Source organism: Cyrtonyx montezumae, unplaced genomic scaffold (assembly GCF_038088225.1).
Source record: "Cyrtonyx montezumae isolate F1298 unplaced genomic scaffold, pur_monq_1.0 scaffold_12, whole genome shotgun sequence".
In the NCBI taxonomy this organism is placed as follows: domain Eukaryota; kingdom Metazoa; phylum Chordata; class Aves; order Galliformes; family Odontophoridae; genus Cyrtonyx; species Cyrtonyx montezumae.
Window position 1 is genome coordinate 10770292 of NW_027071848.1, and position 121896 is coordinate 10892187.

Sequence of the window (121896 nt, forward strand, 5' to 3'; positions counted from 1 at the left end):
CCTCAGAACCCCAAGCTTTTTATTTTGCACTGTTTCAATGAAGAGCAAAGGAAAATCATATCACCCAATCTGACCATCTGTTGGATAAACAACTCCATCACAGCATTTCAGAACACTACAAAGACACTGGGTGATGATTTTCATCAATGAAAATAAAATTGTCTTAATGATTTCAGAAATACAGACTACAAATTCATAATGATCTCTACAGGTCCCTTCCAACCTCTACGATTTTATTCTGCTAATTTGTTGTTTTGTTTTGAAGATGTGCTTTTTATGAGTACTGAGGTCTATGTGAGTAGAAAAATTATGATGTAATGGAATTATGTTAGGTTTCATTGGAAGTAATAAATCAAAAATCAGTTGATTATGCTAGTTACCTGACAATGACTTTTGTGTGAGCGTCTATGGTTTATCAAATTGATTTCAATACCTTTTCTGCAGTGTTTATATAGTACCTGTACAACTTGGTGCAACAATTTTATAGACTCTGATTAAGAGAGACGTTGCACCAAAGGTAGAACAGTTTGCTCAAGGATAAAGGCTTATGGATTATTCATCATGTATTTGCTCTCAAACCATGTAAGTGGAATGTAAACAACACAACACTGAAAACTATCCTGTGGTCATTTCAGAGGAATGATATCTGAGAAGCAGAAAAAAATAAATAAAAAATTGAGCACCTTAAGAATAATTTTTTTCCTAAGTGAAACTGTCATATTCCCTCCTTCACAAATATCATTTATATTTGATGAGAAAACTGAGCAACTCCAGATGCTCTTACATCTCAGAGCAAGTCCTTTAAGATGGGAATGCTTCTTTATTTGTTTACCTTCCATGCATAAATGTTTTTAAATTACCCATTTTATCATTGTTTTTGTTTACGATTAAATATTAGTTATGATAATTTACTTTTGGCTGATTAAAGGCTGAGCTTTTCAAGTGTTTACTTGGAGATACTGACATTTAATCATCAAGTAATATATTTCTAGCAGTAGTTTATGATGTTTCTGTCAATGCAAAATAAATTTCAATGCTGTTATGGCAGTATTTTCAATACTCTCTTTTGCTTGAGAGCCATACTTAGTCATTTTACTGAAGGAAAGAAAATGGACATGACCTGAAATTGCAGATACTTCCTCAGAGCACCATAAGTGTCTGATAAATTCTTCTTTAAGGAGACACATCTGAGTGACTGAAGACCCTTCTGCAGCTGTATACGCAGTTGAGAGTTGGACCAGGGAAGGCACTTACCTCTTATACCATGGACTGGGAATGTCAACCAGCTCTGCAAAACTGGAAACAGGGGTGAGGCAGAAGCAAGGCTCAGGTTGGATATTTGGGAGAATTTGTTCTCAGAAAGAGTGGTCAGGCATTGCAACAGGCTGTTAAGGGGGGAGGTAGAACTACCTTCCCTTTTAAAGAAAGGGTAGATGTAGTACTTCGGACATGGTTTAGTTGGCAATACCTGTGATAGGTGGATGGTTGCACTAGATGACCTTAGAGATCTTTTCCAACCTTAATGATTCTATGATTCTAAAGGGAAAATCCTGATGATGTAAATTGAGAAGTGATTTTAAAGAAAATTAGGGAGGAAAAGTATTTTACAAAATGAGAGATCATCATTTATTACATTACGTTATTGAGAAGACCTTAACACTCAGTTTCTAACTCAAAAAAATGGACTTTCTTAGCATGTTTTATTTCCATGTCCTAATCCAATGATATTATCTTTTTATACGACTCCAGAAGAAATTAAAAGTATTGAGATCTACATGAACAGTAGAATTCCTTCCCTGTATTTCTCTACCTAGTTTTCTCTTGGAGAATCATGCACTGCACACAAACACATACAACATTGAGTCCCATCTGAACTTGACATGAAAGGTGAACTCTGAAGTACCAGCTAGCTTTTGGAGCTACAGACACAGCTGCAATGTATGTGTAAGTCCCTGTTCATCTTAGCTACATGTACAGTCTCTCCAAACAGACATACCACTCAGAAGTCATCCACTGTCTTTCAGCAAAAACTGTGCATCACAACCACTGGAGTGACATGCCAAGAGTACAGCTGTGTTTTGTAGATGTACAGGAGTTTTAACCAGCAAGTGCACAACTTGCAGCTATCTCACTACTGTTTTGCAATGGTTTATGTGCTGCAGGAAGACTTCCAAAGCTCTGCCACTGCTGAGGAAGCCTCACCACCCATGTCACCATTTCTCAGCTCAGTCAGAGATTTGGTTGAACTGTAATTCTCTCTTCTGATTTTTTTAAGCATGAAGAAATATTAGAAGACATAAATCTTCTAATGGGTGAAGCTCACATTCCCAGGAAGTTTATTATTATTTTGAATACACCATCAAACTTTTCTCGTGATAAAAGCTCAGGCTGAACTAATGAAAAACAGCATCACAACAGTGCACTTTGAACACTGTGCTTCTGAGTGACAAATAACGCTTTTTGTAGTGGTATTTGAAAACAGCCCTCCTAGAGTCTAGCTCATTTTCCCATTACAGGTAAAATTTTGCAGTTTTTGCAATTTGGCAGTTAAGAAACTTATTCGGTTAAAATTTCTTCAATTTGTATAACAAGTGTCTAAGATACTCTCTTTTCTCTTTCTCACACATTTTTGATTTGCCAAACTCTGCAATGTTTAATAGAAAGTGCATACTTAAATATTTATTATTGTCTGAAGAGATGAAGGTACTATTTGCACACTAAACATTTTACACTGTATATTAGCTTCCTCACTTTCTGAGTGCTGCAGGATGAAAAAAAGGATTATTTTCTTTCAGAAGCACAGCAGAAATCTAGAGTCAGTACTATAGGCTCAGCATTATGTAAAATTTTCTCTTGCTTTAGATGTAAATAATGAAGTAAATAAGACAAAAAGTGTTTTCAGCAAGCTGATATAAGCGACTTGATACCATTCAGCTTTAGACGTGATCCTAAACATCTTCATTCAGGTAACACTTACAATGCTAGTAAGCCCACTGCTTCAACAGGAATAAGAATTATAGGGATAAAACTTGCAGTACTGTATATCCCCCCTCACTCCCACCCAAACTGCTTTACAATTAAATGCAACTGAGTTCATTATCTGAAGATGGAGACAGATTTTAGAAAAACAAAATACTGTTGAGAAAAGAAAAATGTTTAACATGCTCCATTCCAATTCTGTCTCCCACTGAACAGACAAATGCTTTAGGTTTGTTTCCATTATTTCTGTTCCCATATTCTCTTTCCAGAGCTTCGCTTTCATCCTGTATACAAAATAATTCAATATCAGACCCAGGCCTTCCTTTAGATGCTGTCCCTGTAAGCCACAAGTGATTCACTTGTTTGATCTCCCTTCACGGCTGCTCCTGCCTCACATTCATTGTGGGAGCTGGATGACTCAGCCACATCAGCTTTTGCAAAGATTCCACCACTCCCACACAGCCACTATCCCTCTCTTCCCTCCAATAATTTTCTTACCTAGCACTTAACCACAAATCTCAGCTTATACCTTAATTGTTTTTCTGCCTTCATTCTTGTTTCTGTAAGGAAATAGCTTATCGTAGTATAAATCAGACAATAGTGAATTCTTTCATCCTATTGCATATATATATATATAATTTCTTCCTCAAAATTTCTTTTCCATAAAGATTATTTTTTTCTATCATTGAAGTTGCTTTGATGTAGCATGGTGTAAAAATTGTAAGTGAGGAAAAAAAGAAACAACTATTTTTAATGAAAACTGTTTGTTAAACAGTTATAGTTTATTCCAAACACTTTAATATTCAAAAAATTACCCCAGTAGTTTAAGAATTGAATTGTAGGTGTTTATTTTGTTGTTGTTGTTTGTTTGATTGTTTGTTTCTCTAGAAAGTCACACTTCAAATAGCTGGCTGACAGCTTTGGAAGCTAAACATTATTTCATACACCAGTTTGGGCTTGCTTAGGTCTTCATTATGCCAACAGTGAAGATAATTGATGAGGATTGTCTTTATCCTTGAAAGGAAAATTTTTAAGAATTGGAAGTGACTTCATATTTTGAAATTGGATAAAATATTGTGTGGAATTTGGCAGATTATTTCTCACATTTGACAAAAAGCCCTGCAATACCAGACCTGAACTAAACCACAGAATTTATTTCTAGTGAGAACAATGACTTTCAGGGAAAAAAAAGAAACAATAGTTTAAACTTTTCTATGCACAACTATAGGTTATATTTGTGTTACATAAATTGTGGGGTAGGACAACATATTGCAAGAACCTATCATTGTATTCAGTTAGTCTACTAAAAATGTAATTCAGAATTTTCTTTCCTATAAGATATGTGGAATGTGACAACTAAACTCATACCAAAATTAGGTAAACACTGACTGACTACTGTAGCAGATGATACAGCATTATTCTAACCAGAAATTAGCACTCGTTCCTAACATCAATGTCATGCATGCCTAGGATTTCGCTGAAAGTTCTGATGGGCACAGGAGTTTCCATGGGCAGATTGATTTGTAGGAAAAAGTTTGAGTTTCTAGTCTGTTCTTTAACAATCTGAGCTCAGTTCAGTTACCTAAACACACATGCTGTGCTGTTTGAGACAACACAATTTTCTAAGACAGCCTTACAGAGTAAGCTGGTGCCACACAGAACCTGTGAGAGCTCAGTGCCCTTTAGAAAAGATATCTGGAGGTCAAATTGAAGACCATCTCAGATTTTAAGGGATGTCATGCCTCTGCATTGCACTGTCTGTGCCAAAACATTGACCACAGTTTCTGTCAACAAACGTGAGCTAGATTAAAACAAGCCAGTTTGGTAATGCTGCCAGTACTAACCCAGCAGAGGATAAACCATAGAATCATGGAATCCTTAAGGATAGAAAGACCACTAAGGTCATTTAGTCCAACTGTCAACCCATCACTACCATACCACAAAGCATGTCCCTCTGTGCCCCATCTCCACATCAAATACCTCTGGGGACGGTGACTCCAACACCTCCTTCAGCAGCCTGTTTCAATGTATTACCACTCCTTCTGAGAAGATATATATATTTTTTTAATATCTGAACCTGGCACAACTTAATGCCATTGCCTCCTGTCCTGTTGCTGTAACCTGGCAGAAGAGAAAAAAATGTTCTACCATATTCCTAACCTGACTGTCACAGCCTACAGTGAACTATGTGCCACTAAAATTACACTAACAAATCTGAAACTAAATTGGATATGTCTGCATAAGCAGCAATCACAAAAAGAATGATAGAAATACAGGAAAAGGAGGTCAAAATAACCTGCAGAGAAAATACAGTGGTTTAGCAATTTCCTAAAGTTTCCCAAGGAGACAGACTGAGCCAATGAAATTCTCACTCATGCAATCCAAAAATAATAAACCACATTTCCTGACATAGAGACTGACCAGATATAGACCCAGTGATCTGTCAGCTATTTTAGTCTTCCGGCAACACTTTGCCCTTTAAAGACCTTACTTATTGATTCACATTCTTCAGATTTTCCTTATGAATCTATCTCAATAATCTGTAATTAAAACTGAGCTGACCTCATAAAAATTGTGGGTATTATCGTTTAAGTTTGCAACACTGAATTAGTGAAGCTTATTTCTTGCCTTTGATTTCATAGTTCATGGAATTCAAAGAACTTTTGGCAATTCATAAAAGATAGTGAGTGACCTTGCCAATTGAAAAGCAATTTTTTAGAGCCTGTAATAACTTTGGCTCAAAGGTAAGTGCTGGAGAAGTTCTCACACCATCCTTGACATGTTCTTTGTTCTCAACCTTTTAAATGGCTGACAGTGATTCGTCTTACTCAGCCAGATGTCTGAAAGCCTTCAAGATATATAAATGTGCCTAGGAAGAGAGCCACATCTGACGCTTCCAATTCTGGTATTGACAATGCCTAAAGGATTCAAAGCAAGTGGATTTCAAACTCTCTTCACTATTATTTCCCAAACAAAAAGCAAGCAAAAGCTGAGGGGAGACTGCAACTCAAGCATCTCTGAGCAGTAATCTCCAACTGCATATCTTGTTGAAGAAAGTAAACCAAAACAAGAAATATAGGAAGAATTAGCAAAAGAAAACTGATATTATTGAGATAGATTGTACATTCTCTGATGCAGACATATTGGAAAACTTTTGAAAACACACTCAGCTGTTGCCTTCTCATCTCCTTCAAAATACATTCCCCAGCACAATTTCTACTTGCTGTCATAAAGTTGCCTCCATTCATCATGAATTTTAATTTCCTTCAGTCCCCATAGAATAAGGATTTGAAAGCTTAAATCTCAGCCTTCAAACAATCAAATGGTCTACCAAAAGTTCCCTTTCCCATCATCCCAGGAGTCAATGCAGTCCCTCACTGTCTGCAGAGAAGAAATGTCAGCAGGAGAGGATGATGATGTTCAAGTCACACTGCTGTTCTCAGCCAACACCTTGAAGTTTACACACACAGCTCTTGATGCTAGTAGATCAATATAATAGCCCAGTTTGGTAGACTTTTTCCAAATTTTGTCTGGAAAAAGTGAAGAGTTCCTCATTTTTCTGCTGACAGTAAACCACACTGTGGCAGAGGAGCAGGTAAAAGCACAACTGGCCTACTAGATATTCCAGTCCTGCAGCATCCCAAGAAGTAATGGCAGTGGGATAGCAATCACAATGTTAACACAAGAAATTAAAAAAGAAATTAGAAAAAAGAAAGAAAAAAAAAAGAAACCCTATCCCTCGCCTCCTCCTTTTACAAACCCTATCCTCCTTTTATCTAGTAACTTGAGGGATTCTAACTCAATGCCAGGCTGCAATGGATGTGCTGGATGGGGGCACTGGCAGACAGTCAGCGACAGCAGACAGCTCCTTGAGAACAGCTTCTCTGCTTGGATGTGAGGGAAAATAAAAAAGGTGAAACCTTACCATATCCTATGATGGACCTCACAGGCTTCTTACTATCACGTGGAATGTGATATATGGCTCAACTGGTTTATGGGTCACATTTTGTTGTTGTTCTTGTTTTGGTAGTCTCCTAATGTAACAATTTTAAGCCAAATACTAGCTATCAGAATTCAAATTCATTAATTTTGGGGAGATACATTTATTTCCTTTCTTATGTCTCCTGGGGCTTTTAATGGAACTAGTCATGCAGGAGGGCAATGACTATGTATAGATGTGTTTCATTTGATAATCAGGTGTTAAGCAAATTTAGTAGAGCGTCTACAAACTGCCACTGCCAACTCTGAAAAAATGTGTGCAGACAAACCAAGCAATGAAAATGTAGATGCTGTTTTATACGTCATTAAATCATGAGGAGTTAAAACTATGTTAGCCAGATGTTATTTGTGCACTTCTAAAAAATCCGTAATTACAGAATAGAAATGTAATTATTTTCCAGATATATGGATTTCACTGAGTCATTGATTCTGTGCTAATGAGCAGCAGATTCCAGACTTCATTGGGAATTCATCTGGAGTCAGTTCACACTGAAATCACGAGAGAGGTTAGAAAATAGAATTTATAAGACTTTTATGGTATATTCTGAATGAAATGCTTGAATACAAAGTGAAAAAAATCCAAAGTGAATGTGAGCAATGTTCACTAATGTTTTCTGAAATCTTGATCTTTTTTTCAGGTGGGGAAGTGATAGAAATTATTTTATTAGTTCCAGACAAGATTAATAATAAACATAGAAACAATAGTCAATTTAAATGACTATGAGCCAATTTTGAATGGCGTTGAGCAAACTTTTTCAAGTAATTGATTCCACATGAGATTAAACAAAGGAATCCATAAGTCAGCATAATTAGAAAGGTATTTTCCTATATTCTTGTCATCTGCTTTTTTATGTTGATGATAGTTTTGCTTGTTTCAGTCTGAAGTTTGTTTATTGTGTTCAACAGAAGGACAAATGAAAAAAAGAAAAGAGATAAACTGAACTCTGTAGATGATGGTCAAGATCACATCAGCTAATCTCAAGAACATAAATTTCCCATTATCTCTAAAATGAAATACTGCAGACACTTGGCTAAAATGCTTGAAATCTACTAGCTGATTTAGGAAATTTCCAGGCAGCCTCTTCTGGTCTTGAAAGGAAAAGTAATGTCTATGAATGAAAAAAATGAATCTGAAAAAAAAACAATTTCCCACCAGGTTTGATGGAATTTTCTCCTGGGATATATCCTGAGACTCACAATACATACATTACCTTGAGGTAAAAGCGATTTGTTTTGATTTCAGTTTTTAATATCTTTAGATCTTCATGTCTATTCTGTGAGAACTGGACAGGCTGAAGTGTTGGGTAAAGAGAACATTATGAGGTTTGACAGGGGGAAGTGTAGAGTCCTACACCTCATGCATGTGTACAGGTTAGGGGAAGACCTGGTGGAAAGAAGCTCTGCAGAGAAGGACCTTGGTGCCCTGCTGGAAAACACATTGGTCATGAGCCAGCAGTGTGCCCTTGCGGCCAAGAAGGCCAACAGCTTCTTAGGGTTCATTAAGAGTGTGGCCAGCAGATCAAGAGAGGTGATCCTCCCTCTCTACTCCTTCCTGGTAAGGCCACATCTGGAGTACTGTGTCCAATTCTGGACTTCTCAAGTCCAAGGAAGACAGGGAAATTCTGGAGAGAGTCCAGTGGGGGGCCGCGAAGATTATATGTGACCTGGAATACCTCTCTTATGAGGAAAGGTTGAGAGAACTGGGGGTGTTCAGCTCGGAGAAGAGGAGACTGCGAGCAGATCTTATCAGTGCTTATAAATGTCTAAAAGGCAGGTTTCAAGAGGATGGGTCCAGGCTCCTCCAGTGGTGCCCAGAAACAGAACAAGGCATAATGGCCACAAACTGGAACACAGGAAGTTCTATCTGAAAATTTTACTGCTAGGGTAACAGAGCACTGGAACAGGCTCTCAGAGAGGTTGTGGAGTCTTCTTCTCTGAAGATATTAGAAACCCAGTGGGCACTTTATAACCTTTTGCAGGGAACCTGCTTTAGCAGATCAGATTAGATGATCTTAAGAGGTCCTGGAGGTTAGGGGTTACAACCTGTACAATTCTATGATCTTCAAAGTCTCTTTTTTTGTTGTTGACACTCTTATTTTGCCTAGTTGTTTTCCCACCAAAGTATTTGGAGGTTTTATAACTGTTATTAGCCTGATTTTGCACTACATTTATATTAGTGGTAAATACTGATCAGAATTCGGAAGGAATAGAGTACAACTCACAACTGAGATTCTCTATAAATCCTTTTTATCTCTGAATGTAAAGAGGATCAAACAGCCTGCAGTGAACCAAGTGGATGGAAGATAATTTGTGCATTTTGTTCTAGAGTCCAGCTGAAACGTGTAACACAAGGCAGTTCCTGGCAAAATCCTCAGCTCATTTTTGGGAAAGAGGTGCAAGACTTGCAGCTTATTCTGAAATGTCCTTCACACAGTCAGCTGGTTCTTGCTGCAGGCTTTGGCATTGAGCCCAAATTTAATCATCCGAAAATTGTGAGAAATAGTACCTGCAGCCTAATTGACAAGAGCTTTTCTTCCAGACTTTAGCCTTCAAACCCACAAATCTTAGCAGCTAGTACCGCACGAATCCTTTGCTTTATACAAGGCAGAGGGCGGGATCTGATGTTTTAGTCCTCTATTAATCTTTGCTGAGATTCTTTTCTTTGAATTGCTGCTACAGGTGGTTAATTTTCCTCCCCAGCATTACATATCTTGAGTTTTTGGCTTCTGCTTTTACTATTATTATTGCATTGCTTCTTATTTGAATGGTGACAGATATTAGCTACTCTGTGGCTGGCTGGAATGGCTTCCCCAAAATGGATCAGATCACAGCTTTTCAACAGGGATAATTTCTTTAAATTATTTTACAAAACTCACACGAAAAGATGAAAGCCTTCTAAATCAGGATTAATGTGTCATGGCTGGGATGATCATGAGCATAGCCATAAACTAAAGTGCTTCAGACTTCTGACTTCAAAGCACTTCGTAAGGTTTCAGGTACAGAGAAAGAACCATGAGAAGGCACTGGAAAGCAGAAATCAAAGGGCTGCAGAACTCAGGAGGAGCACTATTCGTCTCCAAAGGTTAGATGAATTTTGGATCCAAAGGTCAAAACTACTTTTGCTTAGTGTCTCACTAATCTTGAAATTACCAGAGTTTGTGTTCCATGCCAGTTCACTCTGAACTCAGTTTCTGAATCACAGAATCATAGAATGGCTCAGATTGGAAGGGACACCAAGGATTATCAAGTTTGAACTCCCCTCCATCAGCAAGATGGCCAACCTCTAGATCATATAATAGATCAGATTGCTCAGGGCCCTGTCCAACCTGGTTTTGGAACTCCTGTCTATTGTCAAATCTGACACTGAATCAAGAAAGAAATTATGGATTGTAGATGAACAGGTTTTGGGTCCAGAATCACTAGAATACTACAGTCTCAAGAATGCCCAGGCCAATGCTAAAGCCAAACACCCTCTTTCCATTCTGCCTTTGGTCTAGTGACTTAAATCTCTGATCCCAGGCTGAGCTCTGTAAGGAGTTGTAAGGAAGTATTCCCACCCTAACATACCACAGTGCTGGGCTGAGAGTACTTTCCTCAGAAATGAGAGAGTGAGTAGGAACCTCTGTAGGAGGGAATTCAGGGTGCCAGTTCATGCCATATCCACCATTATTTAGTGTAAAATACATATAGTATTTCTTTTTCCCAGGAGTTGCTGGTTATGTCTGGATCTCTAACTAAACCTGGATAATGGAAATAGGGCCTGAAGATATATGCTCATGTTCCTAGAACAAGCACTTGGGATGATGTTTTAATGGCTAAAGCTGTATACCCAGAGGACTTTTCAGGCTAAGTAGACACTGGGAAATGTTTGAAAGCAGAAAGTCTAGATAGTTGTCCAGCAGGAATGCATACATATTTAATTTATATGTCTACATCCTAAATTAGATGAGACTTTAGCAGCCAAGTTCCTATCCAGAGTGAATGTGAAAAAATAATTTTGCCATAAGTTGATGTGGAAAATTTGGTGAATACACTTTCTACAACAGGTTAAATCTAAATTATTTCCTGCAGTTATAGCTAAGCCTAAGGTGATTAAAAAAGAATAGGTAGGTAAATGATAAGTAAAATGCAGTGGAAAACCTTAATAATCCTCAACTTTCTGTGCTCAGATGACCATGAAAAACTCTTGCAGGTGTGAATGAAAGAGGAGCCAGGAGATTCACATCTCAGCTACACCACAGGACCTGGTCTGGCCTGGATATGCCACATAGGTCAGACCTCATAATTCCTGCTGAGAAGTCTGTGTCTGCATGTACTTACAGAGTTACTCTGGTTCTCTCTAAACTAAATGACACTTTTAAGACTTCTCAAAGCACCCTGTAAATTGATTCATAATTTAGAATCTGTCTAAATTCTGGTGATTAAATGTAACTGATTTCTTCTCAATAAAGTACAGTTGCTCTGACAACAATTTACATCAAGAAGTAAATATACTGACATAATGAATGAGAAGAAAGAAGTAGCTATTAGAATAAAACCTATCTTGTCTCAAGACATCTTTGCAGGAAATATTAAAGCTTTTCCACTCTTCAAGATTTAGACTCCCTTTAAAAGTGAATGTGTAATTTTCATTAAAGTTAATGGAACTTATCCAAGTGAAAATTAACTGGTGAGTAATGAAAGCTGTAGCAGAGAAAAAAATGGTGGTAGTATACTGAGATGTTCAGCAAATCATTACTCTAATATGGATCTTCGACCTTCTCCAGAGGTCCTGATAAATTCTTGGAAAATTATTGGTAAAGATGCAGGACACAAACAGATGGACAACCCACAAAATACCTGGCCTGTCTCTTAACATCAATGTTTCCTGCATCCCTCCAAAGGAAAAAAACCCTACATCATGTGTTGTACCGTGTCTTCAACAAGAAAGCATCTGTTATTTGTTATTCTTCCTTTTAAGAAGAAAAAAGTTATTCCTCCATAGAGAATTTATTTTTAATAAACATTCGTTCATTTTTCCTGGTGCCTCACAATGTGTTAGAGAGAGAGAGATACAGTAAATTTTTCTCATCCTGAACAAAATGAAAATCTTTGTAGCTGTCTGAAAAGCTGAATTGGCAAATGCTCAACACATGCAAGCTAGATTCTTTCTTAAATAATACAAATTCAAAGGCCTCATAAAATCCTCTGCACTCTCTCAAAGAAAATCCAAATGAAAAATCATATATAAAAAGAACTTCTGTGTATTTTGGCTGCTCTTTGTAGCTGTAAAAATATCTCTACCAACTCTGTGCTTTTATTTGTAAATTAATTCTTCTCTTAACCACATTCCCAAATGAGAAGAATGCAACCAGAAACAATCCTGTTTCCATGAAGTAGATATATTTTTTTCTTTCCATTTCTTCTTCCAGCTTTTCTGAAATGTTCTTGTGTTTGCTAAAATAACCTCTATAGCCTATAGAGGCTGAGTAGCTTGAAGGAAAGTGATGCTTTTCAAAGGAAGGTGAACAAGGTGATATGCAAAACATAGATATTTATTCCTAATTCAGATAGAATTTTAAACTCAAATCCAATTAGTAGTTAAATTGTTAAGTCCCACAACTGTATCCTAATCTGGTGTGTCAAAATCCACTGCTCCCTCTGTGTTAATAACTTAATTGCATGTGAGACAAGTGTGGAATCATTTACTTCATTATTTAATTTTTCTTGTTTTCTACATTGATCTTTCCAGAACATTTCAATATTCATTAGGCTATGATTTAAGGCTAGCTGCTCATTTTCACTCAAACCTCAGATAAGCTTTAAATAAAAATATGAAAAGAAATAAAAAATAATTAAAAAAAATGTTTGTAGATGTTGAAACGATCTCTCAGCAGGTAGAAGTCAGATGGGTTCTACCTGCCTCTGCAGTGAGGGTGAGTGTTACTGATTGCTGGAAAGCTCTGTATCTTGACTCCATTCTGAGTGTACATCATCACTGGCTGCATGATCACCTGAGCACTGACACAGCAATTAGTTGAAGAACAGCAGCTAAATAACATCAGTTACTTGGAAACACTAATAATTTTATCAGATAAATTATTATCAGCATTTACAATAAACTTCAATTATGATATTTTTCCATCTGTTATAAATGCTGTCTTGGACAATATAGACCTGAACTGTCCATTTTGGCATCTCTGTACTATATTGTAGTAGTGTGGATTACTGGCCTCAATTGTCAGTCACAAGTCCTGAACACCATATACTTCAAAAGTCTTTGTTTTCTAGATCAAAAAATATGACCCAATTGCTTTTGTAAAGATCAAACATCCAAGAACTAGACAGATTTATTGTCATGTCCATACCTCTTAGATGCATTGCTAGCAAAATATTACAGATTAGAGAAATTTGTCTAGCGATTAATTGGTATTTCTTCATTCAAAGACTTGGGAGAAGACTCTCCGTTCCTTTCACTAAAACCCACTGTATAAATTCTGCTAGCAAGAAACTTGCTAAATGACTGTGGTGAGGAAAGCAAACAGAAATACCAGAACATTCTGAAATATCTAAATCTAATAACTTGCATTATTATATATGTAAGAAACAGGAGAATGGGCAAGAGGGATCTCCTTCACCTATTTTACTCACATATGATTTTTGACCTCTTTAAAATGCTAGCGAATGGAAGAACAATCAGATTTGATAATAAAATTAAAGAAATTTAATTGGATTGCAGTTTATCTGAGATTCAGATAAAATTATGATAGCATTCCAATGGAAGGTAAATTTCAGTGAATATTTCCTTATCTGGCCTAACTGTTGGAGGTGCAATTGGACCTGCAACTGAAGCAATTATGATGGAAGAATCAGATTCACACTATACACAAAATTGCATAAGAGTTAATTGCTTTATGAAGCACTTCAGATGGAATGTCAAGTCCAATCCATAATAAATTTATACTATATTACTATAAATTACATTATTATATTTGAAATTAAAAACTAAATATAAAAATATTTTAAAGTACAAAATTATAAGTGTGATGACATTTACAATTTACATTGGAAAATGTTTGGCAATGATAACTGCCAGTGACATTAATATATTTTTTGAATTCTGGAAAATAATGACTGTTCCTCCCAGAAAATAATCCTTCAAATAAAAATCTAAAGATTTTGCTTGCAAAGCTGATCTAGAAGAGTGCTATCATGATGGAAACCATACTCCTTTATCTCTACATCTATTCCTTTCTTCTCCTAATCTTTCTTAAAGAGACTGTTTTACTTTACATTTACTAAAGAAGATTATTAAGGAAAGAATGATTGAGTTCTCAATGCAAAAAAAGATTTACTTCATATCCTCACATTTTTTCACATAGGAAGAATTTAGGCAATTTACAGACCTGCAGCAAAGCAAAAAGAAAAAGGACACCATGTCAGTATATTAAAATTGAATATTTATCAGTGATAAAATTTAAATTAATATTTATAGGGAATGAAATAAAGAGACGAAAATGTTGAATGATTTGCTGTCCATCACTGAAATAAAATTTGTTATGGAGATTGGTCTCACCTAAATTTAAGTTCTTTGAATGCACCTTGCAGTAAATTGAAAGTACTGACATTAATATCTTATGTAATGTAAGTAGAGAAACCATGGTGAACATACTCTATATTAATAAGACTGAATGAACAGAATATTTCCCTGAGCGTATTAACCGCATAGTGGCTCTAGTCACTGAGGGTGAATGAAACCCTCTCCTTCAGCAACAGTTAGTAGGTTCAGTAAAGATCACCCAGCTCCATAGAAATGGGCTGGGGAGAAGCATGACTGGGAGGGCAACTGTGGATTGTCTGAAGACAATGTTGCTCTAGCTCCATAACCACTGCCAAGAGTGATAATTTTAAAATGTCAGCATTAGAAACATCAGGATTAATGTGTTTTTGCATGCTCTAAACTTCTGATAAGAATCAAGGTCAGACCTAAAGTAAGCACACTCCTATCTCAAAAAAAAAAAAAAAATTAATTAATGGAAAGATTATAAGCAACAGGATAAATATAAAACAGCCATTTTCCTGATAAGAACTAACACTAGGATAATCTCACTGGAGAATAAAACTCACGGAGAAAACAGTACATCTGAAACTGGAACTTTTCCAGGGTTTAAATTATTTCCCTAATCAATCTGTGAAAATGAAAACATGTATTTTACAGTAAAAAAATACTCACCCTTATTTGTGAGTTTCAGTGCTCATACACATACAACACTGAGCTGAGGAACCTCAGGCTGCAACTGAGGTGCATGTAGAATCATTCAGACAATTGAAATATCATCTAGCCATGCTTACTTGAACCATCTTCTACATGAGAAATGAAGGCCTACAATGCAAACACAGCACGTGTTGAGCTATAATTGGTTCCTCAACTATTGGGCATCTTTTTGAGAAAGCTGCAGCAATCTATAGTGCAATAGAGTACAGAGCATAATGTAATCACAGTTTATTCTTGAGTTTACACCATTCTCAGCGAGTATCAGGGCAAACAAGTTGAACATCTGGTAGCAGTGGTAGCAGAAACAACTGTCAGTGAACTTAGTGCTGTATTCTAATTCATGCAGCTGTCCTAGCTAGCCAGATTAAAAATTTTTGTTACTCTTGATGTCTACAACATATGTGTAAGAGTCTGTGGGAAAAAATTAAATCTCACATCATTTGCAAGCTTTCTTCTTCTCATGAAATATGTATTCATTCAAGCTAAAAATACAGCTTTCTAAGTCATGTTCACATGACCTATGTACTGAGAATGTGCCCATGACATCAGAGTAGTAAATGTACTAGAAGGACTGACAAAGCGATACCTGACTCTGCACTCATGGGCCCCTTTGAAGAAAGATTTATAGGTTTTTATGAGTTTTCTTGGTATTTTACCCTAGAAATAAGCATTATATTTCCTTTCTAGTCCTTGAAAATGTAATTGATTTCAGTTTGGTTTTGGATACGTGCTTCCTGCTGCCCCACTAAAAGTTACAGAATATGCATAGCGTGTGTGTCAGCAAATAATGTGGAAGACAAATTTAGCATGATTTATGCACATTGGCCACTTTGTACTGAAGGACAAGATGATGGGGATGGGGCAATCTTATGAGCATTCTTCTTCTTCCCCAGGCAGTGGAGGAACATGTATCATAGTCCTGCATATACTAATCATAGGAAATTACTTGTTACATCTTCCACTATGATTTGGATCCCCTTGGTAGAGCCAAACAGTACAGAATGGGTTTTATCCCTCCCATTGGCAAGTGAAATGATTTTGCAGGGACTTGTTGGACATCTGGGAAATCCATTCCTGACAGGTTAAAAACTGCTTTAATCTTGATTGTTTAGATTTTGAACAAGAGACATGAACAGAATGATCTTTAAAACCTGGCATTTAGGGCTTTCATCTGCCTACTGGTTTACTTCTAACTGCATGATATATAGTCCATCCTGACTATAAATGAATCTTTTCACTGGACATTTTCTAGAGTATTCTGATTACATTATTCTTATTTGTGATTGAAACTATTCCTTCCTCTGCAGTTAGTATCCTCTGGAAATTGTCTGCTATTCCAGGGGTCAGCACTGGGGCTTGTCCTGTTTAATATCTGTAATGATGACCTGGACGAGGGTACTGAGTACACCCTCATTATGTTTGCAGATGACAACAAGCTGGGAGGAACTGTTGATCTGCCTGGAGATAGGAAGGCACTGCAGAGCAATTTGAATGGGCTGGATAGCTGGGCTGAGGCCAATGGGATGGAGTTCAACAAGACCAAGAACCATGTCCTGTACTGTGGTCACAACAACTCCAGGAAATGCTACAGACTTGAGGCAGAGTGGCTGGAAGTATGTGTGGGGAAAAATAGACCTGGGGGTGCTGGCCAACACTTGGCTGAACATGAACCAGAAATGTGCCCAGGTGGCCAAGAAGGCCAATGGCACCTTGGCCCATAACAGAAATAATGTTGCCAGCAGGAGCAGAAAGGTGATCGTACCCCTTGAAGTCAGCTCTGGTGAGGGTGCATCTTGAGTATTGGGTTCAGTATTGGGCCACACACTACAGGAAAGACATAGGAACCCTGAAGTGTGCCCAGAGAAGGGCAACAAAGCTGATGAGGAGTCTGGAGCACAAGGCTTATGAGGAGTGGCTGAGGGAGCTGGGATTGTTTACTCAGCAGATGAAGAGGTCAGGGGAGACCTTATTACTCTCTACAAATACCTGAAGGGAGGTTGTGGCGAAGAGGTGCTCAGCCTCTTCTCCTGTGCAGCTAACAATAGGACAGGAGGGACCTCAGGTTGCACCACGGGAGGTTCAGGGTCAGGTTGGATGTTAGGAAAAATTTCCTCTCAGCAAGAGTGGTTAGATTCTGGAATGGGTTGCTCACAGAGGTAGCTGAGTCATTCTCCCTGGGGGTGCTCAAGAAACATGGTTTAGTGGGAAATATTGGTGATAGGTGGACAGTTGGACTGGATGATCTTGGAGGTCTTTTCCAACCTTGGTGATTCTATGATTCTAGGATTCTATCCTGAACCACCTTATTACTAATAAATTATTTGCACTGCACTTTGCATCAATGGCTACAAATCATTAGTCAGGAACCTTTAGCTGTAGGAACTGTATAGACCTATAAAGGCAAAAATGGATTCTAAATCTAGGAAGGTTAAGTATATACATACGTATATATTACTCTGAAAGTAATGCCTCCTGTTTATTTCCATGGTAAGTACAACAGATTCAAAGAGCACAATAACAGTATTTGATAGAGCCATTTCTCAGCTGTAACATAGTAAGCACCATTAAGTATGCATTTTTTACATCGATGAACAGAGGACTGCATGCCTTGCTCATAAAAATCTGCACAGACATCCCGTGTGGCTTGTCTTTCATGTTACTGTAGCCACTGCTGAAACACACCACCTATACAGCCTCTATCTACTCAGATCCACTGCTTGGTCTCCATAAACATTCAGCAAGCATCAGTGAATGTCAGTGGGTTCCACTTTTTCCACATTACTGTCATACCACCAACATCTGCCTCTTACATTGTGGAACTACATAATAAAATGGGAAGCATTATTTTCAGAGCAGCCCTTGTGACTAAACATAGGTGGCATTATCTTCTTAAAAAAATATTGTCATTTTTAACAAAGAGCTATTCAGATACCCTGCCAGCTTACAAACACACTGTACTTCTCCCTGAATATGCATTATTGATATGGAATCATATTATTCTGATAATATTTTCATTTCCATATAAGATTTGGTATTTAGTAACAAAAAGTTTTGAGAATGAAATTCAAGCTCCATGGAATTACATTTAGGATCAGGGCAGTAATGAGTTTGTTTAAAAAAAGCCTCTTGTGTTGATGGCACTGTAATTCCATATTTATAAAAAAAAAAAATTACTCTTTTTGGGCTACCATTGCTAAAAATCCTTTGAAGTTAGCATGAACTTGTGCTTACTATGTGCCATTCTGAACTGCATGATACTTACAGTTCTGGGAAAAGGATTTTAATATCAGTAAACAGGGAAGAGTCACAAAGGCAAAGGTCATACAGCACACAGCCTCATTTCAGGAAACTTAGTAATATTTGAGGGTTGCTCTATATAGTTGGTAGCTCTGGGTGCTAGGTGAATGGCTGTGTTTAATTAACAAAAGCAGCACTAATTACCTGTATCAGCATCATTTTGGAAGTCAGACATATTCACGGATGTAAACAATACTGAGTATTTTAGTAAGGAATTGTCCAAAAGCTCGTGGAGGCATCTGGCAACCTGAATTCTCTGTGAGCATACAGGTGATGACACACACAGCCAGGGCCCACCCACAACAGTAGAACTGAATCAAATTTCCTCATTGTAATTCAAATCAAAATTTCAGAATACCAGCTTGACTGGAATTACTTTATCAAAAGCATTTAATCCTTAATTTTGCTACTCATCAAACATCGTGGTTCAAGACAAATTATATAAATTAGTATAGAATTTTTGTATCTAGAAACAACAAATTAGGCAATTCTGATACAACCCAAATACATTTATTCAGCAAATTTCATCTCAAATTAAAAAAACATGCACAGGGTATTAGAAGCAAAATCTACAGAGTATGAAAGGTAAAGGAAAAGCAATTAAAGAAAAAAAATGGCAACAAGAGTAAAACATTTCTAAACAGTCATTCTTCTCAGTCTGTTTTATGTTTTCTTTTCAGCATTTTCTTCTTTGTTAAGACTACATGAGTGTAAAGCTGGAAATGAGAGGGTCAAAATAGAGTATGACAGACTGCAGTGAGTGGAGAAGCTCCTGGATAGTGCGAAGTCCTTCAGGTAAATGGATAAAATACAAGAGAGAAAGTATTAGAAGTAAACTCTGTCTTTGGAGAAGGTAGGACTCGTAGATCAACCCAACTATAAAACTGATGTTTGGATGTGAAGGAAACATGCAAGAGTGATTCAGTAATGAAAATAGTGTGGCTTTATGAACATAGAAATGCACAGAAGGCACTCATAGGAGAACAGAGAATGCTTTCAGCATCATGCGCTTCACTGATATCTTGAATTAGGGAAGTAATTTATTAATCTTAGCTCTGATTCATAACCTAGGGTGCCAATGGAAGAAATACACAGCTAGAAATATCTGAAACTGAACACTGACCTTTCTTCATGCAATAAATCAATGGAAAAAACACCAGATAACTGTTCCACTATGAAAATACATGCGCATGTTCATGTATGTTTATGTACCTGATGACAGAAAACAGAATTTAAGCATATTTTGGTATTAAATGTAGGAAAAGGAAAAAGCTTTGCAGATTAAAACTGAAGCTTGACAACTTTCAGTAAATCTAGTCATACTTATTTTGAGTAGCAATATTTTAATTCTGCTGATTAGTTGGCATAACGATTGCAACAATAAACAGTTTTTAATCTCTGAAAATTTCCCCTTATTGGGGAATTTATTTAGTGGCTTGCTGGATGGCACTAAGGAACCAAATCCCAGCACTGGGATGCACTCCTTTATCCCAGTTGTTCAGGCACCAATGTATTGGCTGAACTGTTACTGAAGAAGTAATTCTGGATAAAGAACTTTGCTGAAGAAAGAACTCTGTTGGCATGCATGACAAAAGCCAAAGAATCTAATGAATATGTCTTTAATGAAAAAACTGGTGGGTCAGCATACTGTGAAATCACATTTCAGATTTGAATCTTGGGATTTTCACAGTGTTCTTCACAATTTACTATAATTTGCCCACTTAGTTTGAGTCCTGAATGCTTGAAGCAATATATGGAGTCATAAGCAGTTTCTCAAGTTGCATTTTGAACCTTCCCTTCCTTGTTTTCTCTAGCAAACAAGAAGCACAGAGGTAAGCAAAACAAGCCACTGAAAAGAACATGTAATTTTTTTTCAACAGTTAAAGAAGTTCCAGTTTGAGTCTGATGTGAAAGTTCATGGCACTTACTGAAAACATTTCCATCCTATTAATAGCTTTGGTTTAATATAGGCTCAGAGAAAAGGCACTGTGAACACTTGAACACGTAGATCTGTTAATACACTTCACTTTTGAGTTATGTAATTGCTTTTCCACTTCTGGAACCTCTTCAGAAAGCAAACTGAATTACACAAAAAATAAAGCCTTCTAAACTTTGTTTCAGGACAGTGTTGGATAAGACACTTCAAAGCAAGCAGTGACAAAGCTGAGATATCAGTTCAATTCTCTATTAGATTAGTTTTATTCACAAGAAGACTAATTTACGTGGGAGCATTACTACTGTGTTTTTCAGATCTTTGGGAGGAAGCATCTGCAGAAATGTAGTTTTTGATGCCTGATCTTAGCTTTGGGAGCTGCAGATGGTGCTACAGAGCTATGAACTCTTTGAAAATATAGCTCCTAAAGGAAGAATCAAATTACCTGAAATATCGTCAGGCATCACCCATTGTGCAGTTGTCTCAGGACTAATGTCACACTTCATCTCAGTTTATCAGAGAAGTTGCTGGATTTGGCAGCAGTTAAGCAGGTGCTGAATGTTGTTCAGCATCAGCCTATTTTGGGACCTGTGAGGTATTTTGAAATTCGGGCATATTCTTAAGAACGGGAATGAAATGTTTCAAAAATATGCTTATTCAATTGATTCATTTTTTTAAATGGGTAAATAAGCACATTAGCTTTCCACTTCTATTAAAATATGCTGAAATTCTCATCTTTTCACGATTTCTTTTCAACAGTAAGTGCAGGACAACCTTGTAAGGGCTCTTTCAGTACATAACTTTCTAACTACCGCTGGAAATGATAATGAGTTTTTTTTCACTAGTGATTACAGCAGAATACATGATAGTGCCAGAAACTTAAGGGATGGATAATGAATGTAATATTTTTGAGGCCTTTGTTGACAGACACTCAAAATATGCCTCCTTGGGATACACAATTTGAATGATCTTGACCTACAGTAATCATATTTTAGAAACGTCCAGGGAAATGTTACTCACAGAAAAGAGACACATCTGAGATACAATGCCATGACATATAAATAAAAGTTTGTTATAGAGGGTCTCATAAAGGGTGTAGAAAGTATTTTTATTCTGGAAAAGTCCCTATTTAATGATCTCAATTGAAAAACAACAATTTTGGTATACCCAAGAGGATGAATCAGTCCCTTGCTTCCAGGTGAAATACTTTGCTGAATTGAATTGTAACTATTAATTCTGTGAAGTGATAAATCACTCAAAATCAGTGCCAACTCATCCTTCACTTGAATTTTGAGAAAAATGATAAAGTAAGCTTTATTTTCTGCTGTTTACATTACATATGCTTTAAAAAAAAGGTGGGGGGGCAGGGGGAGGAGAAGGGATATAGTTTTCATCATAGTTTGCATATTAACAGTATTGATTTTTGAAATGAAAGAATCATAGAATATCCTATGTTGGAAGGGACTCAAAAACATTATCGACTCCAACTGTTGTCTCCTCATAAAAATCAGGGCACTCTCTTTCTATAAATTTCTCTCATTATCTAATGGCAAAAAAATATAAGACCATAAGAAAGTTAAAATATATATATACTCTTGACTTCAGGGATAAGGCATAAAAAGCCACTCATAAATAATTGTGACAACAGGGATAAAAACAGTCTTTCTCCTGGTATTCTGCATAAAAATATACAGAACGTTAGGGATATTAGGTAAATCAAAGCCAGCAAAATATTCAAAAAATTTATAACAAATACTAGAATAGGTGAAAAGAACTCTAAAATTTGGAAGTGTGTTTTAACAAGCACAGAATGATTTTATATATTAGCACATCACTAAATCTTTAATTCTGTAACTATTGTTGCCTAGGAGCCTCAACTGAAAATAACATCTTTCTTGGCAGTTAAATGTAACACAAGATCTGCAAGTAAAATAAAGTACTTCTAAGTAGCCCACTTGTGAGTCACCTGCCCTTACGTGAAGACCTTTTCAAGGACGTTCTGATGATTACCTGCTCAGAGCTGGATGGTTGGAAGGGTAGGTAGGTTAGCATCAGCCATGCCAGCTATGTACCACTCATTCCACGGTCTTCTAATGCTGTAAGAGACCTCAGCTGGCAATTTTGCCTTAGTCCTAGAATAGCTTATGATCGTAGGAAAATTCATAGAAAGCCCACCTGAAAAGCTGCAGAGATGTATCACATTGCTTAAAAAAACTTAACACATTGTGGTGGAAATTGAACCTTCAGCTTAGAGAAAACAAAGGTCTGTGATGGCTTCTGCAGTAGAAAGCAAAGTGTTGGTTAGGAAGAGTTGATACAGATCTATAAAAGTTAGCTTTAGGCAGTTGTTTCAGGCAGTCACATTGCACATAGATCTAGTTTCCTACCTGCGCAGTCAAAAAAAGGGTGGCAGCGCTGTGGGAACATGCAAAAGAAGGTAACTCAAATATAAACGCTTTTCCTTCCTTTCTCTTGAGTTGTTTCATAAAGACTATTGAATTTTCATTGGCCCCTGAGATCCTACCATGTAAGTTTAACAAAAGCCCCTTGAATCCGCACGAAGAACCACTTAGAACCTCATTAAGGAAACTGGAGAGAGAAGATTCCCAAGGAGTGAGTATATGTTCAGAACTAACTGTTACCTCCTTCCTACTGTGTACCTTCATACCAATTTTCTTCTAGCATGTGAGGATTTATTTGAAGAGACAACTTCCCAGTGATGTGGTTATTTTAAGGCTGCACTAGAACACAGGAATGTGAAAAGTTTGACAGAGGAGGAAGCAAGAGGTGGAAACAGACTTCATAGCCAAACTTAATAACTGCAGTGACATTTCTAAGAAGTGATAATAATGAAAAGATAAAGAAATAACAGAGAAAAGTCTGTGCTTAGTTTTGTTGTCCTCCACTCTCAGATTTAGATCCAAGGTTTAACTATAATCTGATCTGATCATTGTTAAATATTACATCCCTCATATATTATTCTATTTTCATGTGCCTGTCACACTGGAGCAGAAATAAACACTATTTATGATAAGGTGAACCTTGAAATAGGAAAATATCTTCAAATGAAAGTGTTACAACTTCCAGGAAAAAAGCCAGCTATTGCAAGAGCAGATCAGAAATTATTTTCTCCAAAATGGAACAGAACAAACCAAATTTAGCCCTCTGTTTGAGTAATCAGTTCTGTATATACTCCCTCGCAAACATCAATTCATTGTACATAATGCAATATTTCTTCGGAGCACTGTTCTGTTTGCTCCAGCTTTTTGATCATTTCACGGTCAAGGGCAGCAGAAAATAGATTCACTATTATTAATCATTCTAGAGAAAACACTGAATATATTGGATGTAAAAGCATTTAAACTGTAGTCTCCCACAGCAACACACCTTGTTTCTGAAAACAAGTCAGCCCTCACGTGAGGGAGGCTGGAGGCAAAGTCTGGGCCATTCAGCAGCCGTGCCTCATAGGGGCATAAGAGGTGCAACCAGAAATGCAAGATCAGTGCAAGCAGCTCTACAGACTTTATATTCCCACATGGAGCTCATTAGTGCACAGACTGAAATCTGCTTGCTCAGTACTGATTTTAGTACTAAAATGTGACTTGACAAGAGACATGAAATTAATAGAGTAGGCAGAAGAATAAAAACACCACAATCTCTAGCTCAGTGTATGTCAGAGGTGATCAAACTCTAGAATTCCTGTTCTGTGTGGCCATTTAATTATTTGTTACTCTCTTTTGACAGAAATTGAAATAAAATGTCAAAATCTCCCATGAGGAAAGAATTCTAGAAAAGTTCACCTTAGAAATGTTGGATATTATCTGAATTTTCACTTCAGTAAAGCTAAAAGATGCATTATATTAGAGCTTTCCATGATAAAAACTAATATGAAAGTCAACATGATAAAGCCAGAACAAAGCACTTCAGCTTCATCACAGGACTCCGTTAAGAAGTCACTCAGAGCAGCTACGAGAATTGACAGTTCCTGCAACAGTATGACTTAATTTAATCATTGTTTTTCGAATAGTAAAGTTTTCAGAAGACCTTAATGTAATAATACATAAATCTTATGGAGATTCTCAAAAGTTTTTAAAAGTTAGCTCTCTAATTTCAAGGACAGAAAAGACCTTTAAAAGTATTTTTAGAAGTGTATTAATATCAACAGAAGAATTATTTATCTTCATCTGTTTGTGGTTAGCTTTCCTGGATGTTCAGATTGGTTTGTTCTCCAAAAATAATGCATGACAGAAGTCACTGCTTTCCTTTCAGTCCCACAGAGCCCCACAGCACAGCTCATCAAGGCAGTCAGTGAACACCACAGTTAAAACAGCAGTTTTTAGGCTCAACTCTGGGACTCTGCACATCCTCTGGGAACATTTACTGAGATTGTCAGGGGACTCCTGGGAACCCACTGAGAAACACCAGAGTACCTGCTGCTGGGAAAAGTTGGCTGTGACTGCTCACATGTTTTCACAGCTGGAGGAGGCCTACAGCTCATGCAGCTTTGGAGTAATGAGGACTCAGAAGTACCAAACCATCAAGGGAGGGATTTCCTGTGCCTCTGCTTACTGAGTTGGGAAACTCAGACTTACACCTAAGACCTGACCATAAGACCCTCCCTGAAGACTGATTACTGCTGTGGAGAGATAGACACAACTGTCCAAGTGGAACAAGGACATATTTTCCAATACTGTAGAAGGGAATCTATTGCAGCATGTGCAAATAAATAAGCAAGTTATGAAGAAAAAGAGAAGATTAAATAGGATCTTAGTGAGTATAAATACCTGATGGTAGGAGTAAAGAAAATAGACCAGCCTCTTCTCAGTGGTGTTCAGTGATGTGACAAGAGGAAATGGGAACAAACTGAAATACAGGAAATTCCACTAAAATATAAGTTATATATCCTCAGATACTGGAATATACTCAAAACCCACCTGGACACAGTCCAGGCAACCTTCTCTGTGTCCCTGGTCTGGGCTGGGTAGGTGATCTCCAGACATACCTTCAAAACTGAGCCACTCTGTATATCAGAGGAATCTATTTTTGTTTATATTAGTGTCTTTGTCAAGGCAATGTTAATGCTTGGTAAGAAATAAATCACATACACTGTCAAATCCTTTCTCAGCAAACTTCTTTCAGTCAGTTTTCTATCACTCACCTCCGTATCAACACTGTCTCCTTCTGTTTGTTATCTCCATCTGTTTACTACAAGACAAAATGAGTTTGATTGTTATGAATTCTAAATGAGATGAAAATAGAATCCAATAAACTAGAAAAAAGCAGTATAGTTCTATAAGAATCCAATATGAATTATATAACCTATGAACCCATATGAATTATATGGACATATGAACCTATGAACCTATATATAGTGAATTAATATAATAACTATATTTTTATTTAAGAGCCTATTAGCAAACTTGTTCCATTGTGCAGATATAGAAGTAACATCAAACAGTGATACAACCATTGCAGTAAAAAGTTTAAAACAAAGTAAAAAACAACAGAAAGAAAAAAGAAGTAGAAGGTTTGCATGACACTTATGGTTATATTCACATTGCAAATCACAGCTTATGCTTTGATCTTTCGATTTATATTGCTGTAGCCATTTTTATAAATACCATCTGCAAATGTCATTGTAGGTACAAAAGTAAAATTTCCTCTAGAACATGTAGATGCCTGTATTGGATCCAACAAAATTTCCATGTAGGTAAAGACCTTCATTCTATTTCCTAGTCCTCTTCCATTGTTAGAAGAACAGCTTATTCACATGTGATACACTCTAATACTCTCCCATCTAAATTTAGAGATACGCAACAAAGTTTTTCACATCTCAGATAGTCACTTTGGGAATCCCATCTCATGAAAAATGTGTTTGCTGAAGCTTGCCTGACCTACTTTGAAAATCACTATCAAAATTAGATGAATCATGTTCTAAAAATATTTACTTCTCCTTTGACTATAGAGAGAATCAAGCAAGATTAGCTGAAATGTGTCTCTGTAAAAGACAGATTAAGGTGTCTGAGATTAATCCCATTCAAAATGCCTGTAGTCAAACTTAGATTTGAGCTTTTAAAACAAAGAGGTATGGACTATAGGGCTCAGACCCATGCTCTGCCCCACACCTGATGAAGCTTTCTCCAAGGAGTAGAAATCTTGTGGTGCTGCTCTATGTTCAGTTAAGTGGAAGCAGCAATGGTAAAGCAGTGACAAAAAACAGCAATAGAAACAGTGGCCAGAGGCAGTAAGAGGAGTGCCAAAAGGTGGAAGGCAAAGCAAGAAGTTTCAGAACAAGGTACTGAGCTAAACAGGAGCTGAGCAATGAGCACCTAGGGGAGCACCATCAGGGAATAAGGATTGTAGCTTCAGACACATCAGTAAATCTCAGTTGGAGGAATTTGAGGATTTATAACACCATTTCTACAAGAACACTAATCCCTCCCTCCTTTAACTCTGCTGCTTTTGCAAGGTAATACTATAACTATGCTTTTTTTACCCTAAATAAAGACCTTTATATTCCTTAAGGCCTTTGTTTAAAACATCTCTGTGTGAATGCTATTCTCTCTGAAGCACTCCAGCTATTTAGAGATGGAGCATGGGCTGAAGCTGTTTTAAGTTTTTAGTGGAAATTAGAGGAAACTGAACCTAGACCATTTTTACTCTTTAAACACATCTGACAAAAGGCTTATGACAGACTGAGATTCAGTGTTGCTCCCACAAATCAACAGCTTCTCTCTGTACAGCATCTTTCTTTAAAAAAAAAAAAAAAGCAGAAATGTCTTCAAAAGCAAAAGAAAGCATAATACAATAATTGCTCTTAATGAAGCCCAACAAAAACATAAGCAAAATCAAAACTAAACAAGGACAAAGCCAAGAAAAGCATTCTAAAAATTAAAACAAATTAAGAACAGGAAGAAACAAGTGACCCTGAGAGTTCAGTTCAAAACAAGTTAAAAAAAAAAAAAGCATCTAGACAGTCATAGCACCAATATTTCACATTAATTTACTTAGCAAAATGATACCACATCCTCTAGACTTTTTCTCAGGTAGCACTTGAAATTCTAGTCACCTGATGGTAAAATAGATTCGATAAAATAAATTTAGAAAGGATAGAACACAATATGGTTATCTCAAGAAAATGTAATGTTGCCAACCTCCTGTGACATTCTACAGGTGATTCTCACTTAAGCTTGGTGAACATTAACAACATATAAATGAGAAGCTTTAGAACAAAATGTAGTTGCAAAGACATTCTCAAGACTAAGGTCTTCTCTCGTATTTGGAGATGGAAATATTTGGCAATGGAAATATCGATCTTCATAAGAAACAAAACAGCTATAGAACAAGCTTCCTTCTAACAACTGAGGCTTTTCTAACTCTTTTTCCCACTGTTCTGCTTTTGAGGCTTAGACTGATATTTCTTCTAGCTTTAGAGAAATATAGTTTGTGTAAGAATCCCAGACTCTTTTCATAGATGTATTGTGTTTTGCAAAAAAGATAACTTTTTTCCTTCCTGCTGTTCTCATCCCATAGTCATTCCTTCTGCTATCCAATTAGTTTAATATGCAATGACTCTTGAGGTTACTTTTTACTCAAAGAGAAAACAAAACAGAAACAATTGAACAAAAAAGCTATGAGACATTTCCCAGTTTTCATGCTTCTGAATCTGGTCACTATTATATCTCTAAAAGTTCCACTGTGCAGTGGTCCTACTATCAAAGGATCATCTATGGTTTATCACTGATATCTATTCTGCTGATCCCAACTGTAAACATTTCAGAGTTAATGATTCAGAATCAGGCTCTTGATCTTGTTTGTCAATCAGAATGAAATTTCTTTTACAAAAGCAAAATGTAGGCAGAGTGCAGCTTACCGCAGTACTTCTTGAGTAATGAATTACATATGGGAAAAGAAAATTGTCTTTTTTATGCTTTAAGTATACAAGGGATTTAACTTTGGAAAATGAAATATTGCAAGATTGCTCTGTTATCATTTTTAGAATCAAAACAACTTCAAAGACCATCAAGTTCATCTAAAATGATAAATATTTATTGCAGGTTTTCAAGATAGGCCATGAACAACTGTTCTGAACTTTTAATGTAATCATGACAAATCATTTGAAGCAGAGATGCCAGGAGTCTTGACATCCAGGCCACATGGTATTTACAAACAGAGACTGTGAGCCAGAGTGGAATTGCTCCCTTGGGTAATATGGTCTTTGTTTCCACGGCCTACTGTGATCCCCTTGTTCAAGTGCACTGCACATTTCCTTTCTATGTGAAACATTACTATTTCCAGTTCATAAAATGATTCAAAAGGTCATTATCAAAGACTGGCTTGTCTGAGGGTTCTAACATTCACAGGCTTATTCAAATTCCTTAAAGATTTTTTGTGGCCATGGCACAGGGTTAATTATCCTGAAATTTAGTCATTTTAAAAAACGTAAAAAGAACATGCTATCCACCTGCTCCCAGATCAGGCTGGCATAAGTTCTATAAATTCTCCTGAATTATTTACCTTTACATGTAGATTTAAAAAAATGGTCCACGTCCATAGAACTACATAATTTAAAGGGATAATCAGTATGCAACATTTATATTTGAGAGAAATATATCAAATAGGACTAAATTTTCCTACTGCAAGTAGTACCTGCTCAGAGATGAGAGGCTGGCAACAGAGGTGCTGAGCTGATGAGGGCTGCTGTGATCTTTCCAATAATGATTCCCAAGTATGTCTCCAGCGCTCCAGTCCTGGCCAAGAAAGAGCTCTGTTCCTGCTTCTGACAAGGTGAATCTTGCCAGCAGGTTGAAGGAGGCAATGTCGAATGCCTTGCAGAAGTCCAGTCAGGTGATATGAGTTGCAGTTCCTTTGTCTGCCACTGCTGTCACTCTGTTCATTGTAGAAGGCCACCAGGTTGGACAGGCATGATCTGCCCTTGGTGAAGCTGTGCTGGTTGTCTCAGACCACTTCACCTTGCATGTGCTTTAACATGTCTTCCAGGAGAATCTGCTCCATGATTTTCCCAGACAGAGACGTAAGGCCCACAGTTCCTTGCATCTTTCTTTCTACCTTTCTTAAAAATTGGAGTGAAATTTCCTTTTTCCAGAGCTAGAGACTCCAGCAGACATCCATGACTTTCAAACACAATGGAGAGTGTCTTGGCAATCACAACAGCCAGTTCCTTCAGAACCCTGGGATGCATGTCCCTACAGAGACTTGCACACAGCCTCCCCAAGTGGTCTTGAACTTGCTCTTTGTTTAAAAAGTGAGGGATTTTGCTCTCCCAACTCTCACCTACAGTCTCAGGTACATGAGAGATGTGAGAAGTCTCACTGACATTGAAGACTGAGGCAAAGAACTTGCTGAGTACCTCAGCCTTCTCCATGTCTCTGGTTGCCATTTCTCTCCTCTCCTTGAACAGAAGAGAGCACTCTCCTTGGTCTTCCTCTTCTGGCCAATATACCTACAGATTCCCTTAAATCAGATCAGTGTCCTTCTGCCCAGCCCTCTAGTATTTGCTGGTCCCAGCACTCCTAGCCAGGGGGCAGAGGGGCCACCTCATAGCTCCCCAGCACATGACAACCACAGATCTGACTCCATCAGCCGGGCAGCATCAGAGTCATCTCACAGTTCCCAGATGCCTAAGCACAGCAGCCTGTCCAGCCAGCCCAGGACAGGACAGAGGAAAAGCCACATATATATATCTAACCAGCACCAAGGACACCAAGGGAGCAGCCATACACCCTGCAAGGTCTGGCTTCAAATTCCTCAAGCCAGCCTCAAAGACCCCATGGCAACAGAAGTGCCAGCCCCAGGTGCTGAGAGCAGCACACACAGCTCTGCCAGGCAGGTGACATCGGGGTTTTCCAGGGATTCCCTGCTGCCTGAACACACAGTATGTTTGAAGCAGCAAGGACAGACCCAGGCAGGAAGCTGTTTCCCATGAGAACAGGTTTCCAGTTCCCAAAGACAGTCTGCAGGAAGCCACAGCCGCAGTCCCAGACAGCAGCAGCCATCTCGGGCATGAGGCCACAGCCCTGAAGACACTGCAGGATCAGCCATGTACCAGAGCCACTTGCCCTCTCCTGTCCCCAGCAGTGAACCCATTAAAGTTAAAACCAAAAAGTTAACGTGGAAAAGCTATATAGTGTCTGCTCTCTAAACCAGGAGCTGAATACTCTAGGTGCAGTGTTAGAGCATTGAGGGTGAAGCAGGATAAAGTGTATATGCCCTGCATAATGAGGAGCAAGGTAGATATCTTTAAACAAGCACAGCACTGCCAGAAGGACTGGTCAGTGAAGATCCAACCACAGGCTTACAATTAACACTGACTCTTGGCATATGTGTTAACTTGATTGTCATACTAGGCTTATTTTGCACAACCATGGCTAAACTACATCCAGCCTGCCCTAGCTTGTACTGAGCCACCTTGGTTGCCTCCACACCCTGCTCTTCAGTAGCGTTCACACCCAGCATGACTGCAATGACTGCAAGGGGTCTATGCTGAGCTGCAGCACACTTGGGTTGTATCTCAGCACTTCTCTGAGCACACATTAATAGGTAAAAGACATGCAATCAGACACCTCTGAGGCATGAGAACAGAGAAACAGCACAGACTAACTTCATTGGAGTATCTCCCCATTTTCTGTCACCAGCTGTTCTTTGACCAAAGGCCCTCTGGAATCTCTCTTGAGGTCAGATGCCAAGATCTTATGTCAGCAGTGCCAACAGGAACCTGACATTTTCCAGGTGCCCACTGACCACCTCTTTTTATTTCCAAACCTAGCAATATGTGCTAGATGCATATACACAAATGCTGTCATTACAGCTCTGCTCACACCAAAACTAATGGATGTTAACTTGATTTACATCAGTGGAGGCTGAGCTCAGTTTCTTTATCAAAGAAAAATAGAAGCTAACACAAAGGAGATACAATGAACTTGCTAATGCACCTACTTCTGTCAGTAATACTGAAGTGCTGCCCATACGATACCACTTAGAGCCAGACAATACTACACTCTAGGGATCCCAACACGTAACATAGCATTACAGCCTTCATTAGCAGCAATGAGATTTCATGCACACCCCCTGCAAGTTCCATTTGACGCACTAGCAAGTCAACATGCTAGTGCCTGCACCCATTAACACAGTTTAAACTCTTCACTATGAATGCCTGATAACAGGTTTAGTACTTTAAATCAGCTGAGAGGAAATATGAGCTGGGAGAGCCTAGGCATTATTTCAGCTTTGTTATTTTAAACAAAGTTGATAATTATTATGCTTGCTTTTTGCCAGTCCATTCAAGGCTGCAGATTTACTGCAAACAGCCTTCAGTACATTTCACCATACAGCAGTGGATTCACTTTCTGTTGGTGTTTAAAAATGGAGCAGGAAACAAATAGGGGCTGTGACACTGAAGGTGACTGTCTCTACAGTTTTCCTCCAAGAGGGGCTTCATGTGGTTTCTCTGTAGTCTGTTCAGTCTGTATGATCCACGTCTTTTGTTAAACTGTTTGTTTAGCCTGGAGAGGAGTGCTGGGCACACCAATGAACCACTCTTGGGAAAAATTATACAGGCTGTAACCTTCACCAAAAGGACAGACATTGTCAACCCACGAAGCTGTTTGTTTAATGGATATCTCCTCACAGCTCTGTATTCTATTCCTATAGGTATCTCCTTCCCAGAATATAATGATTTTACCTAGAGGTTTATCTTTTTTTATTGCAGGAAGACTACTGCTTTAGATTTGCTTGTATAATTCCAAATAGACAAATAATACAAGCACAGAGTTCTCAGCAACCACTTCCTCTTTTTCTTCAAATAATGAGTAAAGATCAGAGGTTTGTATTCTTCAGCTTCCTAGGGCTAGGGTTTCAATGAGCAGACACATCAGAATGGACTGCCTGTAATGGAACAGCTCTTGAAGATACATGTTTTATTTCTTTTTTAGTACTTGACAGACACATTACTTCTTCAGTCTGTTAATATCTTTATTTACAGCAAAATGTTGTCTGTGAAAAATGAGAGTATAAAAAATCGGAGGCTGAATCAAATTCTCAGTCTCTGTGTATTTCTGCTTTTCTTCTCCAGCATTTTTCCTACCTTATGTTCACCATTTGATTCTTGAGACACTAAGGTAGCTTTTAGTGCAGAGTTGCTTGAAAGAGTTGTAAAATACAAAGCAAGTACTTGCCAACTGAGATGAGTTAATAACAGTAATAAAACAACCTACATATTTCTCAGCCAAAGATCTCAAAGCACTCAGATGAACACATAAAGTATCACAGACCTTTAGGAAACAAGTTACAGCTAGGAAAATTGAAGTACAGAAAGGTGGTACAATTGAAACACAGCACTAGTGAAACTGAAAAAGCCCTTTCAAGGGCAAGTCTCTATTGGATGTATGTTTGAGAGGTACAGGACAAAGTAAAGACAACTATTTAACCTAAAATTCATAAGAACTTCCATACCCTAGGAAGAACAAGCTTCTCTTTCGATTTCTGCAATACTATGCGCTTGTTTTTCTTTCTACATTATCTACTTGGAAAATACATTGAGTTCTTTCATGGCAGTTGTCTCATGTAATAGGGGTCTTTGAAAGGCAAGGGATGCCTCTAAAATACTCACTCCATGTAGCTCATACACTCTTGGCATTTTTTGTCTCAAAGTTGTAGCTTTCAGCTCTTAATTAGGTGAAAATAATTTGAATGGGTTGAAAAACAACAGATTCTTTGGAATCCATATACTTTTAAAAATTATTACTAGGGAAAGTTATTAAAGATATTAAAGAAAGAATACATAGAGGTCTAGAGGTGACCTCTTTCATAGAAGTTTCTGAAACTTTTCATTTCTAACTGTGAACTCCAAGATCTTTTCTCTAAACTCCTCTCATATCTGATTGATGTGAAGAAGGCTGGACTGATTCTCCTTTCCTCCTCCTGAAGATGGATGACTACAGCAATGTCTACCAGATTCATGTGAACTGGGAATACACACCTAGGTTTACTAAACACCTAGATAGGAAATTTGGTTTCTGGTGCTACATCCAGATCTTTTACAATTAAGCACTCCCTATATTAAATGTTTAAAGCATTCAAGTAAAGAAAATTAAGCTTTGTGCTCACATGCATATCTGAATACCATGTTCACTTGCAACGGAGGAGTCAAGACAAGAGTGTTGGCCAGCTTCAGCAGAGAGATTGGAAAGTATTCGCTTGTCACCTAGCTGGCAGCATTTTGGCTGTTATTGTCTATATGGCAGAAGGATGATCTTATGCTTAGAGATTTGAACTCTCATCTCAATGAGTGGTCTTGGTACTATTAAAGACATACACCAGCACTGTTCAAAGGGGTTTTTGTAAGAAGCAGCCCCAGTGGATCCAGTCATTCAGGGGACACATCCATTCATATAGACCTGCTCCAAGACAGTGAATTATGCCCCTGTACATCTGCAACTATACATGAGCAGAGCTGCACAGGATTAACAGTTCATGGTTTTACGGGCTACCAGGGACTAGACTTGAAAAACAAGATGTTCTTCATTAGATCAAGATAAATCCCAGCTGATGTATGTAGTTGAGATGTAACAGTCAAAGCCAGATATAAAAGTTAGGCAAGACTAAATCCCAGTAATAATGTTGCACTTAAAAGCCTTAACTATGATATTAAATGGACAAGTCCTCTGTTGAATTAAGCCCTCAGAAGGGAAAGCAAGCTGCATCCTGTGCTGATTTGAAACACTGAATTAGTGAGTCCAGAGTGGCTGAGATTTAGTCTTACCATTAATGTCCTTTATGATGATTGTAAATTTTAATAAAATTTAACATTGTTATTGCAGAGATATCATCTTTAGTAATAGTACCACAGACATAGCAAAATTATGCAGGTAGAAATGTTGTCATAAAATTCAGGCAAATACCATTAACACCTTCTGCAAAAGCAGACAAAAGCCAGGAAAATGAGATGCAATCCTGACAACATGGCTGCAGATGTGGAAAGCAACATACAGGTTTCTGCATTTTTAAAAGTTATAAAAAGGAGATCTGAGCAGTGTTTGCAGCCCACCAAAAGCAAGGTGAGATCCAAGGAAAGTGAAAATTCCACCAGATTAGTATAAAAATCATCACTTATGCAGAATATGTGTAATGGCAATAAAAATAGATAATTTTTTCCATTTCTAAACATTGCAGAAAAGAGCTGAAGTTCATCTTAGAATCATTTGAGTTGGATGAGACCCTTTAAGATCATCTAGTCCAACTCCCCTGCCATGAACATGGACACCTACAGCTCCATCAGGTGCTCAAAGCCCCATCCAGCGTGACCTTGAATGTCTCCAGGGATGGGGCAACCTGTGTTCCAGTGCCTCACCACTCTTACCATAAAAAACTTCTTCCATATTTCCAATCTAAATTTCTCCTCTTTCAGTTTGAAACCATTACCCCTTGTCCCATCACAACAGACCCTGTTAAAGAGTCTGTCCCTTTCCTCCTTATAGCCTCTCTTTGTTACAGGTTTGTCCCAGTGAATACATGGCATAGAGAAACAGCAGGAGAAGTAGTTTGGTTGACATCTCACAGAGGTCAGATCAGATCATCACACATCTAACCTTAATGGGTTTAAGATCATAAGAACAAATCTCTAACACTTTCAACAAAAATACATGAAATAAAAGGTCTTCATTGTTTGACTGTTTTTACAACTGAATTGATGTATATACCTATGAATTAGTGACTGCTGTGGTGGGAGTATTTAGAGAACTGACAAATAAAAATGTAAAATAGTAAAATTGAATCTATGAAGCTGAGTCAATACAGTCAGCACTAATTGCTATGGTCTTTGATGGTCTCAAAGACCCAGGCAGAAGAAATCAAGTGTTAGAGCTCCTTGAGGAGGGTAGCTGGACCTTGAACAGACCTCACGTTTCTTTTCTCCCATTGTCCTAAATTTGAGATCTCCTTTTGTAAGTGTTTTCAGTGTCAGGATAGTTCTTAACCCATTATCCCTGTTCCTTAACTACAGACTTTGCTGTGTTTAGGCAGGGTTATTTTCCAGGCTGTAGAAAGTCTTCTTTTTCCAAGGCTGAACAGACCCAGGTCTCTCAGCCTCTCCTCATAAGGGAGATGTTCTACACCCTTTGTCATCTTCATGGCCCTCCACTGGACTCATTCCAGGATATCCCTGTCTCTTTTGTACCGGGAAGCCCAGAACTGGACACAATACTAAGGTGAGGCCTCACCAGGGCAGAGTAGAAGGAGAGGATCACCTCCCTTGACCTGCTGGCCACGCTCTTTTTAATGCACCCCAGCATCCTGTTGGCCTTCATGGCCACCAGGGCACAATGCTGGCTCGTGGTTCAAAATAAGATACAATTAAAAATATAATTAACTGAGTTCTTGGTTTATTTTACCATATGGGTACCAAAAGTCTGTGCTTGGGCTTTGTTGTTGAGGTTGAACCATTAATAGTCACCAGGTGCAATACTGCCACCTGCCATGGTCTCCATGGAAGCAGTGAACTGTTCTGCAGAGAAATGACCCATTATTAGTTTGGCATTAAACCCTTTTGCCCATTAGCTGGAGAAGAAAGAGTGATATTTGTGGACCATATGTTCCACTTTAAAAACTACAAGCTCTCAGCAGTCCTATTGACATAATCCAAACTAATAAGCAAATGGGCTTCAGAGCAGCAGTGACTCCAGCAAACCCACTCTCCAGGAAGTACATTGGAAATCAGAAGGGCCACGTCAATGAAACAGCCACTGTTTGTGATAATGTAATTTTCTGTTTTTGTGCAAATCCAAATTGTTTTCAAATGTATCTCTTCTTACTATAAAATAACAACAATTTAGTCTGGAGCACTAGAGTTTCCTTGAGAAGAAACGTTTAAAGCAATTTTATAGTCTTCTGATCACTTTAAATCCCTAACTAATGACGACATTGGTTGCTCATTTGTTTGCTAGTTCAAGGACTGGGCAAGCTTTAGTCCAAAACTTTTTCCACTAGTAATAAATCCATGTTCCAGGGTCAGTTCTCTCCAACTGAAAACAGTGACAATTTTCCTTCTCTCTCCCTTAGGCCCAATGAACCAGGCACAGGGAGAGCTACGCTGGGGCTTTCTCCTGCTGTAACACTTCAGGGAGAGCAGGCAGGATGCTGCAGGATGATGCTTTTTTATATACTTCACAAGTAAAAAGCTATTCAGAAACACAGTATGTGGGCATCACTGGGCTGCCTCTATGGATTTGAAAGAGTATTTGAGTCCTTCAGTGTAATGCTGAATATGTACAGAATGAATTAAATTGAAACAGGTTTCTAGTAGCTAGAACAGTTGAATAATCATTTCTGGTGTTAAAACATTTACCATCAAGTAATTGTTGGTGGTAATGGAAATGACCAACAGTCACTTTCACATAGGTATCCTGGATTTTTGAATGTTTTAAATTTTTTATAGCTGGATATTTTCAAAAAATTCATATGCAGTTGTCAGTGTAATATAAATATGTTAAGTATAGTATACTTCAGCATATGAACCAGAGTACTGAATTTTAATATTGGTGTCATTCTTAAAAATTACAGTGTTCTGAAACTTTTTTCTTATAGAAGTGAATAATCTTAAAACTTTGGTCATGAATGTATAATAAATCTACCATTTTTCAACAACGTTATACTGCTGTAACTATATTTAAACTGTTTGCGATTTACACGAAATACAGTCCAGACCTGCAGAAAAATAAAATCTAATTAGTCACAATGCAGCTGGTTCAATAATGCCATCCTTCATAGAGATGAAGAAAACAATTATTTTTTCCAGCCTCGCCCTAAAATAGCGCAGATATTTCTGATTGTCACTTGAGTTCTGGATGTCAGAAATGATGCCGGGAAGCAGACTGCAGCTTAAGGCTGGCACTCAGCTGCCTGCCACTAATGTAATGAATCACCCTCTTGAGATTTGCATAGTGGGAATTAATAGATTAGTATGTTAACTTTATATAATATCACCAAAGGTCAGTTGCTCCCTGTAATTTCCTCATAGAACATAAATGAGTTTGTGTTGCTATGGAAGTATCACATACCTTACCATTTGTCTGAATAAGTTTAAGTAACCTAAAATTATGTATGTTTCTAATGTGGAGAAGAGTTGAGTTTATCAAGATAAGATAATCCTTCAAGACTTACCAGTTGTCATTCACTTTCATTTAATTCTGGGACATGATACCAAATTCTACTCCATTTATGACCAGGTCTCAAAGTTACTCCCCTTCTCATCAGTCATCCTTTGCCCAAGTCCAACAAGTCAGCCTTTCCAGAGGTCTAATGAACTTCCCAAGGGACAAGGTCTTTTTTTTTTTTTTTTTTTTTTTGTCAATTGTGGGTAACAACAGTGTTCAGAAATACAAAATCAACTCTTTCAAATTCCAGTAGGCTTCATTGGCCAAAAATCTTCAGCACATGGAAGAGAGGATTTATGAGGATGCACAAATAGTCTCTCTAACCCATTTCCCCTCATATCACTACCAACATTTTTAGCAGTACAACAGCATTGCAGCAGCTAGGGTTGGGATGAGTTTTTTGCTGCTGATAAACATCCCTGTAGAAACTCATCAGAAGCCCTTCTGAGTAAATTGCATCCTCACACATTACCGGTAACAATCTCAGGAAAGCGAGCATAAGGATAGGACATATCAAAGGACAGATTTAGTACAAGGAAATAATAGAAATTCTGCTTAAAGTTAGAAGTTTGCTAAGTGAAGCAAACAGAGGAAGCACCTTGAAGTTGTACCAGACTTCAGGTTGTTTTAAAGCACCTTAGATTTCATCTTCTGGTGTCCAACTTCAACCATAGCAGCCCATTCCTTAAGATTCGCATTTCAGTACAATAAAGTTGTGCAACTCTTACTCAGCATTTTTGAAGTTTTTTAATAGATTTCATTTCTCTTCTTCATGTAGCTGAGATCTTAAACACTGATATCTGTCTGAACTTCTAGTATGGCTACGTTCTACGCAGTATGAAAAATCCCTTCAGTAGTTCTGAAGTTAAAGCACTTCCTTCTTTCACTTAGTTCATCACACACCTTATTATATTTCTGCATTGATCCCCAACTTATTACATTTAAATAATGATGTCCACGATGACTGTATACTTATGCCAAGACAGACAGAGATACCACTTCTTTTGCATTGTCAATCGCTATGATTTTCAAATAAAGATACTGAGTTAATAAGGTATAATGAACCTTTTGTAAATCCATACAGCATATCACTTGCACATCTATGATAACTCTTTCCATCAGTGTATTTATATATTGATGGTAGGTTGTAAATCAAGAATCCAAAAAAGGTAAATCCTAGCTAGAATTTGTATCCGAAGTAAAGGGAGTAAAAAATTCTTTTACAGAAGTCTCCACTAAAAAGACTAAAAGTGAGTGTAAACAATGAGACTATAAAGAATGCATGAAAAGAGATAATGATAGAACAAAACTATGGTTAAAACAGCCAGGGAGTGGCTAAAGAGAGAATTTAAAAATAGAATTTCTGAGGAATGAGGATGAACAGGTAATAAATAGTCTCAGCATGTTCCCACAATAACAGCTTAGGTAAAGCTACAAAGTTAATCTTGGAGGGAAAGTCAAGGTATCTAGTGGGAATGACAAAGAGGAAAGAGAAATACCAAACTTAAGGTGGAAGCAAATTTCAGCATTCGCTTGGTGGATTTTAAAGGTCATCTTTATCCAGACATGCTGAAGGAACATGAAATCATGAGTCTGCCATCAAAAACTGAGCTTCCTGATGGAAAAGATTTCCTTCTGAGAATGTGACAGCTCAAAAACTAGCCTCATCAGAGACCTGCAGCCTGCACTACTCTGTAACTGCAGCAGGAACTAGTGTTCAGGACTAGTGATGGTGGTAGCACAAGGTGATCTTCAGCAATTTTATAATGGAGCTTGGTCTCACTTGGCTAATTCCGACAGGGCTTATAAAGTTCTTGAATTTAGATCCTGAAGATGATGCTGACACCTTCCTTCTTTACCTCTTAACAAACTGTGATTAACTCTATACCTATGAGAGAGAGATTTGCAAGCAGAGGCAGAACTGGAACTAAACAATGACTCCATCCTAGGTGAAGAAGAATCCCCAAGAAAGAATAATGGAAGCTGAATCTACTGAGTTCATATCACATATCCTGGGGGTTCATGATTCATCTGAAGATGTTTGTTTCCCCTATCACCTTTTCTGTTCCCAGTGCCACAGTCTGTGTTGTAATTAGCACTGATCTAGAGGCGCCTGCTGCTGTGATAAGATCTACGACTCTGACCTAAAAGATCAGGGCCAGTAAGCTGAGGGTATACACCAACGTGTTGAAAGCAAAATGGCGTTTATTAGTTGCAAACACTGACTTATATATCCTTCTTCATGCTTCGTCTACACCCCGTTAGCCTATGAAGATATGCCTGATTTACATAGCAGATAACAGAGCAAGGGGAGGCCCTATCACGTTACATCCCATTAGAGCCCCTTTAAGGCCTAATACAACAGTCTGCAGCCCCATCAGCTGTAGTGAAAAAGCTGTTTGCAGAGCACATCTGAAAAAATGGTCATTGTAACAAGCTGTCTACACTGCTACTGAGGGCAATACAAATCAGTTGGAGTCTGAAAGAAAGCACATGGTAAAGACTGATAGCAGAAGTGTGCTGGAATGGAAATGCCCTAAAAGCCATCCCTTGTCTCAAATCTGTTGAGATATTTTCCTTGGAAGATTGATAACGGGAGACAGGAGCAGTAACAGAAAACTGGATAGGACCAGGATTCTTGCTGTCTCTAGAGAGACCTCCTCCGTCAGGCTTGGGAGCCAGGCCTTGTCCTTTGTTCACTGTCTGCTTCTGGCCCCGTGCATCTTCCATTCTTCTCATAACAGACATTTCTGATCAAAGGATTTTGCCAAAAGAATGAAGGCTATATAGTAGTGCAGCTTGACATCTCTCAGGAGTGACATAAATGTTCATCAGAATATTGTTGTACACAAGCTTATGAAGCAAGCATAAGATAGCATAAATTCTTAGGCTCTTTACTGAAGCTAGTCAACAAGAAAAATCCTAGTAACAGAAATAACAACTAAAGTCATACTAATTAAGTTCTTAACAAATGCTGGGTTTATATCTTGGTGAATACACCAACTCCTTGGAGTGTGGTTGATTTTTACACACTCCCAGTATTATTTAAACATTTACACTAGGGATTTTTCCCACAGCATGCCTTCATTTCCTGTTAGAAAACCAGTGACCTTAAATACCAAGAAACTCTTTAAATAGCTTGTGGTGGGTGACAAAAGCTCATGCTTTTATTTTTAATGTGAAAAGAAGCATACAAACGAAGACTTATTCATGCAATACAAATCACAGGGGTAAAAATGTTTCCATTTATGAACAACACCCAGTATGCTTCCATTTTGTTCTGAAGTTTCATCAGGAAAAACCTCATGTTAAGAAAGTAAATCTCCTCTTATTGCATTGAGAAACACCTGTATTTACATAATCTAAATCCAATATGTCGGAATCTAATCATTTCTCTTCATCCCTTCTATGTTACTTACTCAAGATCTCTGCATATAACTGTCAAGGTTTCCTTTTTGTTTTAATGTCCATTGAAAAGAAACATCTAAATCATTCCCAGCTTTCTTTCCTGTATGCAAAAAATAAATAAGTATTTTTATGATAGTGTCTATCTGTAGCACTGAGTTCTCCTAACCAATAGACTTAACAGATGGAAAGCAAAACCATGGCTCACAAGGCAGCCACACCAATCTAGCATCAGTGTCTCCTCTTTGAAATTGATGGTGTGAAACAAATGTAATATCAGGATCAGATTATTTTTACAACTGAAAGAGATGATAACAACCGAAAATCACATAAATGATCAACTGATCAACTGATCATCATTAATCAGTTGTGTGGAGTCAAATGGTGACATCAACACACATTGAAAATGAGCAAAAGCTACAAAACTCTCTTCTTCATTATTTCAGTAATGTAACCTCTGTCCCAATTCTCTACTATTCATACAATGATTAAATCAGAACATCAGAGAACATTTTTAAAAAATGCCAGTGGCCAAATTGGTGACCCATATTATCCTCCCCATGTCTCCGCTGGTATTGGACACCAGACTGACATTTCAGTAGAGGTGAAGACCGATGAAAAGATGGAACAGACACGTACTGAACAAAGTTGCAGTTTGCCTGAAGAAGATTATTGTCCCTACCATAGTAAAGGGGATCGGGAAAAATGTATTCTAGTTGAACATGAACATGTGCCCAGCCCAGAGCTTGGCCCAGCTGGGTGGGCCTCCTGATCATCCATCATGTACTTTTTTGGCAAGTGGAAAATATTTTTCACATGATTTAATTATCTCCTTCTGCATTATTTATTTTACACAAAGATCTAGAGCTTTTTTCTTTCAAAATCATGCTAATTGATGACAGTATGTAAGCCAGGAAGAGAGCATGTCTACACCCACCAGTATGACAATCAGTGGTGTTGTAAACAGGACAGTCCCACTAATGCCATAGACATCATAAGAAAGCTAAATGTCTTACAATGCTATTACACCATTAACACATAAATAGTTGTTAGTTCTTCTAAACAGTGCATCCTGTTCTACAGTGATGGTGTTCAGCTCTTCTTTTTGTCTGAGTGATATTTCATTGTCTATACCTCTGCCAGCTTGTCAGTCTTCCCCCATCTTCTGTCTCTGCCCTTCAAAAAATTTTAAACCCATTGGTCAACTACAACAATTATAAAGATCTCACAAAGATAACAAGTTTAAACAGCCAGGGTGATAAATCTTGAAGCTCATTTGAATACAGTAGGCCTTCATAGTGCTTACCATAATTCCCATTTCCCTCTGCTGAATGAATGGCTACAGACAGATTGAGCAGGAGGTAGCAGACTCAGTCCCTCTTACAACTCTAAAAGCTCATACAGGTGCTCAGCCTCCAGTACAATTTCACATCACATTCATGGGAAGACCTTTTTGTTTAAATCTATGTATACTGACTAAAACCTGCAAGTAATCTGAATAAGGAACTTGGATTTAATCAAATTGCATGTCTACAACTCCTAAAGGCAAAATAACGTGTGATGATCCAGTGGTAAAGGCATGATGTTGAGTCTGGAATAAATAAACTCCTGAGACATTGTCATTACCAGAAATTTCTAATGAGATGGCAGATGAATCATGAAGGGCCATGGTCAAAGAGTTTAAATTCCCCATGACTAATTTTCTAATTGTTTGGCTCTAGTTAACTACACAGCCATCACAAATAACCAGTAGACGATACTAAGACCAGAGATTTAAGAGAAATACAAGCCTTCTAAACCTGTCTGCATTTTTTAATGTGGCTCATGTTCCCAATTTCTAAACTGTAAACAACATTTCTCTGTTTTACATGTGAAAGAAAATACAACAAAAATTGAAGGCATTCAAATGTTATCCTAGCAAGGAGGGTTGTATAAGTACCTACAAACCATGAATAGTATTCCCAGCCTGATTAACACTGACTTAGTGGTTTGATTCAGTTTCATTTTTTTCACTTCATATTCTCCCATTCCATCCAACAAGATAACAAACAAACAAAAGCAGCATTAAAAAAATAATATTAGATATCAAAGGTAATATGTTATTCTAACATCAGTCTTTTCCTATTTGTGACAGAAAGGCTTTTTCCAACTTGTTATATTTTGTGTATAGAGTACAGCCTCTGGCCTTATGTGTAACTACTCTTCTGGAAAGAAATAAAAGGAAGAGTTTTATTTGTATAAATCATAAAGTAGTTCACTGCAGATCAGAATGGGTATTATTATGCAGAGTTAGAAATTTCCCATTTCACTGGGTATCATTCTTCATGAAATTACGCTACTGCTACTTGCCAGGAAATGAAAGCAAAGATTAAGACTCTATACTAACTCAGTGTATTTAGGAGCTACTTAGAAAGAAAGTGCTCACTGTGGCACTAGCCAAATTCACAACTGTAATTTTTCATAATTATGATGAAACTGGATAATGGTGAATCCAATATTGTTCAGTGGTTAACTAAAATTTATACAAGGTTGAGATAATCAGGGTAACTCAAGAGAAATCTTCAGAACAATATCATGAAAATTATCTTGTAATAGCAAAAAGCAAGTAAATAGCAAGTGAATACAATAAAAACTGCTGGAAAATAACATTATCAGAGCATAAAAAATTTCTCAAGACATTCTCAGTAATTAAATGCTGCATCTTCCAGAGGGCTAAAGCACTGAGTGGGTACCGCATCCCTGGCATTCATGACCAGGCATGATGGCTTCCTGGGCAGTTTGATCTTATGGTTGGCAACCCTGCTCACTGTAGGGGGGCTGGAACTAGGTGACCTTGGAGGTCCCATCCAACCCAAGCCATTCTGCAATTTTAAAAATTCTTTCTTAAACCCACAGCAGCTTAGCCACTAAAATCCCCACGAGCTGATCTCCTCTCCCAATTTTTGTAATATTTACAACAGTGAGAATAAGTAAGGAGAAGATCCCTATATATTATTAATTCTCCTTTCTTTCTGTCATGGTTTTATGATTTTTGGTACTGGTATTCCACATCATAACATCATGTAGTGCATTTAGAGTTAAAGAGTTAATGCTCTAGCTCTGTTCTGGGTATACCTTTCATCATAGGAAGTCAGCAGAAACAGTAAGAGCCGTGGACTTAAACTGCTGTAAAACAACAAAATTCAGAATCACACCCTGTGTTTTTCCACAGCACATGAGCAAATCTTTACAGAAAATCTATCCAGCACAGGCTAGCCTCAGATGTGTGCTTCACCTAGCTTGCAACCCAGTATTAGGCAGAACAAAGTCTGGGGCTCATGTTTATTTTCATGGAAGATTTACTTAAAGCCCTCTCACTGACCACCTTATTGATCTAAAAGCACTATAAATATATTTTAAGGCAACTTGATATGTTGTCCTTACAAGTAAAGGCTTAAATTCTCACACAAAGTTTTCAGCTGGGCCAATTCAGCTGGCCAAATGCCAAATTCAAGTTTCTGGGTGTGTCTATCACTGCTCTTCCTTTATATAAGTTACCAGGTTGGGAAAAGGGCCCAACCCGGCACAGAGAGCAGAAGAGATAATGATTACATCCTTGCCTCAATTCACTGATTTGAAAAAGACTGAGGACTTGCACAGGTGAATCCTTTTATAGGGACTAGGTGTAATTATCTAAATGTTATTAAAGCAGCCAGTCAGCAGCCTCCTTCACAGGCTGAACGCATTTGGATTTGCCATTCTTCTATGTTATGCTCATGGTATTGTGATGCTGAAGCAGTTCATATAAATCAGTTATTTTTAGATTAAGTTACAGATCCCTCTTTTGCATTCTTGCTCCACATGTCTGTTAAAGGCAGTCTATTGCGCTGTCATCTCTGTAAAAAAAAAAATTCTTATATTGGTGAAATTTTAAATGAAGTTTCTTTCTTCAGTGACTGTGCTGTCCCTGCTCATTGTATGGTTGCACTCATTCCTGACAAACACTGGAAAACTGTATGGCTGTCATAGTTTCATTGCATTGGTAGGAGGGCTTTTGGAGGCTGGCTGTCTACAGTAACTTTGTTAAGTAGTGGTGGAGGAAGACACAGAAGTCTTTGAATGGACTGCACCAACTGGTCAATAAAGCTATATTTGATTATCCCTGAATTGGCTGTAGAATTTCCCAGTCTTTTAAAATGTTATTTCATTACAGCCCAGAACATAAATTCACTCGAAGCTTTCCTAAAGTAATGCTTTCAAAGTTATCCACAACTCAACAAATAAAACTTTGCTATATGCATTCTTCAAAGGCAACACAAATATGTGGCCTTATAGATTTAAAACTATTATATCCCTGCTTCAATGAAGGGATTTAATCACAGCTAATTAAATTCAATGTCACTTTAAGGAAAAACACAGAAAGGTTTCACTTTATTAACAAAACAGAAATACAATCTATAAATGCAACTTAAAGGAATGAGTTGCACCAACATATCAGATACTAAATTTAATTTAAAAAATTCATTGAAAAAAATCTTCAACTTGATTGCATAATCTGGAGGCCTATACTGAGACTTTAGCTTTGATTCTGGTAAGCATTTAATTAGGGTATCCCGAGATGCTTCAGGTCAGGGTGTGCAAGGTGCAGGAGGCACCATGGGGCCCTGGGTGGCTGAAGGTACACCCATTCCCAGGGTTCAAAGAGGAAAAGCCCAGGTGTGCCCAGATTCTCAGCAGAGATGCACTCAATGCAAGGAATTTGTGTCTTCCAGGATACCTACCTTCACAGGTACCCAAAGGACCCCAAAAAGCTGTCTCCCTGGCTGTGATTAATCTGATTTCACTCAGGTTTCCATTTCATTTTAGGACATTGGGGCTGCAATTGCAATACATGAAAAAAGTCAAGAGTCACCACATCATAAATTGAGTCTCCCCCTTTTGTTTTTTATAGCCACATTAAAGATGAAAGGAAAAGCTTAGCTCAACCAGAAAAATGAACAGTGAGTTGGATAGATTTAAATCTAAAATCATAAGCATTTTGTCTCAAGACAAGAACATAAAAAAGTGATATTTATAGATCTCTCCCTGGAATTGTTTTATGTGTAAATGAAGGAACTGCATTTTCAATACAGTTAGCCACAGGCTCTGACTATTTCCTATGGCTAAATAACATTTGTTACAGAAATTAAACTGAGGCAATGTGACAAAACTTCCACCCACAGTTATGGCAAAATAAATACAAGACATCATTTTTGAACTAGTTCTTTCTTGGTATGTATTTATTTGTCACTTCCCATGTATTTCATATCCACATCCAATCTTAGTGGTATGGAAAACAAGCCCTGAAGCTATCTCTTCTTCTAAAAAATTTAACTTGAAATTCAGTATTAATTTCCCATCCATATGTACTCAGAAATCATTCCACCTGCTATCCTGGCTTACTGTCTTAAAACTTTGCTGACAAATGAGGATTTATTTCTGGGGTTAAAAATGCTGCAGATGCTATTAATCCCACCATAGCAGAGAACAACCGATTTTCCAGGAAAAACAGCCCTCCTCTTCTCAGCACCTCCAGCCCACATGCCATTCCACACCTGTGCACCCCAGCAGTGTTCCTATGGCTGCATAACACCTGTTCTCCTCATCCTGCTGCCTCCTTCTGTCATGACTATAATAAGCAAGTATTGCACAGGAAAATAAATTGGTAGAATCCTCCTTCTATGTAATTGCAGATTAATGAGAAATATGTTAAAAAGTGTTAAGGTAGGTTAATCAGGAATGCTTCTTGAGAAATTAAAAAAAATAGTTACTGGGGAAAAATAATAAAGCTGATTTACTGAAGGTTTACGTAGATAAAATCTATATTGAATTTGTACTTTAGTTTCTCTGGAATGTTTCTCTGGAAACTAAAGTTTCATCATCATTTTTAAATCTTATTATGATTAAGAATAGACTGTTTTTATCTCCTGAACTTACTCAATCTAGCCCAGCAGACAACCTGGATGGAGACTTCTCCCTAGTTCTTAGAAACACATAAAATTTTCCCCAGACTTTATGGCCATACTTATCTTCATTTGAAGCCAACAAAATTTTGGGTTGGAGATAGGGAAAAGCTTCTTCTCTGAAAGAGTGTTGAGGCATTGGCACAGGCTGCCCAGGGAACTGCTGGAGTCATCATCTTTGGGTAAATGTGGCACTGAGGGATATGGTTTAGTAGGCATGGTGGGGGTGGGTTGACAGTTGGACATGATTGTCTTGGAGGTCTTTTCCAACCATTACAATCCTATGATTGAATTAAATAGCAGAATGAGAATCTGGTACCAAACTTTATTCCTTTCAGTTGTTTTAGAGACTGCCTTCCCTTGGCTTTGAAGTCCCAAAAACTCAGCTTGTCTGTCCTATGGAGACTGGATGGTCTGCAGGGGCAGCCAGGCTGAGTGCACCAACATCTCTTCATTCAGCTTTTGCATGCGTGTGGAAGTGGATCCAAACAGCAAAGAAAGCATTTCCATTTTCTACAGTTGCAGAAAGGCTCAAACAGAGGGGTGAGGTCCCTAGGCAGCCAAGGGGAACAAATTCCTCATGCTGCTTCCTAAAACTGGCATCCTTTTAAAAAGAGTTCCGAACTAAAGTTACAAACAAAAGGACTTGAGCATCTCTGTCTTATATGTTTGGAGGTGGGTTACACCCCATGATGCCTGTTTGTTACTGCATGGGGCTGGATACAGCATGGGTCCATGCCCTGTGAAGGAAGCTCCTTCCCACAGCCAACTCTGGCAGCACAGCTGCACCAGCCCTACCCAGCTTGTAGGATGTCAAAGGGACTGCTGGCTGTACACCGTGGCAAAAGCAGCAATTTGCACAGTAGGTCACACTTGAAAATCCGAAAATTCCCAGAGTAAAAGGTGTTTTAGAATGATAAGCACTAATGACTCATTCCTTTTCATTAAAATAAAGGAGTTATTTCTGCGTCTGCCTTCTAATTATTAATTTAAAAGGGCAGAAAGGAAGTGGGGACAAATTATTTAAACACCTAAAAAGATATTAGCAAATGGACATAAAGCAAAACTGAAATAAGCCTGAATAATTAAACTGCTAGATTTCTTCAAATGTTTCACTTGAAAATAGAATGTGCCTTCTTTCTGAATGCAATTTTCTAATGAGAAAAAAGTTATTAAAACTGTAATATCTCATGTGTTTTGTATCAAAAAAATCTTTCATATTACTTGGACCTTTTCAGCTTCTGCGCTTTTGTTTGCTCAGTTCTGTTCTTATTTCTCTGCATTTTGGTGGACTGTTGGTCTGTGTAGCTAGATCTCAGAGAAAAAGATTTGCAATGTGGTTGATCTGGCTAGAAGGCATGACTTTATTGAATATTATGAGGCAAAAAAATATCTTTACACATTGAAATGAATCTGCTGTCGTAGTCAGAAGATGTACAAAGGGTATTGCTCTCTATAACTCACCGAATGGAGGTTGTAGTGAGCTGGGGGTCAGCCTTTTCTCTTGTATAACTAGTGACAGGACTAGAGGGAATGGCTTCAAGTTCTGCCAGGGGAGAATAAGACTGGATGTTAGCAAACACTTCTTTGAAAGCATGGTCAGGTGCTGGAATGGGCTGCCCAGGGAGGTGGTGCAGTCACCAATCCTGGAGGTGTTCAAGGAACAATTAGATGTTGTGTTGAGGGACATGGTTTAGTGAGAACTACTGGTGATAGGTGGACGATTGGACTGGATGATCCTGTAGGTCTTTTCCAACACTGGTGATTCTAGGAAAATGAATCTTTATTTTTGGAATATTTTCATGCATAAATTCTTGGTTTCATAATTCATATTGCTTACAAAAAAAAAAAAAGGGGGGGGATAAGTTTCTATTTTATATATGCTCATTGCAGAAAATCAGTTGGTGTGACTGCCATTTTTTATCTGCAGCAATGTAACACAGAACAGCTGAGGCCTGGAGACAGCTGCTGCAAGTTCCTATGTATGATAGTTCCCCAACCCCAGCTCAATTCAACAACTCTATCAGAAGTTTGCTGTGAACTGATTGTTCAGTGAAAAAAAATAATGTAAATTTCAGTCTGAAAGAAAGGATAAGGGAAAGGCAGAAAAGGAAGTGTGCCAGGAAGCACCACATGACATTTTTCCTCAAAAATCCAGTGTGTAAGAGAAGTGTAGAATTATAGAATCAACAAGTTTAAGATCATCTAGTCCAACCACTGACCTCCATGCCCACTAAGTGCCACATCTCCATGTTTCTTGAACACCTCCAGGGAGGGCAACTCCACCACCGCCCTGGGCAGCCTGTCCAGTGCCTCACCACTCCTTCAGAGAAATTTTTCCTAATATACAACCTGGAACTCAAGTAGTGCAACTGGAGGCCACTACCTCTCCTCCTATCAGTAGAAGAAAAAGGGTCTGGCATGCACCCAGGCAAAAATGTAGTTATGCACAAGAGGCTCTGAACCACCACCATGCTTATCTATGGCACCTTAGAGATCAAGAAGTGATTCCTTTATCTACGTTTAAATGCAACTGCTGAACATTTACAATGCCTACAAATGTACCTACAAAAGGATATTACCCACCACATACATTCCTATTACAGAATATCCATCTGAAGGTCCACCTAATTGACCCCCATATTTGATGAAAGCCAACAGCAACACTCATGCAGCCCCACCAGCCCTGGAGCAGCTGTTTCCTGATCCAGTGTCTGTGTCTGTCAATACAAGGGCTTTCACACATTCTTCTTCTATGAATGTCTCCAAGTCCTTTTTGAATACATGCAAAATTTTACTGTCTTTTAGCAAACTCTAAAGCTCCACAATTAATTGTGTGCAGACATACTGCTTTCTGTTCATTTTGAATTTCCTGATTTTATTTACTAGGTCTTAATTTGGAAGAAACATGACATCTGTTCCTGTTCACCCTTTCCATGTCACTAGTCCCCTATTATATTCTGTTCCCTGTAAGAGAGGCAATTTATTTGAGTCTTAATCTATTTATGTACTCCTACATGGAAACCATTCACTACTTTGCCTCATTCTGCCTTCTTTCTTTGTATCTTCTTTCTCTGTAGCTTGTATCATCCTCTGACTCCACAGCATCAAACCAGCTGCAAACCATATTTGAGCAGGACACATACTTAATCCTCTTAAGCTTATAGTGAACCTCTTTTGTAAAATTTTGTTCAGTTTATAGCTCATGGGCGAGTAAGTTTCAGGACTGTCTACAATGGTCTATCCTCTACCATGAGTGTTAAAAGGTGAGTCAGATGAATGCTGAGGCCTGGCTTTCTGTTCTTCCAGGGGTTCTGCTAGGCTCTGAGGAAGAACAGGGTAACTTTATTGTTAACTTTCTCGTTTGTTTGTTTTGTTTAGCATCTTTTTTTTTTCCTCTTTCCCTGTTTTAGCTGGCATACTGTATACAGAGAGTCATGAATTTCTTAAGGCTGGATAGTGGTGGTGGAGTCACCATCCCGGGAGGTGTTCAGGAACCGTGGAGATGTGGTGCTGAGGGGTGTGGTGGGGATGGGTTGATGGCTGAACTAGTTGATCTTAGTGGTCTTTTCCAATATTAATGATTCTATGTTTTCCAGCCACTCCAGAACTGAAGTCCCATTACCCATCCAAAATCTCATAGTATCCACAGTTCTCTCCATGCCATGCTATGGACATACTCCATGAAGCTGTTTTTGGTTACCATAGTTTGGAAATATTCCGTGTAACTGCACTGTCATCTTCTATTTTACTGTTCAGCACTGGGCGTCTGTACTGTACCAGTGCAGTCACTTGTAAGAGTCCCTCATAGACAAGAACCCCTGATAAAGAATCACACCACACCACAGGGAGTAAATACAAAAGCATACAATGATAAAAGGGAGAGGCATGAAACCGCAGTGTACGTGAGCTCTGAGGATCAGCGTGAGCTGCAGGGGGGTTTCTAAGAGAAGCAATCAACAGATTGCTACTGCCGCTGCCTCCCCGCGGTCCCCTCGCTCCGCGCCCGGTGCTTTGGCGCCCCCTGCCGGCGCTACAATGCGCTGCGCTGTCCGAGCGCTCCCGCTGCGGCGCGGTCGGGGTTGCCCCCGAACTAGGGCTAAAGCCTGGAGGCACGGGGCAGAAGGCAGTTCTTCCCCCGGGCCTGGCAATCCCTTGGCTTTGGCTAAGAGCGGGTCTTGTCACTTATACTCCCGGGATTTGATATCTAGAGGATTGAAGGCACTTGGCAGTTTTCTGTAGTCTGCAGACTGAAGCTACTATGTACCTGGAAAAATTCTTGAGCTTTTAGATGTTTTTTGTAGCACCGTTCTTCTGCTCTGAAAGCTGAGCCGGATGATTGCTTCTGCTGCCTTGTTTGTTACAGCCCTGTCTGCACGCCACCTGCCAAGGACCGTCTTCTGCAGAAATAAAAAGCAAAAACTCAGACTGTATGAGCCTGGCAAAAAGCTTAGGCAGTGGAGAAAAGCACATGGAAAATAAATGAAGGTGAGATGATTTTACAGTGATTTTACCAGGTTTCTCTCTCACTGAGACTTGCAATAGAAATGCTTGAGTATGTCTTCTCGCACACGCTCAGCATGAGTGAAGATAAAAACTTGCAGACCATTTCAGCAAAAACAACTTCATCCACTGAAAGCCCGATATCCTTCTTCTGTCAATTTTAACTCATTTTACAGTGTTTGTAGAACAAAGTGCAGTCTGTAGCTATAGAGCAATCAGAATTTGCAGCAGATATGATCCTGGAGGGTCCCTTCCAACTCGGGATACTGTGTAATTCCATGACAGAAGAATTGGCATACATGTGACATCCCTGATTACAGATGGCTAAATGCAAGGACCTTCCACCATAGCCTTCATTGTTGCTCTCAGTCAAGCTATGGAATGTGTGATTTGGCTGCTTTGGTCCCTTCCATTTGCATTTGATTATAAATTGTTCAGAGTGCACAGCTACACCTGTAACCCTCCTTACCTTCATTGGTTTCAGAACAAAAAGCCATTGGTTTTCTCTTACTTACTTTCTCCTTACTGTCAGATTACACTGGGAGCTACTCATCAAACAGCGATCAAGGATCAGTCATCCCACTGCCATTAGTGGTTAATCATAGCTCCTTTCTCATATATTTGTTTTTCCAACCTGGAGTGTGCCTTTCTCTTTAGTCTATTTAACATTTCAGCCATTCTCGTCACTCCTGCTTATACTTCCTTCATACCCCATTGTGACCTTTCATAGCTGGAGTGGCCAAAATTGCATGCAGTGTTGAAGATGCAGGCACACCATTAAATTTACATTATTTCTTCATTCCATTAACTCTTTGCTAGGCTTACTGCTACTGATATATTTGTTCTTTGTTGTTATTTGTAATTTTACCTTTAGCAAGTTTCTCCTAAAAGTCTTTTTTTGAAACACAGAGCTACAAACCATAAAGCCAAGTCACTAAAAGTTGAATTCCGTTCAATTTCCATACAACAGAAATTCAACTTTTGCATTTTGTTGGTGTCTTCTCTTCAACTTCCAAACCATTCAAAAAGGCAACCAGAGACATGTGCTTTATCTGCAAGTGGGGAATGCTTTCAGCAATGGAAATAATCCTGCCAAGAGGACGTTATTGAACATTTGAGTTTTATGCCCATAGTCCATTTTGCAGCATTTAGCAAGCTCAAAGCAGATGTAATCTGTCTTTCAAAATGCATTTGTCTGGGACTGCTTTGCATTTTTAAATATCCAAAACTACAGAGTCAACTGAAAATTAGTCTAATTTCTCAAAAGTCATGTCAAAGTATTCTCCAGTAACCAGGCTACTTTTTTTTCACTGTTCTCATGTCTCGATTCAGGCGCTAACAGACAACATGCATTCTTTCCTTTTTCATCACCTCACTCTCATTTACATCAGTGGAGCTGGAAACAATCTGTCAGGGCCATTAAAGAGGTGCAAAGCCTCAGAACAGTTGTTTACTAAAGGTCTGCTAAGTAGTTTAAATCTGAGCTTTCTCCTTTATGCACTGGAATATCTTCAAGCCCCAAAAGTATCTATAAGCAACGAAAACTGGCAGTATTCTTCTAACACAGGCATCTTTTTTGTTCTTCCAACAATATCTTTACATTTTTCTTCTTTAATATTTTCCATCTATGAGAATTCTGTAATTATCCCTCTCAACCCATGTGTCAACTTTCTTGTGTGACATTTCAGCTACCCACATGGGAGTGTTACATACTAGAACATTTTGTGTAAACAAAATGTCTCCTTAAGCTTCAGTCATGGCTAGACATGAACTGGAAAAACTCGTCTTACTATCCAAAACCAATGACAAGTTTTCCTTATAGAGAAGAAAACATAATTTGAGTTTACTCTCTGAGCCCTTGGTTTAAGATACAGTTTTAGAGAACACAATTCTTCATACCACTGGGAGTGAAATCACCTGTCGTAGTTTAGAACTGTTTTTCTCAAAATCCAGCTGTGAATCTATGAATCCAGCTTTAACTCAGGAAGTAGCGTTTCCTATCATCCTTTAAGAGATCCATTCAAGCATTTTTGTCATGACATATCTGATCATGGTAGCATCTTCTGCCTAACAGACCAATGATCAGAGGAGCCACCCATGAAATGGCACATCTACATGCTAGGCAGTATTCAGCCTTAAGTCCAGCAGAACCATATCTTTATCTACAAGCCTGATTTCTTACTAAAAAAAAAAAATAAACTTTATTCCTGCACGGGAAGCCCACCATTACGCTATCAGAAACCTAAATATCAGAAGCTTGGAAAAAGAACACATGAAACAAAGCATTCAGGTGTGCCGAAGGAAACTTAGTGTCTCTTTCTTACATTTGTCTCCTACCTTATACAGCTACAACAGCCAGAACAGATGAGGGAGCATAAGGGCTTCCCAGAAAACACACATTCAAGCGCTGAAACTTACGGAATGCCATGTGTGCCTACACACAGTTGTTCTAAAGGGTGTAAGCATTCATAAAGCCTGAATGAAGTCTAGTTCTCTGAATAGACCCAACAGCATCATCACATCACAGATACTAGATGCTATGAAAGATTTATATTGAAGATAAAGGCTGACAAAAGGCAGAACCTGCTGGGACTGATGTTTCCGGATGACTTGGTCACAGTTTTTCTCGGAAGATGGAGATGAGTCAGGACTGTCCCTGTTTTACTGGATCACCCACCAGCTTTGGCTGAGGAGAATGAGAGCCCTTGCAAATTAGGTTAGTGGTGAGCTTCATTTGTACTCTTTCAGTTGAGCCAAAAAAATAACCAGCTCTACACCAGCCAGTCACTGCTGAGAATTCCCATATGAAGCTGTGGTTACAGAATTGAGTGCTTACATTTAATTATATTTAATAGGTATTTACAGCTTTCGTTAAAAGAACAGTGGTCTTGGACACTTAAGCAGCAGTGTCAAGGATCATGCTGCTAACATTTGCAGAACACCCAAAATAATAGATTTCAGGCAAGAGTTCTTGAGAGAGTGACTTATTGCATATTAATTGTGTATTGCATTAGAGATCCTTAAATAACTTGGAAAACTTTTTTGCATGCAACCAGATAAATAGCTAAGCTCTGCATCTGACTGATTTGCATCTTGGAGTACTATACATAAACACTCTATATATTTTGTAGCAAGGCAAAAATACAGTATGTATAGATGTTAAGTGTATTTTTTTCCATAAATAGGTGCTGTAACAGACGCCAATAATAAAACCAATAAAATAAATGAAACACAGCTGATTATGAAGTTTTAAATCAGTACCAGAATTTACAGTTTAAAAAAAAAATAATAAGAGAGACAGAAACAAGTCAACTAAGTAGTTTAGAGGATTTTTTACAGTCCATGAAAGGCCTTTCCAAGAGGAAAGTAAAATGCCTTTGGTTGTACTGTTCTGTTATTTCCAGATGTTGAATGCACTGTAGCGCCACGTCGGTAGTATTCAGGCTATGGAAACCATGTTGTCATTTGTTTATATTTCCGTAGCATCATAAACTGGGTCAAACCATTTGATTCACCAAACTTGGATTTACAAATTGAAGACATACTCTTGGAAAAAGGAAAACAAAAGAAATGCCATTTCATAACCTCAGAGATTAATCATCCTTTCAAGACAGTTTTTCATAGTCTGGAATATCATTCCTGCAGTAGATATTAAATGCAGTTTAACTCGGCTCCTTTTGATTTGGAACTTGATCAGTTTCTTTAAATATCTGCACTACACATACTCATTTTTATTTAGTTGAAACCAGTCTGCTTCTGCAGTAATGGCTCATTACTAGTCCTAAATAAATGTTAATGAAAATCTAACGTATGGGGTTGGGAACCATCAGTTGTAAATACTGAACACAACCCTCTGGAATCAATTGAATGTCCTTCTAAATTCTTTGTGATTAACTAAAAGAATTACTTGTTTTCACTGTTGTTTTCTTCTGAGAGACGAAATTGAAGGAACTTCTGAAGACAGTAGCCACCTATCACATGGAACACGTACTTCTGTCATTGTTGCAGTTCCAAATTCCACCAGCTAATTTACCAACTCATCTCTAGTGCTCTGTTTTCCTAAGGATATAATCCTGAAACAAAAATGGGCTATACCAGTGCCAATATAGAACATCCATGCAGTGATAATCTGTGAGATTCCAATGCTCAAAACCTTTTTTTAAAGAAATCTCATTCAGATCCTCTCAGTTGCTGAAGTCCACAAAAGGAAATAGAATGATTATGTGCTATTATTATCTAATTAATTGTTGAAGACATCAGAGATGCACTAAGTAGTATATACTGACTAGTAGATACTACAGTAAATGCAAGAAAAGGAATTCATAGGCATGTCTATTTTGTGTATGGTTTTTAACATGAAAAAGAACTAAAGCATTGTCCACCTGTTCCTGAAGAGAACTATACTGAAAAATCTTATCTGTATGATTTAAAAGAATTAAAATGTAAGCAGTATTTGCAATTTCAACTTAATCCTCTTTACAGATTATACTGCAGATAACTCTTACAGCTCAGCTAAGTCAAACTTGGATTTGTTGTAACAGTTTTGATGGAGATAGAGTTATTTTTATTCAAAGTAGATTGTATGGTACTGTTTCAGGTGTGTGAACAAAACAGTTGATACCACACCAGTGTTTCAGTTAATGCTGAATAGTTTTTGCCTTACTTACCTGTCTGTCTCTTAACTGTCTGTCTCACTTACCTCCTTGGGTCCAGGGGAGGACCATGAGGGTGATCAGAGGGCTGGACCACTTTTCTTATGAAGAAAGGTTGAGGGAGTTGGGCTTGTTCAGCCTGGAGAAGGCTTCAGGGAGACCTCATTCCACTCCTTCAGTATTTGAAGGAGCTTTTATAAGGAGGGAAATATTATAATATAAATATAATAATATAAATATAAAGGGAAATATTATAATATAATATAATTTTTTTTTTTTTTTTACAGGAGGGAGACCAACTTTTTACACCATCTGACAGTGACAGAACAAGGAGGAATGGCTTTAAAATAAAAGAGGAAAGATAAGTAGAAACTCTTTACTCACAGGGCAATAAGGCACTGGATAGGCTGCTCCAAGAATCTATGGATGCCCCATTCCTGGAGGTGTTCAAGGCCAGGTTTTGTGGGACCCTGGGCAGCCTGAGCTGGTGCATGACAACCAGCCCATGGCAGGGTGTTGGAACTAGATGGTCTTTAAGGTCCCTTTCAACCTTTTATTCTATGATTAATTCTCTTCCCCATCCCTTTGAGGGAGAATGGCAGCTCTGTGGGTCCCTACCAAGTTTAACTTAGAACATTTTCAAAGGGTAGGAACTCTAAACCACAGTGAACACAGAGTCTATTTTTGATGTTTCTTTTACAGAAATATTTAATAGTTAAGCTAGTCTTTAACTCTTATCTCCCTTAACATTTTAACAGAACATAAACTCTATCAGAAGCTTCATTTCCTCCTAATTCATGTCATTGGAAAGTTCTAAAACATAGCAGTGTGGTCTATTAAAACAAATTGAAGGTCAGACAAAAACATCAGGAGGCCTGCAAGGATGAACAAGTAGCTCCTGTCCAAACTGAAATACAAAAAGGAAGTATAGGGAGAGTGGAAGCAAGGATTGCCTGGGAAGGATACAGAAACACTGATCAAGCATCCAAGGATGAAGTTAGGAAAGCTAAAGTCCAAATGGAATTGAACCTGGCCATTGTCGTCAAGGTCAACAAGAATGGCTTCTTTAAGCATATTCACTGTCCTAATGCTTATACAAATTGTGAGACAGTAGAAATGAATAAGGAAGAATCTTTAACTCATTCAATTGAACATATTGCTACAGATCTATCTGCTGAAAGAAGAGCAAGCATGAGAAGTAACAAGCCCAGCTGTGACAGAATAGATGCTAGGTTACAGAAACACAGCGGTACTCACAACATTCACATTTTTAATATTACTCCATTTTTATTGACAGTAATTCAAACACTCAGCACTGCTTAGTTTAAAATGTAATTACACAACTCCGATCTTTTGTTCATTATTACAAGAACATTCACAATACCAGTAAGAATGAAGAAGATAATTTCATCTCCACACGTCCAAAAATCAAAACTCCAAAGATACTACATGAGATGTTATTCATTTTTTTGAAAGCAAGTATTCATTTTGTGGTGAACTGTGTAATTGACAAATCTTAAGAGTAAAGTAAAAAACTGAACATGAAACATGTTGATCATGAAAATTAAATAGAATACAGACCATAGCCCTTGCACATTGTGATCTACCTTACTTGTCTGAAAATCAAGCTCTGAGAAAATACAATACTCAATACAGTACTCTCAGGGCCTCATTTTTTATACAAGTAAGGTATTGCAAGTTTTACAAGTAAGGACCTTACATATGTGCTGACATAAGTCAATATTATCTTGCCTGATAAGGAATACAGAAAAAAAAGCTTATTCTGAAAAGTTAACCTAATGTGAAGAGAAGGTATTCTTATAAAATATAATTACTATAATGACTAATATATTACTTTTTAAAAGAAATTTTCCTGCAATTTCTTGTCAATTCAGATATGCAGAGAACATAGAAGAAATACATTCAAAAGTCAGCATTTGTCTTTTTATAACTTTTCCACTGGATCTGTGATTACATATGAGGCAGCTAAATAAAAGCTTGCAAACACTAAGCTTCATCGTTTTCCTGAAAATCCTTTCCTTAGGACCTTCTTACTCAAGTGGGACCACTACAAATGCTGACATTTCATAGTAAAAATGAGTAACTTTATTTTGGAAATATTAATAAAGTTTCAAGACTGAACTGTTTAACTGAAAACGAAAGATGTTTATGTTGCATTGATGCATTATCCCACGTAACAGCGAGAATATATTTCTATTTTCATAGGTTAATGGAAATATGGATCATAGTTCCTCCGGATTTTCATTGAAACTGATTTAATTTTTACTGGCTTATTGTTCACTGTCCATGTATCCCAGTGAATCCCAGTTGCAAGAAATCTACCTGTGTAACGATGAATACCGTTAAGATTTGCAAGGCCACACTGGTTGAACCACCACCCGGTGTTGTCACTGAAGTTACTGCAGCTCTTCACAGGCTGTTCTTTAATAATGCACATTGGCCTACATCCATCATTGTCAACATCAAATGTGCTGAAAGGCATGGAATTCTGATTATCTTCTTTTCTGTATCCTCTAAATGCATCACCTAATTACAAGAGATAAAATAGAATTTTGATAGAAGAGTTACTTGTGGAGAAATGTAATATTTTTTGCTTACTTCATACCTCACAAACATTTCCTCTGAAAGTATTATAAAACTGGATTTCTTCAAAAGCAGCTTAAGACAGCACTGCATTAGTATGTGTTGAAGATATTGGAAAGAAAAAGTAAAAAATACAATTATGGAAGAAATGATGAAACATCTTTATCTTCTTGTTTTAGTGCTTTTAGTGTTGCTAAATATGAAGGTAAAGACTTCTGTCCCCAAAGACAGTTACCCCAAGTATTACTCTTTTAAGTTCTCTAAAAAAAAAGGCGTAGGTATCTTTAAACACATTAAGAAAGGTAGTTCTTACCTGCATTTCCAGAATAACGCCCCAAATGAATTTTAAAAGAGCAGGCTTCATCCTCTATCCAAAATGCATCATATGATGCATAGGCATGCTTGTCATTTTCCGATTCCAAATCCACATGAAGACTGAAAGTGGTTGCTTTTTGGTTTACTATATAAAAAATCTTCCTTAATCCAATCCAAAATTCTCCTAAAGAAAAAAATACAATGTAAATTTAATAAACTTCTAGAAACAGAAAGTGTAATGCTTTCTGATTTTTATACTTTCCTTCCTGACCTAAGTGTAATCAAAATATCTGATAGGCATACATTCCTTCGATCGACCAATAGAGGTACAATGTTGTTTCCTTACTTCACTGGGAAAATCTATGGTAAGAATTGACATGCGTGCACCATCTTTTTTCTCTATTTCATTTTTAGAAAATTTTACCCATGAAAACTTCCAAGTGTTCATCTTCAACATACTTTGTAAGGCCACAGTAACTAAATGTGCTGAATTAACTAACCAGAATTCAGTGGTGCTCCTAAAGACAATACTGAGAAATAACAGAGGTCAGTGTTATGTGAAATGCAATAAAATTCAACAATCAAATCTAACTGTAAAGATTTACTTCCTCACTTTTTTTTTCCATGAAATGTTGCCCCATATGACCTGCAGTTGTTTGTAAATTTGAAAAGATGTGGGTTACATTTCTATCCCAGATGAACAAGACAGTAAAAGAAAATGAAATACCACTGTTGTATTGGTGTTAGCTACTGAAATATTTCCATTATCTTTCTAACTAATTCCGATGTTGAAATATTACTGACTTTTCTTTGCTCCAGGGAAATGTTTTGCAAGCATGATTTAAACCAACTAAGATGTTTTTATATCTCAACAAACAAACAAACAAATAATAACAAAAAAATATACACAGAGAAATACAACTTTTACATAATTTCAGGTATACAAAATTGCATCATATAAACTCTTCTTGTGAGACTAAGGATGGGCAATGGTGAAAGACTCCAGTTGGGTGATGGTCACTGTTGTGAAAGTTAGACAATAGTTTTGGGAAGCAACAAAGGATCTGAGTATTAAACAAAATACTTTTTAAGAAATAAGCACTTCACTCTCCATGCTACTAAACCTGCAATACAATTTAGTGGGACTGTAGCTCTCAAAAATATGTCAGAAACACTGGGTCCAAAGCATTTAAGAGTATTTAAAAATAATACCAGAAAGATCACCAAATCCATCCAGATATTCAGACCATGTTCTCTGAAACGTAATGATTCCATCAGTTCTTTTCTGAAGCACAGTCCATCCACCCCCTTGAAAATCCATGTCACATAATACCTAAAATAGACACCGGTACGATTAGCACTCTTGATGCATCTGCAATGAAGAAAATAACTTTTTAAATGAAATAAAAGTGGACTATTCAGGTTCTTGCTAAACAATGTAACCTTCAAGCATTTTAACAAAAAGCTCAAACAAAATTAAGTAAATAAACTGCAGTATTTTCTTTTATGTTCTACAGAGACTGTTTAATTTAGAGACTACCTCAACCAGTGCAAGCTGTCATGTGCAAATGTCTCTTCACATCAAATATTAAAAATGTCCTTTGCTAAATCTTACTTTGTATTAATAACAGTAACAAGTGAAAGCAACATGGAATAGCATGTGTTAATCCCGCAAAAAAATACAGCCAGGGCACTAATACCAAATATACATCTATTTCAGCAAAGCAAAGCAATCAAAACTTCTGTGTTCTCTTCCACCATTATACCTTCTCCCCCAGAAATACTGTTTGCGATGCCTGAGAAATGCAGAACATTTAATAAAGGTGAGGGGATGGAAAAAGTGATAGTGGTAACACAGTATACAACAATTTATGCTGGAGCAGTGGAAAAGTTCACATAAAAGGGGACCACAATCCAGGACAGTCTCAGTATGAACACTTATTTGCTTTATGTAACCACTAAAATTTGTGCCCACTGATATGTCAAATGACAATGGCTTGGCTGCTCTCTGCTCTCCTATACAGTATCATATAGCATGGCACATTTTCTCCTCAGCCCATTTAACTTTAGATACATAATTGATTTCCCTAAGTTGGGCATCAAATTGTCATTGTCTCCCTTGTTATCGCCCTCATAGAGAGAAATGTGCACTCACAGTGTAGCACTGGGAAAGTAAAGACCAAAATCACCCTCTGCAGATGTTACCTGCACTGTCTGCAGAAAGGGCCCTCAGCTCCTTGGCTGCATTCTTGGGATTTCAGTTAAGAGCCTAAAGCTAAATGGAACACACCTGGGTCACTCTGGGTATTTTTCAAGCAGTGTCTGCACTGCCAGTGCTTGACCAGATACAACACAAATCAGAAATTCTTGGCATCCTAATAGAGAAAGGTGTGCACTGCACATTTACATTACAATCACTCAAGCAGCAGTCAGTTTCACATGTCGCTCCTCCATTGGATGTACAACTCTGACACTTTTGACAAAACCAAAGATTTTTTTCCTTGTCAAGAATACCTTAGTTTCATACTAAGAACTTCTGTGACATAACATCATTTCTATGAAGGACAGAAAGAAGCAGTATGATCTAATAAATACAGCTTGGGCAATTTTTGATCCTTGAGGGTGCCATTGGATGCCTTGAGCAATTCTCACAACCCAGACACTGAAGGAATAACAGTAAGGGTCATGTGCATGCAAGTGCATCTGGAGAACTATGGGCTTTTCTCCCTGGAGAATCACATGCTTATTTCAATCACCCAAGGAAGGTGGAACTGGAATAAAAAGAAATGTGTGTGATTCCAAAATGAGTTTTTTGATACAAATATCTAAAATGCATTAAAAATAACTCTACTGACTCAGTCACCGTCTTGAAATGATGGCATGCTTTGCTGCTGAATACTAGTCAGAAATACAAAGAGGAGCCTACTCAATCACAACATCAAGCTCTAAGCCAATGCAAATCAGTGGGAGTGGTGATAATTTTCAGAAGAATAAGACTTGGATCTACGTGAGAAGTCATCAGCATATTACTTACGCATGGCACCAAACATACACCAGCTAAGCAGGAATATGAAATAGGTACACACAAAAAAAAACTGGCACTGCTATGTTTCTTAATTTTTTATATGCTGTAAATGATGGTTTCCTATCTTACAGCCTTGCAATCCACTTTACAACTTGCTCTGTGTATCATATTGTGCAAGGTACCACGGGCATGACAGTGTTAAACTAAATGAGCATGAGGGGGCTCCTGAATATTTTTCCCTTTTCATCTTTAGTGTGGATAGGAAGTAGATTCCACCCAACCATTCAGTTTCTACAACCCACGTTAGAAATACCATAGCTCTAAATGTATTCATCAAAAAATATATCAGAAAGTGAGCACAACTCAATTTTCCAGAAGTGAAACTGTTTTTAATTGCCTCATGTTTGAATGCTCACACAAAAGCCCATCTGGGACTAATTTTCTGAGACAACAAGAACCTGCAGTTCATGCTGAAACTGGATATGCTCAGAGTTCCTGGAATCTAGTTCGGAGTCAGTTGAAGTTAAGCACCCAAAATCTATGTTCACTTTTGAAAATACAGAGGTTAAAACATGAAGACATGAGAACACGAGAGATTTTTAAAATAGTACTCTTCATTTATCTGATATCTTCATGCAAAGCATTCTGGAGACATTTTGTTAGTTTCAGATACATTTAAGGGAGGGCTAATTCTTCCATTGCTGAAAATGAAAATGCTCCTTTGAATGAGTTGCTCGTTTGGCTTTGTTTGCTGTTTTTAATTTTCCAACCCTGATTTTCTTCCTTTTTGTAATTTTGTTGGCTTTTTTTTTTTTTTTTTTTGCCAGTCTTCAGACTTTTCCAAACTCTTGGCTATCAGCCTCTTGAATGCATTGCAATTTATTTTAATATCTCGATTTATTTTTGTTCATTCATCATTTCTGTGGTACATTTTTACACTTCAACACATGGAAAAATTTGCATTAAACAGTTTTCCTTAAAATAACATTCTGGAGGGAACACTCATCCTGTAGATATTTTTCTCTGAGGACTTTTTGGCACTAGATTTTCATTTCTGCATAACATCTACCAGACAAGAAATGACACTCATTTCAGGAGTGTGGAGATATCTTATTATTTATTGTTACCTTGTGGTTTACATTAAATTATTACAGTTTTTCCTTTTGTTTCTTGTTCTCCTTAAGGAACCTTTCCATTCACATAACTGATTCTTAGTTCTTTTGGACACTGGCCGTAATTTGAAATGTGGACAAGTGTCAAAAATAGTTCTAAAGTTAAAGGAGATTTACCATTTTGCGTATTTCTCACATAGATTAAGTCAGACCATCTCTAGTAAAAGTAATTTGGGTTAGATATGAATATTTTCTCAAACGGATCTTCCTCAAGAAATCCAGGAGAAGTTCTGAAACAAATGCATTTTGTGCTATAGTTTAGCTGGGAGTGAGGCAGACAGCATTTTCTTCATACTATATATGAGTTCTCTGTGAGCAATTCTACCTGTGTTTGCATTTCTTTTACCTGAAAAGAAAGTGCTGATGAGTTTCAGATTTTTTTCCCTGAACTCACTGAACTGTATAGAGAGAACAGTGCTTTCTACCAGAAGTCTGAAGAAACAGACCACATTTTTACTTTTGATATCCCAGCATACTTCTGAAGCCTTTTCATAACAATACTGAGTTATTTTTTCATAGCATTTTATAGGGTTCCAATTGGCCTGGGATAAAGGGATTTGCTCTTCCTTTGTATATATAAGGGAGGATTTTAACATTAGTCATTACATTTTGCTGTTTACTACATTTTTCTCCTCTAAAAAGTAATAACCTCAGCATGTACTGCAAAATAAAAGGTTTGACAATGCCATATCCATCTTCACCTTTATCAGTCAGTGCCATATCTGTTTTCTTCTTAAGGAAGTCCTTATGGACAGACCACAGTGGAAATAAACATACAAAAAAGTTTTCCTAATGTTCACACAGATCTAATGACAGGAAACATGACTGCTGCACTTCAGGAGATCCATACACAGATTCTGAAGGAACTGGCAGATGAAGTTGCCAAGCTACTATCCATCATATTAGAAAGGTCATGGTGGTGAAGTTCCCACTGAATGGAAAAGGGGAAACATAAAACCCATTATCAAGAAGGGAAAAAGAGAACATCTTGGGACCTATACGCCAGTCAGTCTCACTTCTGTTCCTGCCAAGATCATGGATCAGATCCTCTTGAGGGCCCTAGTAAGGCATACAGAAAATAAAGACGAGGTGATCGGTGGTAACCAACGTGGCTTCACAAAGTGTAACTCATGCCTGACAAACTTTTTGGCCTTTTATGAAAGAGTTACAGCATCACTGGAGAAAGGAAGATAAACTGAGGCCACCTACTTGGACTTGTGCAAAGTGTCTGACACATCCTGATTGACAAATTGTTTTTTTTTCCTGATTGAGAAAATTTGGTTTGATGGATGGACCACTCTCTGGATAAGAAATTGGCTGGATGGTCACACGCAGAGAGTTGTGGTCAACAGCTCAATGCCCAAGTGGAGGCCAGTGACAAGTGGAGCTCCTCAGGGATCAGTGCTGGGACCAATGTTACTTAACATCTTTGTAGGCAACATGGACATTGGGATTGAGTGCACCCTCAGCAAGTTTGCAGATGGCACCAAGCTGAGTGGTCCAGTTGACACACTAGGTGGAAGGGATGTTATACAGAGGGGTCAGGACAACCTTCAGAGCGGGGCCCCATGCCAACCTGGTCTAGTGGGAGGTGTCCCTGCCTATAGTGGGGGGTTGGAACTAGATGATCTTAAAGGTTCCTTGCAACCCAAATCATTCTATGATTCTATAATAATTAATTTCATTCTTTTTTTTTTTTTTACCCCAACTGCATATGTCTCACAGACATAATACAAAGACTAAAGGTTTAGATGCTCTCTGCCTTACAACTGAGTAGAAATGGTGCACAGACAAAAACAAAGCACTCATTCCTCAAATAGATGTACATCTGCACCTACATTTAGATGTCCAGGCAAAACATAGTCCAAGATACAGTTATCAGCAGCATCACATCTCAAGAGAAGGCAACCCTTTAAACTTTCCCAGCAGAATAATTTAGAAGCCAAATAGATCAGTCTTTTATCTCTTCAATTTCCATTTCTAATGTAGAAGAGAAAACCACTTCTCAATGTCCAAAAGCAGGCCTGGAGAGTTTCTTCTATTTTCCTCTTAGGTACAATGTTCACTACATACGAAAACTGATGATGGGATATTATGTCAGAGACCAAATTTCAATGTTGAAACTGATTTTTTTTTCTTCAAAATTATAGCAAAGGCAGATACACTTGGATGATTTAATACCCTTCTTATTCATCAGTTGGAAAACTGTCACAGAAGATATGTTATTAAATATATTCTAAGTGGATATTCTCAAGCAAATTTCAGCTATCACAAGAGAGAAATTTATTACCTCAAAAGCATAATTAGATCCTTCTGGATGGATAATGTACAGACCACTTGGAGTTTTTGAAACTGAACCAATGGTATCTTTAATATCAGTGCAATCCAACCCTGGAGAATAAAGCATTTGATGAAGCTTGTTAACACAACATGTTTCTTTAAAAAGAGCACAAATACAGCTTAGGTGGAGAAACACTTTTTTTTTTTAATTTATGAATGATCTCGATCGAATTTCTTGCTGTGCAAATTTAAAATATTCATTTTCAGGAATTTACATTATATACCCCCACCCTGAGGGAACTGGAAGTGGATGATCTTTAAGGCCCTTCTTACCCAAGCCATTCTATGATTCTATGAAACAATAATTCTCTGAGATCACTAAGCTTGGAAAGAAGAATAAATTGCATTGTATTGAGGAAGTTCATTCCAATCTTTACTGATATGACATATAAAGTAAAGATTATATGATGGTTGCTCCAAAACTAATGCTTCCTATTTTATTCTGTTGGCACACGATGTCAGAGGTGGTATGGCCACAGAGGCTGAACATTCCCAACAACATTACATTCCATTTAGTTGCTGTGTGACAGATGGCAGCAAAGGAGACATGGAAGTGTATGAAGCAAAAGTGTGGAACTAAATTCCTCTGTGTGGAAAAAATGGCACCTATTGACATTCACTGATGCTTGCTCAACATTTATGGACAGCAGATGGTGGATGTAAGCACAGTGAGGTGGTGCGTGGTGCACTTCAGCAGCGGTGACAGTGATATTTTCCAGACAGCCATGCACAGCTTTTACATCATGAAATGAAGAGTGTCTTGATAAGCTCATCTGCACGAGTTGGCTAATGGTGACTATGCTGAAAAACAGTATTTTGTAGCTAAGAATTGGCTCTGTCAAATAGTGTCATTGTGCCCTTTGTATCTGTTGTAGTTTTCATAGGAACTATTCATTTCAGAGCAGCCTAAATATACCCAAGTCTAATTTCATTTTATTGGATAACATTTGTATAGAGTAAAAACACATATTACCCTGGGAAGGAGGTCTTCTTCCTGCAAATGATTGCATTTGTAGTCATAAAAGCCTTTACATAGTTATATATGTCTTTTGCCCCAGTGTTAAGCTAGATGTGTGTTAGACTAGAGTTTCTAAGGTTAGTAGGACTGATAAAGGTAATGTTTCCTGTAGCTGGGTTGGAAACTATAAAGAATATGAACTGTCCAGTGCACAAGTGACTTCTGTCTCTCTCTCTTTTTTTTTTTTATTTAATAAAATAGATATTACAAATGTTGAGTATACTTTATTTCATTACAAGAAAGTGCTATTTAGCTACGTCAAACCATGTAAGAACTAATGATCATGCTTTGTATTTTGCATAAATATCAACATGATGCTATTCCCAAAATTATCAGCATGACAGTTATTTAAATTAGCTCTTTACGATGAGATTCTTACATAGTTCACTAATTTTTCAGATTTTATGTGTGCATACTAGCACAGAATAATTATTGTACGTTATAATTGTTTACCTCTAACTTGTTCTTTGTTAAGATGCTCTCCAAGATAAAAAGAAAAAGCTCAAGATTAAATGTGGAAAATATTTACCATGAGATTGAACTGCTTTGTAAGGGAGTGTATCCAAATGCTTTCTTAAAACTTCTGCGTTCAAAAGAAGAACTCTGTTCATGAGTTCATTTACCTGTAAGTTCAAATAAATATCTTAAAACAGGTTATAGTGAAGCATTTTATATTCTAAAGATGGTCTCTTTGATTCCTAGTAAACATAATTTGAAGGTCATTTTTGAGATATGCTAGTGATTTGTAACTTCATTATGTGAATTTGTGCCATTTTTTACTTTCTGCATCTGAAGTCACTTTTAGGCACAACTCAAACTAATTCAAGGAAAGAAAAATTTGATTAAGGCTTTTTATCTGTACTGAGTGAGCACAGTGTTTATAAATTACTGTCAGTTAATGATAATATAATGTCATGAGCACAAATTCAATAGGATTGCATATGGCAAGGAATTCAGACCAACGGGCAGCTACTTGCCCCACTGCCTTATGTGCCAAAAGGTTGAGCTAGGTGGTGCTAATTGCTCCCTGGGGCTCACACTTCAGTCAGGGTACAAGACATCACTCCTGAAGTCAATGCAACAGAGACTCTAATCCTACTGTATTAATGACAAAGTAAAAATCAATTTTCCTCAGTTAGATAATAATCATAGTGCTAACTAATAAATAAAAATATTTATGATAAAGAAGAAAGTACCTGATTAGAAAGGTAATCCAAGGAAGACTGTTGGTCATCCATCATGTTTCTTACCAGTTTTTTCGTGCTTCTTGCATATTCAACAAGAGAGTTCTGCAGATTTCCTTTAGAAGAAATGTCAAAGGTTTATGGGACAGTTCAGTTAGCATAAAACAAGAAGTAGTCTTGATCAATTAATGAAACATCTATTTATGATATCTAAGTGAACTTAGGTGTTTAACCTTAGAGTACCCAAAGTACCCTAAAAGTGAAAGAGAAGTACAGAGACCAAATATTAAACTCAAAGATGCTACGAAATTCAGCCTCACAAATCATAAGATCTGATGAATTACATCTTAACCTTCAGCTACTGGGATAATCAGTTAAGGATAACACAGAAATATAAATACATCTGAAAGAAAAAAAAAAAAAGGGTAGATACATAAGGTTTCCATTCTGCATTTTGCCCATTCACCTATTCAGGTTTCTTGTCTTGCCCTGATGCTAAAAATACAGAAAGTAAACTTGCCATTTAATCAATAATACATATTAAAAATCATATGGGAAAGACAAGAATTTTGACACATTTTTCTGAGGTTGCTGTTAATCATCAGTTGCTGTTAAGTTTGCCCAGGTGATGAACAGTGAATATGTCCTGCAAAAGTATCTACAAAAGACAAATCTACAAAAGATTTCTTCCCACTTAATTTCAGGCACTTAAGTACAACATTAATAAAAGGAAGTCTTTCTCTCTAATGGAGAGAGCTACAGATATTCAGAAGATAACAAAGACAGGTGAGATAAGCTACTGCCTGGATTTGCCTATCCCTACCAGTGATTATAAAGAGAAAGTAGCATGATTAAATTCATTGTTCCAGCTGCACACAGCATCCCAAATCTGAACAACATCCAGAGTTGGCAGCTGGGTCAAAGTCTGCCACATGTGCTCAAGAAGATTAAAAAATAAATTAGCACAGCATAGCATAGCATAGCAGAGGAATGCATAGCGTGGCATTGCATAGCTTGTTGAGGGTATTCTGCATGAATACATACTGCACATATACTGTTTCTCCCCTCGTAACATTTTAGCTTGAACATCACATGGTACAAGGCATTGTTCTTTTTGTTTTGAAATATCTGCAGATTTATTTTTCTCTTCTGCCTTGAGTGGTTCCTCCACAGCTCCAAAATTTCTTGTGCCCTGTTGTACCAAACAATGGAGGGTGAAATGAATTGATCACAAACATATGTTACATTGCTCTGCCTGCCAAAATGAAGCTGATTACTCCACGGATCTTCCTTTAAAACCTGCTTTCTTAAAAGCTTTTTCAAACAATAATTGACAGAGCTGACGTCAAGGTTTGTTAAGCGTCTTCTACTTAGCAATGTCTTGCAAGGGTGTCTGAGGTAGAGAATCAGAATTGTAGAACCATTTGAGCTGGAAGAGGCCCTTAAAGGTCATCAGATCCAACTTCCCTGCAATGAACAGGGACACATACAGCTCAGTCAGCTTGCTCAGAACCCTGTCCAGCCTGACCTTGAACATCTCCAGGGACAGGACATCCACCTCATCTCTGGGCATGTGAGCTCTATAGATTTTTTAAATACACTAGAATTTCTGCTAAAATACTCCGTGAACGATCTGCAGGTCAAAACTTGCAAATGCTTGCACTTAAGAAACACATTTTAAGATTTGCCACACCCAACAGACATCTCAAATGCCCACAAAGTTATTTTCACTGGAAAGGAGAGAGATTTGGGATTTACCGCATATTACAAAACCCCTTCACTCTGTAGTCTCCAAATACAGAACTTAAAGTTTGTTTTAGAAACAATTCCAAGAGTTATTAATCCAGGCACACAAGCAGTCCCAAACAGATTTGCAGACAAATCCAACACATAGAAAATATTTAAAATGTTCTTGCTGAGGAAATTTTAAAGAGACACTATTCACAGGATACAATTATCTGAAATAGTGATAATAAAAGCACTGGTGATATAGTTTCATACTACTACACCTAATAATGCTATTTTAAAATAGTATTTTCATATTTTCTTCCATGGTGTGGCTGTGTCTGATTCATCACTTAAAGAAATGCCAAAATAATCTCTGAAATATCTCATTCTAAGAAGGCTAAGAAACACATTTTCATGTAAGACTTTGTTTATTAATTCCATAATCTCAGCAAAGCATTGTAGTATGCTCCTGTATGGCATTTTTAGATGTAAATAGGACATAAGAAAATTAAAGATTTCAATTAAAAAGAGAACTTACTTAGACTTAACCAAACTGACTACTTGTTCTCCATTCCAGCTTCAGATTTCTCTTTCTGGATTTGGCACTACACTGACAGAGCTCTGAAAAGTTTTTTTTTCCTGATTTTTACTTTTTAAAAGTGAAAATAAATATTACATTAAATTGTTAACAGGGAGATTTTCTTAAGAAAAAAGTTTCTGAATTCTTAACTTAACTGCATTTTGTGTGTAGAGAGGAATAAATGCTAGATAACTGAAATAATATTTTCTTTAATATTGAAATAAGCACAAAAGAAAGGAAGAAAAAAAAACTATTAGTTATAAAAAGATCAAGTGAAACTTAAAAATAGATCACTTGAAGCCAAGTGTTGTCCTGGGCTTTATCACAGCTACTGACCAGCTGTTCAATTAAATACTGTTTAAGAAAATAATCAATATTTATTCTTTTTAAAGGCAAAATGATATGGTCAATTAAATCAGACCTTGGGAATTGAAGGCACAAGTGGGACTCTGCCTCCAACGAAAGTTACTGTGCCTAAGTTTTAAGTTACTAGAGATGCAGATGACAATAAAAATACAGCCCAACAACTGAACTGTGATAAATGATGCTAAAACAAACATGTTTTCCTGTTTTATACTGAATTTCTGCAGTTTCAATGCATTTTCTTTTCTATATCTGAAAATGCCTAATACTTCTGGAATAAAGCAGTCTATTTATCTGTCACTTTTCTGAGAGATTATTCAGTTACATTCATTATCTTATCTCAGCAAAGTAATTGAAAGTCTTACCTTAGATGAACAGGGCTTGACATTACTTAGAACAGTTTCTCCCCAGCCCAACAAAAGAATACTAAGAGAAATGAATGAAGTTACCCTAAAGCGGTTCATCTTTTACTTGAAGCAATGCAAATGTTTTGACGGGTTTCACATTTCTGTGGAAAGAATTGTACACTACAGAGCCCTGAGCTAACTATTCGGGAATGTGTACGGCACAAAGAGCAGCCAACACATCACTCCTTTAATGCCTGCATTTAATAAAACACATCTCTGTTGCACAGTAGATTTATATACTTGCACTGCTTGTCCCCTGAGAGCACTTCCTGCTCATTATAACGCACCAAGCATATCTTTGCAGTGGGGTAAAAGCATGACAGTTTCCTACATGCTCATTTTGAGCAGTGGTATTTCTATTCGGTAGTGAGTGGCTACATACAGTAGTGAGTAGGCTCAGTGACAGAAAAAAGGTATCAATTTTCAACTTTTTAAAAGGCTTTTATCATTAAACTGAAGGTGTTTTTGTCAGTGTGGTGGCAGGACACTTGATTTGGTTGTGGAAGCAATTTTAGTTTATGTCCAAAAATTCTATGTGGAAAACTGAAAAAATAATACTTTAAAATAACACTTTGTGTTATGCTGAAAATTGCTTACTGGGACAACAATGGCATTCTCTTGGTGTCACCTTCAAATCAGAGGTACTGAGAGTTATTACTGAATAGTTATTTTTACACCTGACAAATGTACAAGAGATTGTCCTGAACAGAAGAAAACTAAACGTAACTCACAAAAACTTAATTAACGCAATGTAGTTGTCAATTGCAGTTTTCACACACTCGAATCCAAAGTTCTCATACCTTACAAATTAGATCTCATATTTTAACCAAAAAGGAAACTGTTTTGGAAGTTTGTAAAGCTCCAAGAGATTTTCATCTACTCAAGCACATTAGAGAACTTAACCTGATCATGATATGGCTGAGTAAATGGAACCTCATTGTCTAGCACACCTCTGGCATATATCACATCTGAATTACTTTCAGAACATTTGCCTCAATGCTGTGTTCACCTCCATCCGTCTGAAGCTGGCATGCCCTGGAAATTACACTGGAAACTGCCTTTACTACACTGAGATTTAAAAGCAGTTGTGGGATACGGGTTAATTCAGTATTAAATCCACATTTTAATCCAGGTTTCTACTGCAATGTTTTGTTTCAAAATTAGTAGCTACAGGGCACTAAGCACCCGTAAGTGGCCCCTTCCTGAGAAGAGCACATTCACATTAAAGTTCTCTGACATTTTTAACAACTTGTGTTAGCCAGTATCTGATGAAATCAAATGTCTAATCTGCTCTGGAGTACTTCGTAGCTTTCCAGTATAAGAATCTAGAATGTTACTAGTGCATCAGTTGATGCTTGCTTACAGAGATGCAGGTTACGACCCGCACTACAGTGTCAGGCAGTTAAGAAGGTGAAAAGATTTTCATTGCTAACTACATATGACACTAAGGAGGAACAGTCTGCACTCCTCTTCCTATACACAGAAGTAGGAAAAGGAGGCAAATTTCAGGAAGGAATGGTTACAGTGGGCAGAACTGTGGCTGAACTCCTTCCCTACATGGTTAAACTGAAGCTTGGAGGAAAGGGCATTAGCAGATTAATCCCCTCTGGAACAAGAAGGAAAGAAAAATGTGTTTCTCCAGCAGCCTAGCTGTGCTCCAGCCTTCAACATAGATTAGTAATAAATTCAGTCTGTCCCACAGAGATTTAAAAGTTGATCTTTATCCTTTACTGGAATATCAGTCTCTAGCTCACTTTAAAATTTATGGAACTTCTTCCAAATCAGCTGCCAGAGTGGGATCTTCCATTTTGTAACCACTTGAGCTGTTTACTGTCCTACAACAATCTTACAGCACTGCAATACGTGGTGCTCAGCTTATTCACCAGATAAAGCAGCTAATGACCTAGAGGAGACTACAGAGTGGGGCAACGATAAATTTCAGAAGACGTCTATAACTCAGTTATGAGTCTTGCTGGCTAAGGTCAAAACTAACAGTTTAAATTCTTTCTAAGCATGACATAAGCTCAAATTTGGTAGCTGTTTTCCAGCTATGATTTAGTCCCACATTCATGACTGTCTTCTCAGTGAAGCCTTCTAAGGAGGGCATCCTTTACAGGTTGAGAGAGCTGGGGCTATACAGCCTGGAGAAGGCTCTGGGCAGACTGAGTGTGGCCTGTCAGTATCTGAAGGGGGGCTGTAAGAAAGAAGGGGGCAGACTCTTCAGCAGGTTCTGTGGTGATAGGGCAAGGGGAGATGGTTTCAAAGCAAAAGAAGGTAGATTTAGGCTGGAAGCAGATTAGTAACAACCAGTCTTCTGCCTACAACACTGTGATTCAGCTTGGCAGAGGTGAGTCTGGAGCTGTTTCCCTGACCTAGAGGTGAAGGGTTTCCACTTTAGCATCTCCTCAGCTGTGGATATTATAAATACTGAGTACATCCGTGTCATGGTTTTGGTTTTTGTTTTTTGTTGTTGTTGTTGTGTTGTTGATATTCCACATCATGACATCATGTGGTGTGTTGAGAGTTGAAGAGATCATGCTCCAGCTCTGTGGATCATAGATAGTTATGGATACACCTGTCTCAGAAGAGAAGAACTACATTCCCCAGAGGACTGTGCAATGCTTTGTATTTTTACATGTTTCCACCCAGAGGGAAAGATAAAAACTGTCTGCGGTCACGGGACTGTCTCTTCCCTTCAGGATGGAGCTCAGCAGTGGGTGTTTGTTGCTGCCGTCCGCCTTCAGCGTTAGCGTAAGGCCTTCGGTTTACAGGACACTCTCTCTCTTGCTCATTTTATTTGATTCATTAGCCTCAATTCCAATTATATTGTATTATATTGTTTTTGCTTTCTGATATCTTATTTAGTAAATTAGCTTTCCTCTTCAGATCGTTGCCACTGTTTTGTTCCTAGGCCCATCTCCCTTCTCTTTTTTCCCTTTCCCCCTTCCCCTTCCCCAGGGTGTGGCCCGTGGGTCCCCTGCCTCAATTGTCACGGTACCGGGTCAAACCGCCCCTCACGCCCCGCCCCGTTGCGAAGGAAGCAGAGTCAGTCGTTGCTACGATGGCGGTCGTGCGGCAGCCCGAGCGGCCCGTGCCCGGTAGGGCAGAGGCGGACCGCTGCGAGGAGCCCGGCGGGACGGGAGGAGCCGCTCCGTGGCGGCGGCAGCTCCAGCTCCTGGCGGGACGCGGCGCGGATCTCTGCGTGTATCCTGACGCCGGCGGCGTAAGGGCGGCCCTCAGACAGCCCGCCCGCGAACGGCCGCCCGAGTGGGCTCCTGTGGGCCGGGGGGTGCGGGGCGGCCGTGTAGCAGCAGGCGTACCACCCCCTTTTTCTCTTCTGAATAGAAGAAAAGCGCTTTCTATGATTAAGGTGGTGAGGCGCTGGCACGGGGTGCCCCGAGGTGGGTGCCCCATCCCTGGGGATGCTCCAGGTCAGGCTGGACAGGGTGTCCCTGTGGTCTCCAAGTGTCCCTTCCAGCTCGAACGATTTTATCATCCTGTGACAAGTTAAATTTACTATAAACAGCAAAACGTAACTACATTTTCCAGATGAACACTGAACGAGTTATGACCATAATTCGTATTTATGGGACCAGCTGTAGTGAGGTTAACCAAACATCTATCAGCGTGCTGGATGTCAGGGGGAAGAGTTTGCCCTTTCCCTCACACAAAGGCAATGTAAAGCCCATCCAGCAGCTCCTGTGTCTGTCGTGAGCTGCTAGACACAGCCACCATTGTCCTTAACGCAGCACCAGGGACAGAGCTTTCACGTTTCCGTTGGGATGGGACTTAGAAGAGGAACGCCGGGCCCTGAAAGAGGATCAGAAGCTGTGCCGGAGTAGGGCACGGAAGTATTTGGTAGAGACAAACAGGAGGAGGAGGTGAGTAGCAAGAGCTGTTCGGTGGGAGGTTAGAAAAAGCCAAGGCAGGAGTCTGGGACAGGTTCAGTGTGTTTATACAACGTGCTACTCTTTTTGGACAGTCAATGTAGTCTCCTCTTATCATGTAAATTAAAGGGAATGAGCTCGACTACACGTTCTGGCTCCAACCTTCATTTTTGTTACTCTTCCATTTCTGCAAGCTGCAGTGGATTTGTAACGCGTGAATTCAGATATACAGGAGGAGTTGGTGGGTAGGCAGTTGTCATTGCTTGCTGAAATGTTTCTGCTTCTGACTGCGTGGAGTGACAGTGCACAGCCTCTCCTGTGTGATGTGGCTTGGTGATCCCACTTCCAAGATAATGCAGTGCCAAGCCTCACTAGAAAAAAGTGTATTTGTAATCAAGTTATTGTGTACTGACATTTTAAATCGAGCTTTTCCTCATACATGAAAATACAAAGTCATGAAAAATTCTATGACAAATGGGTTAAGTTGCACACTGAGATGTTTGAATGCAGTGGTGTAAGCAGTAGGCTTTTCCACAGCACTCAGATCCTACGCTATGTGCAGGAGAGTGGCTCTGTGTACCATACAGATGGGTGGGCTTGTCCTCAAGTCTTTTCAGAACAAGCCCTCAGCCTCAAATCAGCTTCAAACCCAGTGTTAATTCCCTGAAACACCCATTTCCCATAGTTCCTTATCAGGTGTTTTTTTTTTTGTAGAACATTTATTAATTGAAATAGGGCGATAAGGTGGTAAGTCAGTAGAGGCAGTAGACAGTATTTATACTACTGTTTTACCTTCACAGAAGATCAACAAACTGTGCTGCTAGCACACATTTTGAAATAAAAAGAAAAATGGAAGAGGAGATATCTCCTGCGAGTGATTAGAGACCCACAAACTTTGCAGATAATATACCAAGCCTCAACTGAAAGATTAAATACCTTCTTTAGTTTTACGGAACAGCACCACTGTAACACCACTCATCTCAGTTGAACACTATTTATCATATTACTGATCTTGAAATATTATGCTCTGATGGAAAAGCGAACTGCAGACAGCCTGCATATTTTTGACAGACTGGAGTAGCTAAACTAGCACACGTTGATATATAAATACATTTCCATATGAATTTCACTGTGGCCTGAAGAGCAGTACACAGTATAAATCCAAATTACTCAGGTGAGCCAGCTAAAAAATTAGAAAATCATTTCCGTGTGTGATAATTGAGAATAAGTATCGTAAGCAGTTCAGGTGGAAATCTGTGAGGACAAGTATTCTACTAATTGAAAATGAAGTTCTTGTCAAATGTTGGAAAGGTAGTAAGTGCATACAGTATTTAAAAGCTGTGGTATACAATTCAAAGTTAAGAGCCATTGAAAATATAGTAGAAGGTAATCTGGAAATTAAAAGTTCATTGAAAATCAATATTTTCTTCCTGCAAGTTATGCAGGTAGGCAGCGATTTGTCTTCTAATGGTTCAGCCATCAGATTTTGTCTCAAATCTGCTTATGAGCCAAGAACTATTGTCTTTGGAACATACTGTAAAGGTGCTAGCTATGATGATGTCTTCTCAAGGATTGAGTGACTTCCTTAATCTCCGTGGTAGCACCTTAAATACTCTCTGACACAGTTTGTAGGCAGGTGTCAAGTTATTCTTGGTGCAGGTACCTTATATTCTCAAATCTGGAATTTCCTCTTGATATTTTTTTTTCAACATAAACAGCATAGATGGGTACATTATGAAATATAGTAGTCTTATTGCTGCTTCTAACTTTAAGTAGTTGAGGTTGGAAGAGACCTCTGGATTCCATCTCATCCTGCTCACGTTACCTCGGAGCAGGGTACTCAGGACCATGTCCAGACACCTTTGGAAGATCTCCAAGGAGCAGACTCCACAGTCTCTGGGCAGCCCGTGCCAGTTGTCCATCACCTGCAGAGCACAGAAGTGCACCTGGTATTCAGAAGGTGCCTGCTGTGTTACAGTTTGTGATCATTTCCTCTTGTCCTGGCACTGAGCACCACTGAAAAGAGTCTGACTCTTCCTCTCTGCACCCTTCCGTCCAGTATTTATGGACATTGATGAGATTCCCCATCTACAGGCTTAACAGGCCCAACTCACTCAGCCTCAGTCCCCTCATCATCCTGGAGGCTGCAGTATGTCCATGTCTCTCCTGTACTGAGGAGTCCAGCACTTTACTGCAGATGTGACCTCACCAATGTCAAGTAGAGGGGAAGGATCACCTCCTTCACCCTGTTGGCAATACTTTGTCTAATGCTGCACTGTTAGGGTTCTTTGCTGCAGAGGAACATTTCTGGCTCATATTCAGATTTTGTGTTCATAAATTATACCTCAGTGCATTTTAAATACCAGCTGTCATCCTGCTGGGAAGTGCAGCTGTCCTGCTGTTACTGCTCAGTGCAAAACAGGTATTCAGTTTCCCTGTGATGTTACTGGTTGCAGGTAGATGGTAGGTTCAGGAAACAGAAAATCTCCTGTGATTGTCCATCTGCATTTTTAAACTTTACAGTCAGCTGCCCTGGGTGAGTGTTTTATATTACCTTGACATCTGAATAGCTAATCCATCTGTTGTAACTGGGGAAGGGCATGTTTTCCAAGTTTGTATCAGTTTTCAATCTATTCACTGCTTCTTTTTTATTGAAGAAAAATGAAAATAGAAAACATATGCACAAGCTTTGTGCTCCACCTACTGGCTGATTATCGTTGATTATTTAAATTATTCATCAACATCATTTTTTGAGAGGGAAGAATTAAGAATTCAGTACTGCTTTCTACATTAGAATGAAAATTCAGAAAGCAGGGGTGACTGTAACCATGCAGACCTCTAATCCTGAATTGCCACTGCTGGTTGGCAGCCACAGGACTGAACTGTCTTTTCTCTGCCTGAACTTTTCTTGACCTGCCCGCACTTTTGTTTTGCTTGGTTTAGTGGTAACAGCAATCTCTCTAATTGATCAGGTATCAGTGGCTAATTTTTTTTTTCTATTATGTATCTTTTTTGTGTGCGATTGTAGTTTTATATAGGTGGCAGTTAAAAGCTGTAATTCTATGTAGAATGGAGTATTTATGACTGACATATCAATATTGAGTAGTCCAGGCCTGGTACAAGAGCACAGGTCTTGAGAACTGGAGGCACAGGGTGCAGTGTAGAGGAGTGCAAGCACAGGGGATAATGGACAGCACAGAGGTCTGGCACTGGAGACCCTGCAGCTATAACCGACTCACACCACTTAACTCACCCTTAAAGAGGTGCAGACCTAACAAAAGTGGCTGCAGTGGGAACAAAGAGAACAAGGATGTAGCACGTGGTTTATGTTAAAGGCACTGTGTGTGGAATATTTGGATGGACCATGAATCTGTGGATCTGTTGGAGAAAGGCGTAAAAAGTGTGATAGGAAACACATGATTCCAAGTGGATCCTGAGGTGAGGAAGAGGAAAACATGAATATGAACATCTCATTGCTTCTGATGAAGGGGTTCTGGATGCTGACAACTCACTACAACACCCCAAGACTATCAGAATGTAATTACCAGTATTGCAATGAAAGAATGAGCATAACATCAGGGAAAGCAGGAGAAAATAAGAGTACAAATAAAAATATAAACTACTGTAACTATGATTGAGGTTTTCTTTGTATAGAAACATTCCAGAATAGTTATTTTTCTGTAACCATTAGACCTATTTAGTCCCTTACAATATGAATTTTGCTAATAACAACAACATCAATCTTGGCTTTGCATAAGGTGTGCTTCCTTTTTCTAGTGAATATGATTTGGAGAGCACAAATTGCTGTATTGTGTGGTCAACCTGCTGCGAACCATTAGGGCATTTTGGAGGACTGCCTTCTGTGAGCCCTTAGGGTCGGTCTTTCTGAAGCCCTAAGATGTCACCACCCATTTGTAGAATTATTTATTATACATAATGCACCTGCATTTCCCAATTCACATTCTACGAGGTCAAGAAGTTACTGGTGCAGGCTTCATAGAATACCTCTGATGTGTTTCCTTCCAGTTAAAGTACAATACTTTTTCTGCCTCACATCTTACTCCAGGCCAAATAGAGATTGTGATGAGTAGTGATGAGAAAGTCCTCCAGCAGCAGCTGGCCTTGCCCATCTCCAGCTGTGTGGAACAAGAATCTTTTTTTAATTCCAGTTATAGGGAATGTGGAAGAGTGCAGCGATGTCATATTCCAAAAAAATAAATAGTGAAAGACTCTGTCAGAATTTACTCATTCCTTTTTGGAGTTACAGTCTGGAATTATTCCAGGTGCAAAGTTGTAGAATTTCCCACATCTGAATTTAACAAGCACAGTTCAACTAAAGGCTTTCTTGAGCAACTTCTGGAAAAATCAAGGAGATGTAGAAGAATAAAATACTTCCTAGGATAACCAACTCTGTTTCTTCTGTGTGATTTTCCTTTACTTTTGGTCAGTATAAAGGTTCTTAATAGTGCAGATTTACGTATTTACCATCAGTGAAATAGTAGAATACTGAAAGTTGACAGTGAATTCTAGTTTTATTACTGAAATTTCTGGGGCGTGGGAGCAATTAAATCTTCAGTGAAACGTTAACCAAATTGTTATGTCTTCTATGCTTGTATTTCTCTGCAGATTTTTTCTGTTTTTGGATAACTGCTGTTCTGGCCTCATGCCATGCTTCAAGTCAGATCAGTCCACCTTGCTAAAAAGAAGTTTGCCAATGAAACTTTTTAAATGTAATTGTTTCTGACCACCAGGAGCAGTGCTGTGCTGTGCAGTGACGAGCAGTGGCACAGGCTGCCCAGGGGCTGTGGGGAGTCCTCCTTGGAGGTCTTCCAGAGCTGCCTGGACACAGCCCTGGGCACTCTGCTCTGGGTGTCCCTGCTGGAGCAGGGCTTGGGCCAGAGGGATCCAGAGGTCCCATCCTTCCTCTGCCACAGTGTTGATTCTGTGATTAATAGCTCTTTGCATTGATCAGACTTCCATCTTATCAAAATAGCAAAGATAGCTACACTTTGCCTTTCAAGTGCAATAAAGTGGATATTCCCGTAAAAGGGAGTATTTGGAAATTAGCTGTCTCTTTTCCTATATATTCTTTTTACTACTGTGCAATTACAGCTTTTGAGCTTCTAAAAACAGAAAGTACCTGTTTCATGTTATTTTTCTATTTGTTTTCACAGTCTGAATTTTTACCCTTGGAAGAAAAGGGAAGAATAAATAAAATAGGCTGAGGTACGGAGTAGCTCTGTTGTAGTGGTAGGCAGTAGAGGCTGAGTTTGATGAGTTACATATTTACGTACAAGTTCATCTATGCAGGCACTGTGCCAGTGTGTTTACTGAGGATATATTTCACTCAAGGAGCTAATGTAAGTTCTTCAGCAAAAGCTCATGCTTTTGTCTTCAGGAATGACAATTACCCATGGCTTCATCAAGCTTGTGCCTACGGGAGGAAAGCTTTGTGGCGATGCTTGTTTTCAACTGGATCCTGCTTTGCTTTCCAGTCAGTAGAAGGACGCATTCTAAACATATGTGATATCTAGAACTGATAAGGTCAATTAGAGCTTCGGATCCCATTTTGTGCTACTGAACTGATTGTTCTTCAGAAAATTTCCCAACAATTGGAAGTGGATACAATTCTTACATATTTCTAGGTTAAAGCTTTAGCTCTTCTGACAACTCTTAAGCTATTTCTCTGACAGCTCCTGGAAGGCATGGGCACACAGCAGTAGAAGGTCATTGTCCTATATGTTTGCCCACTCTTACACACTGATGTGGTAATGTAAATGTAGTGAAAATGACATGGGTGACAAGAGCTGTATGAGTCTGCACATTAATTCTCGTATAAGAAATAATTATATCTCTGTCTGAAGCTAAGAAAATAAAAATGTTACGGTGAATTTCTTTGTCACACGCTGTCTCATTTAGGTTCATACTGACTATGATAATTCAGCTTTGCTGACATTTATAGAATTTAACTTGTGGATAAGCAAGCTTTTGTTCCATATCCACCAGATAATAGAGAAGTCACTGGTATTTGTGTAAATGTAATCAGAAAGCAGATATATCATCTAATTTTTCTTCTTAAATACAGAGCCTTTGAAGAAAGACAGAAACAAAAAGAAGAAAAAGAAGAAAGATTTCGAGAGCAAGTCTTGCAACAAAAGAAAATTAAGTCTTGGGAAACAACGGAGAAGTTCCTGCATGCTCATCTGCCTGCTTCTCAGCACAAGCAAATAGGTTTGTACGTTAAAATGTAACCATTTCTCACAATACAGTTTTTTTTATTGATAGAATATTGTGGAAACCAAATAGAACAATCAACTTCACTCAAATTAATTAGTTAATGTAAGCAGAACATAACTGACAGGAAACACAGATCTGATAGATATGACTACACTGGGTAGAAGAAATGAAATAATAAGGGTTAGTGGTTTTCTTACTAAAAACTGTGAGATATTTCATTATAATCCAATCACGGTATGCAGTCAGCTCCCAGCAGGATTGTGGCTTCCTTTTCTTCCTCCACTTCTTTCACTGCAGGTCCTTATTGCTTAGAACACAGTCATTTTGGAGTTTTGTGTAAGAAAAGTCATTTTGTGTTAGGAAGGCACTGAAAGTTACTGGGATGCGTCCCTATTGGAAGCCCTCAGTACAAAATATTCAAGAATGTGCCTTTTGTTTATCATTAAGAAAAGGCAGTCCTAGCACATATTAATGTATTATACAACTTGTGCTGAATTAGTCAGCTCTTTGAGCTGTTATTTCACTGCTGGAAAGTAGTAATCGCTGCAACTCAGTTCTTTGTTGGAATGAGTGCAGGTTGGCAGGAGTTCTTAATAGCTTCAGCCAAGTCTGACTTCCAGTCAACTTTCCAGAGTTGAAACTCTGAAGATATGCTATATTACTTAAAAATTCTTCAACAGATTTACTCTTCCAACTGCAGTTGTGCCAGCTGTGAGGTAACGTCTCTGACTTCGAGATCAAATGTCAGATTAAAATAACAAAATAGGACAGTACTGTTTTAGGGCGTTTTTGGAGCTCTACTGACAGTCCAGATTGTGTAGCAGTATAATGAATCACAATCTTTTTGTCGGTTTTCTTAATAGTAATTCTGTCTCTGTCACTTTCTATCTTACCTTTGCTTATCTGTAAGAAGCAACAGCTTGGGTCTATCTGGACTCTTTCTTTCTCCACTGCTTCAATTCCTAAGTCACAATTTGTCCCTATAAAATGCCCACAAGCTATAATTTTGGCTTAGTGAATGAATGTAATAACCATGATGTAAAAGTTAGTGCTGGGTATTTTAACCACCTACCTTCTCAATTGTGTAGTCAAAAAACAAATATCAAACCTGAATTTTGAATAAATTTATTACTGTAAACATTTAAACAGACTGTACATTGTTTCAGAGAAAATAGAGATGCTCCAGCATGCCTAACAATGCTAAAACCCTGAGTTTATGGTAACAGTCTGAATTTTGGCTCTCCAAAGTTAAGATTTTTAACCAAAACATACATGGTAAAATATTCTAATTTAAAGATTTTTTTCCAATGTGTTTTTTCTGTTAATACCTCTAGTCCAGACAAATGCAGCTTTTCAGTTAGAAGAAGCTCTTGCAGAAATTAAAGGATCAGTTTTAACATCAGGATTGTGCTTGCCAAGCATAAACAAAACGACCTTCAGGTAAGCATACATGTTTACAATGACGATCAAAAGAAGCAAGATGCTTATTGTGTTCAGAGATGCTTATTGTGGCAAAGAAAGTGCTTCTGTGGACTGTTCCAATGAAAATATCGTGAAACATACTTAAGTTGCTCATGTCCACTGCATAAAATAGCAGAGGAGATGTCGCAAATCTTACGGGAAAATTTTGGGAATAGGCAGGGTGAGCCTAGTCCCCATTCAGTTATACCTGACTGAGACTGCCATCATTATCAAACTATTCTATGAAGTATAAAGTATTCTGTCAAGATGCTCTCTTATTCTCATCCTCATCTTTCTCTTCTGACTCAAGGATAGTGCAGCTTGCATATACATTCCATGAATCTTACCTTCTTTCCAGATGTTTCAATTTCTTATTCTTTAAATGTATCTTGAACATCAGATAACAGCTTCCCCTGTAATTTCCTCTTGTATCACAGACCATTTGAAATCAGTACTTCACTCTCCCAAAGCGCTTTTTCTGTGACACATTGCCTTATCCCAGAATCAGGATATCCCAGGTTGGAAGGTACCCATAGGGATCCCTGAGTCCAACTCCTGCATTTCTTATTCATTAAGGGTACTTGTTTCTTGGCTTTGTCATTCTTGGTAACTACCTAGTTCTTGCCTCTCATTTTCCAGAACTTGGTTCCTTTTCCTAGTGATCTTACCCAGCCTTGTTCCACTTCTGTCCACATTTTGTTCTTGATCATATCTTGCTATAGATTCCCTGCTTTCCTAGTCTCTGACTGCACATTTTCCTTGTCATTTGGTTTCTCGTGCCTCTTGGCTTCTTTAATTTCCAGTGTCAGCCTGTGTAAACCTGTCATTTCCTCAGTCTTCATCTGAGCTCCCCTCGAGCACAGTACCCATCTCCAGTAGTTACTCTGAGGACTTTGATTTCAGGTAGCAAATACAAACTCCTTAATATCTCACATTACTGATACTACTGGTAATCAGTAGAGTTGGGCTCTTTAGATACAACAAAGCCTTTTTGCTATTTGAGTAAGGGAATATCTGACAGCATCAGTATATAATCATCCTCTATATAAGCCAGCCTCATGTGAAAAAAAAAATAAAGAATAAAGGCATTTTCCTTCTTAAAAGAAAAAAACAAAAAACAAAAATCTTCCATATTCCAGTCCTGCAGATGACCAAACTGTTGGCTGACATTTTCCAGAGTAATTCAGCCTGAGGCAGACACCCAACAACCCAATCACAACTCTGACTATTTATAAGTAAGAGAAGTTTTAAAATGGAAAGTGCTGGAGACTTTTAATGCAAGACAGCACAAACAGCACCACCTGTAGTTACATGCAGTTTCACTGTCCTTCACATGCCAGGCATTTGTTGATGATGTATACTTTTGTAAAGGAACAAGTTTGTAAACGTATAGTTGGCACATGGAAGCACACAGAAATAAGCCAAAGTAATAAGGTTTTCTCCTGTATCAAGAACCACAGATGGCAATGCATACTCACCAGTATCAAGGAATGGTTATTTGCGTCAGGAGCAGATTTCAGCAATGGTTGGCTTGGATAAAACAACGCAGGAGAGCAGCAGAACAAGCGTGGATAGTAACCGACTTCTGTTCCAGAGAAAAGTGAAAGAAATGCAGCAGCTGATTGAAAAACAGCATCTCAGCAGCTTAGAGGTATGATATTTTCATGTGATTCATAAAAGAATGCTTCTTAAGTATAAGATAAAGTTTACTGAATGGAATAAAAGTGAGAGATGGTAAGCACACCTTAACAATTAGAGAACTCTGCACTATGCTGTACCAACAGATTATTTATAGTAAGATTATGCAAATTTTCAATAAGAGTTCAGAAATCTTTAAATATGTTTGCAAGGATTTTTTCAAAGATACCTCAGAGATGTCAGTTGTCCTCTTTCTATGAACCTGAGATCTGTATGCAGGAATTCCTGGCTCTGGAGTAGTTAGGCATTAGTCTATGAGGGGTCTTCTGCTGGCTACAAACTTAAGTTGGCAGCTTCCACTAACACACATAAGCCTCTGCTTTGCTGTTTCTACAGTGATATAGCAGTACAATAATGGTAGATCAAATGTTCAGTTAATTTTTGATTTTCCCAGTGATCAGTGCTGATTTCTTGTGCATTGACTTGTCAGTTCTTGTCATCTTTGGTACAGACACAGCTGTAACAAACCCAGAATACTCATTAACTTTGTGCCTAAGTGAATTTTTAGAATGGAAATCAATTTCAAATGCCATTTTAGAAACACAGTGAAAATCAAGAAGAAATGAGGTCCACAATCATTTCTTTCAACTGCGCTTTTAAGTGTGATTTTAGGTCAGTCAGTGTTGTCTTTGATTTTGGAAATCAATATTTTTGGGGTTTTTTTTCCCTTTATTTTTTAATGTAACTTTTTTTTTTTTTGCAAATACAAGTATATAATTCTGATTTCACTCATATTTCTGTAATATTATCTACTGGTGTATGGAGTTGTGGACCTGAAATTGCTTCAACATAATGAGGAACCATCATTTTTACAATAGGAAAGAGCTGGAGGTGTGGGATCTTTAGTAGCAACAGAGCAAGGGCTTTTCTGTTTAATACATCTGTACAGGAGAACTGTATGCAGCTCAGATATCTGGAGTTCTTTGATACTGATCTTTTCAAGCACACTGTACCAGCTTAGTTCCAATGGGTGTTCATGGGAATCTCGAGAAGCTGATGGTTAATAAAGAAAATCTCACTCAACAGGAGTAAATTGCAGAATGTTTGAAGAGGTAGATGGTCCAGTTTGTATTAGAAAAGTTGTTGATTAATGTTCATTCTTACATGTTGTAATCAGCCCTGGATACAGAATGTAATATGTGAATTTACAAATTTATGTGTTTTTAACTTAATGTATTTTTGAAAATACTTTGATCCTATACAAATTTGTGCTGTTCTTCCAGAATTTATTTTTTCAGGTACCACTAGGGGTTGCTCAGCTTCTTCCCTCTGATAAATAGTTTCAAGTTATAACAATTTATACTTGAAGCATTTGGACTCTCTTTAAATTTCATGTTTTGGAATCTGAGTAGAAAAACAGTCGAGCAAGCTGTTGTCATTTTTCTAACATAGGTGAGGCTCAGAAGTCCAATGCTTGGGCTGGGCCAGTGTGTGTGTGTGTTGTGACTTTCTGCAAACAGAAGCAGTATTTATAAGACCCTTACTAATGTTACTGCCATGAATGGTCTTCAGAAGTCCTGTTGCAGTCTCTTGTCCAAAGTCATTTCAACAGCACTTGCCTTTCTGAAGTGGACGTCAAAGTAGTTCAGTGCACACATGCTTTGCAGCCTGACCATCCACTGAGATCCTTTGACCTCTTTGTCGCTGTTTTTACAGGCCCAGCAGGATTATGAAGATTCCTAAAATTCTTCTCTTTCCTACAGGGCAATAAAGTTCTCTGTAGAACCTTACCAGTAGATTTGGTGTGTTCCCAGCTTTCCAACCCTAAAGATTTGTATAGTCTCAGCAGTAAGCCAAGGTTTCTAGTGACTCTTCCACCATTCTCCTAAAAAAATTCTGCTTAAAATATTGAGAGCAGTAATTTGTATTTTGCGCAACAGTTACTAACGAGCCACTAAATCAAATTCTCTTTTATTGGATGCCCATAAATATGCTCCATTTTGAAGAAATTAGTATTGGTAATGTTCAGTCACAGTCAAAATTCTTATTGCACAGTTTGCTTTGCAGGCATAAATAAAATCTTGAAGTTGGAGCTGATAGTCCTGGCTTTAGCTATGCTGCCTGCAGCTTCTATCCAGAAGGCAGTTAGATATCATTTTGCCAAACGTTAGCTGTATGTGTTGAAATTTTCCATTTCTAGCATCTGCCTCGGACTGAATAATTTGCAGAGTTTCCTTCAGAATGGCTCAGCTGCGTTAAGGAATAATATTATTCATATACCTTTTGTCTTTTTTGTTTCATCACCTCTCCAATTCAGTGACCACTTGAAACTGTTGTGATCAGTACAGTATTTCCTTATGTTATTCCAGAAAATCATACTGTAGCTGAAAAAATTGTTTGACTGACATTTTATCTCTCTCATTGCATTTTTTTAAACAAAATAAATGTAAATAAGAGTGAATTCACAAGCGAAATAGGTATAGATTACAAGATGGAGAGACTACATTTTCCTTTTCCTTCCTCTACATTAGGTTACTCAGGTGGTATCAGTGAAATCCAAATGTGAATTCCTTTTCTGATTGATTTGAAACAGAAATTTTACTTCAGCTCTCCTTTGGTTTTCAGGCATATTGAGCGGCCCTTAAAGTACTCATTATTGGTCTTTCTTTGGTTCCCCTCAGAGTACAGTATTCACTATCTATTGAAGTCTGTATTTATTTAGTTAGTTAGTTAGTTTGTTAGTTAGCTAGTTAGTATATTCACTATTTATTGAAGCAGGGACTGGAACACAGCTATTGTTTCTCAGAAACTGCAAACTGAACAACGAGGCTTTACGTCTAATCCAGCACATTGCACCCTCTGGTATGGTATGTGTTTATTCATGGCATCTATAGGATTAAGTAAGTATCTGGGAAATACAGAATAGTTGTGATGTTACACTGAGTGAAAGCAGTCACAGGAATGGGCATTAGCCCTACTTGCATGAATGAGCTGCCCTGCACACTGTTAGCTATTTGTGTTCCTAGGGTTTAGAAGTTGGACAGTGTCTATGAGATGGAAATGCATCAAGTCACACACAGAAGGACTTCTTTACAGTAAGGGTGCTGGAGTACTGGAGCAGGCTGCCCAGAGAGAGTCTGGATCTCCTCCACTGGACGTATTCACGACCCATCTGGATTCCTACCTGTGTGACCTATTGTAGGGTACCTGCTTTGGCAGGGGGTTGGACTCAGTGATCTCTTGAGGTCCCTTCCCTGCAATTGTTCAATTCTGTGAACTCATGGAATCGCTGAATTCATATTCAGGAGCCTTTCTGTTATGACTGGAATGAGTTAAACAAGAGTTCCTTTTGCAATATGCATTGTATCATTCAAATTCTTCAGAGGCATAGGCAAGACCAGCATGGAAAAAAGGAGTGTCAGCGTACAAAATCTGTCCCAAGAGTCAAGACATTTTAGTATGGTCAGGGCTAGTTAGCAGGAAAGCAGATTTCTAAGGGCAGCATTCAGATAAAGTGGGATTTGAGTAGAACTCAGAATTTGTTTTGAGACCATTCAAAGACTTGAAATAGGTTTCTGCAGTCACCTTAAGCCAAAACATTCTGGTCATCTTTAACTTTTAACTGTAAATGTTAACATCTGTTTTGTTGGTTACTTGAGTTTTATGACAAACTCAAGTGATTTCCCTACCAGTTTTCTTTTAGCCACATCAGGAGCTGCAGTTTTTATTGGCTTTCAACCAGAATTGCGACAAATCGTTATCTTCCACATTATTACACCAATTCAAAACAACTTCTCATTTGCTATAAGGGCTACTAATCAAATTGAAATTTATCTCCAGAATGAATCATTCTGCCTGAATACTCAGCCTTGTTTTGGTTATGTATTCCTCAGAGAGGTCTTTTTAAAAGCATAGTAGCAGTCTGTTCCAAGTCTGTGCTGAAGAGAATGACGTTTCAAGCTTCATATCTAACAATCTGGATGTTCAGACCTTTGAAGAACACCTTGCCTCCAGAAAGCTCAACTTTAACAGATGATAACGGAGCATTTTCAGTGCAAAAAGGCTTTGTTTCACTGCTGGATTAATACATTAATGGGACTCTGTGGATACATTGTGATTGTTACACATACAATATTGGTCACAAAGTGCAGAAAGAGGGAAATGGAGAACTCTCATCTAAGGTATACCTGCACCTCCTTTACAAACTTGTACTTTTACAAAAGAACAGCTATTGTTTATTATTATGTCTTCATTTTTTTATATTCATATACATACATCTCTATATAGATGTATATAACAGGAACAGAGGAAAAACATCAAATGACCATCATATTATGGTAATAATAAAATGTTTGCTTTCAAGATGGAAGTGGAAATTAAAAAGTTTGTGCATTCTGTTCTGACAGAATACTATTTTATGATAATTTGGTCATGTCAGAAAGAGTATGTAGCTGTGTCTCAAGGGGAAGTTGGGAAATCTATTGCTTTCCCACCAAGATTTGTGTGCTCTCTATTTCTTCTGTTGTTGTTTTTTGTTTGTTTTGGTTTTTGTTTTTAACAGAAATAAGCCTCTATTTGTGAAGTGGAAAGCACAGTAAAATTTAACCACTTTTTTCTTCAAATATTTGTCTTCTCCTCTACTCATGGTGGCCTAGGGACCAAAAAATGTAGTCACCTCTTTCAATTTAATACTATATTAACGCTTATCAAACCCCAGCAGCAATTCCGCAGGACTGTGCAGCTTGAGCTCTGATGTGCAGTTTATAGCTGGTAGTTGCACTTCTCCATGAAGCAGGACTCACCAAGTGGGAGACAAAGCTTCAAACCTTTAACCACACGCTCGGAATTCAGAGGGTGGGAACAATCAGAACAGCTGTGACCCAGGAGGCTGACAGATCTCTTAACAGACAACTTAATTATGCTTTCAGATAGTATCAAAATAAGCTATAAAATAAGCTATTTCCCTTTCATTTCTGTCTAAAGTGCTGTCTACAAATAGCTTTATCTACAAAATCTTTGTTAAAGCAATTATCCTGCAATCTGCAAATTGCAAAAAAAGTGTAAATGGGTTTTAGCTGATTTCCTCACTCCTCTTTTGGGCTAACCAAAATGACATGGATTGTAAACAACTCTGAATCTGCTCATTAAGTAATGACCTTGCATTTTATGTATTATGTTTGAACAATTATAAAAAGCAATGGAGTTAAGTGCCCTTACAATTAATGTTGCATACGTGTCCTTAATTCTTCTAAATTCTGTCTGCTGATAGTTTTGAGGTTACTACCCCATACAGTTTTGACATGACTTCCTCTCTTCAATTTTCACAACAGCTGTCACTTACTCAAAGAAAATTTAGGAATAGGTTAGAAATAAAATGATTTTTAACCAGTTGATGATTTAAATAATATCTAAAAAGCAGTGTTGTGATTTCCGTTTCTGGGGCTGAAGGACTCTGCTAGTCTATAGGATAGTTAGTCACCTGGAGCAGGGATCCTGAGAACAAGCACTCAGTACAGGAATGCTGAATTTGTTAACAGATAGCAACAGAGAGAAATACATAGCTGAACACACTTCCTTTGTGATTTTGTACGTTTATCTCAGGACTTCATTAAATCTGTAAGTTAAGATTCAGAACCCTGGTACTGAGCATGCAGGTCACTTTGCCTTCAGAGTCCTTCAGCATCCATTACTGAAGTGCTGCATGGCCTAAGAGATTTGAAAGGAGTTCATTTCATCACAAGGAGTTAGAGCCTGTGTTTCTAGCATCCTCAGATAGCTTTTCAGACAAACAAACCAAGTCCTGTTAAATAAGTTCATAAGTTCATAAGTTCATAAGGTTGGAAAGGACCTATAAGATCATCTAGTCCAACCATCCTCCTATCACTATCTCTACCCAACTACTAAATTAAGTCCTTAAGCACCTCATCTAAACGCTTCTTGAACAGCGCTAGGGATGGTGCCTCAACCACCTCCCTAGGCAGGCCATTCCAGTGCCTGACCACTCTTTCAGAAAAGAAATGCTTCCTGAGGTCTAATCTAAATCTTCCCTGGCGCAACTTGTGGCCATTCCCTCTCGTCCTGTCATTACTTATCAGGGAGAAGAGGCCTACCCCCTCCTCACCACAACCCCCCTTCAGGAAGTGGTAGAGTGCTATAAGGTCTCCTCTGAGCCTCCTCTTCTCCAGACTAAACAATCCCAGCTCCCTCAGCCGCTCCTCATAAGACTTGTGCTCCAGGCCCCTCACCAGTTTTGTTGCCCTTCTCTGAACACGCTCCAGGGCCTCAATGTCCTTCTTGTAGCGAGGGGCCCAAAACTGAACACAGTACTCGAGGTGCGGCCGCACCAGAGCTGAGTACAGGGGGATGATCACCTCCCTGCTCCTGCTGGCTACACTATTTCTAATACAGGCCAGGATGCTGTTGGCCTTCTTAGCCACCTGTGCACACTGCCGGCTCATGTTGAGCCGAGCATCAACCAACACCCCCAGGTCCTTTTCCTCTCTACATTCTTCAAGCCATTCTGCCCCAAGCCTATAGCATTGCATGGGGTTATTGTGGCCAAAGTGCAGGACCCGGCACTTGGTCTTATTGAACCTCATCCCATTTTGCTCAGCCCAGCTGTTCAGCCTATCCAAATCCCTCTGAAGGGCCTCCCTACCCTCAGGCAGTTTGACACATCCTCCCAGCTTTGTGTCATCTGCAAACTTACTGAGGGTACACTCAATTCCCTCGTCTAGGTCATCAATAAAGATATTAAACAAGATGGGCCCCAAAACTGACCCTTGGGGGACACCACTCGTTACAGGACGCCAGCTGGACTTAACTCCATTAACCACTACCCTCTGGGCACGGCCCTCCAGCCAGTTCTCCACCCAGAGAAGAGTGAACCTGTCCACACCACGGGCTGCCAGTTTCCTTAGGAGAATACTGTGGGAGACCGTGTCAAAGGCCTTGCTGAAGTCCAGGTAGACTACATCAACAGCCTTTCCCTCATCTACCTGTCTGGTCACCCAATCATAGAAGGAGATGAGGTTGGACAAGCACGACCTGCCCCTGGTGAACCCGTGCTGGCTGGGTCTGATCCCTTTATTGCCATGCACGTGTCGTGTGATCTCCCTCAATATCATCTGTTCCATAACTTTCCCTGATACTGAGGTCAGGCTGACAGGCCTGTAGTTCCCCGGGTCTTCCTTACGGCCTTTCTTGAAGATGGGAGTCACATCGGCAAGCCTCCAATCTTGTGGGACCTCTCCAGATAACCAGGAATGCTGATAGATGGCAGAAAGTGGCTCGGCAATCACCTCTGCTAGCTCCCTCAGCACCCTTGGGTGGATCCCATCTGGCCCCATGGACTTGTGGCAGTTCAGATGGAGGAGAAGATCTCTGACCGTCTCTGCTTGAATCACAGGGGGTGCATTATGCACCCCATCCCGGACTTCCAGGTCAGGGCAAGTACCATTTGGATAACTGTCCTGTCTATTAAAGATAAAAAATGCTCCAGTTCATAGCTAGTTTCTGTATCCGAGATGAGGTGGGGGGAGAGAACCTGGAATTAGTCCAGGAAAGACAAGGATGTTGGAAGTTTTTCTCCAGTCATCATACTCTCCATAGCTTTTTTGATGGGTTTGGTGGAGAGCTGTGAATCTCTTGTGTCACATAAGCACCAAAATCCTGCCTCAATGGGATTTGCTTTATTGGCTCAGCCCAAATCTTCTGTGAAATAGACATTATGTAGTGCCATTAATTTTACATGTCTTCCAAACGCGCATTGGCACCAGTGTTAAATTTCTTATGGCCTTTCCCATTCCATTTTAATTTCTACATTCCACTACAAACATTTATTTAAAACAGTTTATTTAAATGAAACTTCACTTCCTGTGCAGTGGCAAAAACTCCTCACTCCTCACCAAAACAACAGAACTTTGTGGTTGAAAAGCTGTCAACTCTAATTCCTTTTCAGCACAAGCTTGTCCTTTCTAAGAGGCAATTTCTCTACCAACCTCTTCCTTAGTATGTTTGCCAAGTGTTGGGTAGGAAGTGTATGACTAGCTGATATAGTTTCGTGATTACAGTGGAAAAATAGAGCTTCTAATTAATTTTCACTTTTCTACTATGGTTATAAAAGTGTATATGAAATGATTATTATTGCCACTAGGGTATTTGCACTGTGAACTCCTATGAATAAAAGGAACTAACTCCTGGAAAAAAAATGTATTTGGTAGGCTCAGAATCAGTGAAGGTGTTTAGGTACCCACTGGCTTTGAGCTTGATATCGTTATGAACATGGGTGCCTTTTACTTCATAGTGAATGTGAGAGAGAGAGCATAATTTTCATATAACACACAAAGAATTCCTGTAAATAAACCAAAGTCAAAACCAGCAAAAATTGCAAGTAATATGAGAAGTGAGGGGCCTGGATTTTCAGAACAGGTAAAGCTTTTACAGCTTTTACCTTCAGGCAAGCATCCCCTATTCACCACGTGGAGCTGTGAACTGCATGCACTACTGTGGAAAATGCCAGATGCACACACAGCAGCTCTTTGGTTCAATGCAGTCCTGATAGAGTCCAGTGGCAGAAAATTCACTTCTCAGCTTCTCTTAAAATTGTGCTTATTGCAGTGTTGTTCTTTCATTGGCATCGTGAAAGATTCCTCGGGGCCATGTTTTGTCTTTGTTTTAGTGCTTCACCAAAACAAAATTGCTTGACACAGCTGTCCTAAGGCTGAAGCCATACCAGTGACCTCTTTAACTCCTGCTAAGTATTCCCTTTTCCAAAGTACCAAGCGTGCACACAGGCTGGGGTCAGATTTCATCTATTAGGGACACACGTTAAGAGAGGCAGCAGATGATACAATAAACTGTCCATATGTAACAGAGCAGATAAGCAAACCTAAAAAATAAAGAGAGAATATATACCTTATGAATTTTTTATTTCCTTATCATCCTATAATACTCCCAGAGATTAAACTTAATGAAATGATTGCGATTTTCAGTTTTATTTCTGGGCAGCTATTGACTACTAATAGATTGAATGATTCTTGAATGCTTTTTGAGGTCTATATACATCGAACCTTTTATGAATTTTTAAAAGACAATGTGGCATTCACTATCAGTGCATAGCACGCTATGAAAGCAAATTCAAGTACATAATTATGTAATGAGAGCGATAAGGAGTTTTTATGTGTGAAAAGATAAAATTGCACAATACAACAAAATACATTTATGTGAACTACATTTACATGAACTAGGTAAAATTGTGCTTTGCGAGGAGGACATCTTTATCTTTTTGTTCTGAACTGATTTCTGCAGGTTGTCTCAACTGGAAATGTTGTCCCCATCAGTTCTGTTTTACAAGGACAGTAAAATCATACACAGTGCAGAATAAAATCTCTTCTCAACCTCTGGAGCAGAAGTGCTGGACTTGTTTTCCTTTTGACTTTTAAGAGTTGCATCTCACCTCGTGCCCTCTAGGCGTACTGGTTTAAGCAGACCTGCCACAGGCATTGAGCTGAGTTTTTTTAATTCAACCCTTACAATTTTTCTCCTGTATTTCACCTGGCCATTTTACAGGTGCAGTCTCTAGTATAAGCAATAACCTGACATGTATAACTTATTTTTATTGTCTGTTTTGTTTTCTTGGCTCTGCTTTTCCAATTTTAGAACTCCAGAGTTAGTTCTTAAATTTGGCCTGGTACAGAAATCTCTGAGGATGTGGTTTTTCCTTGTTTGGTTGAGTTCAAGCAGAGGTTAACAATATAATTTAGCCAAACACAAAAGTTAATAAATAACCAACAAAGCATTATTTGTTCTTTTATTTTAGAAAGACACCAGTTTGTATAGCTTTAACTAGAAAACGTTCCCTACAGGGATCTTTCTCTACACTTGGCTCTTTGTCCTTGTATTTAGTTTTCTTTATCTCAGATCGTAATGGCAGTAGAGGACTGTGGCAACCTCTGAACACCAAGATTTATTTCAATCATAAAAACTCTTTCAGGATTCACTAAAGCTTTTATTCTGCAATTTAAAATATTTGTGCAGCTACAAACTATGCAATATTATGGCATAACATTTTTGGTAGAATTAACAGAGTTTTACTGCAAAAAAAAATATGTTCTTACACACTAATTAGCATTCTTTAGTAAGTTCTGGAAATGTTAATTCTATTGTTATCTCACAGGAGTATATAATCACTTACTGAAGTGAACAGATTTTGCTACTTGAAACCATTCTGTTTTCAAGTCACTCATAAAAAAATGGTCATTGCTTTATATCTAAAGCAGCAGCTCTTAGGTCTTTCTCCAGTGTGTGGTACAAAATGCTTCAGCTGCTCAGTGCTGTGGAACACAGAGAGAGAATATGGGAATTTGAAAGTAGATAAAATGCTTGTTTTCCTTGATGTTCATGTGCATTTCCAAATCTTAGAATGCATGTATTTTCAACCATGTCAGGCGTCACAGGGTCTGGATGGAGAAGAAAAGACCTGCATAGTATATACAGAAAGCGCCCGTCGCTCTTATTCATCGCTGCGTTAGTGTCTGATGAATAGCTAGGGGGGGTGGGTGGAATCTCCTGTACCCCTAGACCTGCTCTGTTCTCACGGAGCAGATGGTACTTTTCTTTTTCTGAAAGAGGAGAAGAGGGGGGGTAGGCAGTGTGATTATGATAGCTGTGAGATGCTTGCCATGTTTCTTATGATGAGGTTTCAGCCTTCCCCCTTGCAGCGGTCTGTATGAAATTAAACATAGCCATATAGGACAGGAAAATATCCAGTTTGGGAGAACTCCAACAAATCTGTGTTTTCTTGGGTTCTCTTTCATTTCGTAAGCTCCATTGCATGTTGGAATACAAGAGCCATTGTGTGTCATAGGATAATCCACAAAGAGCAATTTTGTTGAAATTCTCCAAATAGTGTTCCGTTTTTTATATTGTAGAATGGATATAATACTTGCAATTAAGCTTCTTGAACTGTGCAACTTATTTGCCTCAGTTTGGTCCACAAAGCACAATATTTTTGCAATTGAACACAGTTAAATTGACATGATCATACGGAAGCATTCATGGTGATATGTCCTGAAGTCATAAAAATACCTGGTACACTATTGATATTGTTTTGGTCTAAGTTTTCATTAATGAAAAGCTAGTGTAAGTGGGGGGAAAAGGAACAACAGGCATTTCTGATAAGTTTAACAGTTGTGTTTTACGTCTGCTTTTCAGAATTTTCATAAAGGAGTCAAACAGACAGACGGTTCAGAAAGCTTATCAAGTCTTGACAGTCTTGAGGCTGGAGGACAAAATGGAAATTACACTCCATCAAGCGAATCCTCTTTGACTACAAGCAGGGACCGTGCCCCAGTTACTCCAGGAAAGTCACAGACCACGAGTAATGATATGTGTCTAAATAACGGTCAGAGAAATTCAGACTCCCGAAACAACCAGCATCACCTACCTACCAGGGACCTTTTAGCCAAACTTAATGCTCTAACTCTTGCTAAACATACAAGTTATACAGAAGAGGAACCACTCGTTTCTCATAGATCCAGAAAAAAAGTGGCAGAGTTCTCTGTTTCTGGCAATCAAGAAAGCTCTGTAAATAAAGCATTCCCTTTTCTACAAAACATAAAAGAAGAAAGGAACAACTCATCTTCTGGAGCAGCTAGCACATTAACAGCTGGTCATTCTGTTTTCAGTCCTATCAAAGCCTGCGCCAGCCCTGTTCCTCCTATTCCAGGAGAAAGAGTTCAGGATGTGACTCAAAATCAGAGCTTTAAAATGACCCCACAGAAAAGAAGTAAACCTTTGCAAACCTCCACGGAACCTACGGCAACATCTGGAATCTTATTTCCTAATCAGAGGTGTTCCTCTGGCATCTCCATCCCAGCTGATCTGATGCCAAAGGACAGAAATGGCAGCAGGGATTTTTTTAAATATACTTTAGGAAAAGTGATTGAAACAAAAGAAGAAAACATTAAATCTATTGATGACACTGACCAAGGATCATCTTTACTTCCGGGCATACCAAATGCCTCAGCTCTGTGCAATGTTAAGAAGCAGAATAACAAAGAGGAAGATAAGGCTAATGTGGCTGAAACAAAGTTAGTGGTGTCTGATACAGAACTTGGTTTTGTCACTCCTGAACAGCACAACTCCCAGAAAAACAACACTTGTGACAGGAGAAGAGCAAAACTAGTCAGAAGTATCGTAAAGAATGAGGCTGAAGCTGTGGTGATGAACGACAGAATCACTTTTGGTACTCGACCTGTGTCTTCTATCAGAGACAGTTTAGAACTTGCAAAATGCAAAAAGAAAAGTGCAGAAAATATGAAATATGGTAGAAAGCTAAAAAAGGAGATGATGAGGAGGATGCTGGCACCTCGGCCACCATCTGCACCTGCACTGGGGAGCAAACATGGCAAAACCAGAGCCAGCCCAGCAGCGAGACGGCCTCTGCCTTCTTCCCATCCTCAAGACACCACTGCCAATGGGAACTCTTTAAATGAAAGGAAAGCTTTGCTGGCAGATCAGACTTTAAATAAAAATACACCAGGAAACAGTGAGAGCAGAACTTGTAGTTCTCAGGCGTTCACCATGCCGTCCACACCTCGCTGCAGCATGTCCTGTGAACCTCTGGCAAAACGTAGTGGTTCTGTCAGCCATGGGCCAACAAGGGGCTGCCAGGACTGTTCTGTGACCTGCACCGAACAACGTGCTAGCACAAAAAACAGAATACATCTTGACCGTATCCCAACAGCTGAGGAAACAAGTGCAAGGAAAGGAGCATATATTGCCCGCACTCCCAAGGATCCTGCTGCTGGTAAGACCCAAATGTTTTCATTGGGAATGGGTGGGAATTAGGCAAAACCCGAACTTCCGATTTTTGGTGTTGCGCATAACCCAAAGTTCTGTATTTTAGTGTTGCGAACGTGATATCGAAACCCAAAATCTACTTCTGAGGTGGAAAAAGGTCACAACAGAAAGTCCCAGATTTTCATGTTGGCAGCGTGACATGAAAAGACAAAGTCTCACTTCTCTGGGGAAGAGAACTGTGCAAAAAACAAAGTTCTGATTTTTAGAGTTGTGTAGAAGTGATGGTTGTGGGTTGGGGTCGTTCATAAGAACAGAGATTTAAATTGCACAGATTGGTTCCCAGTTACAGCATCCATCCCTCCATGCAGTCACAGCACGCAGCTGGCTGCAGCAAATTTCTGCCATTCGTCATCGACATTTCTGCTCTAGTGGTGCCCACAGGCCTCTCAAACGTGGATCCCTATTTTTGTAAGTTCTCTACAATACTAAATGAAAAGGAAGTTATTTCCCTGAGATCCTGACTAGTGAGCAGATGTGACAGGTGGTCTAAATAATGAAATAAGAGGAAGCGGGTTTATATGAGCAAGTTTGGCAAGGTCACTGCTGGATTCTCCACCTGGGAAAGGGCAGCCCTGGCCGTATAGACAGACTGGGGGATGAGAGGCTGGAGAGCAGCCCTGCTGACAGGGATTTGGGGGTCACGTTGAACAGGATTCAGCAGTGTGTCCCAGCAGCCAGGAAGGACAACTACACCTGGGGTGTGCCAGGCCCAGCAGTGCCCCGGGGCGGGGAGGGCTTGTCCCACTCCTCACTGCACTCATCCGGCCTCATCTCCAGCACTGTATGCAGTTTGGGGTGCCACAGTACAAAGAGGACATAAGACTATAAGAGAGTGTCCAAAGGAGGGCTACAGAGATGGGGAAAGGTCTGGAGATCAGTGTGTGAGGTCCCTGGTTTGCTCAGCACAGAGAAGAGCAGACTGAGGGTAGGCCTCATGCTGGCATGGAGCAGGCTGCCCAGAGCAGCGGGCACAGGCCCAGGTGCCCAAATTTGAGGAGCATCTGTGCAACACTCAGTCATACAGTCTGATTTTTGACCTGTCCTGTGTGGAGCCATGGGTTGGACTCAGTGATCCTCACCGGTCACTTCCAACTCAGCTCAGGAAATTCTATGATTCTGTGATAACTGGGAGCCACAGCTTGCTGTCGGACAGACACTGCCAGCCGAGAGTGAAAGAAGTGCAGACCTACCTGCTTTCATAATGCTGACACTGAACGTGCCTAAAATCATTACATCTTAGCCTCATTAGTACAATTAATGCTCAAAAACATTGCATATGAATTTAAAAAGTTAAAAGCTTCTACCAGTCAACTGTTGCCGTTTCACAAAACGTCTGATTGGTGTAGACTTCTAAAACATGGATTTACAATAGTGAAGAAGTTTTAGGACCAGTCTCACATTTTATTAAAAAAATATATACCTTGGGAACAATATGCTGCAGAGAATGACTTGTAAGTTAGAGAAAAGTCGAGGGAGAATAATCTCGTTTTTTACATTTCAGAACGGTTTCATACTTGCAATTTCCCTTCTCTCTCCCCTGCAGCCCACTTAAGGCAGTGATACATCCTTCTGCTTGTAACGTGTGTTGTATGCTGCTGTGCTTCCTCTTGACGGCCCTAAGCTGGGGCACAGCTCCTGAAAGTCCACACAGCACCAACCAGCACTGTGCTGTGATCTGCCCTGCAGCCCAAAGACCCTTTCCATCAAAAGAAGGAATTCCCATGAATTACAAAGCCAAGTTTCTTATTTTGTTTGCAGTAGATACATAGTTTGAACGATGGGAACAGAGCTAGATGAATATTCTTGGCCTGAAGGAAGTGAGAAATGAGAAATTTTATCTGCTTGTCCATTCAGTTCAAAGGCAAAGAGATGAGCTTAGCTATGCGATTTAAGTTAAGCTGTTTGATTTTACATTGGAAATGAATGAAGCTTTCTATTACCCTACCTGGCCTGGAGCAGAGGTGATGTCCTTATCTGCACATCAGATCAGTGAGCGGGTCCCGGTGTGACAGAGCTCCAGTACTGTTAGAGGAGGGGCTGAGAAACGTCTCTTTAAGATTTGGGTGGGTGGCCCTTTCTCAGTATCTGCTTATATTTCGCGTTTTGAAAGCCTTCTTTATTTACATGCACTAGATTACTCTTAATGGCTGGCTATTATTTGTTCTATTGCCTGCAAATGCTCGTGGATCACCATGGGCTTTGTCCTGAAGTGCTTGCTATGAGAATGAATATATTGCTCGAGTAAATTGTCTTCTTTGCCTCTGCTGCTGAGCTCACTTAGGTCTGTGAGGACACAAGAAAATGTGGTCTGTTGCAGTGTGCCCAAATGTGTGCTACAGAAAGTGAGAGCAAGATGAGTAAATGAAATTGTCGGACATGGGGATCTTCCTGGAATTGTGGTTCCAGGCTTAAAATCTGTATTTCCTGTCTGACACAAACTATGCTCTATTGCTGGATGCTAGAGTTATTTTCAGTTCTTTAATATTCAGCCAGTAAGGTGCTTTGAAAATGCGTTTAGCATTTAGCCTGAGACAAATAATGCCTCGCGGGCATGATAAGGGGTATGGTTTAGTGATGAGACTCAGTAGGGCAGGTTAAAGATAGACTTAATGATCCTGAAGGTGTTTTCCAGCCTAAATGAGTCTATGATTGTATGATAAACCTGGCAGTAGTTCACATGCTTATAGATAAACAGGTATATCTCAGTATCTTATGCCCTTAAAGATATTATATTTTTAATTAAGTTACCTAGGTGAGTATTTCCTGGTAGTAGACCTACTGTGTCTTGCAAACTGATTAATTAAAGATTGAGATGCATCAGTAGAGTAAATTTTGAATTTATTTTTCAGGGAAAGGTTGTGTGATTACTAATATAACAAGAGGTTTCTTCTTTAATTCTTCTTAGGTTTCTGCCTATATACAATATAACACGATTATACTCCTTCTTTTCAGGTGTTACTCAGCACCATCTGTCACATTACAACAATTCATGTAAAACTAAATGCCAACCTAGCAAAGCTCCTGTATCCCGTATTCCTGCTGGGGATAGCAGCCACAAGACTTGTTTCAAAGCTCCTTCTAGGACGAACGAATTGGGCTTTTTCCATGCTAACAGTAAGAATTCTGCTTTGTTAAATATCACTATAATAACAAGCAAAGAAATAAAATTCTGTTAAAATCATTGAAACACCTCTTGGCATAAACTTCTGCTTACAGAATCACAGCACCATAGGATTGTTAAGCTTGGAAAAGACAGCTAAGATCACCCAGTCCGACCATCCACCCACCACCAATATTGTCCATTAAAGCCTGTCCCTAACTACTACACACCTGTTCCTTTAACACCTCCAGATGGTGTCTCCACCCCCTCCCTGGGCACCCCATTCCATCTCCTCTTTCTTTCAGAGAAGAAACTTTCCCCAGTATTCAACCTGAGTCTGTTCTGGTGCAACTTGAGGCCATTCCCTCTCTTCCTATTGCTGTTACCCGGGAGAAGAGCTCCGGTCCCACCTCACCACAGCCTCCCTCCAGGCAGTTGCAGAGAGAGATAAGCTCTCCCCTGAGCCTCCTCTTCTCCAGACTGAGCAGTCACAGTTCTCTCAGCTGCTCCAATTTGTACATTAAATTGTACCTGATAATAGGAGAATAAATAGTTCATTTCTATTTCCACATAAAAATCAAGTAACTGTATTTACTAATGAGAGCATAATGTATCCTTCAATATGTAGACCCTGACTTGCATGTTGAAATACTGATTTACATCTCCAGTTTGTATGCATGGAAATTTGTTTCGGTAAATTTTGAAAATGCACTGACAAAACTAAGAAGTATTTGAGGTTTGGTATCTAAATGAGATCTTCCTATTTTCGGGAAGCTACTGCAGAGTGCATGCCTTTTACATCTGGATTTTATAGTGTTATCCTAAGATGAAATTAAGCATGCTTTTAGAATTGTCTGAAATTGAATTGTCTGAAAAGAAAATACTTTTAGCAAGATACACTCTAAGCATACATAAGGTGAACTCTTAAGCTCTGAGACAGAAATTTGCCCACCAGTACAAGTTATGCTTCTATGATTTTTATCATATTTTTCACAGCTTTTATTTTATTTCTGAATGCATCTCATTTAAGGTGTTGTTCCTGTTACAAAGCAAAGGCAGATCTTAAACAACTGTGAAAATAAACACAGAGCGTTTACAGAACACAGAAGGCAAACTGCACCTTCTAAAAGATGGAAGCCTATTCATACACAGGTAAATATTGGATCTAAAAAAATAAAATGGGGGGGGGGGGTTGTTTACCCTCAAAATTGAAAGAATTTTGAGAATATCAAATATTTGTTCTGTGTCACAGAATTTTGATCGATGTGCTGAGTCAACATCTCATCACTATTAATAAAGATAATAAAACCAATTAGAATGCATCCATTGTATTGGTATATACTAACTTTGCACTTGAAAACATTTAGTAATATGAATTAATAAATAAAAATATTCCAAAAGTATTACTGTTACCTTCAATTACACTTTAAATGTCTTACATTTTTTTGGTAGAATTTGTTGCACACCGTCCAGCTGAGTCCTGTTCAAACTGCATCTGAACCTGCACAAAGTATGAATAACAGCTGTAAGTCTGAAGAAGGTATAGTAACATATCTCTTCAATTACTTTTAAACATGAAGGACTGACCTAATATAGTGTAACATCACTTGTGGCATCTTCTGGCATCAGTGATTTAAAGTAAGGAAGAGTGGTTTGTTGTCTAGGTTGTAATTTTTTCACAGAAATATAAGATATAGCATCACGTGTCATGACACTGATAATATTATAAATCCATTACAACCTAGAGTTTGCATTTAACTGCCTGATAGCTCTGCAAGTCAGACATAACAGTATGATATGGACAGATCCTGGTTGCTGTCATTATACAGGCTAGTAGATCTTGCTCTGACCCACTGATCCCCATTGTAAAGCACATTAGTGATCTTATATCATTTTCTACCATATGTTGCTCCTTGACTGCCACCTGTTTGATTTTTATAATGTGAATTTTATACGTTTCACAGATCCATAGTCAAGAAAGCAAGCAGTATATTTAAACGTTGTGAACTCTTCTTGTCTGCATTTACCACTGTAATCTCGTCAGTTTCAGAAAGCACAGCTCAGTTTCTTATGGCAGAAAAGCTAATAAGTACAGCAGCTACAGAAGATGAAATCCTGGCAGCTATGGAAGGTGTGCAACCAGGCAGACAACCCCTTCTGCATAGCACAGCTCCACGTCTTGGCATGAGTGCCCTTTCAATAGAAGAAGAGAAGATTACCCAGTCTCTTGATCGTCTCAATCAAAGGCTACAAAGTTTAATAACAAGAAGAATCCTACACTAGGTGATTAAATAACTTTATATTTTGTTGTCATGTGTTATTTTGGATTAAAGACATGAATCTTATGATAAAATCTTTCTTCTTGTCATTTTCTTCTTTCTGTTACTGACTAGCCATAGCAAACAGATCTTTTTGCTGGTTAGTTTTCCAGCACTTTCCTTGGTCATCCGATTAGAATCGATATTCATATGATATGAACTTCCCTTTTAGACTCTTGCTTCTGTATCTCAGGGTTAATATTTGCTTTGACCTACGTGACAGAGTTGCCATCGCTGGAATTAAATTTAAGAGGTGTGGATGCGGTGCTTAGAGACTTGGTTTAGTGGTGGACTTGGTAGTGTTTGGTTGATGGCTGGAAGTGACCTTAGGGGTCCTTTCCAACTGAAATGATTCCCTGGTCATGCAGGTCTTTGATAAAAATTCACAGGAGATGGACATTTTCTGTCTATTTTATGTGCTGTGTCCTTTCCAAGAACCATCTGACAGTGTCCTCAGACGTAGTCCTCTGCGCAGCCATGAGCTGGACTCAGTGATCCTTGTGCACTCCTTCCAGCTCAGGATATTCCGTCACCCTGTGACTGTATAATGCTGTGTTGCAGGTCAGTGGGAACCTTGTGGCAGTGCACGGAGTCTCCTCACTGCTCCACATGGCTTTCCATATCTTTGGAATAACTTCTGCACGTCATTTTTGCCCTTTATGGAACTGCCGAGTCTCCCAGACTTCCCTTTTTATTTGGATTTGTTTTATACACGACTTCACTTGCTACATATGCAAGTTTACAAGGCTCTGCTTTCTTGAAGTCCATTGATTTTCTTTCACTGTTGTACTTACTTTTCTTGTAGACCGATCATTTCGTGGTTAGTTGCCTGGTTTTACCCCCATGGTTCCCGCTGAGTGGAATCACACCAAACTTGGACTTATTTTATACCACTAAGCTCCTGCACACTATTCATACGTTCCTACATCAAGAGTGGGTTGCTGAACCTTGAAGGAGAAGGCTTCAGTTTCCTGTAAACTGCAAAAGCAGGATGAAACAGCTTAGCAACTACCGACAATCTCTCTGCAACGGCAGCTTACAATTCCTGCTCCCCTCTGGCTGTGGTTCATTACACTGCACTTCACTGCTTTCCTATTGAAGCAAATGAAATAAAGAGTTCCTCCCTATGTAAGGCAAGAGTTTTGGTATGATGTGTTCCAGTTAAGAACGCAGTTACGAGCTTTATTTCAAGAAAAAAGAACAGGAGACATTGCTGTACGAATAACAGGGAACTGACAGGGAAATAAAGGGAAAAGTAAATTCAGCAAAGGAATTGGAAGCAATAAAGCTGAAGTTTATGAAGTGTGAAAAGCAAAACTGAAAGCTGTCGGAATAGTACATAAGGAATCTTGAAGAAACAACGAAAGAAGGTAACAGATTGCTAAGAAATAACTGTAAATTAAAATGATATATATGTCTGTATTTAAACCTTAGCTTGCTTAAGTGTTTTGGAAGTAAAAACTCATCACAGGAAGCTACAATATTTTCTTCTTATATAACTTGTGAGCATGTGTATGTACCTCGAAGCAAACTGTTGGAAGTGAATTACATAACACTTCTGACTCCCTTTTTTGCACTGATTCCACTTGTTGCCAAATGATATGCTTAAAATCGTGCACCATGGCAGTAACTTTTTTTCAACAATTAACAATTAATCACTAACCAATCTAAGCCTGGAATTTTTGCTGCTAGCCTAGAGCAGCTAACGCTCCCTTCTATAGCTTTGGATTTCTTCATAGACACACAAATTTCTCTCTTTCTTTGCTTGTTTGTTTCAGATTACAATATCTAGCTGCACATTTTTTAAAATACAAATGTGGCATATGCTTCAACAGATAATAGCAGAGGAAGAAAGAACAGTTATATCAAACCACATTTCCACAGTCTTTGGGAACGTCTGTGCTGAATATTTGATGGGATCGTACTTCCATGTTGACATTTGCTTTAGATACATTTATCATCTACTTTGATGCTATTTTTAGATGTTCAAGAAGCCATCACCAGGAACCCATCTGCCTCAGGAATTTTACAGTTACTCGCTGCTTTTGTTAAGTATTAAACTTATTTACGTTCAACTTTCCCACATACTGAGCTGAAGGCTTATTTTGTCCATTTGATCATCTTCGTGGCCCTCCTCTGGCCCCACTCCAGTTCTCCATGTCCTTCTTGCATTGAGGGCCCCAGAGCTGGATGCAGAGCTCCAGGTGGGGTCTCACGATAGCAGAGCAGAGGGGCAGAATCACCTCCCTTGCCCCTGCTCATTCTTCTCTTGATGCAACCCAGGATACTGTTGGCCTTCTGGGCTGCAAATGCACACGGCACATTTGGAAATAGCTGCTCTCCACACAAATGCATTTTCCTCTCTTGCAGTAGCCAGGCTTGCATGGCTGATTTGTGACAAGATGCTCCCATGGATTCTTCGTCTACGTTTTCATTCATGACTGCATGAATAAAATACAAACACGAGGCTCTGCTCAGGCTGCCCAGTCCCTATAAGATGGACATTTAAGAGCCTTCTTTCCCAACCAGTGTATATGAGAATCTATGCGCCTCAGCATTCAAACAGGTGTGTCTACCTGTACGTACAGATGCAGATCTCAGGTACTGGTTTAGAACTGTTCTCAATGGTGAATGAGCAACTGCTGTGCAAGTTCCCAGCTGCAAAAAACAGTGACTGAGATGTTATCTATTCTTGTGCTATGAGAAGCAATGGAATTTTTCAGTTTTTTCTTCATTGAGAGGACCATCTTCTTCAGCTCTCCTGTTTTCAGAGCATCCAGATTTTGAATGGATATTCACTCAGTTATTTGTATGAATAGCATTATGCCTTGTAAAGCCAACATTTTAATCCTAAGGTTGGACATTGTTCACATACAATTGAAAACAGATCACAAAATGTCCTCAAATAGTGTTTCTTGAATGTTATACGTAATTACTTTTCTGTTTTTATACGTGTATATCTCATCATTCTCCATTTTATCATAGAGTATTCGGCAACATAGATCACCTCCTTCAGTGGATACTGCAGTAACCTCACGGCAGTACTGGAACAGATCAGAGAGCAACCAATTGCAACTGTGCAGGAAATGCTGTTTTCAAAAAGCTGCTCTGGAATATGCAGCTTTAGTACTTTACATGTATATTATATGACACTGTAAAATTTGTTGCCTTTTCCCCGGCAACCTAAGTTACGTTTCGCTCCGGCCTGCAGTGGTCTCACAGCCTACAGGCCCAGCGCCCAACCCTACCGGTCCCGCGCCCCGCCCGATCCACTTGCCACCATGAAATGCACCAATACGATGAGTGGCAAATGGCCTTTATCCTAAGTAACACACTCTTCTTATAGCTTTCTACATTACAATACTACCAAACACCTGTGCTACGGTTATCTCTACTCAACAGGTGTGTGGCATTTCTTGTCTTCTCCATATTTGGCCTTACTTTCCCTCCCCTCTTATCTTCAAGAAAGGTTTACCATGGTTTCCCAAGAGTCAAGGGACCCCTGAGGGGGTCCTGCTGCAACTTGGAGATTTCCACATCCTCTTTCCAAGCTTTCAGTTAGCTACATCTCTCCCTCCCCATGCTCAAGCAAATCTACTACAACTCGAGCAGACCCTAACCGCGTACATCCTGAAATCCCCGCGTTACGCCTATACATGCTATTGTCCTCTCGATTAAGCCTTACCCCGTTACATCGCGAACGCAATCCTCCTAGCAATTCTATTTCATCTTACCTATTGATTTTTCTAACTGCTTAACAATCTATTATTCTAAGTGTGGGTGATAAATAGCACTTCTACCTAATGATCTCGCGAACCTGGTTACAATCTTTCGAAAAGCCTTCTGTATCCCGCGCATTGATCAATAGCTCTGTCCGTCATGTTGCTTCAACATCGTTGCAGACTGCTCATGAAGCAAGGTATGCAGATGGTGATGCAGGCCAACACCAGAAGCACCAGGACACAGATGATAAAAAGTTGCTTTAACCACGCCAGGTTAGGTAACCAGCCTGTAAGTTTTTCCCGTAAGTCCAAAACTCCGAGTGAAGTATCATCCATAGGTGTTTGATGAAGTACCTTGGTCTGTTCCCATATTGCCTGCAAGTCTGTCTCTATTCTTTGTGTCTTGTCGACATAAGCACAACAACTCTGGTTTATTACCATGCAGACTCCACCTTCCTTGGCTGTTAGGATGTCTAACGCCCTTCTATTTCGTAATACTATTCTACTTAATGCTGAAACTTTTCCCTGTATCGTCTTGATGGCATCAAGGGTGGCGTTTTCTATCACCTCCAGAATAGCTGAAATATTTACAATTGCTTTTTCTAACTCACTAACTCCTAAATGTGGAAAAAAACATCTGATGGAACTGTGGAATCCTGTGGGCCTGTCCACAAGGGGATTATTGGTCCTTCTCACATGCCTCCATGGGGATCGTAACAAGCCCTGTAAAGATCTGCTATGTACTGATGCCTGTGACACCAAATACCCTGCTGTGCATGTACCCATCCAATTCCACAGTAACGCCTTTTGAGCCCAACCATCCCCACATAGCCACCAATATCCAAAAGGCAATTTACAAGGGTTGGTCATGTTCTCTTGTTGCGTAAACACCGTTCCCAATCCCACCATTCCCAAAACCTCTCTGAGTGCCAAGCACTTGACCTATTTTCTCAAGGATCACATCCTCCACCCTGCTTCCAATGGGACGTTTCGTTCTCGCCAGATACCAATCCTGAATTCCCATATTCCCAACTACAACCCACACCTGTCAGATTTTGCCATCCTACATCTACACTGTAATCACCCTTCCCATCTCTGTCAACAAAGATGGACCTAGTTGAGTTGATGACAAGCAACTCAAATTGTGGCCCTTTAACTTGCTCTAATTCCTCTCCATACTTACATTTCCCACCTGACACCCAGTCTGGGATGGTCCAATTGAACACAACCACCCCAAATGACGGTAACTCCCCACTCACTTTAGGAAGTGAGGGTGCCTCAGGCCCATGGCCCCTCCAGTAAATAATGCTGCTAAGCAGCTGCAAGGAGTAACACAAGGAAATGATGAGAGCTCTGGATTTTTAATTCCCTATCAGTGTCTGATTTTCTTTTCGTATCTATCTAGAAGGTGCTGTGGAATTTGGGGCTTGTTTCTACCAGAGAGCTCCCTGGCTGCTGCTCAGTGTCATTCCTAACCTTTGTTAATGTGTATAGAAGATTGAAAGAGCTGTCCTTCAGTGGTGGGCACAGCACTGCAACCCTGCCCATTGCACAGGGTTGGGATTAGATGAACTTTAAGGTCCCTTCCAACCTCACCCGTTCTGTGTTTCTGTGGCACCGGCAGAAACCTGCGCTCAGAAGAACACATGCATTTCTCTGGGTGGAATGTGTCTTTCATGAAAGCATCTATTTCAAACTTCATTATCTTGAAAGAGGATGGCTACAGTATGGAGACAATTAAGAGACGTTACTTAAACATCAAAACTGCCTAAAGTCAGCGGCCCCTTATGGTTGCCATTGCCACCTGTCTGTCCCTGAGACCAGAAGGGGAAGCTGGAGCTCACATGTCTAAAGGGCCATGATGTGTGTCGCTGCTTCTTGGGCCTCTGGTGCTCAAGTACATGTCAAATTCCCAGCAGAAGACATCTGTGTATCCCCTAAGCAAAAGAACAAAGGCCTTCTGAGTTTGACTTTGGAATTGGTTTGCGTCCAGAAGGCTGAGCCCTTACATCTCTGTTTGTGTGCACTATACTGCGACATTCCAGTATGGTGAGGATTTAATATTTAAATAGGGAAAGAAAGTTTCCCCACAGAGATTAAGAAAGGGAAAGCAAATAATCCAAATACCAGAGGGTATGGATCAAAAACAACTCTGCCGGTCAGCAGGCCAGAATGCCAGCTTAACCAGGTTCCTTCTGCTGTTAATCGGTTTAGGTGGCAAAAGCAGAGCCCATGTGTCAGCTTCCTCTCTTAATTACAGGGAGAGACTTGTCAAAAACAGGTGCCTGTATTTGAAGTTCCTAGGAGAATCCTTTCAAGTAGGATAGTTGATTTAGGGTTACAGACTGTACCTCCAAGACGACAGCTTCGTGTCTCAGATTGCTTTGATTCCTTTGGCAACGTTGCAGTTTTTGTTGAGGTGTCTGAACAGTGTGGCTCTCAGAACCAAGGAATGTGCATGGAGTCAGTGAGCCCAGAGGCAGCTGCTGGATGCTGAGCACCCTGGACGAGCCAGCAAGTTCTTTTTGTCCCGTCTGATGATTACTCTTCTGACCAACATTTCAGGCTGTCTGTTCATTGCACAGAATTACTTCAGAAAGCACTGTTTCATTTATCAACTATAAAGGAAAAGTAACTATGCTAAAATCAATGAGGTTTGGACATGAACATTAAAATTTGGGTACCTTAGATTTCTTCCTAGAACTCTTCTCTCTGGCTGCCATTTTCACTGCTTTATAAAGAAATCAGACCATATGCTTTCTACAATCAAATTTTGACACAAAATCATACCAAAAAACAGGCTAACAATAAGGTTTTAATGCAAGCCTAAGTGGTCCCCCTCTAAAAATATCCTTAAGTCGTACGGTACCATCTTTTGCTGGGAGGGGATGTATACTTGAAGCAGAAGGCTGAACTCCAACAGGTCACATGAAGTTGTACAGGGAAGACTGAGCTCAAAATTCATTTTCCATTGGTAAGATTAAACCTTCACATTTCACAGAAAGCAAATGTGTTTCTCTTTTTGGAAATAAATTTGCCAGTTTACAGTCAGCTTCCCTTTAACAGTGGTGGCTGTGCTGAAAAATAGTGTTGGGTAGCTGGGAATTTGCTCTATCAAATAGTGCCATTGTGCTCTTTGTATCTGTTCTAGTTTCTGTGGAAATAAATAGGAGGCATTGCTTTCAGAGTGACCTACGTCCTTCTAATCTGTACTACTAATGCTGCTGCCCAGGCACGCCTGGCTGTGACAAATCCTGATACACACTGGGGATTTGTAGGGCACGCAAGCACCTGGCCAAAGTCCCCTTCTGCTCCACTTCCCATGCAGCAGCCTCCAAAGCCAGGAAGAGGATGAGCTCCTGGTGTATCCAGAGTACCAGACAGACAACCTGCCACCACCTGCTCCAGCACTTGCGGCTGGGTGCTGGTCTGGGAGGAGACAATGGGCTTGAGCACTTCAACACGGTGGGAAAGGCCTCTGGCTGCCATAACCACACTCTGCTCGGACCGAGGGATCCTCAAAGCATTTGAGAATAAAAGGCACCTTTGGAAGCTGCATTTGTGTGACTGGTGCTGATGAAGTCTGGAGACAAAACCAGAATGACAGTGAGCACGAAGAGATATCAGAGATATCAAACTTCTGGGCAGGCTGGGCACAGAGAGCAGCACTGAAAACATGCGGCCGTCAGTATATGGGAATAACTAGATGCTTGTCATCAAACACACTGAAACACATCAGTCTGCTCAGGCAAGTAGACAAGAGCTTCCATATTCTGTAATCATCCTCATCATAATATTCATAATTGATTGGCTCATAATGATTCCTGCTCTAACACCACTGCTTTCATAAACGGGAATGCAACCAGCATGAACATGACTCCATCTAACTAGAGATGAGCTTTTGGAATTGCATTTCAAATTGTAGCCACAGGATTCCTTCAATATTAAATAAAAAACCCAAGCCAGCAACAATGGTGGCAACGATCCAGGTAGCAGAACTGACTGCGGGTGACAGAAATCTACATGTAATCTCTCTAGAATTGTATATATTAATTTTCTGTTTGTTCTGAAAAGAAAGGAATTGTTCTGTGTTTGTATTTAAACTGCATTCAATAGTCATGCTCTTTCAGGGTGGCAGGAAGAAGCAAAGAAAAGAGGAGATGAGTGAACAAGAGGAAGGGGAGGGGAGGGAAAAGAAAAAAGGGGAGCAAGATTGCCTTTCATCCATTTTTCAGTGTCTGTTCTTACTTAGCTTTTCCTACTGGTGTTGGAATGATACCTAAAAGATGCAGAATCCCTTTGACACCTTGCACTGTTAGATAAATATGCCAACAGCATGGACTGTTGTCTGTTATTTGATGGCCATTGAGGATCTGTGCCACTAAACAAAGTGAAATGCATGAAAATATTTACTTCACAGTCAGCAAAGAGTTTTGGTCAAACAAAGAATAAATGAGAAAATGTACAATTCTCTTATGTAGAAGTCTATTTCCACACTTCAAGATAAGGTTTTGAAACTAAATTTAGCTTAAGCAGATCAGCTGGAGGCTATGTGGAAATGTACAGTTTCAGGTCCATTTAAATATTTTGGTCATGTCTTGTCAATGGAAATTATTTTCCCTTCTGACTTCTCAATTTAAAAGCAACCATCATTTGCTCTGCCCACTCAAGAGATGTGAGTTTCTGCTGCAGGCAGAGGGTTGGGCTCTGGAGAACACGGTCTTCAGAGATCATAGGGTCGGTTTGCTGGAGTTATTTTCCCATAGTTATTCATGTTGCACCACTGACCACAGTATTTCTGGCCAGCCCATGCCCACAGTTTCCCTTTGGTGACTAGGGCTGTAATTTGCTGCATTGTACTGCTGTGGGAGCACCAACAGTGCTGAGCAGCTGCGGCAGCACAGTGTGGCTTAAGGCAGCAAGTGTGTGGAGGAAGGATGGGTACAGGCACAGATCCTTCACTGCATTGCAGGAGGAGCCAGGGAGGCAGATCCTATGTTGTTCTGGCTGAACCTTTCCATTCCTGGAGAGTATTTTGTAGCTTTAGTCCAATCAGAAATGATCGGCTTGTCTGACCAGAAAGATTCTATGTTGAGGTCAGGTGTTTAACGGCCTGCGTTCAGTGGAGATGGAGAGTGACTGTGGGATTTCCTAAGCAGCTCCTACGCCAGTAACCATTATTGTCTTCCATCTTTCCCTCGGGTTGTTAGAAAGCTGGATGAAAACATGCACCCCTTAAAACTCTGGTGGCCTGAGCACTCCAGAAGGGAGCTCCTTTCTGAAGCAGAATGTGCTGTAAGGGCCTGTAGGATGACACCATCATCACACACAATATGTTTTTGCAGACACAACTAAACCTTCCAGTTTAACAATCTCATAATGTGTATGTGGGGTTGTTTCCTAGAGGGATGGACGTGTCTATGACATGCATAAATACATTCCTAATCCTCAGTAGCTAGCACTGCTTGTGGGAATGAGAGAGATGATAACTTTTCTTCCTCTTCTCTTTAGATTCCAGGATGTGGCATGTGATTAATGCTTACTTCTGTGCTGCTCAGAACAAATACCCTGCTGGACAGGAGGGGGGGATCTGTCTTCATTTGACAGGATTCTGTAGACCAAATATGGCCCTAGCCTGTTTGATAGCTGTCTCATAAATGAAACGAATCCTCTTGTGACTAGGAAACATTCCAGAGCCGGGGTGTAGGGTTACACAATGGTACAGTGTCTTGCCCCTGATTTATAATTTGAGAAGCGGATTGCGTTCAGACAGAACGCGAGTTGAACAATGAAGTTTCTAGTCCTGATCTCATTAACAGAGATTTACACCAAGAGCCTATTGTATCTTGTTCTTGTGGTTTGCCATGCCAGCAAACGTTCATAAAGTTATTTAAAAAAAAAAAAAAACCTTCTGTCACACAGTTGGGTCAGACAGTTCTCAGGAAAATATGTAGTCAAATATAAAGTGGTCCCAACCTGCACTTACTGAGGCTTACGTTCTGGCCATAATAGGACTCGGCATGATTACTCGATCAAATGTCACACTCAAGCTCATTCAATTTAATGATTTGCAGAGACACAACTTAAAATATCTTTTCACATACTTATATCGCTCCATGGTTGAGTCACTCTAAGATGGTTTGTTATTTGCAAACTATGTGTAACCACCACAATAGTTTTCTCCCCCTGCAGAACAGGTGAACCAACAGTAACACCCGAGATCTGCCGTCCTGCCCGCAGCTCCCAGAGCCTCTGTGCTGAGCAGCACAGGCCTGGGGCCTGCTCTGAGACGAAGTCCTGTGTGCTGAAGATGCCTGGCACGTTAATTAATGCACCCATACTGCTGCTAGGCAATTTGGCCCAAGTACCAGAGGGAAGAAAGCAGAGAGCCTGCTCCTCATCGCATTTCAGCCTGGCCCAGCCATGGGCAGGCCACCGCTCAGGGCCTGCAGCTGCTCGGATCCAAAGCAGGGCTGTAATGTACAGCGAGGGCATGCACAGCTCCTGGGGCTGCAAGCACGGTCTGGATGGAGCTCAGGAGCCGTTGCAGCAAGCAGGTGCCACCCAGCCAACAGCACAGCAATTTGGTGAGCAGTCAGTCTTTAGCAGGGCATGCAGCTTCACAGCCCCACCTGCACAGCCATGCTGCTGCAGGTATTACAAACCAGGGCGCTGCCATCAGCCTGTCCTTCATAAACTGATGCATGCTAGGAGCTGAAGGATGCTCCTGTGAGCCATGTCCTCCCTGACATGTCAGACACACAGCCTTCCAAACGCAGATTCTGTGGTTGGTTTCCACACGTTGAACAGCTGAGAGCCGGCGAGCGCAGAAAAAGCAGCGAGCAAACCTTCAGCAGGCAGCCAGCAATACGTCATGGCAACATGCTGCTCACTGGCACCGACTGCACTAAGAGCAGGGGTCAGCCCTGCTGTGTGCAGAGGAATGCTGTGCTGTGCTGATGTGGGGAATGCCAGCAGCTACACCTGTGGTATAGGCAATTGGTACTGTAAAAATGGCATACTTCTTGCCAGCATGCTGAATCAACATCAGAGAACACCCTCACGTCCTACTGCAAGGACCAAGGCTGGATCTCCCTTTTGGTCCCCTCTGCTTGACCTCCACCAACAGATCAGAAGAAATAGCACAGAATCCTCACCATTAAATCCTGCCCTCAATCTTGTACAGAAGAGTCACGCGGTACTTGTGATTTCATTTTTTAAATAGGTTTTGAAGTGGGTTTGCATTATCTCAGCTTCGTATCATATTCCTTTGCTCTCTGTTGAGCTCAGGGAAATAGGAACATCTTGCTCACTTTTTCTGCGCTGTTCACTGCTTTGCAAGCTTTTTCCAAAAGGGTTCAGACTGTTCTGCAATAGCAGCACTTCTATCTTGCTAATGACTTGTCACTGGGTGCCAGACAGCCCAAATATGGAGTAATCAGGACAGCAGTGGGCGACATTTTCTAGGCACTATGTGAATGATAAGCTTTAACTAACTTTGGCTGTCTTCAGCTTAATCCCTACCTTTTTTCTTTTGGTGTTAAGTGACAGAAAAATGCACAGTGTTCTTTCTCTTCCACAACAGCCACACTTCCCATAAATCTTATTTCCCATCAAGGAGGTTCTGTTTTACAACTTTCCTATCCAAGCGCAGGTTCTTTTTTCCAGCATTTTCTTCCTCTGTTAGTACAAGTTGGAAGAGACAACCCAGAGAGTTGTTCTACTCCAGTTAAGAAAGCTCTGTTGCAGTACCACAGTCTGACAAGGCAATGCTTGAAGCTACTCATCCTTTGTTAAACCTCAGCAAGCAAAGCCATTTTCAGCTGCCCTCTGTGTTTTCCTTCTTGGAAACCTTCCTCAGCTCCTTTCATACTTTCCCACTGCAGTACCTCCAGCAGCATCACCCAGCCCTGCCTCCACAAACCACACTTCTGCTGTTCCTGAGGACCCAGATCCAGAGTGGAGTCCCCGCGATTTGAAATTGAACTCCACATGGGAGATTCTTAAATCTTATTTTGCATTCACACACTCCATCAAAATGGGAGAAGAGCTGCGTGATTGAATGTCCTATTGGTAGCAGCAGATCATAGTCAGAAAGCTTTGTGGCAAAATCACTGCCTGAGAAGCAGCTCCAACCTCTGAACGCTGACATCAGAGGCACCCTGTCCCCAGCCCTGGCCTTGCTCTGACTCATGCTCCATGTTGCCTGCATCTCTTAGGAGTACTTTAGGGGTGCCTCATTTTTCAGAGCACATACTCAGAGACAGGTAAGTCTGTGCTCACAAAGACCTTGAACCTGGCTCAAGGCGTTTCTGTGCATGAGCAGGAATCAAACTTTGGGCATGAATTAGGCACTGGGCCATTGCCCTGAGCTTATTTATCCACTTAGACACGTGTCATTCTGAATCTTCCCATGTTAATATCCCTCGGAGAACTAATAAGTATTAACCCACATGTCTATTCACTCCATATACACAAACAGTCGTGGCAGTTGTGTTGTTTCCTCACAGACATTATCTCAGTGAACTAGGACATAGAAGTGGAATATAAAACTTCTCCAGCCTTACTGAGGTTGCATGCTGCTCTGTACAGCTTACAGCTTCAGAGCCTTCCCTTGCCGTAGTCCAACTGCAGGGATTAGGTTCCTACCAGTTCTGCAAAACCCCCATTAGCTCTCTTGCTCCCAGGCTCTGCTGAATCCTATTGGGCCACGTTAGTATTCACAGCCCTCATCTGTCCATCCTCCCCACCTCTGGAGTCCTGTATCCCCATGGCAGGACACACAGCCTGTCCATGCTCAGCCCCATGTGGCAGCCCAGGACTCGTATCTCAGTGCTTGGGGCTGGGAATGGAGGTGCCCTGGGGCTCTGAATCACAATCCTTGCCATGGGAAACCCTGGAAAGAAAACGTATTTAACAGTGCTGTCTGTCAGCAATCCCCAAGAGATATCAGACAGGATATTCAGAAATGAGGTAACAGGATAAAAAACATGCACACTTGCAAAAGGGACTGCCCCTGCACACTCACAGTAGCCACCCACCTTCCCCTTCATACAGGGACCCAGTGGCTGTTTCATCCTTCTGAGCTCAGGCAGGCAGGGGCAGAAGAGGAGGAGTTGCACACTGAGCTCAGGGCCGGCAGCATCGCTCCTAGGAGACCCTGCAGCAAGGTGCAGAGTTTGCTGAAAGACATTTTTAATTGGCACTTCGGGCACACATTGTAATTTCAACAGCCACATCTACTGAACTGCATCCAGCACAGCTGTAGGATAAGTGTATTACTTTATTCACCATAGTAGCTCAAGGGGCTGTACTGCCCCCAGCTTATGCTGCATTGTCATTTAGAGCGGACTCAGCCTCATGTCTTCTCTCACTTGATTTCTGAGCATGGCTACAGGGTACACATTGCTAGAGATACTCAGTAGAAATGTAATTGCATAGTTTTGCATTACAGCAACACAAACGATGAGAACACTACTGGGACAAATTTTGCCTGGATAACATATGGAAAGTTATGCTGAAAGTATTTCAAGAGTGGCTCATTTCCATTCTTCATTCAGTACAAAAACAAACAAACACCGAAACCAGTTTGAAGATGTTCTGTTTCTGCCAATCACGATGCAACGGAGTCCCAGTACAGAGGAAGGTCCCCATACTTCAGTCAAAGCCCAACAGCAGAAAGCATGAAGGAAGAGCTGCGGGAGCACCTCCCGGCAGAAGGTCTCAAGGTGTATTTTCTGAGCTTCCATCTGCACTCAGTTATTCCAACAAGAACAGTAAATGGTTTGATGCCTTTGCCTCTGCAAGTGGCCTTTCTGACCGTGGCATTTACACAAACGGGCTGCTCCAGCAAAGGGCTTTGCCCCTTCTCTGTTCTCCGTATCAAAGATTTTTAAAAGAAACTATGCACAGGATAAAATGTGCCACTCTGGAAGGGAGGGAGGAGATTACTGGGACATGCAAAATCTAAGTAGACATTTATTAAGTGTGATTATATTCTAGAATGAACCAAGTGTAGTGGATCAGATACCATTTGGGGAATCAGATGTCACTGGCAGCTCAGAATGCTGATAACTCAGAATGCGTTCATCACAGGCTTCCAAAATGCAGAGAAACTCCACGGTGAGGGAGAGTACTATAGAAACTACTTTGCTACATCTTTATTATATCTACCTTTAACCAGCATGATCCAAAATCACTCCCTTGTGCATGTCAGGACTTCGGCCTTGGCTCTGGTACCTGTCATATATACAGAGAATTTCTGCTTTGATATGGTTTAATTTTTAGGTAGTCTTGTGTGGAGCCAGGAGTTGGACATGATGGTCCTTGTGGGTCCCCTCCAACTCAGATATTCTATGATTCTGTGACACATAATAAGTACTGTCATGTATATACTATTATATTATTTAGGTGTTTGGCCAGATGACCTCCGGGGGGGTTGGACTGGATGATTTCTAGAGGTCCCTTCCAGTCCCTACAATTCTGTAATGGTCCCTTCCAGTTCCAACAACTTTATGGCTAATGATACTGTTACAGAATTATTTTTGTATTGATGTTCTCTACAAAATGAGGAGCAAAAAAAAACCAACCAACCAAACAAAACCCCTTGAGTTTTGTGCTGAGATTTCTTTTCTTTGGAATGTAAAAGCCAAAAGATGCTGCAGAAAAGTGACACCAGCCTCTGTGGAGCAATTTCATTTGGCTTTTGTGATACTGATAGAAATCCAAATTCCAGACAAATACATCACGAAGGAATAAGTGTTTGTTGTTTGTTTTTCCTTTTGGAAGTAGAGAAGGTGGAATAAAGTATTCCATACACTGAAAGTAATAATTTTAGACAGTATTACAGTAGTTCAAGGCTTTATAAGGTAGTTTCAGTAGTACTTAGTGACATCTGAAGGGACTGGGTAAAAAGTTCCCATTTCTTTTAATGGAAATAAGGCATGCACATTTTCCTGAAAGATGTGAAACGTCAGGAATGTTTATAAACCAAGCACAAACACAGCATTTGAACAGCACCTTTCCTGTGACAGAGCAATAAACGTTCAGAGCAGATTGCAGCAGATCAGTGTGAATCCAAAGGAAATACACACAGTTCAATTCCTCAGTACTGAAGTAAAAATCCTTTGCAGAAGTCTTACAGGAAGGACTTTAAAAACAAAATAATTCTTAAAATTCTGAAGATTTTCCTGCCTCCATGGGTCACAGTTCTCTTTCTGAGGTTCACAGCTGCCAGCCTTCCCCTGAGAGTTGTCTACAACTACAAGACTTCGGGGCACAGCACTTAAAGTCCTGACCAGTCCTATCAATTTAGCTTGGCAGGGCTTGTAACATCTGGCCCATAATTAATTCAGCATTTTAAAATCCTTCAGGAACTATTAAACACATTAAACACAAGGTATATTAAACCTAATGAGTGGAAAAATTACTTTTTTTTCTTTGCAAGAGAAGTACTGAAGAGTTAAGGATGACTAAGTCATGAGCGTACTTCAAAAAGCAGGAGCACTATATTTCACATCTCTTCCTGTTCCTCAGATCTCTTTTGTCATTAATAAGACAGCACTTGCACATTAGCAAGCAGGGTATCAGATGGCCTGTTTGTGCTTATTCATTTCCTATGAAGAATGCAAGTACTGTGGCTGCTCATGTTTCCTCTGGCAGCTGAGTAGCTGGAGGTTTAGCATGCAGTAAATGTGCAGCTGTGGCAGAGGCACAGTCCCACCAGGTCTGTGGCCATTTGTTTGCTATGTGCTGAGCAATGAGACCCCAAGCTGCCCCCTGGGCCACCGTGTGTCACCTTCATCCCTGTGAGATCTGCTCTCTGTCCTCCGCTGCCTGGTCACCACGGTGGGGCCTAACTGTGGTATACTGTGTGCTGATTTATTTAGAAAGTTGGAAGAAAACATTAACAAATAGGCTGAGGAATTAGTGAAAGAGTGGTCAGGCACTGGAATGGCCTGCCTAGGGAGGTGGTTGAGGCACCATCCCTAGTGCTGTTCAAGAAGCGTTTGGATGAGGTGCTAAGGGATTTGGTTCAGTAGCTCAGTGGGTAGGGATGGTGATAGGAGGATGGTTGGACTAGATGATCTTGTAGGTCCTTTCCAACCTAATGTATCTATGAATCTATGAATCTATGAGTCTACATCTAAAACAGCTCCATTGGTACCTAAAACTGCCTGTTCATTTCTAATGACCCGAAAGAGACTGGCTCAGGTATAAGCTCTGTGCGGATCAACCGTTCTCATGGATTGATAGTGATAGGACAAGGGGGAATGGTTTTAAACTGAGACAGGGGAGATTTAGGTTGGATGTTAGGAGGAAGTTTTTCACTCAGAGGATGGTGGTGATGCACTGGAACAGGATTCAGAGAGGTTGTGGATGCCCCATCCCTGGAGGCACTCAAGGGAAGGCTGGATGTGGCTCTGGGCAGCCTGGTGTAGTGGTTGGTGACCCTGCCCACAGCAGAGGGGTTGAAACTAGAAGATATTTGAGGTCCTTTTCAACCCAGGCCATTCTATGATTCTGTGATTCTAATAATTCTCTAGCTCCAAAAGTGAGTGGCATGCTACTGTTTGCATCAACACAGCCAAACGCTCTTTCTCATTTTGAGCAGGGATCTTTGTTCATACTGCTGGTTGGAGAAGTCCCAGGGCTGTGTCAGGCCCTTAGCTGGGTTTGCATATGTTATGGGAGATCTAGCCTGGGCCAGGGACTGTGCGACCAGTTATTTGTGGACAGCTTGTTGCCTAAACTCATCCCCCGTGTAGCTGCAGAGGTGGTTTGAGAGTCCAATAAAACATGTTGGCTCAGGCACAGTGCCATGTGAATGCGAGTTCTGATTTCCATCAGGCAACCAGGCCAGGCCATACACCCCTGTACCTAGGGACATGGTTTTAACTGCAACAGAGATAATCTGGCAATGGATATTGGACAATTTTCAGTATTTTCAGTACTGTCTCACACTGTGAACATATCTGGAGAATATATTACTTTAGCAAACTCAAACTTACTGAAACTGGAGTGGAAATTCAATATTAAATCTTATTTTCTAGCCTCAGTTTTTCAAGGCAGAATGTTCAATATTATCTAAGTAAGTTTTGCAGTTCAATCTGACCAACTCTGCTATAAAGTTCTGAGTTACTCTAGATGGAAGGTTTAGCACAGGAAAAGAGCTACCTCAAACATAGCAAACAAAAGATACACCTGTATAACATCATGCTGGTGAGTCCTAGTGTTGTGACCGAGTCTTCTCACCTGAATGCTCACACTGTTTGTTGGTTCACCCTCAAGCTCCACTCTGGAGCAAGCTCAGATATTTGGGGCTGGGAAGCAGCAGTTATAAGATGGTGTATGCCACTGTCCCATCTCACATGGCACGAAGATACAGGCCAAGTGTGACTCATGCCAGATTTGTCTGTGTAGAGATGGAAGGTGGGTATATCGGTGGTTACCTCGTCAGCATGTGCAGCCAGGCACTTGTACCAAGGTACACTGTGATCCTGGGAAGAAGTGCTGCAGTGGAGTTCATCACAATCTGTAATTGCTGTGGCCACGATCTGGAGAAGCTGTTCTCTGTTTTGCTTCATAGATACTAATATTACTGCAAATACCAGTGAGAAACATTTTCTACACTTACTCGGATAAAATCACACATCTAAAAGGTTCATCATCACTGCTGTCCTGCTTGTTCATGTTTAAGTTTTCACAGCAATCAGATATCTTTTTCTTTAGTGCATATCTATACTACTGAATGAATGAAGACCAAGTAATGAACTCAGGCATTCACACTTACTGTCATATTACTTAATAGTTAGTGCTCTCCTTAACTCTGCTTTGGATCACTCATTTTCATTAGATGTCAGTTCTAGAGGGAGTTGACCTCCCCGAGTATGGCCACGAGCCAGTCAGTGCTATTCAGCCCCAGGGCTTGAATCAACTCAGCAGTATAAACACAGCCAAACCGACTGTGTGTTCAATGAGATGAAAAGGAGCAAACAATTCTGATTCCATTTAACACCAATTTAGGGCTCTGAACTCTGCCTTCCCCACAGATGACTCTGTTGTATTGTCTAGCTGGGGGCTTTTGTTGTTGGAAGATAGAACAAGAGCCTGAGAACACTGACTGTCCTGATAATCTTACAAGAAGAGTTCGGGTTTGCGATCAATGCTTCTCTAGGAGGTGTTCAACATGTTGATATTGGCAAAATAAGAGTCTGGAATGAGAAAGACATTCAAAATAAACAGGATCCCAGAAAGAGCAATCGCTTTAATTTTGTAATTAATTTTTACCAGAGGGAAAGAGGCAGAGCATGCCAGCTGTTTAAGTTGCATACTAACTGCATAATGGATGGGAAGAAATTAACTCTGACCATGTTTGCAGTTTCCTGCAGGGACTAGATGCCAATGCATTTGAAGATTTTGAATACTTCTTATAAAAGGGCCATCTTACACACCCACTATGATCTTCAGTACTTCCAGCTTAATTAAATTTACCTTCCAGCCAGATGATATGCCACCACTGCAGATCACACGATATCTGAAACTACTGAGCTAGTTTATGACAAACATGAGGATATAAAATATAGCCATAAAAACTGCTTCCTAAGATTCACTGTTTATTCTCAAATGCTTTGCTATTCATTTACTATCAGTGAATGTATGTTCAAAATCTAACTTAAAGAAGTTCGTTCTTAAAAGTTATATATTGAGATTGAAAATGTAATTAACCACCAGTAAGATGTATCTGCAGACAAGGATCTTCACATATGAATGAATGAAAGGCAGAACTCCAATAACTGAGTGGCAGTAACATCTGAAACATTTTCAGAGACCCAAAATGAAGAAGATTAATAGTTAGTGAGGAACAAGAAAAAAGAAAAAAAGACTACCCCAAAAGAAAAAGAAAAAAACATTAGCAGTGCTTGTTCATGAATTAACTTAAATTTACCTTTCAAGAAAAAAAAAGGAGCTTACATTCAATTCCAGATTCGCCAAGAATAATAATTTACGTTAGATAAATCTTTTGGAAAAATTTTTATACCTCTTTGCACTCATGAAATAGAAGAATGCACGTTTGCATAATAAACTTTCTAGAAAATTAAACAATGTTTTCTAAAATGCATGGGTATCTCCTGATAGAATTATAAAGCATCAGATTCTGTACTATCATGAACACATTCAAAAGACAATGTTGTGAGCTCTGAAGGAAGGTAAGGGTTATTAGGAGCACCTTATCCTTTCCCCACTTGCTGTGTCCTTGCTACAGTGTTGAAAACCCTTAACATAACTCCTTCAGATTCCCAATACTTTTACTGTATGCATATGTCTTGCACTTGTCTATTTTTTGGCAAGGGTCTCTTGGTCTATTGTTGTACAAATAATTTCTCCAGATGTTATTGCCTTGATTCTTTTTCTATTTTCCAAAACGTTCTTAATACCCAAACATTTACCACTCTAGTCTAAATGTTCTTCAACCAATCAACAACATGATTAGGAAGACAACTGCAGCTTTAGAGGAAATGGCAGTGATCCCACTGCCCCCTCTGGGAGCCAGGCTGGGCACTGTCAATCCTGCACCCTTCAAAAGGAAGAGAGCTCACATCCTTCTGTCAGGACTTCTCATTTTCATGTTTGTAAGTTGAAACCTTTATCAATCACTTCTTAGATTAAGCTTTAGCAATGAGAATTTCAATTCTGAAGTTGTAAAACAGAATATATTAATAAAACAGATTATCTACTCCTCACCATGTCAGCTGAACAGGA

The 121896-nt window shown here is 39.4% G+C and overlaps 3 protein-coding genes across 3 annotated transcripts; 1 reads left to right on the plus strand and 2 right to left on the minus strand.

Annotated features, from left to right (window-relative positions):
* Positions 1-57473: 57473 nt before the first annotated feature.
* ANGPTL5 (angiopoietin like 5) lies at positions 57474-70998 on the minus strand. Its single transcript, XM_065730337.1, has 8 exons — positions 70866-70998; positions 68874-69021; positions 67842-67945; positions 67175-67268; positions 65578-65678; positions 60303-60423; positions 59089-59274; positions 57474-58718 (listed from the first exon to the last, which is right to left on the minus strand). The coding sequence occupies exons 1-8, from the start codon at positions 70962-70964 to the stop codon at positions 58399-58401; spliced, it is 1173 nt and encodes a 390-aa protein (XP_065586409.1). The 5' UTR covers positions 70965-70998; the 3' UTR covers positions 57474-58398.
* Positions 70999-73968: 2970 nt separating this feature from the next.
* On the plus strand, positions 73969-104471 carry CEP126 (centrosomal protein 126). The gene is made up of 11 exons (XM_065730374.1): positions 73969-74111; positions 74663-74788; positions 80880-81025; positions 82366-82471; positions 83945-84143; positions 95345-96941; positions 99947-100108; positions 101125-101246; positions 101547-101634; positions 102139-102348; positions 104395-104471. The coding sequence occupies exons 1-11, from the start codon at positions 73969-73971 to the stop codon at positions 104469-104471; spliced, it is 2976 nt and encodes a 991-aa protein (XP_065586446.1).
* Positions 104472-106299: 1828 nt separating this feature from the next.
* On the minus strand, positions 106300-109623 carry LOC136044846 (uncharacterized). The gene is given in 4 exon segments (XM_065730375.1): positions 106300-107054; positions 107057-107453; positions 107726-107854; positions 109348-109623. Coding segments are annotated over 4 exon segments (1557 nt in total).
* Between the last annotated feature and the right edge of the window lie 12273 nt (positions 109624-121896).

Bases quoted from the DNA above. Each gene is read 5' to 3' on its own strand.
- ANGPTL5 (XM_065730337.1), bottom strand. From the start codon at position 70,964: ATGAACCGCTTTAGGGTAACTTCATTCATTTCTCTTAGTATTCTTTTG. The intron at 67,946-68,873 runs GTATGTATTCAT...TTTCTTCTAAAG, and splicing joins GGAGAAACAGTATATGTGCA to GAAATCTGCAGAACTCTCTT. The intron at 65,679-67,174 runs GTAAATATTTTC...TTTATTCTCCAG, and splicing joins CAAAGCAGTTCAATCTCATG to GGTTGGATTGCACTGATATT.
- CEP126 (XM_065730374.1), top strand. From the start codon at position 73,969: ATGGCGGTCGTGCGGCAGCCCGAGCGGCCCGTGCCCGGTAGGGCAGAG. The intron at 100,109-101,124 runs GTAAGAATTCTG...ATCTCATTTAAG, and splicing joins GGGCTTTTTCCATGCTAACA to GTGTTGTTCCTGTTACAAAG. The intron at 102,349-104,394 runs GTTTAATAACAA...TGCTATTTTTAG, and splicing joins TCTCAATCAAAGGCTACAAA to ATGTTCAAGAAGCCATCACC.